General features: G+C 46.3%; 8 protein-coding genes across 12 annotated transcripts; 4 read left to right on the forward strand and 4 right to left on the reverse strand.

Moving 5' to 3' along the window:
• Positions 1–7892: 7892 nt before the first annotated feature.
• Positions 7893–10859, reverse strand: LOC127331230 (alcohol dehydrogenase 3). Its single transcript, XM_051357303.2, has 9 exons — positions 10568–10859; positions 10312–10448; positions 10173–10219; positions 9242–9567; positions 9067–9149; positions 8913–8988; positions 8762–8823; positions 8564–8659; positions 7893–8459 (listed from the first exon to the last, which is right to left on the reverse strand). The coding sequence occupies exons 1-9, from the start codon at positions 10599–10601 to the stop codon at positions 8181–8183; spliced, it is 1140 nt and encodes a 379-aa protein (XP_051213263.1). The 5' UTR covers positions 10602–10859; the 3' UTR covers positions 7893–8180.
• A 445-nt stretch (positions 10860–11304) lies between these two features.
• Positions 11305–15439, reverse strand: LOC127331231 (uncharacterized). The gene is made up of 7 exons (XM_051357304.2): positions 13924–15439; positions 13162–13189; positions 12990–13051; positions 12570–12664; positions 12338–12405; positions 12143–12247; positions 11305–12026 (listed from the first exon to the last, which is right to left on the reverse strand). Exons 1-7 carry the CDS (start codon positions 15173–15175, stop codon positions 11660–11662), a joined length of 1977 nt encoding a protein of 658 aa, XP_051213264.1. The 5' UTR covers positions 15176–15439; the 3' UTR covers positions 11305–11659.
• Positions 15440–50031: 34592 nt separating this feature from the next.
• On the forward strand, positions 50032–51610 carry LOC127329762 (jacalin-related lectin 23). Its single transcript, XM_051356215.2, has 4 exons — positions 50032–50400; positions 50542–50728; positions 50852–51055; positions 51196–51610. The coding sequence occupies exons 1-4, from the start codon at positions 50096–50098 to the stop codon at positions 51433–51435; spliced, it is 936 nt and encodes a 311-aa protein (XP_051212175.1). The 5' UTR covers positions 50032–50095; the 3' UTR covers positions 51436–51610.
• A 1004-nt stretch (positions 51611–52614) lies between these two features.
• Positions 52615–56709, reverse strand: LOC127331232 (uncharacterized). 5 transcript variants are annotated; one of them, XM_051357308.2, is made up of 8 exons: positions 56355–56708; positions 56218–56266; positions 56075–56126; positions 55834–55994; positions 55650–55763; positions 54010–54162; positions 53055–53068; positions 52615–52949 (listed from the first exon to the last, which is right to left on the reverse strand). In XM_051357308.2, exons 1-6 carry the CDS (start codon positions 56642–56644, stop codon positions 54010–54012), a joined length of 819 nt encoding a protein of 272 aa, XP_051213268.1. In that variant the 5' UTR covers positions 56645–56708; the 3' UTR covers positions 52615–52949; positions 53055–53068. The 5 variants fall into 5 exon arrangements, with proteins under 5 accessions (XP_051213268.1, XP_051213267.1, XP_051213269.1 ...); XM_051357307.2 differs by having other exon boundaries at positions 53055–53071; XM_051357309.2 differs by lacking the exon at positions 53055–53068 and having other exon boundaries at positions 56355–56709.
• A 1553-nt stretch (positions 56710–58262) lies between these two features.
• Positions 58263–61594, forward strand: LOC127331234 (receptor homology region, transmembrane domain- and RING domain-containing protein 1). Its single transcript, XM_051357310.2, has 4 exons — positions 58263–58476; positions 58547–58771; positions 59767–60162; positions 61108–61594. The coding sequence occupies exons 1-4, from the start codon at positions 58362–58364 to the stop codon at positions 61194–61196; spliced, it is 825 nt and encodes a 274-aa protein (XP_051213270.1). The 5' UTR covers positions 58263–58361; the 3' UTR covers positions 61197–61594.
• A 1308-nt stretch (positions 61595–62902) lies between these two features.
• On the forward strand, positions 62903–65804 carry LOC127331235 (alcohol dehydrogenase 3). The gene is made up of 9 exons (XM_051357311.2): positions 62903–63138; positions 63230–63366; positions 63460–63506; positions 64087–64412; positions 64504–64586; positions 64701–64776; positions 64866–64927; positions 65022–65117; positions 65221–65804. Exons 1-9 carry the CDS (start codon positions 63105–63107, stop codon positions 65497–65499), a joined length of 1140 nt encoding a protein of 379 aa, XP_051213271.1. The 5' UTR covers positions 62903–63104; the 3' UTR covers positions 65500–65804.
• Positions 65805–84037: 18233 nt separating this feature from the next.
• LOC127331236 (pentatricopeptide repeat-containing protein At1g10270) lies at positions 84038–87229 on the forward strand. The gene is made up of 2 exons (XM_051357313.2): positions 84038–86788; positions 86911–87229. Exon 1 carries the CDS (start codon positions 84101–84103, stop codon positions 86735–86737), a length of 2637 nt encoding a protein of 878 aa, XP_051213273.1. The 5' UTR covers positions 84038–84100; the 3' UTR covers positions 86738–86788; positions 86911–87229.
• Positions 87230–90020: 2791 nt separating this feature from the next.
• On the reverse strand, positions 90021–92297 carry LOC127331237 (glycosyltransferase BC10). The gene is made up of 2 exons (XM_051357314.2): positions 91283–92297; positions 90021–90943 (listed from the first exon to the last, which is right to left on the reverse strand). Exons 1-2 carry the CDS (start codon positions 91865–91867, stop codon positions 90296–90298), a joined length of 1233 nt encoding a protein of 410 aa, XP_051213274.1. The 5' UTR covers positions 91868–92297; the 3' UTR covers positions 90021–90295.
• Positions 92298–136530: the final 44233 nt, after the last annotated feature.

Below are 136530 nucleotides of genomic sequence, written 5' to 3' on the forward strand. Positions count from 1 at the left end.
TTGCCGTGCAATCCGTCCATGCGCACGGCAAAGGCAGCTTTGCCGTCGAAGACTTTGCCGTGCAAACTATGCCGTGCGTGCACGCACGGCAAAGCCTTTGCCGTGCGTATAGGCCTCTTTGCCGTCCAATGGCTCGCACGGCAAAGCCTGTTTCTCCCGTAGTGGTGCGGCTGCACTAGATTTTGTATGTACAGCACAGCAGGCGAGTGAAGGCGCGTACTGACCACTTGCATCGGCATGCGCTTCATCACTCGCAACAGTGCAGTGTAGTCATTTGTGCAGCAGTGTCCCAGTGGGTATGGTTGGCCCGGCAAGTGGTGACCTACTCTACAGAACCCTCTCTGCATTTGGCTAGGGTTGGAATTTTTCTACTGTTGCTAAGGTCAGAAAAGATGTTACTCCTGAGTTATGACAAATCTAGCACTTTTCACAGATTTGAGCCACCTCCCATCCCTCTTCAAAACTATTTTCGAATCTGGTCTCTCTGGGTTCAGCGCCAACAAAACAAGGGGCGTGGCAACCAACATGTCAAGTTGAGTTCCATGCACTTTGGCGCCAGGTAGTTTTTTCGAGAATACACCCTAGTTCCACTTCTTCACCGATCTCTTCCGCAACCTTTTTTTCCCACTCCTGAAGAACTACCGGAGATCATTGAAACCCACCACACAAATCCTAACCGGCAAAACCGATCTACGAACACCAAGGGCGGGCAGAGGCGCCAGGCATCCCCTTCACGATTAGAGATTGAAGAAAAGGAAAACAACTTGTAAAGGGAACTGGAAGGCACCGATGAATTTCGTTGGAACTTACATCCCTTCGTAAGTTCATTATACAATGCGATTATACATCTTGATATTCCAGTCGATAATAACAAGAAAATTTGGAAGATGAAAGTACCACTTAAAACTAAGGTTTTTTGTTGGTACTTACATCGAGGGGTGATCCTAACCAAAGATAATCTTGTTAAACATAATTGGCATGGAAGCAGACAGTGCGTTCTGTCAACACGATGAGAAAATAAAACACTTATTCTTCCAATGCCGCTTTGCCAGGTCTATATGGTCATGCATCCAAGTAGCTTCAGATCTGCATCCTCTGACTAGTGTAGCCAATATCTTTGGGAATTGGCTTCATGGTATCGATCACAGGTTTAGAACGCTTATTAGGGTGGGAGCGTTTGCCGTTGTATGGTCGCTTTGGCTGTGTAGAAATGATAAAGTTTTTAATGATAGGAATTGTTCCATCTTACAGGTCATCTACAGATGTACCGATACTCTTCGTTCGTGGTCTGCTCTACAGAAAGTGGCGAATCGCGACCTGTTTATGAAAGTCTGTACACGGTTGGAGACTACGGTGAGGGATACTTTTTTCCAACATGGGTGGCAGCATAATCTACGGATCAAGCCGCCTCTGGCTACCTAGGCGTTTGCACAGTTTCTCATCATTGATATGCACAACGCCTTTTTTTTATCCTTTTAGAACTATTGGTTTCTCAGACTTGGACGGCTGTATGCATCTTGGTTATGCAGAGGCCGGGTGTAATTGCTTTTTATGAGTAATAAAGCGCCCATTATAAAAAAGGGAACCGGAAGGTGTATCAATTACATAAAAGGGTGCTAAAAAGACAAAGTGCATGCTGCCCACAAGGAGGGGGCAGCTCCTCATAAAAGCCTACTCTTCTAACTGCCACAGTAACTCTCTATGCTCCGGAAATGAAAAGGCGTTTTCGCAAAGCAACTTGGCCAAACGCCACCTATCATACTCCTCCTTGATCTTCTCTCCAAAAGCCGCATGTGATGCCACCGCACCGTTGAAGACCACACCATTCCGGTGCCTCCACATGCACCAGAAGACAAGTATGATCATTGTCCACATGTCTCGTGTGTGTGACTTAGGGCAGGAGCGAGACAACTACCACCACTCCACTAGGTCTGCCACATTTTGGAGCCAGCCAGCCTTGCCCTAGTGCCAGACCTGATGCGCCACCACATAACCAAGGAGTAGGTGCTGCAAGGTATCCAGCTCCTGACCGTAGAGTGGGCAGGCCGCTGGGCATGGGAGACCCCGGTGCTGCAACCTGTCAGCCGTCCAATAGTGGTTCGGCGAGGCCAGCCAAACAAAGAACTTACAGTTGTACGGCGCCCGCGCCCGCGATCGCCAGATCTCGTCAGTGATGGGTGAATTTATCGAGACAACGAAGAAAGCTTCGTACGCTGGAGGAATATCATCCATCAGCACACCAACTCCACACAAGCACATCGTCCCGCTCCGGGACTAGGGCAACGATAGCTAGCCTGTGCTGAACTCCGCCAGAGCCCCCTCCTCCATATCCGGCCCACAGTATCTGAGCCACTACCGAGTCAACCCCTCTTTAGCTGAGCCAAGCAGTGAAAACTTTCATTTTTGGAAAAGAGGAGCAGCTCCCTCGTCCTCTCTTCATAAGCAAACTAGGGTAGCATAGGTCCGTATAGAGTCAAAGTGTTAATTTTTCGCGACAACCTTTGTGGACCCACAGTTTTAAACTTCGGTGCCGAGGTTCGTCTAAGGTTACTTATGACCCTAATTCATCCATCCGGGTCCATCCTAAATTGATTCACCCATTTTGTGGTCCTCTTTTCTAGCATGCAGTCCACCGTTCATATGTTTCTATTTGGTATCCATAGCTTCCCTCTCCTCCTGCTTGCGACTCCACACCAACCATCATCCCATACACCATGTGTTGGCTTCTTGGGACGCAGAGGCTTCAGCCGAAGAAAAAGCAGCCACTGACGCTCTTATTGCGCGCATCCAAGAACTTCAGAACACAGATGGGGCAGAATTGTCGGGTGTGCAGATTATTGCTCACTTCCTACGCATCGGAATTCAGCCTCTCCAAGCTCCAAAAAATCCCATGTGGATGTATTCGGGTGCTGAAGATTCTGAGAGGGTCTCTGCCGAGGTTCCCTTGAAGGACTTGGAGAAGCTTGTCCGCCACTTCACTTCGTTGAGGAAGAATCATGAAGTCCCTTCTTCCTGCCGTGCGGAGCCATTCAGTGGCGGCCACGCTCTTCCCGAAGTAAGTAATTTCCTTCGAGTTGTATTTATGACTTTTGACCACCTATTTTTATTTCGTGTTTTGATAACTTTATTTTTCCTCATCGTACTTTTTTCCTGCAGAAACACCAGATTCTTTACTCTCTCCCTCCTCTGCCTGAACATGGTGAAGTGGATGAGCGAGCCGTTCACAAAAAACTGCGGGTTCCTCTGACAAAGACTCGGAATCTGAGCAGCCTTCTGAATCTACTAAATCCGTTTCTCCTCCTCCTGCTGCTTCTCCAGGAAGCGCAAGAGGAAAAGAGACAATAAAGAAGAAGATTCCGGCGCGTCCAAATTCGCCGAACCAGCCGCTGAAGAATCTTCTCCCGAAGATCAGGAAAACTTTGACCCCTACGCCATGACTGGTGCCGTTAGCTCGTAAGTTGTTCTTTTTGTTTCTTCCTATCTTCTTTCCTTTGATTTTCTTATACTTATCTTGCTGCTATATTGGCAGAGCTGACGAAAAAGAGATGGAGCACGAAACTTATGGGCCTGCTAACACGAGCACCTCCAACACGTTGGTTCTCTCTGAGGATCAGCGTGCTATACCAGAAGCATGGCCTCCACCGCAAGTTGATCCAGAAGCGGCGACTCCGGTGCCCAGCCCCCGAGCACCAAGGCCGAAGAAAGCTAAAACCGGGGCTGCTGGTGAACGGGAACTTGCTACTGGGAGCACGTTGATTCCTCTCCTTGAGGATGTAAGTTTTCCTTCCCTAGTTGTCACCTTTTAACTCGAAATATTTTGTATTTCTTGGAACTATATATATTTTCTTATCGACTTTCCTGCAGTCCTTGATGAAGAAGCTGGTCGACTTAGGTTCCCATTTCAACCGGTTCCGTGACGAAGCCGCAACTTTGAGAGGTGAAGTTTTAATTCTTTTTTGCATCTTGTGTGTTTCCTATCTTGTTTTTACAACTTTTCTTACCTTTTTCTTCCAGAGGCGCTACGTCGTGCTGAGGAACGCGCCGATGATCTGGAGGCCCAGCTCAAAGCCAGTGAAGAAGCTCGCAAGAGGGCTGAGAATGATGCTTCCTGTGTCGAGGATCTGCGCCGAAGACTTCAAGCCGCTGAAGACGCTTTGAGCAACAAGGAGACCAAGCAGGTCGAGCGCGAGAATAATATAAACACGTGCCTCGAGACGCAATCTCGAAGATTCTCAAGTACTACTATCTTTCCTTTTGTCCTTCCGCTTTTCTTTGTGCTGTCATTTATCTTTTGGTGTTGACGAAGTCACGCTTTTCCTCAGCAGGGAAAATGGGTGAGCAGTACACTTTGAGCCAAAAATCAGACGACTGTCTCCTGGACACTCTCGATATTCTTGAGCTGAACTGCGACCTGGCGTGCAAGTGCTTAACTTCTGCACGAGATGCGTTGAAGCGCGTCTTCCCCCACTTCTCCCCGAGGGATACTCAACCCGAGATTTTGTCACAGCTTGCCCATCATTTTCTGGCAGAAGATGATCCAGCTTTGGCATGTCGTCAAGCTAGCTTGAAGATTGGAGTCGAAGGGACCATCGCTCTAGTGGCGGCCACCGGCCAGGAGGTCGACTAGGTAAAAGCTGCTGCTCCCCAGGATTTGAATGCTAAGAAGTGGAAGGCCGTCGTGAAGGGCGCCAAGCTTTACTCGAAGAAGCTTATCTCCTTCCTCGACCCGAAGTCTTTGGCCTCTGCTAGTACTGCCAAAACGGAGGTCAAGTAGACCAATTTGTACTTCATTTGTTTTTCTTTTTTTGTAGATAGTGTGGTCTTTTGTTGGCCCCCATCTCTTGTGTAGGCTTTTTATAAGCCGTATTTTGTAAAGACTCGTTCATGTAATGTACTCTGAATATGAATGAAAAACGCGTCTTGCCGAATGATTGATGTCGATATATTTTCTTGTTTTTCAGTTAATTTTTAACAACTATTCTGGTGCTGGTCCTTCTGACGTTTCTATTGCTACTTCACACTCTGCGAGAGTTTCTGGCCACGTCTCTTTGGATGTTTCCTCGTGTCCTGGTCCGATCCAGAAAGAACTTGCTGAATTACGCCAACAACTACGGTCGATGAAAAAACAAACCAAACTTGCTCCAGAACAATTGCGAAAATCTTCGGATCGGGAACAGGAAGCTCTTCGTCAGACGAAAGAATCTTTTGAACTGAGAGAAATTGCGACTGCCAATACTGCTTCATCTTCTCGACGCAAAAATGCAAGCCAGGATATGGCTGGTATGTGCTTCGTATTCTGGTACCTCCTTTATGTGGATGTGTTTATCTCTTTGTCATGTTGTTGTCTTCTCTCGTCCCTTCTAGGTGCATTTGTTGATGCTGCTGCCGAAGAATAGAGGGTGAATTCGCGAGTTGACAATCTTCTTCGCCTTGCCAGAGCCAATGATATTGACTTTTGGGCAGATAAAACTCGGTGTCGCCGTATTATTCTGTTCCAAGACCGCGCTATCCAAGTTCGGAATTTTCTTGACTTCTACAATAGTACTTTGGCCATGGTTTACAATTCCATGTTTCCTCGCAATCCTCCACTTGAGAATCTTACCGAGCTTATGGGAAAATTCAGAGATGTGCGTGACATTCATGACTTTGTGAAGGCTCAGATTGGTGGCTGGCGCGAAGCTAGCTTTGATTTTCATGCGCATCTGCAACTTTAAGTTGGATCTTGACAAGCTTGTTGATCATGTTTTCCTGAGGCTGTCGAGGACGAGGATAACCATTGATCGACACAACGTAGCTGCAGCACCTGTTGCCGAAAGAATAATTGATGAACTTCTTCGAGTCGATGCTACTTTCTTTCAAGAATACTGATACGATGATTCCACTGGAGAGATACTTTCTGCCAGGGAGCACATAGTTAAGTTGATATAGACTCTCCTTGTATTCCTCATGTGCGCGAGATTTTGACTAAGGCGCAATTTGATGTATATGTATGTTTCATATGCTTTGTCTAGCCTTTGTATAAATACTTTTCCGTTGTGCCATGTTGTCATGGCTTTGTTATGAGATGTTGTGAGACCAAGACCTGTACAAATTCAAAATAAATTCTCGTTTATATTGTCATTTTGCTCTTAGCCCCCGAGTATCTTGGGGAGATGTAGGAGAACTATTTTTTCGCGAGGTTTTCATAAAACCATGGCGTGTATATTGCCAGTTATGTTGAAATCGATTATGTTGTAATTTTGCGAGACCGTAACGTGGTCGTGGATTCGATTCCCACAGACGGCGCCAATTTGAGATCTGGATAATTGCTCGGGGCAGTTTGAGTTGCATTCGATAATTTGAGACCTAAAGTACTAGATTAGGCCCCGGATTGTCACCGGGGCTGTTCTTGCAGCGGCGGAGGGTTTTTCCGCGCCGACGACTCCTACGCGACGATGAGCGCGGCCACCTCGAACACCGCCACCTCGAACGCCGCCACCTCTGCCGAGCTCCCGTAGGCTACAGGCGGCCCGTCTGCGTCGTCGCCGTCTTTGCCGTTGTCGTGCGGGGGTAGCGCCGGCAGCGGCGGGCTGCACGAGCCGGCGGGAGTTGCCTCGGCTTGTCCTTCTTGGCGCGCCTCCTCTAGCGCTGCCCGGCGCGCGAAAGCACTCGGCCACCTCCGTGCCGACCGCTTCCAAGCGCCGTCGGAGCGCGCCCGCCTCGCGCGGTCCGCCTCCGAACGTACATCCGGCGGATGCGGTGGTTGCTTCCCACCGCCGATTCGGCCCCTCCCCTACCTACGTGTCTTAAGCGCCCCATTGCGGACGAAGGGGTGTGGCGGAAGCGGCGTAGCGGCATCAGAGGCGGCGAAATGGCTCGCCGGAGAGGAGGCAGGTGGCGGTGGAGGGAGTGAAAGCGGCGGAGGGGAGTAGGGTTTGGAAACCGAACTCCCCTCCGCGGCCCCTTTTAATACAGGTGGCCGCCGAGTTTCTCGGGCCCCCGAACTCGTTTTGCGGGCCAGGCCGCGAGTTCGGGCTCCGTTCTGACCGACTCGGTCTGAACCCGTATTTCTGCCGGGCTTTTTCGGTTTCGGCCGCTTTTACAGGCTCTGTTCGAGTTGCTCTTAGCACCGGGAGTTGGCTGTCATCTCTTGCTGGGAACTCCTCATTCTGTAACAATACCTATAACCGCTGAATCTGGTGAATAAAGAGCTTGACAGGTTGTCTCAAAAAAAAAGGGAAGCTCAAAAAAAAAGTACAAGGAAAAGGGAAGAATTTCAAAATCCTTTATTGATACACATGCTCATTATGAAATACAAAATGAAATAAAAGAAATAAAAATGTCAAATTATATATATTCTATTAGAGCTTGTTCGGCAACCAGCATTTTATTTCATTTGGAAGAAATAAAATACTCCCTCCAATCAAAATTAGTTCACTCCACTTTATCTAAATACGGATGTACCTAGATGCATTTGTTGACCCATACGTCCGTATCTAGATAAAATGGAGTCAAAATATTTGGATCGAAGAGGGTAAAATAATATTGATGAAACCATTTCATTTGGAAAATCCACATAAATGACAAATAAATTATTTGATTCCATCCCCAAATGATGGGAGCCAAACTACTGTATGTGATCTTACGTGAATAAACAGAATAAATCAGTGACTCTGAAATGCTACAAATACCCTCTTGCTTTGCAAGGCCTCGGACCTATCCCGCTATGACACTCCGACAAGAGAGATGTGTGCTTCGATTCAGTCGTCTGACAAAACAGAGCACCCTAAGCCATTGACATGCAAACAGCAGGCAAGGCCTTCAAACATCTTTCGCTCACAGAAAAAAGGCTTTCTGCAAACAAGAAACAAAGAGAAAAGAGAAGAACTGATTTGCAGTGGAGGAGTAGAATGTGATATTAACACGGAAACTACAAGTTATTATTATTATTATTGTGTACAATGGTAGTAATTTACACGCTAACTAGAAGCAGCGGACATCACAGTGAAAACAAAGACCAAAGCTGGAACACAAAACACATAGCTGTTCGTTCTCAGTGATCACAGAGATGAACATCACATGCTTATCTCACGACTAGTACATAATTAAACAATGGAAAATATTTTTTTAAAAAATCTTTTATGTTTCTCAAGCAGCAAATCCTGACAGCCGCGATGGAAATGACCAAGAAGAGGCGATGTTTACTCCTCCATCCTCATGACGCAACGCAGTCCCTCCCCCTTGAGCATGAGGTCGAACGCCGTGTTGATTTGCGAAAAGGGCACACTGTGAGTGATGAACTTCTCCAGCTCCAACTCCTTCCTCATATACATCTCGACGACTTCTGGGAGGTCAGTACGCGGTTTGTAGTTGCCGAAGAAGGTTCCCTTTAGTGTCTTCTCGCTGAGAAAGTTCATCGGCTGGGTCTTGAACACTGCGTCCTTGTGAGGGACGCCCACCAGCACGGCTACACCCCACCCCTGCACCCGACAGATTTCATGATTCAGTTCAACATAGAATAGAAATGGCTCACAATGATCATCGGCGTAAAGCTTATTTGTAGGTGCATTGAGAAGTATATTACATCACTAACGCATTCGAAGGCGGAAATCATGGCATTGATGTTGCCAGTACACTCGACGGCACTGTCAACTCCACCATTGGTCATCTCCACAAGCACCTGGAGATCAGCATTGATCAGTGAGTTTTTTGTGGCACAAGCTTGTCTATGTCTATGCCATGATAAAAAGGGAGAAATGTTTACTGATGGAAAAGAACAAACCTCTTGCACGGGTTTGGTGTGGTCTTTTGGGTTCACAAAGTCGGTGCATCCAAATTTCTTAGCTGAAAATTGATGGACTTGTTAGGTTTGGTGCGCTATCCAAATTTTTTTTACTAAGACGACCTCGTGTTTCCGTGAGAAAGGATTGTACCTTGTTCATATTTTGCAGGGTTCAAGTCCACACCAATGATCCTTGATGCCCCAGCCATCTTGGCCCCTTCCATGGCCTAATCATGTGAATAAAAACATACATCAGTTGGTCAATGATATGTTGTGGAAGATACTGATCACATAGTGTCACTTACAGCAAGTCCCACCGCTCCAAGACCAAAAATTGCGACCGTTGAACCCTTCTTCGGCTTCGCAACATTTAGTGTCGCACCAAGTCCTGAAAAAAAAAAACACATTTCAGTAACTATTTCAGGCATCCTGTACATACTAACTCAATTGGAATCAGTTGCTTCAGTAGCCATGTCTTACCAGTTGAGATACCACAGCTGAGAACACAAACTTTGTCAAGGGGCGCCTCTGGGTTGATCTTCGCGAGACACCCAACATGGATCACGGTGTACTCACTAAAGGTGGAGGTCCCAACGAAATGGAAGATCGGTTTCCCATTGATCGTGAAGCGGGACTGTCCGTCACCGATCATCACGCCACGATCCACGTTGATTCTTAGAAGGTCACACAGGTTGCTCTCCTCTGACTTGCAGTGGGCACACTCCTTGCACTCACCAGTGAAGACCGGGAGGACATGGTCACCCGGCACCAGCTCAGTCACACCCTCTCCGACGCTCTCAACAATGCTGTGAGGAAGACATTATTTGTGGGAAGTGTTATTACAAAAGTTAAACTATGAAGAGCAAGCAAAATTTTCATCGGAATGCAAAAAAAGAGTCCATTTATATAGCTTCGTTGAACACTTCAGCGGGGTATTTTTTCTTTTAGCTGTGTGTATCCATGATATCTCGACTCGCTTGAGACATTATGTTGTTGCAGAGGGCGGATGTAATTGATATCTACTTAATATTATTAATATATTCCCTTTATAAGAAAAAAGTGATACTATCTAGGAAATTAGTGTGTCAAAATATGTCACAAATTAATAATGCAGTCACATGATGACGTTGTCGGAATAATTTAACTGAGTAATTAGGAGAAAAGACAAAACACTTTATGAGAGCTTGTGTCATATGGATGTCGTTGTCCTAGTATTTTTCTTAGTCTAATCCCATGTTACTAATATATGGACACTTGCTCAATCTAATAGACTAACAAATCAGGACTCAGGATGACTATAATTAGTTGCTTGGGTGAATAAACTAGTATAATTTAGAATCAAGATTCCACCAAGCAACCAAACTGCGACAAAATAAGATAATGGACAGCCAGGCAGTATTGTGATGCATACCCTCCAGCTTCATGGCCTAAGATCCTAGGGAAAACCGGAGTTTGCCCCTGCAGAAACCAAAGCAGAACATCACCATGTTAGTCAACGTCACGATTACCCGATTGAAAACCACGAAACTATGAGAGACATTTATGGGCACCTTGGCTTCCCAGAAGTAGACGTCGGTGTGGCAGAGAGCGGTGTAGAGGATTTTGACGCGGACTTCCATGGCCTGCGGCGGCGCCACTTCCACTTCCTCGATCACCAGCGGCTTCCCGGCCTCCCATGCCACTGCCGCTGCAGTCACCGAAGAACAAAACCAATTAGGCCTACATTACTCCCAAGTCCCAACAATTCCAGATTTTCTTCCGACACTAATCAAACTGATGTAACTAGATGGTATTTCAAGGACGTACCTCTGCACTTGATCACCTTCCCAGCGGTCGCCATTGCTGTTAAGTGGTCGCTAGCTCCAGGAACTCAAAGACAAAGGACAATCTTTTGTAGCTGTTTCTACTTCACAGTACACGTTGATGAGACGTTTGGTGAGGAAGAAAGGCGAGGCGAGCCATGTATATATATTGTTGCTGGAGGAATTGATCGGCGAGTAATTAAGGTTAGATTGGAGTGCAAGTGGGGAAATAAGAAGGATTTACTTTGTCTCATGCAGAAGGTAGAAGAAACAGGGTGGCCGGCTCAGCTGCTGCTTCTGTTCATCCGCAGTTCTGTCTGCCTGTTTCTCCGCCGGTTTCAGGTTTTTCAGACCCGTGTACTAGTATAATGGAAAATGTAGTGACGTGATCAAGGGGGCTACAGGTCAACGGTAGCAGAAAAAGAAAATAAAGATTGAAAAACCAGGCACGAAGAGGGCTGACTTGGAGATCAAAACCGGGGCAGGCTTCAGCATGACCTTGAAAAGTGAAAACCAACCACAGCATCAAAAACAACAGGTAGCAGAACCATCCCCATGTCTCGTCGTTTTGCAACGGGCGTCGCTGGAAACCTCATGCTGATGGTTCTCTCATTCTCTGCTTCTGCCGGTTTAGTGTATCAAAAACATTGTGGGCATCAATGGATTCCAATAGCCAGCCAGAGCTGTCACATGACTCCTTCCTTAAAGCACTGCATCAAACACATTGTGGGCATCTGCGAGTTTGCAAACATGGGTCCAGTTCAAATACAGGAGTACAAGATTGCAGCATTCTCATAGTTTGATCCATACTGCGATATGATATACTGCAAAGTATCAACTGTATCTTATGTACACCAGTCACATGCTATTATGTTTAACGTTCAGTCTCTTCACTAATAGTTACTACTATATTACATTTGGGAGCTAGGCAAGCATCACCACATGCTACCTTGTTCATCAGATGTGAAGTCCAAGCCTAAATTCCAGAACACAGGCCACCTCTATCGTGCACAGAAACCAAAGAAACATACTACTGTACAAAGATACCGACTCTACTGCACAGAAGGGTGATGGAGCAATTTCAGAACAGTCGGTGTCACTGCGTCAGTATGTAAGCCCAGAGCAGGCACAGAATCATCAGCGAATATGCAGAGGTTTTCCACCGTTCCGGGCAGCAGCGATGATCTGAATCCACTGCTCGTTCATCACGGTGATCCCGTTGTGACTGGTTCTGCTTATTACCTCGAGAGTTAGTTTGGTTCGTTTTCCCGTACAACCAATCATAAGTAGTGTCCTTGGTATGGACTGGCTTCTTGCCGTGGGAAAGGTTAGCAGGAAAGCCCTGCAGTTTTTCGTCCTTCAGCTGACCTGGCTTCTGACGGACTTCAGATTTAGCTCTCCGTCTCTCCTGGTGGCAGGCATCTGCGAGCACCCTCACGGTTGGCGGCACAGTACACAGAAAACTGAAAAGATGGGAAAATGTAGCATCAATAAATGATTTCTCTCGATAGAAATAATCTCAAGTAAATGATCTCTCCTGACAGTAATAAAGTAGAGAAAGGTCTTTTCATTTTCTAACCTGTCTAACGCTCCAAGGACCATACTGATTCTGCTCCTCAGTGCATCAGTACATGACAATGGGTCACTGGGTGACTTCAGTAGCACAGCGAAATCTTCCAAGGCTCTAGGGAAGAACAGAAAGTATAGTCAGATATAAGAGGTTAAGTCAATTGCAAAATGAGTGCACTTCAAAATTGTTTCCTCGTGCACGTACCGTGAACAAACATCAGCCGCTTTGGAGGTGGTTTCGCCTTCATCATAATCAGATGCATATTTTATCACCTGCATCAAGATTTTTTTTAAAGATTCACGTGACTTCAGATTTGGAATCAAGCAATGACACCATGGATATAATGATTGCACTCGCTACCAACGGCTTTGTGCATAGTTTGAAGAGGGAATACAGAACTTCAAGCTTGTGAAGCAATGATGCATGCATAACTTACTTCTTGGATATCTAAAAGCAGAGATGATACTGGCCAAGCGTGAAGTAAAGATCTGCACTCATCGTAAGCTTCATCCTCAAATTCCAAGCGTCTATCTACAAAGGGAGCATACAGTCATGAATCTTTTTGTCGTAAGAGTCAATTCGATAGAACTTACTTGCATAATATTTTCATTGAGAATGTTACACAACAAAAAAAAGGATGAAATTACATGGCAGTTTGAAAGATGATTTACATGACTAGAACAAGCAATTAGAGTAATGCCGCAGATTAAATTAAAAGACATTTGCAGATACTGGTAGGGAAATTATTCTAGATCAAGACTTTAAGAATTCACTTGGTAAATGTTGGTTGCACATGCATACTAAAACCAACACCAAAAAAAAGGCTAGTATATAAAATTTTAAACTTATCAATTACCAAGTTCCATGAACCAGTCTTGAGTCAACATCACTTGCAGAACACAGTCTGACACACTAATCCTGCCAACAAACATCCAATAGAAGTAGCAGCAACAAACTAAATCAGCAAGATGTTGTACAAACCAAACATCAAATACTCAAACAGGTAAAGGTAGTAATATATGAATTACCTCTTAAAGTTCTGGGTCACGCCATCCTCTGCAAAAAATTGGACAAAAAACATCAGGGGGGATGCATAAACTTCACAAGGGCCAATCCTTATGGGGGTGGGGGTGGGGGGGGGGGGGGGGGAGCTCAACCTGAGTCCTCCACAACAATTACTAGATCGAGTCACAAACAGAGCATGAACCAAAATTTGGGGGAAAAACGTAGTGTCCATATAAGTTGCTATGCATTCTTCTTTCAAATTTCACCACCGTCGCATAAGCAACATGTGCAAGCACACAACCACAGTTACAGAGGTGAGCTACTTAAGAACTTAGCTATGGGAAGAGTTCGGCATAGGATAATTAAGCAAAACACATGAATGAAATGGGCTAATGATTCACCTTAAATATCTGCACAGTATGTGCAGTTGTTTAACCTTGCATGCTTGTGCCCAACTAAAACTCATGGAGAGTAGGAACTTATTGTTGCTTGTTTGTTTGTGAGCACACAAGATATCTATCAGTGTGGATGCAGTCTCTGTAGACAGGGTTCATACTTGTAGCAAATTTTTTAAGCATTGGAAGTGGCATCATGCCAGTTTAGAACGCATCAACATGTACGAATAAATAGACGTGCAGTGCCCTAGTTGACTTAAGTTGATAAAAAGATGAAAGTAATGAACTGAAGAGTTCACTGTCAATAGTGCTCATACTGAACAGAAAACGAAGAGCCCCAAATTGAGAATTTTTGTGTTGATCACATTAGGAAAAAGAAAGGAGAATCACCTGGTGTCGGCTCTATATACTTGGGGAAGGCGCATGGACAGTGCCATACAGCAAGTGGGCGCCCTTTGGTAGAATACGGCGCGATTGCTTCCACAGCCGCATGTTTCATGTCAACAGAGATGACCCAGGCCTTGTCGCCTCCAGAATTCAACTTAGACATCACGTAAAGGAAATCATCGTCATTCTTGCTCAGGGTGGGGGTATAGAAAACCAGTTTCTTCAGTTCTAGTTCTTTGGTCTTGTTATTCCACAACTGGGGCAGTAAATCAGAATATCTTGGGTCAACTGAGATGTTAGCAACATTGACCGACGAGCGCACACGCCAATCATCCCAAGATATGTCTCTGCTCCATGTGGTGGCTTTCCAACCTTGATTGCCCAAGCTCCTGCGATCACGGTGGTCAAACTCTACCTCGACGAACTTGATCAAATTGTTGCAGCTGGAGACATCACAACAGTATTCTGGGGCAATGTAAGGGTCACCATCCTTGTCCATGTTGCAAACCCTTGATGCGGGCAATGGAATGTACTTGATGACAGGGTATTCACTGAATACGTCGCAAGCAAGAAGAATGCCCCAGGAGAGGTCAACATATCCCAGCGAGCTTGCTCCGATCTTGATCACCTTGTCTGTGGCATGACTAGCTTTAGCCAGCAGTTTCTGATCATCTTCAGATAAGCCCGGCAAGGTGCCCTTGCTGCTCCATGCCCGCGTCACAGACGAGAAGACATGCAGGTCATAATACCTAGCCTTGTCGCCGAGGATCGATCTCCTGTGAAGGAAGACAACGGCGTAGTGCTCGGTGCCGGCATCGCCGCAGTGCAGGAGGGCGGATACGCCGTTTGGTCTGACGATGTCCGGGTCCGGAATGAGGTGCAGCGACGGCTTCCCGGGGCCGGCTCTGTACACGAAGCGCTGGGTGCATCTCCGGCCAGGGTCCCTGAACGTCCGGCCAGGAACAGGGAGAAAGTCGACGGAGAAGAGGACGAGGGAGGCGTCGGCGCACAGGATGTGGGGCTCGTCGGCGAAGTCCTTGCTGTCGAGGCCGGGGCAGTGGACGGAGAAGTAGGACACTCCCGGTGGGTCGACGAGCCAGAAAGAAACCTGGATGGGTTCGCCCTCCGTGGTGTGGCACTCGGCCGTGGTCGCGTTCCGGTGTCCGCAGATGCGCGCCGACTTGTGGAGCAAGACCCAATCGGGAAGGCTGGAGCGTCGGGCGGTGGTTCCGCTGCCGGCGACGTGCGGGTCCATCGGGGCGGCGAAGCGGAAGGAGATGGGGAGAGCACCATTGGATCTGGAGTTCTGGACCGGCGCAAGTTGCGCAGTCGGGATTTGGGAATTCTGCCACACGGAAATTTACAAGTCGGAGACGACGAAGATTGGCGGTGCTGGTATAAGGCGGCGGAGGGACTCGAGCAGCGGAGAAGAGGCTCGACTGGTGGTTGCCGGGGCGAACACCGGCGGCGGCGGCGGTGGCGGTGGCAGCGGCGTTATTTGGATGCGGGGTGGAGGGTTTTTTCGTTTCTCTTTTCCGTGCTTAATTCAAATTTTACACCAATGTTTTTTTTTTCAGGAAGCAGCAGGACTTTGCTGCCGATTTTATTAATTACCAACAAAAGTTACAATGTTTATGATTTTTCTAAAAGAAAACTAGAGGGCCCAATGAGGTGGAACTAGGGAAGAATGTGAGGCTTATAAGGGGGTAAATTGGATCATACCACTAAAAAACCAATCTTTAGAAAAATATACCACTCAAAGTTTATGAGCTAGAAAAATGCTTGCCCCGTTATTTATTTTGTACCATCGCCCTTATCTCCACTGACTGGAGCTTTAAGAGCGCGTTTGGTAGCATGTATTCAATTCCTGACTCACTGCGCTAGCGAGATGGGCTCACCCGCGCGTCGCGAACGGGTCATGGGCCATGAAAGCCGGATCGTTTGGTAGGCTGTGCGGCCTTTTGCGTGCCGGAGAAGGAATCCATGCCCCAACGTTTGGTACGTTCTTTCCTGCTCGTGCAGCCCACGACATGTTTGGTTGCAGATAGCTCAGTGTTGTGGTAACCCCTTCACTTAGAGTGGTGAGGTTACCCAGTACTGAATAACAGCACACATCAGATTCAGTTCATCACAAAAGGTGTTGCTAGTACACAACAACTACTTTTCGTGGTGCATCACAGGTTCATCACACGAGGGGTTACAAACCGGAGATCAGGTTGTAGCAAGTCCTAACTAATGGAGAGATACAAGATCACCTCCCAAAATCAGCATATCATGACGAAGGAAGCAGAAGCACTAAGATGGAAACTGGTTGCGGAGCCAGGTCCTAAGCCAAGTCCTCCTCTGCGGTGGCTGCAGCTTACGGTAGACGGCATACTCTGCTTCATTGTCTGCAATGAAGTCGATAGCCCTGACCAGCAAGTTAGGCTGGAACAGCTGCGCCTTGCACACAAACCGGGGAGTGAAGATCGTTTTCATTTGAACGTAGTTCGTGATCGGGGTGCCGACGTACTGACGGTGCTTCGGGTAATGCTGCAATCTACAAGGAACAACTGTTAGTGCGGAGGACATTCACACATATATACTTTCACATCTATGCAGGAACTCAATGATGCTTCATACCTGGATGTACTCGTCCACCGTCCCTTCATCACCGTCGTAGAAGCAGCAACCATCTTCACTCCATTCCAGAATGTGATCGGATTTGATCTTCATAATGACGCTCCACTTCGTCCTCCAGTTCCTGATGTGGTTGTACAGCTGAAGAGTGGTGACATGTCCGCCGGCGAATGCAAGAACATCCGCGGCTACCTTCTTCATCTACTGCTCCTTGAATCCCATGTTGAAGCAGACGCCGCTACGGACGAGCTGAACCAACCGGTTTCGTACAAACTCTGATAGCTCAGGTTTCCAAACCATGGCTGGTTTACTTGCAATCAGATATGGCTGAGCATTCACAGTAGGCGCAGACAGATCAGGGGAGCCCAAAGGTATGATCGCCTACATGACAAACACTAGCAGATCAATGAACTACCACTACCACATGGACATCCTTAAGCACTAGCAGATCAATGAACTATCACACTACCAGTACCACATTCACATCCACATCCTTAAGCAGTACCACATCAATGAACTACCACTAGCACATCAATAAACAGCGAGATAAGTAAGAGCGGTCTTACAATCAAAGGAGCCACACGCAGCACCGAGGTCGGGGAAGCAAGGGACTATAGCGAAGATGCAGGCAACACCACCGTTGAAGTGGAAGAGTCAACGGCGGTGACGGTCCCCGTTGTAGAGTCAGATGCAACCTGCACAACCTCCAGAACCTCCACCGGCGACGAAGGAATGTCCTATAATTGATTCGTTCAGACCCCGCTTGTGTACTCAAAATATCTAGATCTAAGGTTAGGGTTTGCAAAAGCTTACCACAACCGAAGTCATCGACGCAGACGAAGAAGATGGCCATCCTCCGCGGCCAGTAACCGCCGCCACAGTTGCCGCCGCAAGCCTCGCCGACCGTGCGGGTGAGGTATAGCCGGCCATGTCGCTAGATCGGGAACGGTGGATGAGCTCGAAGTGGGGTGGGGGGGGGGGGAATGGGGGATTTGGATTTGCTGGTGAGAGAGACGCCCCTATATACGGTGGCAAAAATTCAAGCGCGGGAACCGAATTCATCCCGCCGAGATTTCGCCGTCCCGCGCGAGCTCCCGCCATCTCCGGCGGTGGCTCTGCGAGGACGCCACGTTCTCCACTTCTGCGGAAACGGGGGTGGCTCGCTAGAAACGGCCGAACCGGGCATTCTCCAGGACCTGTCCCGATGGTGCTTTGAGAAGCAGTTCGAGCAAGAACGCGGCGTCGGCCACGCATCCAAGCGGGCCGAAAATTGTTGGCCCGATGCGAGCCAAAGGACATGCAGGTTACCAAACGCGCCCTAAACGAATCGATCAACACATGCACACCATCAAGCAGCAAGGCAGCACTTCGCTGCCCTCTCTTGCAGCTCTCTAGGTTGCACTTCAACGCCCACTCCAGTAGATTCATGTTGTAGTTTACTGGCCTCTCAAGTAGCATTATGGCAGCATATAACATGACTTCAGTACATATTATCACAGCTGTATATGTAGCCATACAAAAGGGAGATTAGAACCATACTTTTAGTGGTTATATAGAGCATCTCCACCCGGCGGCCCCTAAATAAGTGTCGGCAGCCACGCCCAGACTCGCTTATGGGGGACGTCGGCACGCCTTCCTCCGGTTGGGGAAGGGTTCCCCACACCGGCGGTCCCAATACAGTGGCCCCCAATAAAATTAGAAAAATCGAAAACACAAAAGGACGGCAAATTTCATTCGATTTGTACAAAAGATGGCGGGTTTGTACAAAAGACATCGAATAAACATAGTAAGGCGCCTCCTTGGGGCGGCGAAGTTCGAGCCGCCCGCGTGAAAGCGAGCCATGTGTTGCGCCTCCGGGAAGTACAACGGCCAGCGAGGCGGGTTGCCGCGCCTCCGCGGCTGATAGCCGTACGTCGGGAGCGTCCCATCAACGTCGTGGCCGAACCACCAGCTCCGGCAGCGCTGCTCCGGCGTCATATGCGTTCGCCGCTCCTCAATGATCGAGCGCAGCTCCCGTCCATCCAGAGGAGGCGGCGGCACCGTGATGCGCGTGGTTGACGTATTGTCTTTCTGTTCGACACGCGTCCGTTGGGAACCCCAAGAGGAAGGTGTGATGCGTACAGCGGCAAGTTTCCCTCAGTAAGAAACCAAGGTTTATCGAACCAGTAGGAGTCAAGAAGCACGTTGAAGGTTGATGGCGGCGAGATGTAGTGCGGCGCAACACCAGGGATTCCGGCGCCAACGTGGAACCTGCACAACACAAACCAAGTACTTTGCCCCAACGAAACAGCGAGGTTGTCAATCTCACCGGCTTGCTGTAACAAAGGATTAGATGTATAGTGTGGAAGATGATTGTTTGCAGAAAACAAGAAACAAGTATTGCAAAGATTGTATTTCAGTATAGAGAATTGGACTGGGGTCCACAGTTCACTAGAGGTGTCTCTCCCATAAGATAAACAGCATGTTGGGTGAACAAATTACAGTTGGGCAATTGACAAATAGAGAGGGCATGACCATGCACATACATATTATGATGAGTATAGTGAGATTTAATTGGGCATTACGGCAAAGTACATAGACCGCTATCCAGCATGCATCTATGCCTAAAAAGTCCACCTTCAGGTTATCATCCGAACCCCTTCCAGTATTAAGTTGCTAACAACAGACAATTGCATTAAGTATGGTGCGTAATGTAATCAATAACTACATCCTCGGACATAGCATCAATGTTTTATCCCTAGTGGCAACAGCACATCCATAACCTTAGAGGTTTCTGTCACTCCCCCAGATTCACGGAGACATGAACCCACTATCGAGCATAAATACCCCCTCTTGGAGTTACTAGCAAAAACTTGGCCAGAGCCTCTACTAATAACGGAGAGCATGCAAGATCATAAACAACACATAGATATAAATTGATAATCAACATAACATAGTATTCTCTATTCATCGGATCCCAACAAACACAACATATAGCATTACAGATAGATGATCTTGATCATGTTCGGCAGCTCACAAGACCCGACAATTAAGCACAATGAGGAGAAGACAACCATCTAGCTACTGCTATGGACCCATAGTCCAGGGGTAGACTACTCACACATCACTCCGGAGGCGACCATGGCGGCGTAGAGTCCTCCGGGAGATGATTCCCCTCTCCGGCAGGGTGCCGGAGGCGATCTCCTGAATCCCCCGAGATGGGATTGGCGGCGGCGGCGTCTCTGGAAGGTTTTCCGTATCGTGGCTCTCGGTACTGGGGGTTTCGCGACGAAGGCTATTTGTAGGCGGAAGGGTAGGTCAGGGGGCGTCACGAGGGGCCCAGGAGACAGGTCGGCGCGGCCAGGGCTTGGGCCGCGCCGCCCTACCTCCTGGCTGCCTCGTGGCCCCACTTCGTTGACTCTCCGGTCTTCTGGAAGCTTCGTGTGAAAATAGGCCCCTGGGCGTTGATTTCGTCCAATTCCGAGAATATTTCCTTACTAGGATTTCTGAAACCAAAAACAGCAGAACAAAGAATCGGCTCTTCGGCATCTTGTTAATAGGTTAGTTCCAGAAAATGCATAAATATGACATAAAGTATGCATAAAACATGTAGATATCATCAATAATGTGGCATGGAACATAAGAAATTATCGATACGTCGGAGACGTATCACACCGCGTAGCCGACGGCGTACATATGCCAGCCGTGCGGGAGATGGTACTCCATCAGCACCGGGATGTGGTGCCGGTAGAGCACGTCCGTCTCATCGAGCGTAAACTGGTGCAAGCGCTCGCCGCCGGCACCCTTCCGCCAGTCTCGTAGTTGTGCGCCACGGATTGGAGACGGCGGTGGCTAGGGACGAACTGGAAACGGCGGTGGCTAGGGTTGGTCAGAGACGGCGGTGGTTAGGTTTGGGCGGAGACGGTGGTGGCGACGACGGTTTTTAAGAAGCCGCACCGGCCAACATTGATGCCACGCGGGAGTTGGGTTGCCGCTGCGTGGGTATTCGTACGATGGCTGGCCTTCTCGCCGCCTCTGTTTCCGGCGATGACCGCTGATGACCCACAAGTATAGAGGATCACAACAGTCTTCGAGGGAAGTAAAACCCATTTATAGATTCGACACAAGGGGAGGTAAAGAATACTTATAAGCCTTAACAGTGGAGTTGTCAATTCATCTGCACCCGAAAAGGTATTAGTAACTGGGGTGATGTGAAAGCAACAGTAATATGGGAGCAATTGTAATAGTAACACAGCAGCAGAAGCAGTAACATAGAGGAGTTGGCACCGGAAAATATTCCAGTGTGTAGTTGACTATAGAGCAATGATAATGACAGAAGGACCGGGGTTCCGAGCTAACTACACTACTGGTAACTCTCCAAACAAATAACATGTGTTGGGTGAACACATTACATTTGGGTAATTGATAATTGTGAGGGCATGAAAATGCATGCTATGATAAGATAAAGGTTACTGTAGTATTTAATTAGGCATTACAACATAATACATAGACCGTAATCCAACTGCGTCTATGACCACCTTCCGGTTATCATCCGAACCCCTTCCGGTATTAAGTTGCAAGCAACAGATTATCGCATTAAGCAATGTGTGTAAAGTAAACAATAGAATCATCCTTAGACAAAACATTGTTGTTTTGTCCCTAGTAGCAACAACACATCTACAATTTTAGAAGTTATTGTCACTATTCTAGAAAACTAGAGACATGAACCCACTATCGAGCATAAATACTTCCTCTTGGAGATAGAGGAAACTACTTGATCAAGGTAACTACAAGTACCGGAGAGCATGTAAGATCTTAAATAACAGTAGTATGATAATATGATGAACAATCTGATCACAATTCCACACTTTATCGGATCCCAACAAACACAACACCGATTACCTCGTATGGATCTCAATCATGTAAAGCAGCTCATGAGATCATTCTATTGAAGTACATGGGAGAGAGAGTACCAACTAGCTACAACCGAGAACTCGTAGTCCAGGGGGACTTACTCACAAACCATCATGGAGTCGAAGTGGAGGCGATGGAGTCGATGGAGATGGCTCCGGGGGTCAATCCCCATCCCGGCAGGGTGCCGGAACAAAACTTCTAACCCCCGAAATTTGCCTAGACGATGGCGGCGGCGATGGAACTTCTCGTGGATGGAGGGTCTTCTCTTTAGGTTTTTTCCCGAGATCATGAATAAATAGGCGGAAGGGCGAGGTCGGTGGCCGCCTGGGGGGCCCACACCACCCCTTGGCGCGGGCCACACCCTGGCTGCGCCATGGGGTGGTCTGGCCGCCCTGTGGCGCCTCCTCGTCCCCCTCTGGACTCTTTCTTCGTTAAGATAAAATATTGACTTTGGCTTTTGTTTCGTTCAATTCCGAGAATATTTACCGTACAAATTTTATGAAATACAAAACAACAGAAAACATGACTGGCATTGTGGCATCTTGTTAATAGGTTAGTGCCGGAAAATGTATAAAATTGCAACGAACTGTAAACAAAACATATTAGAATTGGTGTAAACCAATCATAGAACATCAAAAGTTATAGATACATTTGCGACGTATCAACCGCCATTACACGTCTTTGAAAAAGCGACCGACGCCATGTCTCGCTTACATGGCTGCCTGCGGGTGTTTTCCAACGTGGCTCGAGGAGCCGGCTAGGCGACGGCATCTCTGGCTCGTCCCTCGTCGGCGGTGAGGCTAAAGGAGACTACTCTCTGCGCATATCCAATGGGCGTTGGGTTCGACTGCAGGACAAGGAAAAATCCCCACATGAAGCTGACGACTCGTTGGATCGGGCGGCAGCGTGGTTGTAAAGCGGGCGTGTACCATGCAGGAGCACTCGGAGGAGCAGTCGCCGCTGCCGGGGAGGCGCACCGCCGGGTGTTCTTCCTTTGACCTAGCATGGGGGGACGGCTACATAGTGCGCATCCTAGAAATCAGATTGTGGCCCGGATTTTCAGCGCAGATAAAAATTTCAACCAACCTAAGCACTACACGTCAGTTCGTAGGCTTTCCGCTAGCTTGTCCAGTCCGTAAGTCCAGCATTTCCGGTCTGGCTAAGTTGTGTGTGTGCATTGTGTTCAGTTGAGCTGGGTGGGTCAAGTCTGATCGATTCGTGTAGTTAACGTCCATTTCACGGTGGTGGCACAAATCAATAACGGACCAAGCTTTCAATGGTAATTTTCTAGCCCATAAACTTTCAGTGGTATTTTTCTAAAGATTACATCTTTTAATGGTATGGATCTAATTTTCCCTTATTAAGGCATGTGCAGCGCCAATCGCTTAGATAATCTCCACCGGTGACCTCCAAATACTAGCCGGTAACACACATGTCGGCTACGTATTGGGACCCCCGGTAGCAAATGCTGGCTAAAAAGTTCAGACTCTCCACAGCGGTCAGCCCAATAGCATGTGCCGCCAGCACATGGCAGAGGAGAGAGAGTGTAGGTGGGGAATTAAAAAGAAGAGAGAGAGAGAGTGGTAGGTGGGGGGGAGAGGCTGACATGTGGGCCGGCGGGAATCTTCCTAGGTGGAGTTTTGCTGCTTGTGTTGCCGACGCCCAGATAGCTTCCCTTCGCACAGGGATCGAGGGGCTCGCCGGCTATTCTATTGGGCTCGTGATGGCGCGAATTTTTCTTGGGACCGCCAGTGTGAGTAATTTCTCTCTCTAGACTCCCCAAACTGCTGCCGGCGATGATTTGGGGATCCCGGTGGAGATGCTCTTACCTTGGGTGCTTAAGTCATTAGTTACTCCATGCAGCAAGCGTCGGTCGCTTCATAGTTGTAATTTGCAGCTTATTTTTAAGCGCATGACTCCTACTTTTCCATCGACACCAAAGAAATAACCAGGATCTTCCAAAAACGACCAGGATTAGGTTCCTAGCGCTCCTTCTAAGCGGCTGCATTGTACATGCCACTACAGGAATGCTCGTCTACGCCGACGGCCGGCTGCCCTCGGCGTAGCCATGCCTGGCCCTCGGCGTAGGGTACGCCGACGGCAGCCCTCGGCGTACCTCGTCGGCGTTCAGCTCCCTCGGCACACGCAGTCACACCGTCGGCGTACGGCTGGCCCTCGGCGTACGCTCCATACGCCGATGGCCACGTCCACCCCTCGGCGTCCGAGCCCTCGGCGCAGCCTCCCGTCGCGCCATCGCCGTTAACGGAGGGGCGGAGATGCCGACGGCCTGGCCCTCGGCATAGGCAGCGTTCCTGCGTGACGGAGAGGCGACGTGGAGCGACGAGGTGCGGCCAGCTGTGCGTGATACGCCGAGGGCAATCCCCTCGGCATCTGCATGGGGCATGCAGAGCTACGTGGCGCGACCTGGTGAGGTGGTCTATGCCGACGGCAATGCCCTCGGCATAGGCTCGACCATATGGTCATGCCAGGGCCCTATGCCGACGGCATTGCCCTCGGCGTATGCCCTACCATTTGTTTTTTTCGATTTAAATTGGGTTCCAATTCATCTAAATTCAGTTCCGCAGGTCCAATACATCCAAATACATCCATATACATGCAAATTCATCCAAATTCACCATAATTCACATAAATAGCATGAAATCCACATAGTAGCATACATGGTGCATGTAATAGCATACAAGAGGAGAGTGCCATGTCATCCAATACATAGTAGTAGGTAGCACATGATGGCAAGCAAGAAGCCCGGTGCCGACTAGCGAAGGAAGGACCCGGGCGGAGTGTGTCCGCCCTTATCGTTGGCGAAACGAGCAGCCCGGGGTTGCGCGCCGGTAGAAGCTGCAGAAGAACCACCTGGAGAAGGACCGGTGCTACGCCCAGGAGAAGTCGACGGAGAGGCACCGGGAGTAGTCCCAGGAGTAGTCGACGGAGAGGCACCAGCAGAACGCCGAGGAGACGGACCACCTTCATAAACCGGTGTGACCTCGCGCCCACCCGGCGAGGCCTGGTTCCCGGAGCATCCCGTTCCCTACGTGTTCCCTACATGTTAGCAACTTGTGAGGCAAAGGGAAGTGGTAACTACGGGTTTGGCAAAGAACTTACCTCCGGTGTGGATCCGTAGTAAGTCGCAGCGAAAGCTGCCCTCGATGGCATGATAGGCATGTCCCCCGCCACGGGAACTCGAGCCGGTGCCGGTGTACCAGTAGACATAGAAATCATCATTTCCTGCAAGATAGGTTACAAGTTAGGATTTGCAGAAATAAAGCATCAAACTGAGACTTGTCATCTACTAGCGAGAATAAAGATTCAGACTTACTTCTATATACGCCATGTAGGCCTTATTCTGCCTATTCCACTGGGCAACGGCCTGCTGATACGCTTCATTGCAGGCTTCGAAGGCCGCCTCGAACTCAGGCTACAATTTCAGAAACAATGAATCTCGTAAACACTTAGCCATGTAGGAAGGAAAACCAGAAAGAGGATGAAAATGAGGAAAACTTACATCGTAGGCGGGTGGACGAGCAGGCCGTGGACGAGGCTGGGGGCTGTCGGCGGTGAGGGTATGCTTGAGACGCGTGTAGCTCGTGGAGTGGGTAGGCTTGACCGCCTTATTCGTAAAAGGGGAAACGGCCATGCGGACGCCCGTGCCCCGACAGGACCAACGACTCCTCGTCGACCGGAATGCTCAAGGGGTCATCCACCTCGGGGTGACGAGACTTGACCATGTCGCAGTAGTCCTCCTTGGCGGCCTTGGCATTGCCGTAGTACTGTGGCTGAGGCAATGCGGGATTGGGCTTCTGCTTCGTCCGCATCATGTCATATATCTGGGCATCATGAAGCACCACCCCAGGTGGTGCCTCGGCCACCTGCATCGCGAAAAGAAAAGTCAAGCGTACCACAAATGAGACATGACGGGAAATGAAAGAAGGTCGTTCCATGTATATACATACCTTTTTCCCCTTGAAGCGGGTGTAGTCGCGGTTTCCCGCGCAGTGTGTGCCACCGGTGCCTCGGTTCTCCATGTTACGCCTCGACACGGCTGCAAACTCCTCGTCCTGCCTGAGCCACCTCGCCCTAATCAGCTCCTACCATGCCTCCCTATGCTGCTCGGCCCACTCGGGACAAACCTGAAAACGCAATACTCAGCTCAAGATAATTCAATGAAAACTTAGCAGCAATGTAGAATCTCATTGACATTTTACTCACCGACATGTACTCCTCAATGGTCATTGCCCATTCCTCCGTAGGCTGGTTACCAACATAGTATTCCTTCTTGACCCTCTTACCCTTGTTAGCCCAGAAGGCACTAGCGCTGGTGAACTTTTGGTTGTACCACTGTTGCGGTGTCGACCTCTCGCAAGCGCCACGCAAAGTGAGACGCGCCTGCGTCTCATGCTCCGGGTCCACACGATAGAAGCACTTCAATCATGCATAAATCAGTTGTGAAAGTCATGAGTTAGCACATTAGGGTCATTAACTATGAACGGTGCTCGAGAAATATATGCCTTACCCAGAACTTGGTGGTCACAGCCTCGGCTTTGTCGCGAAGCCTACGGCAGGGGCATCCTCATAGTCCGCCCAAGTAGTGGCTAGCTTCGTCGCGCCACCGGGGACCGTGCTAAGGGGAGTGTATCTGCCGGGCCAGAACTTCTTAATCAGAGCCCCAAGCAAGCTGTTAGGCATGCGGGGGGGCTTGGTATCCCATGTCCAGTTGCTGCAAATAAATCACACATTAGTACACATGCCAAATTGTTTAGGGATTTCTATTTTCGTGCCATCGGTTCCTTAGTTGTGCTCAGTTTTCCCCAGCCCCTTAGTTTTTCCTCAGTTTTCCCCAAGTCCTTGTTTGAAACCCGCAGAAGCAGCTCAGACGGCAGGATTCCCGTTAAGTTGACCGTTCCGTGATGTGCTGACGTGTGGGGCCGCGTCGTGTGGGCCCTCGTCGCGTGGAGCTGGTAGAAAGGGACCGCGTGGGATAGGACGAGATAGCGTTTGGTTGCACGTGAGCAGGAGCTCAGTTTTGTCTCTCTCGGCCCAAATTGGCATTTTCCCTTTTAAGAGCACATTTTCCCCTCTTTCTCTCTCTGTCTTTTTCACCAAATTAGTATCAAATCTAGAGAAGCTTCTCTATTTCTGCCTTTTAACCCTCGTTTTTTGCCCAATATGGCAGCAAATCTAGAAGCTAGTATATGATAAATTCACAGCAGCATAATCAGAAAACGTATAATACATAAACTGCATACAGCAGCCAAAAGCAGCCAATAACATTGTTAATGTTCACGACAAACTAAGATAAAAAAAAATACAAGACGCACGCAATGTATGGCCAGCTAGAAGATTCCTCATTGCTCATATATTTCTTCGTCGTCCCATCCGTGCATTATCCCAAGGAAATATTCATTGAACTCCTTCCGTCTGCAGTATGCGGCCAATACATCCTCCAGACGGTATGGCCTGTGTTCATTTCTCAGACCGTAGTTTCCCATTCTATTCACATATCGTGGCCACTCATCCCAGGCCTTTGTATCATGAATGTACTCTCTGATATAACCCAAATCGGCGTAGTAGATGCAGCCAGGTAGAAGTGTCGGGTGCACTGTGGTGTCGATGGAGATACACCGGATATAATGCACGAAGAAGGCATGACTGCCAATGTTACTGACCGGATGGAGAGAGCGGCTCTGAGTGTCTACACGGTACACCAATGGTTGGTCCTCCAAAAGCATGTTGTCCAACAACACAAGCAGCAGATCACCATCCGACTTCACAAGATAGAACTTGTCATTTCCAAGTTGTGGAAATGAAATTAGTGTCTCCATCTTGACAGTGCTCGCCTGCAACTGTACATTGGTGCACACTATTCTTCCGGACTCAAAATTATCCACAGCTATTGCATACAGTTCACCATTGAACGGGGTAATGCAACGCAAACTATGGTTCTCCATCGAAAAACTACCATCTCCCCAATCTTCATATGTATCCTTAGTTGGAGTGCTCTCATCGACCCAACTAATTTCGTTCGGGTAATGTGAGCAAACTAAGACCATAGTCGGGGATTTGATCACAGCGACTGAATTCACAAAAACAGATGGCATCTGCGCCTCAAACATAGTGTTCGATGCCTTTGTGAGTGGGTTCAGAAGCCGTATCTTGTGCGGCGGGTTCTTCTGGGCAAGCACGATGACACCACGGCAAAAGCCGACGAAGTAGTATCTAAAATATATTGATGAAGATAACATTCAACACTAAGATTGAAAATAAGAATATATTAACCCTATAGATATGGAGGAATTTGGAGGAATTTTAACCTTGCACGAACTTCCGATAGATCTATGGTGACGTAGCGGGATGTGCCGAGTTGGAGGAAGGTGAACTCAGCGGCGCGTGGAAGGGCGTGGTCTACCATGATCCATTCGTGCAGGTGCACGTCGGGCTCAGGTAAACCTGAGCGCCAATTTCTACAGACTTGCCTCATAGCAGAGTAGGCGTCCACGTACTCCTCATTCGCCGCAAGCATTCGCCGATCTTGTGAAGTGGTCCGTCACCCACGAGAGAGGCCCAGCTCACGGAGGCGCCGCGCTTGGATGCGCCGCCCTCGGAGGCGACGGGCTCGCGGCGACACGGGCTCGAGGCGCCGGGCTCGGCGGCGACGGGCTCGGCGGCGATGGGCTTGGAGGCGACGGGCTCGGAGGCGACGGGCTCGGCGGCGACGGGCTCGGCGGCGACGGGCTCGGATGCGACGGGCTCAGATGCGACGGGCTCGGCGGCGACGGGCTCGGATGCGACGGGCTCGGAGGCGACGGGCTCGGGGGCGATGGCCGCCGGCGCATTCTTCTTCTCTATCGCCGGCAGGGCTCGTACGGCGGTTGGGGTTTTTCCTTCGATTTGGAGAAGTTGATGGGACGTGAGAGGCGTGGTTTCGTGCGTGAGCGAGAATGAGACGTACTATGTGCAGAGGGAGGGAGAGAGGGGCTTACGTGTCCTAAATGCGACCCGCGTCCACTAGTGCACGTTTGCACCGCGACACGCGTCAACAATGGCACGTCTTCCACTTCTGCACCGCAACACGTCCTCGAGTCTAACCTTGGAAATTTAGATATACTCAGGTATACCCTCGAGTCATATACTAGCATTTTTTGTGTGCTCAGTTTTCCCCTTGGGTGCTAATACTGGCTAGTGCAATATACTCAGTTTTACCCTCAAGTGGCTGGTCAACAGAGAGTCAACAAATGGGATTAACCAGTTAAATGAGTTATTTAATGTGCAAAAAATTACGAAAAAGAGTGGCACTTCTCAAATCATAGATAAATCATAGATAAATCATGTTTTACCACAAATTGCCACTTCTCAAATCACCTAGTAGCTATGAAGGTGCATGGTTTTCCACAACAAGCCCTACCCAAAACAGCTTTCCCCAAAACATACTTTGTCTGAATGAGGCCATAATTTTCACACTCATGTATATTTGTATTGCAAATAGTTTGAGGTAGGCCAAGATGGGTTTCATTGTACAAAACACGCATTTTTCATTTTTTAAATCTCATATTTGAATTCCTTAGTCTGTTTACTACTCACTTGCCCTTGGTTTCTTGATACTACTCAGTTTTGCCCTCTCCCTTCACAAATTCTCACAGACGCCCAACATTGCCCTAATTGGTCTAGCCCGTGTCACGCGGATCGTGCCCGCCGACCGTTGATCGTATGATTTAACGGGCAGGATAACCCCTATCTCTCTCTAGTCGGGGCCACCATCCTCTCTCTCTCTCTCTCTGTCGGCGGTTAGCTTCCACCCTCTATGTATGCTAAAGGGCGGTTACCCAGTACGCTAAAGTTTGGTTTTCTGCATTATTTTTCACAAGATAAATTATAAACTCTTTTAGGTATTATTTTTCACGCAAAAAATGATAAACCATCACCGATTTGTACTTTTCACGCAAAAAATGATACACCATCACCCATTTGTTGTAGCCATTACTTTTCACGCAAAAAATGATACACCATCACCAATTTATTGTAGCCATTACTTTCCACGGTAAAATGATGAACAATCACCCATTTCTTGTAGCCATTACGGTAAAATGATAAACTATCATGAATTACCATTTCTTTTAGGCATTACTTTTCACGGTAAAATGATGAACAATCACCCATTTCTTGTAGCCATTACGGCAAAATGATAAACTATCATGAATTACCATTTGAAGGGATCTCGGGATACTAAATTAGTGTCATAAATGCTACTACTTTTTCCTATATATGTGGTCAAAGTTTAAAGGGAAGTTTGACGAAACACAAAACCTAGATGACTACCCCCACAACGATCATGTCCTCCTTAGGCTGGCCATAGTGCTAGTATCTAAATAGATCTTGTACACACATTTTGTATTGAGATTCTACAAAACAATAAATTTAGAAGATTATGATATTACCCTATAATACCACCCACTATAGTGATAGTATCATGGGAGGCAAATACCATATGCATGATACAACAATATGATACTATGCACTATGACTAGCCTTAATTTATTGTGTAAACCCCCACAAGGCCACAACGGTCACCTCCTCCTTAATTTATTGTGTAAACCCCTACAACGGTCATCTCTCCCTTATAAACACCCACAACGGCCATCCCTTGTGTCAGTAGGTTCTGCCTCTCTCTTCTTCGTTCACATACACTTGATCCATTGTCATGGCTTCCACGTGGATTATCATCATTTCCACCACCACCGTCAACACTGCCATTGATCATAGAGGAGTTCTTCATCGTCGTCTATGAAGATCCTTTGGTCAAGAAGGTACGTCCGCGTTCCGACATATATGATGCATGTGATTAATTATGGGGGCTACATGTATTTCGCCCTCCGTTTCGTTTCCAGACTATGTTACTATTGCATAATATCAGTGGCGGAGCTAATAACTAATAACCATGGTGCCAACACATATGGTGAAAATTTGCTATTTTGCAAATAAAACAAAAATTACCACCCTGCAGGTTGCACTTGCATCTGATCTGCCAGTGCATAATACCAGACACTATGATAGCCTTAGACATCTTGCATGAAAATTCCACCTAAATTTTTCCATGAAAGAATTAGGCAATAAATGGACTCTATTAATATTACATGTACTACTACTCGGACGACGAAGATACTGACGATGAAAGCGACGACGACGTGAAGCCATGCATCCATCTCCTTTAGATAAGGGAATTATGACCAAGAATATATATGTAGCTTCGTATGCATCGATTTAGAGATCTAGCTATATATTATGCATTTAAAAAATTATATCGCAATTTCCACCATGATTCGAGCACCACAGCCTCCAAACGATGCCGATATCGGCATGGTCAGAACGGCTATGCTCGCCGCCACTGCTAGGTCACCGTCGGGAAGCACCATGTTTAGCATAAGATTCACTTTAGATTAAGCTGTGAAAATAGTCACCCGCCATTGGTGAGGCGGCCTACGTAGCGGCTGTATATGATATTCTCTAAATAAATAGACGACCCCAGCGGTTATTGGCTGCGGAGGCCCCACAGATCGGGAATATATAATTTTCTCTAAATAAATAGAAGACCCCACTGGTCATTGGCTGCGGCAGCCCCACAGAGCGGTAATATATGTCTTTTCTGAAAAATAGACGACCCCATCGGTCATTGGCTGCGGCAGCCACACGTAGCGGTTATATATGTATTTTCTTGAAAAATAGACGACCCCACCGGTCATTGGCTGCGGCAGCCCCATAGAGCGGCCCCATTTGTTATTGGCAAGACCGCGTATACAATCAGGAAATAAACGGCCCACGCGTCGCCGACAAATGGATGGCTACCCGTCGCACGAGACGGTCGAGAGGAACTGCCCTTCGTGCAGCCCCACCTCGATCTGTGCAGCCCCACCCGTCAGAACGGTAACGGTAAGGCCTCTGACCTGACGGCAACCCTCCCGTCCGAGGGGTTTCAAACTAGAGGAAGGAGAAAACTGAGGAAAAGTTAAGAGGCTGGGGAAAACTGAGCACAACTAAGGAACGAGGGGCACGAAAATAGAAATCCCAATTGTTTATTATGCCCAAGATGAAAATACATGTTCGAAATTTCTGAAGTAGTACACTTACTCATCGCTCGAAGGAATGATAAGGGCCTTGTCATCATGGGTCTTCGGCTCCTTCCTCGCATCGGGGACTCTAGCTTCTCCACGAAGCTTCAAGGGCTTCGGCGCACCCCCATCCTCCATCACCTCCAACTCAACCCTAGAGTCCGACTCGTGTGTAGACTTCGTCTCCATCTCCACCTCCCCACTAGACGGACCCTCTAGGTACAACTCAGGAGCCACGTCACCAGAAGCGGAGGGTGGCTCGTCAAAGTCCATGTGTACCCCACCACCACCTCGTCCTCCACCTCGTCCTCCTCGTCCTCGTCCTCGTCCTCCACCTCGTCGTCCTCGTCCTCCATCGGTACCATCGGCATAACGCGGATTTTGCACCGGGGCTCGATCACTCCGTCTAGTGGGTCTAGGAATATTCCTCTTCACCTGCGCCAGTGTCTTAAGCAAGCTCTCGGAGTCTGCCTTGCCGCTGCTCATATTGTCCAGTCACCTGCATTGAGAAGAATAAAACAGTTAAGCACAAAGACATATTATATGAAGATACTAAGAATAAAAGACACAATGCAATTAAGAAGCATGTTGACATAATAAAATGAAGATACTAAGAATAAAATGCACAATGCAATTAAGAAGCATGTTGACATAATAAAATGAAGATACTAAGAATAAAACGCACAATGCAATTAAGAAGCATGTTGACATAATAAAATGAAGATACTAAGAATAAAAGGCACAATGCAATTAAGAAGCATGTTGACATAATAAAATGAAGATACTAAGAATAAAAGGCACAATGCAATTAAGAAGCATGTTGACAAATAAATACTAAGAATAAAAGACCCTCACCAGCCATCATCGCTCTCACGCTCACTCTCATACTCCGTCTCTTTCTCTTTCTCTTTCTCTGGCTCACTATCACTATCACTATCTTGTGAGTACAAAGTTGAAGGGTCGACGGGTGGAGGCTCATCATAATTGTCATTCGCCTCAAGTAACTTCTCGAGCATAGATATGTCCTTTAGATCCACCACTGACTCACCACGAGTTTCTGCATCGTTCCCGAGGTCCTCTTGAACAAAAGGTTCTAAAATATATTCCCCGTCGTCCTGTTCCTCTTGATAGAAAATCCCCTCGTATGTCACGGGGTCAATGTTATTGTAATCATCCTCAGAGGGAATCGGTAGGTTACCATGTGGCGATACCTGGAAGACCAGTGACGGAGCCAGCAGGGGGCTGGCTGGGGCCATGGCCCCCCTCATGGTGAATTTTTTTTCTGAAAACCTCTTTGTTAATATGCTGATTTGACCTGCAATTTCACCTAAATTTAGCTATATGGCCCCCTCCATGAAATTTTACATGATGTTGGCCCCCCTTATCTCATTTTCCTGGCTCCGTCCCTGTGGAAGACGACTTCCCAACCCTTGAGTTCCGCTTTCTGGCATGGGTAGGGCAAATAATAAACTTGCTTGGCTTGGTGAGCCACAACAAAGACATCGGCTCCGCTATAGGTGGTTGAAGGCTTAACTTCAACTAACCCAATGGACTTATCACTTCTCTATCCACCTATTGGGTCGAACCAATGACACTTGAACACGACGATATTGAGTTGCACGTTCGTACGATTGAATGTCAACTCGTATACACTTTGTAACCTTCCGTAGTAATCAAACTTGTTGGCTCCTTTGGTGAAGACCCCAGTATTTATCGTTTTGGGATTCGGCCGACCCTTCTGGTGCGTCTCTGTGTGGAAGCGAAACCCATTCACATCATACTTCTCATACTTGGTCACCTCACGGCTACAACCTTCTGAAACACATTTCAACTCATCTATCATATCAACGTTTCTCTCACGGCCCTACAAGAACATTTCAAATTTGTTGTGTGCATTAGTTACGTGTAATAAGAGGGACAAGTCACATGTTGCAATGTAAGAGGAAAGATTAGAAATTACTTTTTCCATGAACCATGTCACAAAGTTTTTATTAATTCCGGGAGCACCCTCTTTCAGTAGAGTGTCCATCTCCGAGGTTTGGGGCAATTCATCATGCGACCACATTTCATCCGTGAATTCGCTGAAAGGAGAAAATAAGCATTAGACCGAGACGAGGTTACTAGCTGCAAAGTAATTTGTTCACCATTTTACCTTACGAATGGGATCACTTCCTCCATGTTCATAAGCACATATAGCATTATACAATCCTTCTCTTCGTTATCCAATTTATATTTTATTCCTTTACCAGCCTTGCCACCGGGGAATTTGAATAGTTGTAGCTTGGGGTCATTCTCGGGCACGTCGACATTGTAACGAGTGACCGGGTTATGCTGAGTGGGAACATCATCAGGATAGTACGTTGTCGCGGCATCTGCCATCTCCCGAAGGCATATTGCCTCAGCTATGCATGCTTCAATCTTGGCCTTGTTTCCAGTTATCTTTCTAATATACTTAAACTCTCTCTCAATACAGAACTGCCAACGAAACTGCACCGGGCCACCCAAGAGTGCCTCGTTGGCGAGGTGCACAATGAGATGTGCCATCGGAGTAAAGAAGCCTGGCGGAAATATCATCTCCAAATCGCATAGCAACTCCGGCACTGTATCTTGTAGCTTTGCAATAACCTTGGGACATATCCGCTAGCACAGAGCGTGCGGAAGAAATGGCTCAACTGCGCAAGCACTCGCCAGACTTTCTCGGGGATATACCCTCGAAGCATCACCGGCATGAGCCGCTGAATCCATATATGATAGTCGTGACTCTTGAGCCCGGTGACTTTTCCCGTCGCAAGATTAACTCCCTTACTCATATTCGAGCAATAACCATCAGGGAACATCACGACGTATTTGAGCCACCTGAATGCCTCCTTCTTTTGGATGGAATCAAGGCAGAAGTTGGCATGCGGCTTGAACCAATTCTTTTGACGGCCAATAGGACGCTTCATGTGTAATTTTTCCCTATCACAGAGGATCTCAATATCGACTCTAGCCTTGACATTATCCTTTGACTTCCCGGGAATGTTCAGGCATGTGTGAAAGACGGACTCCACGACATTCTTTACAGTGTGCATCACATCGATGTTATGGGGAAGTTCGAGGTCCTTGTAATACTCGAGCTTCGTTAAGGCCGCCTCGTGAGTCCAATTGTGCGTTACACCATATCCCTCAAATTGATGGCCAGTTGGCGTCGCTGCCGGCACGAGAGCACGTAGCTCGGCTTCAACAAGTGTACCATCAAACTTCGGCACATCTTTTTTTTCATGCACAACTTTGCCCTTCTTGAAGTTCTTTTTGTCTTCTCTAAACGGATGCCTCCTTTTGAGGAACTGTCGATTCGTGTCAAACGCAACATACTTGCGACCCTTTCCGTAGCCAAAGGAACTCAAGCCGATGCCTGCACACTGGGCATGGCCACTTACCAGCTGTACACCATCCGCATGTTAGGGCGTACCCGGGCATGTCATGCATGGTATACTGCAACCAAACTCTCATGTAGAAGTTTGTCTTCGATGCTCGGTCGTACGTCAATGTCCCGTGGTGCCAAGAGTGGTTCAAATCTTCCACAATCGGCTGCATGTAGACACTCAAATTCTTCCCCGGGTAATGAGGGCCTGGAATGATCAGCGATAGAAACATGGTCTTCCTCGTCATTAGGACTCCGGGAGGGAGATTGAGCGGAATAACAAACACGGGCCAGCAACTGTAATTGGCATTGGACATACCATATGGATTGAAGCCATCTGTTGCTATCGCAATTCTGACATTCCGAGCCTCGGCTGCCTTAAGGCGGTGTTTTGTATCGAAGTTCTTCCATGCCGTACCATCGGATGGATGTCCCATCTTCAACTTCTTGTTTTCGTCCACGAATCTCTTCCCATACTTGTGCCACGTCATCTGTTTGGCTGTCTCCTCGTGCATGTAAAGCCGCTGGATTCTTTTTATGAATGGGAGATATCGAAGAATCGACTTTGCGGTGCTTGACTGCCTCACCTGACCATCCTTTCCCGTTACCTCTTCATACCTAGATCGCTTACGATGGGACAAGCATTTCTCCTCCGCATACTGTCTCCAAAATAGAACGCACCCTTTCAGACAACAGTCTATCTTTTGATAATCCATGTTGAGGTCTTTCATCATTCTCCTCGTCGCGTGCAGGCTTTGAGGCAAACAATGATCTTTGGGCAACATGTTACCAGTTGTTTTCAGACTTGCTTCAAAGCCCTCACGGGTGGTGTTGTACCGGGTCTTGTCGGCTAGACATTGGGAGATGGCATCGAGCTGAGAAATCGCGGCGCCCTCGTACAGAGGCTTCTTAGCCACGACAATCATACCATAGAAGGCCTTCGCGGTTGGCTCTGGTTCCTCCGGTTCTGGAGGTTCCTTCGGTTCTGGCGGCACCTCCGGTTCTGGAGGTGGCGAATTCGGGACATCGGCATGGACGAGATCATCTAGAAAGTCTCTAATTCCATCGTACTCATTGCCATTGAGCCGCTGCCGCATCACCTCACCTCTGTCACGTTCGCGCTCATCAAAGTCGACTTCCAGGACATACCCATGCATATACCCATATTGCAGAAGGTGTTTATACATTTCATCCTTTCCACGACGGAGACGCTTCACGCAGCGAACACAAGGGCAAAGTGCCCGAACCAGCCCCTTTGTACCACGCGCTAACTCATTCACTAGAAAATGGGTCTTCCTTGTCCACTCATCTGTTTTCTCAGTCGCACTAACACGCTCATTGTACATCCATCCATTATCAGTCATCCTCTGCTTTATTGGGAGCCAAACCACAGACATAGCATTTATATCAAATAGAAAATTAAATGCATCATATTTTTATTTATTTTACCGTGCGAAACGCATGCATCAACCTACATCTCTACTAGGTGGGCTCCTAGCAGCCGCCGGATCCGTAGTTGGCTACGTTCTCCATGCTCTACCCCGGTTCAAGTCAAAATTTCGGCAGCACCTCCCCGCTGCTCTCCCGATACACGTCTCGGCAAAAAGCCGAGAGGATGTGCATCCGGAGAACAACGGGGAGGCGCCGCCGAAATTCTGACTCGAACCCGAGTAGAACATGGAAAACGTAGACAACTACGCATCCGCCGACTGTCCCGTAAATGCCGCAAGCGTTACAGTTCAAAATATGCGGACCACTAATGCATATTTATCCGCGTAACGCTCGCGGACGGGAAGTGACACCTAGGTTACGCAACTGGACTTGGAAAATGAATCTAGTGACATAAGAAAATGCAGAGAAGGGGAGGCGATGTTTTAGCTCACCCTCGGCGGACGGAGAGAATCACGGACACGGGGACAAGGCGGTCACGACGGGGCGGTCACGACGGGCCGGTCACGAGGTCGGCGGTCACGACGGCACCTATTTCCATTCAATAAAAAAACAAATTATTTCACATTTCACATTTTCTATTTGTATTTCTATTTCACATTTTCTATTTCACATTTTCCATTTTCACATTTCACATCTATTTTCAAATTTCACAAACATTGGACATTTCACAAACATTTTCTATTTTCACATTCTACAAACATTTTGTATTTCACATTTCACAAACATTTCCTATTTGTATTTCTAAGTAGCATACAATACAAGAAATAAAAGTTACAAAAAATGAAAAAAAATGCAAATACACGTACCATATATGGAGGCTGGGGGGGGGGTGGGGGTGTTGGGGGGGGGGGGGACGACGGGGGCGGTGGTGGCGCAGGGGCCGGCAGCAGCGAGCAGGCCGGCGGCGCGCGGCAGAAGGGGGAGGCGCGGGTGGCGGCGTGGAGGCAGCGGGCGGGCGAGGGAGGAAGAGGGGCGCGGCGGTGCGAGGCTCCGGGAGGAAGAGGGCGGTGGAGATGGTGAGGAGAAGGGGCAGCAGCGGTGGTGCGGGGCTCGGATGGGTGGCGGCGGTGGCGTGAGCAGTGGGAGCCGCGGCGGCGGCGCGAGCAGGTGTGGTCGCGGCGGAGCGAGCAGACGGTGGCGGCGCGAGCAGTGACGACATCAGGGGGCGACAGCGGCGGAGCGAGCAGGGTGCGGCGGCGTGCGGGCGGCTCGGGCGCGTGGGGAAAAAGGGGGCGCATGGGGAGGCCGACCCGACCAGGTGCCACCTGACATAACTAGGGTTATGTCAGGCTATGCCGAGGGCCGGCTCTATGCCGACGGCCACCCTAGGCATAGCCTAATTTTCATTTTTTTTCTTTTTGTTTTTTCCCTTATTTATTTTTGTGACTACATTAAACAAATATATATAATAATAGGTTCACATACAAATTTTGACCACGTAGACGTTAAATCAACCGCGCGGTCAACCCCTTTGACTGTGCGATCTACCCCTTTGACCGCGTGGTCTACCTCTTTGTCTGGCCTCCAACGGCGGTGCCCCTATGAACTTTACTCTACCTTTGCGTTTAGTTATGTCATAGGAACAAGTAGTACGAATAATTATATCGTTTACTTGCCAACTGTGCAAAACGGGGCCGCCGGGACATGCGGTATGGCAGTACCGGCACCCCGAGAATCTGCCTAAGTGTAGGAACCCCCTGTCCGAGAAGCCGGACACACCTGGGGGGGTAGACTTGGATATAAAACCATCTCAAATCACTTTTGTGCATTCCATGTGGACACACACAAGTTTTGGGGCCATTCCCTACATCCGATGCTCGATTTCCGATGAAACCCTAGTTCTGTTGACCGCGCGGTCTACCCCTTTGACTGCATCCCATCGGGGGTCCCCCGGTGGGCATATGCCTCCATTTGAGCTTGGTTAGGTCATAGGTACATGTGGAAACAAGGATCATCCCATATGATCTCAAGTTTCTCTCCGGTTCAACTGCGAGGGAGTTCCCCCCTATACATGCAGAATCTGCCTAAGTGTAGGAACCCCCTGTCCGAGAAGACGGACACACCTGGGGGGGTAGCCTAGGATATAAAACCATCTCAAATCACTTTTGTGCATTCCATGTGGACACACACAAGTTTTGGGGCCACTCCCGACATCCGATGCTCGATTTCCGATCAAACCATAGTTCTGTTGACCGCGCGGTCTACCCCTTTGACTGCATCCCATCGGGGGTCCCCCGGTGGGCATATGCCTCCATTTGAGCTTGGTTAGGTCATAGGTACATGTGGAAACAAGGATCATGCCATATGATCTCAAGTTTATCTCCGGTTCAACTCCGAGGGAGTTCCCCCCTATACATCCAGAATCTGCCTAAGTGTAGGAACCCCCTGTCCGAGAAGACGGACACACCTGGGGGGGGTAGCCTTGGATATAAAACCATCTCAAATCACTTTTGTGCATTCCATGTGGACACACACAAGTTTTGGGGCCATGCCCTACATCCGATGCTCGATTTCCGATGAAACCCTAGTTCTGTTGACCGCGCGGTCTACCCCTTTGACTGCATCCCATCGGGGGTCCCCCGGTGGGCATATGCCTCCATTTGAGCTTGGTTAGGTCATAGGTACATGTGGAAACAAGGATCATCCCATATGATATCAAGTTTATCTCCGGTTCAACTCCGAGGGAGTTCCCCCCTATACATGCGAGACCGCCTAAGTGTAGGAACCCCCTGTCCGAGAAGCCGGACACACCTGGGGGTAGCCTTGGATATAAAACCATCTCAAATCACTTTTGTGCATTCCATGTGGACACACACAAGTTTTGGGGCCATTCCCTAGATCCGATGCTCGATTTCCGATGAAACCCTAGTTCTGTTGACCGCGTGGTCTACCCCTTTGACTGCATCCCATCGGGGGTCCCCCGGTGGGCATATGCCTCCATTTGAGCTTGGTTAGGTCATAGGTACATGTGGAAACAAGGATCATCCCATATGATCTCAAGTTTCTCTCCGGTTCAACTCCGAGGGAGTTCCCCCTATACATGCAGAATCTTCCTAAGTGTAGGAACCCCCTGTCCGAGAAGCCAGACACACCTGGGGGGGTAGCCTTGGATATAAAACCATCTCAAATCACTTTTGTGCATTCCATGTGGACACACACAAGTTTTGGGGCCATTCCCTACATCCGATGCTCGATTTCTGATGAAACCCTAGTTCTGTTGACCGCGCGGTCTACCCCTTTGACTGCATCCCATCGGGGTCCCCGGTGGGCATATGCCTCCATTTGAGCTTGGTTAGGTCATAGGTACATGTGGAAACAAGGATCATGCCATATGATCTCAAGTTTATCTCCGGTTCAACTCCGAGGAGTTCCCCCTATACATGCAGACCGCCAAGTGTAGGAACCCCCGTCCGAGAAGCCGACACACTGGGGGTAGCCTTGGATATAAAACCATCCCAAATCACTTTTGTGCATTCCATGTGGACACACACAAGTTTTGGGGCCACTCCCGACATCCGATGCTCGATTTCCGATGAAACCCTAGTTCTGTTGACCGCGCGGTCTACCCCTTTGACTGCATCCCATCGGGGGTCCTCCGGTGGGCATATGCCTCCATTTGAGCTTGGTTAGGTCATAGGTACATGTGGAAACAAGGATCATCCCATATGATCTCAAGTTTCTCTCCGGTTCAACTCCGAGGGAGTTCCCCCCTATACATGCAGAATCTGCCTAAGTGTAGGAACCCCCTGTCCGAGAAGCCGGACACACCTAGGGGGTATCCTAAGATATAAAACCATCTCAAATCACTTTTGTGCATTCCATGTGGACACACACAAGTTTTGGGGCCACTCCCTAGATCCGATGCTCGATTTCCGATGAAACCCTAGTTCTGTTGACCGCGCGGTCTACCCCTTTGACTGCATCCCATCGGGGTCCCCCGGTGGGCATATGCCTCCATTTGAGCTTGGTTAGGTCAGAGGTACATGTGGAAACAAGGATCATGCCATATGATCTCAAGTTTATCTCCGGTTCAACTCCGAGGGAGTTCCCCCCTATACATGCAGAATCTGCCTAAGTGTAGGAACCCCCTGTCCTAGAAGCCGGACACACCTGGGGGGGTAGCCTTGGATATAAAACCATCTCAAATCACTTTTGTGCATTCCATGTGGACACACACAAGTTTTGGGGCCATTCCCTACATCCGATGCTCGATTTCCGATGAAACCCTAGTTCTGTTGACCGCGCGGTCTACCCCTTTGACTGCATCCCATCGGGGGTCCCCCGGTGGGCATATGCCTCCATTTGAGCTTGGTTAGGTCATAGGTACATGTGGAAACAAGGATCATCCCATATGATATCAAGTTTATCTCCGGTTCAACTCCGAGGGAGTTCCCCCCTATACATGCAGAATCTGCCTAAGTGTAGGAACCCCCTGTCCGAGAAGCCGGACACACCTGGGGGGGTAGACTTGGATATAAAACCATCTCAAATCACTTTTGTGCATTCCATGTGGACACACACAAGTTTTGGGGCCACTCCCGACATCCGATGTTCGATTTCCGATGAAACCCTAGTTCTGTTGACCGCGCGGTCTACCCCTTTGACTGCATCCCATCGGGGGTCCCCCGGTGGGCATATGCCTCCATTTGAGCTTGGTTAGGTCATAGGTACATGTGGAAACAAGGATCATCCCATATGATCTCAAGTTTCTCCCCGGTTCAACTCCGAGGGAGTTCCCCCCTATACATGCAGAATCTGCCTAAGTGTAGGAACCCCCTGTCCGAGAAGACGGACACACCTGGGGGGGTAGCCTTGGATATAAAACCATCTCAAATCACTTTTGTGCATTCCATGTGGACACACACAAGTTTTGGGGCCATTCCCTACATCCGATGCTCGATTTCCGATGAAACCCTAGTTCTGTTGACCGCGCGGTCTACCCCTTTGACTGCATCCCATCGGGGTCCCCCGGTGGGAATATGCCTCCATTTGAGCTTGGTTAGGTCATAGGTACATGTGGAAACAAGGATCATGCCATATGATATGAAGTTTATCTCCGGTTCAACTCCGAGGGAGTTCCCCCCTATACATGCAGAATCTGCCTAAGTGTAGGAACCCCCTGTCCGAGAAGCCGGACACACCTGGGGGGGTAGCCTTGGATATAAAACCATCTCAAATCACTTTTGTGCATTCCATGTGGACACACACAAGTTTTGGGGCCATTCCCTAGATCCGATGCTCGATTTCCGATGAAACGCTAGTTCTGTTGACCGCGCGGTCTACCCCTTTGACTGCATCCCATCGGGGGTCCCCCGGTGGGCAGATGCCTCCTATTGAGCTTGGTTTGGTCATAGGTTCATGTGGACACTAGGTTCATCCCATATGTTCTCAAGTTTCTCTCCGGTTCAACTCCGAGGGAGTTCCCCCTATACATGCGAGACCGCCTAAGTGTAGGAACCCCCGTCCGAGAAGCCGGACACACCGGGGGTAGCCTTGGATATAAAACCATCTCAAATCACTTTTGTGCATTCCATGTGGACACACACAAGTTTTGGGGCCAGTCCCTAGATCCGATGCTCGATGTCCGCTGAAACCCTAGGTCTGTTGCCCGCGCGGTCTACCCCTTTGACTGCATCCCATCGGCGGTCCCCCGGTGGGCATATGCCTCCATTTGAGCTTGGTTAGGTCATAGGTACATGTGGAAACAAGGATCATGCCATATGATCTCAAGTTTCTCTCCGGTTCAACTCCGAGGGAGTTCCCCCAATACATGCAGACCGCACAAGTGTAGGAACCCCTCATCCTAGAAGCTAGGACACACTGGGGGTAGCCTTGGATATAAAACCATCTCAAATCAGTTTTGTGCATTCCATGTGGACACACACAAGTTTTGGGGCCATTCCCTACATCCGATGCTCGATTTCCGATGAAACCCTAGTTCTGTTGACCGCGCGGTCTACCCCTTTGACTGCATCCCATCGGGGGTCCCCCGGTGGGCATATGCCTCCATTTGAGCTTGGTTAGGTCATAGGTACATGTGGAAACAAGGATCATGCTATATGATCTCAAGTTTATCTCCGGTTCAACTCCGAGGGAGTTCCCCCCTATACATGCAGAATCTGCCTAAGTGTAGGAACCCCCTGTCCGAGAAGCCGGACACACCTGGGGGGGTAGCCTTGGATATAAAACCATCTCAAATCACTTTTGTGCATTCCATGTGGACACACACAAGTTTTGGGGCCACTCCCGACATCCGATGCTCGATTTCCGATCAAACCCTAGTTCTGTTGACCGCGCGGTCTACCCCTTTGACTGCATCCCATCGGGGGTCCCCCGGTGGGCATATGCCTCCATTTGAGCTTGGTTAGGTCATAGGTACATGTGGAAACAAGGATCATCCCATATGATCTCAAGTTTCTCTCTGGTTCAACTCCGAGGGAGTTCCCCCCTATACATGCAGAATCTGCCTAAGTGTAGGAACCCCCTGTCCGAGAAGCCGGACACACCTGGGGGGTAGCCTAGGATATAAAACCATCTCAAATCACTTGTGTGCATTCCATCTGGACACACACAAGTTTTGGGGCCACTCCCTAGATCCGATGCTCTATTTCCGATGAAACCCTAGTTCTGTTGACCGCGCGGTCTACCCCTTTGACTGCATCCCATCGGGGGTCCCCCGGTGGGCATATGCCTCCATTTGAGCTTGGTTAGGTCATAGGTATATGTGGAAACAAGGATCATCCCATATGATATCAAGTTTATCTCCGATTCAACTCCGAGGGAGTTCCCCCCTATACATGCAGAATCTGCCTAAGTGTAGGAACCCCCTGTCCGAGAAGCCGGACACACCTGGGGGGGTAGACTTGGATATAAAACCATCTCAAATCACTTTTGTGCATTCCATGTGGACACACACAAGTTTTGGGGCCACTCCCGACATCCGATGCTCGATTTCCGATGAAACCCTAGTTCTGTTGACCGCGCGGTCTACCCCTTTGACTGCATCCCATCGGGGGTCCCCCGGTGGGCATATGCCTCCATTTGAGCTTGGTTAGGTCATAGGTACATGTGGAAACAAGGATCATCCCATATGATCTCAAGTTTCTCCTCGGTTCAACTCCGAGGGAGTTCCCCCCTATACATGCAGAATCTGCCTAAGTGTAGGAACCCCCTGTCCGAGAAGACGGACACACCTGGGGGGGGGTAGCCTTGGATATAAAACCATCTCAAATCACTTTTGTGCATTCCATGTGGACACACACAAGTTTTGGGGCCATTCCCTACATCCGATGCTCGATTTCCGATGAAACCCTAGTTCTGTTGACCGCGCGGTCTACCCCTTTGACTGCATCCCATCGGGGTCCCCCGGTGGGCATATGCCTCCATTTGAGCTTGGTTAGGTCATAGGTACATGTGGAAACAAGTATCATGCCATATGATATGAAGTTTATCTCCGGTTCAACTCCGAGGGAGTTCCCCCCTATACATGCAGAATCTGCCTAAGTGTAGGAACCCCCTGTCCGAGAAGCCGGACACACCTGGGGGGGTAGCCTTGGATATAAAACCATCTCAAATCACTTTTGTGCATTCCATGTGGACACACACAAGTTTTGGGGCCATTCCCTAGATCCGATGCTCGATTTCCGATGAAACCCTAGTTCTGTTGACCGCGCGGTCTACCCCTTTGACTGCATCCCATCGGCGGTCCCCCGGTGGGCATATGCCTCCATTTGAGCTTGGTTAGGTCATAGGTACATGTGGAAACAAGGATCATGCCATATGATCTCAAGTTTCTCTCCGGTTCAACTCCGAGGGAGTTCCCCCTATACATGCAGAATCTGCCTAAGTGTAGGAACCCCCTGTCCGAGAAGCCGGACACACCTGGGGGGGGGGGGGGTAGCCTTGGATATAAAACCATCTCAAATCACTTTTGTGCATTCCATGTGGACACACACAAGTTTTGGGGCCATTCCCTAGATCCGATGCTCGGTTTCCGATGAAACCCTAGTTCTGTTGACCGCGCGGTCTACCCCTTTGACTGCATCCCATCGGGGGTCCCCCGGTGGGCATATGCCTCCATTTGAGCTTGGTTAGGTCATAGGTACATGTGGAAACAAGGATCATGCCATATGATCTCAAGTTTATCTCCGGTTCAACTCCGAGGGAGTTCCCCCCTATACATGCAGAATCTGCCTAAGTGTAGGAACCCACTGTCCTAGAAGCCGGACACACCTGGGGGGGTAGCCTTGGATATAAAACCATCTCAAATCAGTTTTGTGCATTCCATGTGGACACACACAAGTTTTGGGGCCATTCCCTACATCCGATGCTCGATTTCCGATGAAACCCTAGTTCTGTTGACCGCGCGGTCTACCCCTTTGATCGCATCCCATCGGGGTCCCCGGTGGGCATATGCCTCCATTTGAGCTTGGTTAGGTCATAGGTACATATGGAAACAAGGATCATGCCATATGATCTCAAGTTTATCTCCGGTTCAACTCCGAGGGAGTTCCCCCCTATACATGCAGAATCTGCCTAAGTGTAGGAACCCCCTGTCCGAGAAACCGGACACACCTGGGGGGGTAGCCTTGGATATAAAACCATCTCAAATCACTTTTGTGCATTCCATGTGGACACACACAAGTTTTGGGGCCACTCCCGACATCCGATGCTCGATTTCCGATCAAACCATAGTTCTGTTGACCGCGCGGTCTACCCCTTTGACTGCATCCCATCGGGGGTCCCCCGGTGGGCATATGCCTCCATTTGAGCTTGGTTAGGTCATAGGTACATGTGGAAACAAGGATCATCCCATATGATCTCAAGTTTCTCTCCGGTTCAACTCCGAGGGAGTTCCCCCCTATACATGCAGAATCTGCCTAAGTGTAGGAACCCCCTGTCCGAGAAGCCGGACACACCTGGGGGGTAGCCTAGGATATAAAACCATCTCAAATCACTTGTGTGCATTCCATCTGGACACACACAAGTTTTGGGGCCACTCCCTAGATCCGATGCTCGATTTCCGATGAAACCCTAGTTCTGTTGACCGCGCGGTCTACCCCTTTGACTGCATCCCATCGGGGTCCCCCGGTGGGCATATGCCTCCATTTGAGCTTGGTTAGGTCATAGGTACATGTGGAAACAAGGATCATGCCATATGATCTCAAGTTTCTCTCCGGTTCAACTCCGAGGGAGTTCCCCCCTATACATGCAGAATCTGCCTAAGTGTAGGAACCCCCTGTCCGAGAAGCCGGACACACCTGGGGGGTAGCCTTGGATTTAAAACGATCTCAAATCACTTTTGTGCATTCCATGTGGACACACACAAGTTTTGGGGCCATTCCCTAGATCCGATGCTCGATTTCCGATGAAACCCTAGTTCCGTTGACCGCGCGGTCTACCCCTTTGACTGCATCCCATCGGGGGTCCCCCGGTGGGAATATGCCTCCATTTGAGCTTGGTTAGGTCATAGGTACATGTGGAAACAAGGATCATCCCATATGATCTCAAGTTTCTCTCCGGTTCAACTCCGAGGGAGTTCCCCCCTATACATGCAGAATCTGCCTAAGTGTAGGAACCCCCTGTCCGAGAAGCCGGACACACCTGGGGGGTAGCCTAGGATATAAAACCATCTCAAATCACTTGTGTGCATTCCATCTGGACACACACAAGTTTTGGGGCCACTCCCTAGATCCGATGCTCGATTTCCGATGAAACCCTAGTTCTGTTGACCGCGCGGTCTACCCCTTTGACTGCATCCCATCGGGGTCCCCCGGTGGGCATATGCCTCCATTTGAGCTTGGTTAGGTCATAGGTACATGTGGAAACAAGGATCATGCCATATGATCTCAAGTTTCTCTCCGGTTCAACTCCGAGGGAGTTCCCCCCTATACATGCAGAATCTGCCTAAGTGTAGGAACCCCCTGTCCGAGAAGCTGGACACACCTGGGGGGTAGCCTTGGATATAAAACGATCTCAAATCACTTTTGTGCATTCCATGTGGACACACACAAGTTTTGGGGCCATTCCCTAGATCCGATGCTCGATTTCCGATGAAACCCTAGTTCTGTTGACCGCGCGGTCTACCCCTTTGACTGCATCCCATCGGGGGTCCCCCGGTGGGAATATGCCTCCATTTGAGCTTGGTTAGGTCATAGGTACATGTGGAAACAAGGATCATCCCATATGATCTCAAGTTTCTCTCCGGTTCAACTCCGAGGGAGTTCCCCCCTATACATGCAGAATCTGCCTAAGTGTAGGAACCCCCTGTCCGAGAAGCCGGACACACCTGGGGGGTAGACTTGGATATAAAACCATCTCAAATCACTTTTGTGCATTCCATGTGGACACACACAAGTTTTGGGGCCATTCCCTACATCCGATGCTCGATTTCCGATGAAACCCTAGTTCTGTTGACCGCGCGGTCTACCCCTTTGACTGCATCCCATCGGGGGTCCCCCGGTGGGCATATGCCTCCATTTGAGCTTGGTTAGGTCATAGGTACATGTGGAAACAAGGATCATCCCATGTGATATCAAGTTTATCTCCGGTTCAACTCCGAGGGAGTTCCCCCCTATACATGCAGAATCTGCCTAAGTGTAGGAACCCCCTGTCCGAGAAGCCGGACACACCTGGGGGGGTAGACTTGGATATAAAACCATCTCAAATCACTTTTGTGCATTCCATCTGGACACACACAATTTTTGGGGCCACTCCCTAGATCCGATGCTCGATTTCCGATGAAACCCTAGTTCTGTTGACCGCGCGGTCTACCCCTTTGACTGCATCCCATCGGGGGTCCCCTGGTGGGCATATGCCTCCATTTGAGATTGGTTAGGTCATAGGTACATGTGGAAAGAAGGATCATCACATATGATCCCAAGTTTCTCTCCGGTTCAACCCCGAGGGAGTTCCCCCCTATACATGCAGAATTTGCCTAAGTGTAGGAATCCCGCCCTTTTTTCCCGCCCACCCTTTCCCGCTGCTTCTCTCCCGCCCTTTTTTCCCGCCATGATTTCCCGCCAAGTTTTCCCGCCCACCCCTTTCCCGCTCATTCTCTCCCGCCAAGTTTTCCCGCCCACCCTTTCCCGCCCATTTTCTCCCGCCAAGTTTTCCCGCCGTTTCAGCCCCTCGTCGGCCTATATATAGCCATGTCTTCTCCACTAACAAAGACACCGCAACATTTCTCCCCTCATCACTTCTCTCATCCAACAGCACCACAAAATCCTCTGAGTTGAGCTGCCGCTGAGATGGCTCCTCGTCGCCGTAGCAACACGGGCTTCATCGGCGTTCGCCGGCGGCCTGCGGGGCATTTCGCGGCTGAAATCACCGCCGGTGGAACGCGTGTGTGGCTCGGCACCTTCTACACGAAGGAGGCTGCTGCCCGCGCATACGACGTTGCGGCTTGGAGGTTTGGCCGGCCGCACCACGAAATGAACTTCCCGGAGGTCAGGTCTCTGACGGAGCTCAGAGTCTCTCTACTGAGCCGCTACTTCGCTCACAGGGTGAAGCGCGGCGGTGCAGGGCTGGCCAGCGGCGGATTGATACCACCGAGGCGGACGAGCAGTTCATGGCACAGTGGCGCAGAGACCATCCCGGAGACGTTGAGGCAATGCGCGCATTCTGGAAGGACAAGCAGGCGTACAGGAGAGAGAGGAGGGCGGGAAAGCGGCAGAGGAAGGCCGAGGTTGAAGCAGAGTACGCCAAAGGAGAGGCGTCGACATGGGGGGAGAATGATGAACGGTGGTCGTGGAACCTCACAACCACCGCTTCAGAGGACACCCCCAGCGAGGATGAAGATTTCGACTTCTCTGATTAATATGTGTATGTGTCGAGTCCGTGTGTCTTTAAGTGTTTTGGTTCCTGTGTGGGTGTAGTTTCTTTAAGTGTTTTGGTTCCTGTGTGTGGGTGTAGTTCTTTAAGTGTTTCGGTTCGTGTGTGGGTCTAGTACTTTAAGCGCTTTGGTATGTGTGTGGGTCTAGTTATTTAAGTGTTTTGTATCGTGTGTGGGTCTTAAGTTCTTAAATGTATCACTTTTCTCTCCAGTTCACCTCCGAGGGAGTTCCCCCTATACATCCAGAATCCGCCTAAGTGTCTTGGAAAACCCTGGGGCGGGGACCCCACAGATCTACCCCTATAGCTTTCTCCGTGCGAGGGTTTACCAGTGGACTTTTTTATTTATTTTGCTTTGTTTAGGACATATGTACATGGAAACCATAGGTTGGGCATACTTTACCATAAAATAGGCTCCGTTTGAGCCATGGCGGGGGTTTCCACATACAGATCCTGGATTTTACCAAGTGTTAGCCCATTATGCGGAAATCGTCAACGTCGGGTACATCCAAGGTTAGCCAAACCTTACATCACACTTGTACATATATGTTAGGGGCAGAAGCAAGTTTTCCAACAATTTCGACGCGCTCACGGTGATCTGTTTCTTGGGAAATCCTAGGGCGGGACCCCGCAGATCTACCCCTAGGGTAAGGGTTAGGGTTATAGTTAGGGTTAGCAATGTATGTGGAAACCCTAGGGTTAGGGTTAGAGTTAGAGTTAGGGTTAAAGTTAGCGTTAGCAATGTATGTGGAAACCCTAGGGTTAGGGTTAGGGCTAGAGTTAGGGTTAGGGTTAGAGTTAGGGTTAGGGTTAGAGTTAGAGTTAGGGTTAAAGTTAGGGTTAGGGAATTCTTAAAAAATAGAACCATTTTTTACATAATGCATACTAGTAAATAAATAATAGAAACATAATATAAAGTAATATGAGAGAGAGAAAAAAGAAAAAAAAAATCTATATGCCGAGGGTGGCCGTCGGCATAGGGGGGCCATGCCCTATGCCGAGGGTAGCCCTCGGCGTCTTACCTGACGCCGTGACCGCGCCGTCGCGTCGCCGCCTCGGGCACAGCGCTAGCCGGGTACCTACGCCGAGGGCCAGGTAGACGCCGACGGCTGCCCTCGGCGTAGGAACCTGTACACCGACGGTACCTAAACGCCGACGGCCGGCTTCCGGCGCTGCCCCGACGAGGCCGTACGCCGACGGCCCCGACAAAAAGCCCTCGGCGTAGGGTTTGGCCGTCGGCGTCTCCGGCCATTCCTGTAGTGTGTGCCCTTAGGGGTGAGCTCTTCAGTGGTATACCACGGTCTCCAATGAGGTTGAATGCCGGCAGAGTAGTTGTTTGTAGTTGATGTGGAGGGGTAGCATGTGTATCTCAGAACGCATGCCTACTACCAAGGTTCCGTAATCGAGTTTGTAAGCATATGGGTGTTTTGACCGTATAGATATGCATAGTCTTGGAAAAAATATGTGTAGATGCGTATACTGTACTGTACCTAATTAAGTTGGTGTACTTGTACCTCGGGACAAGCTAGCCGGTCCAGTCATTTGGGCCGAGATCCGAAGCAAAGCAGCACAGCTCACGTGCTGCACCATATTTTTTGTAGGATACGCACATGAACCTCGCTATGAATAGATTACAAGGGGGTTGGTGTAACAGCTGCACAAGAAACGAATAAGCTAGTTCAGATTCTAACTAATCTAGTTAGGCTAACTACGAAGGCAGAAGTGCTAGTTTATCAGCGTCTACGCATAGATCATGTCTATAAATAGCCCCCTCAATCCACATCCATTTCCACAGACAAAAACACATACCATCAAGAAACCCATCCACATCTCTCCTATAGAAGCGGAACCTAGCTTAGCCATGGCAAACCCTGCCTATTTCACTAGTGCTCCGGTTACCCAAGAGATCCCGCAGACTGAGCTTAACTTTCACTTGTACATGTACCAGTGGATGGAAGGGACACCGAGTGGTAACGAGAAACGTGCAGTGGCAGTAGGGGGTCGCAATGCATTTGGAAGCATCTATGCCAATGACTGGACCATGTATGATGGTCCTGACCCAAACGCGAACCTTGTCGCGCGTGTTCAGGGTGTGCATACTAACTGCGACATGGTCCTTCCCGACTCATGGTTAGTCTGTGCCAGCATAGTGTTCGTGGATCAAAGGTATGTGTGCCTCTCATCTCAGTTCTGATCGAGTTAATATGTTTTTCGTTATTCTTTCTTTTGCTTGAAGATTCATGTGATCTATTGTATATATATGTCCTTCCGTATTTGCGTAATCTCTTTTTTATATACTCGACCTAGGTTTAAGGGATCTACCCTGAAGGTGGTCGGAAACTACGGAGGTGGAGGTGTGGATGAATGGGCGATCGTAGGCGGGACCGGAGAGTTTGGATTTGCACAAGGTGTTGGCACCTTCAAAAAATTCAAAGAGATGGACGGGAACGGGAACATTAGGGAGTTCAACATCCGTGTTCGGCACCCCACTCCAGTGAGTTGAATGCCAATACTCTTTAGCTTACTAGCTACCACCTTTGTTATTTTTGGACATATATCCAAGTCCACGTATCACTACTTTTAAGACAACAACCATGCTACTCCATCGCGCACGTAGGTGCTCGCTCCTGCCAAAAAGGTTGGGCCATTCGGTGGGGACGCAGGGAGAGATTTCGACATCCCCGAGCAGGCTCAGCGTGTGGAGAGCGTGACAATTCGCAGTGGCAGCGTCATTGATTCAATTGCATTTTCTTACGTTGACAAAGTTGGGAAGAAGCAAACTGCTGGTCCATGGGGTGGTAATGGAGGGAACGAGGAAACGGTGAGCGGATATTGGAGCACATTTCATCATTTTAATGATATTATCTAAGTATTTCTTTATGGGTTTGACAGTTAATGAGCATATAATTAGCTAAAGACATGTGCCTAGCTACGTGGGGTTGACATTACATATGTATGCAGATCACCTTTGCTCCTACGGAGACTCTGAAGAAAGTTTACGGAACTACCGGCACCTTCAGAGAAAACATTGTTGTTACATCACTTACCTTTATCACCGATCTCAAGGCATATCCAACTTTTGGAAATGCACTCGGTGGTACTGCTTTCATCATACCGGAGAAGGAAGCGAGCGTTCTCGGCTTCTTTGGCCGTGCTGGATTGTGGCTCGACGCAATCGGTGCTTATTACGCTGCAAATTAGTACAAGTTCCTTTTCCACGGATGTAGCTGCGTTCAAGTATTATTCCACAAATAAAATGGACACTTGTTGTCCTCATCACATGGAGTCTGTGATTTTGTTGTAACCAACCATTTTGTTAAATGTAAGTGTGGCCCCTTTTGCTTAATCAGATGAGTGTTCTCAAATCTCTAAGAAAAATAAGAGCTCCATTGCCAATCAAGGTCCAATTGATTGAAGTAGGCACCATACCGTCCGCTAACGTGAATGAATCATCAAGGGTTGTATCACATTTGTTTTCCAAGCCAAAAAGACCATGAGGTTTACAAGTGTGAAATACAGACTAAAGGGGAAATGCACTTTTGCTCATAGGTCTAGATGCACCCATTATTCAAGAAACCTATTTCAAAATGTCAAAAATAAAATTGAAACAAATTCTAGATGTACACCTGCACATTCTATGTCCGCACTCAAATTTCCGCGAAACAATGACATTTTCTGTGATTTGTGTTAAATGGACAATTCTCAGTGCTCCAAAATAGCTTCTCACGAGACATTTATTTGTCATTTTTACACATCCCAGAACAAATTTCTTTTCCCCACAAAATTTTGTGTACGGACATAGTATGTCCGGATGCACACCAAGTTTTTTTTCCAGATTTTTTATGACATATTGGAATACATTTTGAATGCATCTTTCATAATAGGTGCATTTGAACCTACTACTATGAGCCAAGACTGATGGCCAACTTTACAACCTGTCTAAAATGTATAGGGCAGATTAAATTCTGTACATAACAAGATAAGTGAATCTTATCAGTTTAGAAACAATCCCAGGAATCAGTTCAACATTCTCTAGTTAATGGCAGCATATGACTCTCAATTTGCCATGTACCTTTGGAGTCTGCCAGATGGTTTCAAATTGAAATCTAAAATATTGTATGTAGTGTATTAAGTTTTTATTTTGGAAAATGCAAAGCTTGGGCCAACCGGCAAGATGCTAGCATGTACATATCATATCAATATGATACTGGGATCAAGGAGTGAGCACCCACCATGGCTCCAAAGAGCCCTTCTTACCTATCATATCAATATGATACTGGGATCAAGGAATGAGCTCCCTGTTTATGTTACTACTCCAGTACATGCTAAGCCCAACTTTACAACCTGTCTAAAAATGCAGGCCAGATTAAGTTCTGAAAGGAAAAGAAAATTATAGGGGACCCTCTTGATTTACTTGAACGGTTGAACCCGGAAACAATCCCAGGAAATCAGTCCAACATTCTCAAATGTTTGGCGGCACATGACGTATGAGACATAATTTCCTCTCACATACTGAGAAATGCAGGTTAGTTTATTCCTATGCAGAAACAACTCGCAGCTGTGAGGCAGATCAAAGTCTCAGAAAGAAGTAGAACAGTCAGGGTGGTGCATCACATGATTTCTTGCGAAAGTTGGCAGATCATTGTCCAACAATTTGCCTAAACTTCGTACATGATAGTTCCCCTCACCGCCGCACCTGTCTTCCTCTTGTTCCTCTGCCAAGGACTCCATGACATCAACTCGCTAGTTATGTTGATCTTGGGTGTGTAGAAGTCAAACAACATGTACATGCTGATGATTGAGGAAATAAGAAAGCAAACCTGTACTGCTCCTCCTACTTCAAAGAAAAATTAAGTTTGAAGTTAATACGCAATGCATTCGTTTTGTAACTTCACTGATACACTGAGGAGAAACATCAAACTGGCACTACAGCCATAGGGTTTTAAAGCCAGGGCATTTACTAGTCAACACACTTAGCAACTTACCACTGTATAAATATGTTGCTAAATAATTTAACAACGGGGTCAAGCATTAACATGACTCAAGCATTTAAAAATAAAATGGTTCCCTCCTCTTCCGCATCTCCACATCCTACCTTGCCAATCCCACAAATACAGATGCAAAAATGGCACCATCAACCCCATTAATGTTGATTGGAGAAAGTCATTCTAATTAAAGATAAAAATAAGAAAATATTTTAAGGGAAACAAAAATAGATAACTCTGAGCACCCTGCTTGGCTGTACCAACAGCGAGTCCAAACCTTAATTGTCAAATTAATACGGATGCAGATAATACATTTCAGAAGGAAAATCCACATTTACATCCATTTTTTAATGGTTAAAAAATAAACTCAAACTTTGAAACTATCATTCAATGGATATCCAAACCATATTCGCATATTGTCGAATTTGCATGTCAAGAAATTGGAACGATCTGTGTACATTTCCTTCCTCACTAGTCAGCATACGGTGCAACAAAGCGAGGATATACTAGAGATAAGAACAAGTCAAAATGGCAGAATTTGTAGCTCTGCTTTTTTAACCATGAAAACCGTATAGGAGTCCCCTACGTTATGATTTTGTATTAAAAAGTTAGCACAAGTACAAACGGAATATTTTTACAAGGAATGTACATAGCTCTTTTTTGCCAAGGATAGACAATTGGATGACATTTCCCTAGGGTTGTGCCTTTGCAGTGTTATAGAGATAATACCCATAATTAATTGAACGCATAAGGATATATTTATAAGCTATCCGGGGAATGGCTGGCTCACCTATTCAGCATGCTTCTTTGCAAGGGAGCGAAGGAACATCAGAAGTGGTTTCTTTGCTCTGGAAAGCTTGACATCAGATCCTTTCCCACGATCTTTATTTTGCATACTTTCTTCTTGAACTACTTGGACTATCCGCACAAGTTTCCTCAATTCCTGTTGACAAAATGTCAGTCAAGTTGAGTGATCCGAACACTTGACCATAGCAGATGCATTTGATTTTTGGTGTTGAACACACATCATAGATGCAAAGAGTTATGTGCATGATACCACGACAAACCTGTCACACCTATGAGACTAATATAACTCATGCCCTGACATATTAACCATAGTTCATGTTTGGGATCGGGACTAGGGTGATGCGTCAATATCAAAGCAACCACTGGACAAGTTCATTTTTACAGTAGTATCCTCCTATTGTTAGGAAGGTTTTAGTTAGTTAGTTATAAATTTATGAACTGCACCGTTATGTTTACACAACGGAAAAAAACAAAACCACTATATCTGCCAATGTCGTCCGACCTAACCTATGAAATCAATGTCGCCACGCCCTGAAGTGTCATTGCGCAATCGTGATGGCCCCATGGCCCATGATCAAGAAACAACGGAGAGAAATAATCAACTTATATCTGCTGATATCGTCGCCGTGGTCATGGTTTAAAGAGCTTTTCTTCAGCGGAAGGCATATCCATAGCCGTTACCGCAGCAGGGAGTGTGCTGCTTCCATGGATGGCCTCGCTGCTGTAGCGCTTGAAGCGCTGCCACCACCCTCACATTACCAATGTGTGGGGGTCTACCATCACCACATACGAAATTATCTTCAGCCATTTCAGTGCTGCTGCTACTACTGGATCCAGTGTTGGTCTGCCTTCTTGGTGCGCTACCATTACTATCTGATGCAGTATTTCAAATTCCAATGCTGCGCAGCTGCAGCCATAGGAAACGCCGAAGTGTTGCCATGTTGGAGGATTTTCCACCCTTATTGAGGAACGCATCACCGATGTCGTTGTCATGGGCAACTATCCTGACATGCTAGCTGCTTGGATATGGAATTGAGATAAAGAGACTACAGGTGATGGGAGATGGATCTGGGAAGATAACATAAAACTCTTCACTGCTTAGTGACAATAGCGGTGCCTCACTTTTTATAAGGTTACACCATAGCAATAGAATGCAATCCAAACAGATTAACGCCTTCATATAAATAAGATTTTATTCCAACGTCCTACCTAACGGAGTCTGATCACTTATTCGATATGATAGCATCAGCTACGCCCGAAATCCCTGTATCACCGTAATAAGCAACCATCGAACTGATAGCAGAAACAGACTTCACCACGAGAGGAAGGAAGGGTACTATTTTTCTCCCTCCCTCACCCAGAGAGAGAGAGAGAATCCAATTTCACTCCCAATGTATTCTCATGCCTGCCTCGGAATCTCTACTTCAGTTGTTGATCTGTGATACTTACACTTGCATATCTTCTGGAAAAAATACCTTTTATTCAAGAAAATACATCTGTAGCTCTGAGTTTCAAACTATTATGCCAAACTAATACAACAGAGCTATCTCATCTGTCAAATCAATGCATGAACCAGCATCCTAGTGATTTCAAATGAATATTTGAAGTATGTGTAAATAATACCTGACGGTCAAATTCAACATCATGAATCGCATAAACTTCATTAGTGACTGGAATATCTTTGCAAACGAGGCCCTCGAACCATCTATCTGCAATTTCTATGTACTCTTCATCACCCTAGTGAAATTCTGAACTGTTAGTTCTGTGTTTACTATGTAAATCTAGTCATATAAAGAATATGAGCTACCTCTTCTTCATCTGATAACTCTTCCACTTCCTCGTCTTCCGTTTGCATCGCCTTGTCTTCCACTTCACTCAATAACGCTTGTAGCCTGCTATCATCTCCATCCTTTGAAGATTGGATAAGAGTTTCCATCAATTCAGGTTGTACACTGCGAAGAAGGCTCCCTTGTAGAAAGTAATCACATATTAACATGTCACAATAGCAGATGAGGGAACACATGGAGTGCAAAGATGAGCATACATACCGATGTAATTGTACTGCCTCCTCCTTCCTTCCCGCACGTCGGGCCCGAATTTCTGCAGAGACCAAGAAACAAAGCAGAAACGTCATGATTTGGGGATTCATTCATCACTCACAGCCTCCTCCCTGCCAGAACAACGGGCGTACCTTGACGAGCACGAGAGCTTCCAGCACCTCGCTCTCCAGCCTCGCGGCCCTGAAAAAGGACAGAATGGATCAGCCAGTCACTAGGCAGGCGTCTCGCGCGCGCGCCTCGAAATCCGGACGTGAAGGCGGGCACCTACCTCAGGATGCGCTTGATCTGGGGAGTGGAGAACTTGGCGAGCTCCATGCCCCACTGCACGGCGCGGCGGGCATCCCGCTTCTTCTCGTTGCGGCTCCTCCCGAAGGACGCGGCGTCCGCATCGCCCGAGTCCTCGCCGTCGGAGGGCAACGGGGCGACGGGGCGGAGCGTGCCCCGGGGATGAGCGCGGCGGGACGAGGGGGGCGCGAGGGAGGAGAGGAGGCGGGCCGGCTTGAGGAAGAGGAGGAGCGGGCGGCGCAGCGGCACGGCGGCTGCGGCGGCGTGCGCCATGGGGTGCGGTTGCCGCTCTAGTGCATCTAACGGATAGGGTTTAACGTCTCTGCTAGCTGGGGTTTGTGGAATCTTGGCGAATTTTTGACGAATTTTGATACTATCAGAAAACTTCCCTTTGGCCCCTCTAATTGAATTTGATTATCAATCATATTCATGTAGAGTTTCTTCTTGCAAAGGCCAAAACAAGAAGTGTATAGTTTCTTTCGCAAAACAGGTATCTTCTTCCTCTAAAAAAATCAGATATCTTCTCTCATTTGAGATAATACCAAATATTTCTACAGAAAGTCAAACACATGTCACATAGCCAATGAGCCGTGGAACGCCAAACGGCGGAATGCACGGCCACTTTGCAAGTTTGGCCAACATTTTCCCTACTCCACCATTCTAAAACGAATTTTTGGAACATAGTCAACTAAACTTACTCTGAGTTATATTTACCCGACCACCAAGTTTCGGGAGGGAGGGGGGCTTTCCTTTAGATTGTTTATTCGAAACTTGTGATTTTCTCTAAGATACATATATTCGAATTTGGGTATGACTAGCACGTCCTCTACCCGCAATTTATTTTAGAATTTTTAGAGTGCTAGAAATACGAATTCAGGTGTTGGTAAAGTTATAGGGTTCATAAGTATCCATATTCCACTGCGTATTTCTATACTCTATTAGTCCGTCTGACGTGGACCTTTGGTAAGAAGTGCATAGGAGCTTTGGCCTTTAATATTGTCCCTCTTCATATGTCTATGTGTTCTTATCCCACAAAGAACCTCGGTAATAAAAGAAATCAAAGATTAAGTGTCACATTAACGAATGAACGCTTTTCCAATTTTTGTAATATACTTGGGTAGTAAAAAGCATACAATTTTTCCCTTCTAGATGCTAAACTTGTGTTTGTAGTGTACATTCTAAATCTACCTTGGCTCTATACAAAATGCACAAGAGATACTTTTGTGAGCTCTTCTGAAGTCTGGCATTTTGTTCTTCAACATAGTATTGGTATTAAAGAAACTTTTACATAGCAATAATTAGTAACAGATAGACTGCCCTTCATTTCATTTGTCAGCTATGAAGTAACATATTGTATTTCCTTTTCAGGTAAGAGGCGAGTCATTACTAGTGTGTTAATTATTAACTCATTTGTTGTAATTAGTATATTTAAGTTGTGTATGTAGGACATATTTTTTCCGAGATTCAAGTCCCCAACCTCTGCTCTCGGATGCACAACAATAGTTTTACTTAATTGGATAGGTGAGAGTGTGGGTTGTAAAGGTCCAATTTTTCTTGATGGCCATGGGATGGGATCAAAGGAATGTGAACAACTATGATCCATTGCTGATGCATAAGACTGGCACATTTCCTTGTTGGTATGCTAAGCTAGTTCCATTGGTACAATTACAAAGGAAAAATTGAGATGTACACTTGCTACTTTTTTTTATGTCTCCTCTTGTGGTTCTTGTGATTGGTGAGCCGTAATTACCAGGGCAGGTGGGTGAGCCATAGTTATCGACGTTGTTGTAACTTGTAAGTCCAAATCCGTTGTTTTCTGAATTTGCTACTCTTAGTAAGGAAGATTTGATACTCCTACATCATCGTCATCTCACAAAAGACAGTCAAAACAAATGCTTTGCAATAGTTGATGGGGAAAGAAAGAGAGAAGAAACGTGTAGGAAAATAAAAGAGAAGGAAAAGCAAAATCGGCGCTTCTGATGTCCCGACGATGAGCCACCGCTTCCTGCTCCTGCTCCTCGCCGCCACCGCCACCGCCGTCCGCCCCTGCGCGGCCGTCATCCGTCTGGGCGCCACCTCTTTCCTCGACGCCCCCGCGCGCTTCGGTGAGCAGTCGACCTGTCCGCTTCTGCTCCCTCGCTCGAATCTCTCTCTGAGCTCCGTCGGCGCGCGCAGGGCCCCGGGTGACCGGCGACGGGATATGCGGGTCGCTGCGCGCCGCGGACCCCGCCAACGCCTGCGCGCCCATCAAGAACAGCGCCGGTTCCGGCCCCGGGATGGCGTTCGTGCTGATCGAGCGGGGGAACTGCAGCTTCGAGGGGAAGGTGCGGGAGGCGCAGCTCGCGGGGTTCGACGCCGCCGTCGTGTACGACGACGAGGAGAAGTCCAGCCTCTACTCCAGTGAGTGCCCGCCCCCTCTCCCTGCCGTGCTGCTCTAGTGTGCCAGTATCTGCTTACTTCAACACTCGGTAGCTGCTGTCTTGATCTGAAGCTAACTTGAAAGAAACTAGATGTCTACATGCATACTGTGCCAACAGCTGAATGAATTTGGTTTCTACTTTCTCCCAGATTGTGATTAGGAGCACACGGTTTATGTCTGGTGATAGTTGTTTTTGTGTTTTGGCGTCCATACGGTGAAGTTGAAAGATAGGTCGCATGATTCAGTAAGAGAATGCAGCAATTAAAGCATCAGACAGTCCTTCCTGTTAGTGTTTAACTAGAAATCTAACATGCTGCCATATACCTATTCGGTTCCTATCTGTTCCCTGCTATGTTTAGCAGTTCTGTGAGGTTGACTGTAAGTCAGTGGCACATAGTTAATGTCTGGTGATCCTGGTTGTTTTTGTGAGTTGGCATTCATATGGTAAAGTTGAAAGAAACATTGCATGATTAGTAAGAGAATGCAGCAATTAAAGCCTCAGACAGTCCTTCCTGTTAGTGTTTTACTAGATATCTAACATACTGCCATATAGCTATCCGGTTGTTATCTGTTCCATGCTTTGTTTAGTTGTTCTGTGATGCTTAGTAGTTCTGTTCCATGCTTTGTTTAGCCTAGTATTCTAGCATTGGAAATACATTGCTAAACTAACACTAGGATGTCATACTTATTAACAACCCAGCAAGGGGTACCTTGAAGGTAACAGGAAAGGATTCCTGCTGTTAATGAGAATGCCATTAATACAACATCAGGTTAACTCTGGCTACCAATGTTAGGAGACGACGAAATGATTTTGTGTTAATGTTTGTTAGAGATAAGGTAGGTTTATAGGGTTTGTAATCTAAACCTACCTTATCTCTAACAATGTTGTTTAAAAGACATTTCTGAGTTTTCATCTGTTTAGTTCTTGTTGGAGATACTGTGCAACATATTTAGTTGCTCTTTTGTCTTGATTTAGTGGTTGGTGATCCTGAAGACATACACATCCCTGCGGTATTTGTATCCAAAATGGCTGGGGAGACTTTAAAGAAGTTTGCTAGAGGTGAAGATGGTGAATGCTGCATAAACTCATCGATGGATGAGACTGCAGGGACGGTGTTGGTAATGTCATTTGTATCACTTGTCGTGATCATATCAGTTTTGGCTTCGTTTCTTTTCGCTCGGAACTGCCGACTTCTACGCCATGGAGTTGATAACCGTCCACCTTACATCAAGAAGCACGTAGTAGAAAAGCTCCCTTGCTCTGTATATAAAGCTCAGTGTTCAAGTGGTGAAAATTTCGAAGAAGCTTGTGCCATTTGTTTAGAAGACTATGATAATGGTGACATGCTTAGACTTCTCCCATGCAAACATGGTAAGAGCATGAGACATCTCCCTACTTGACTATTTGTTTATATGATACTACACTCTTTTTTATGGCTCAATGTCAAGATACTGCACTTTTAGGATCAAGTTTCACAAACAAATTTTTTTTTTGAGTCCTTGTTTCAAAACCGCACAGTTTTTCTAATCTGGGAGGGATCTCACATCCGGTTCGTGCCTGGCAACGACAGAAAAAATGAATGGGTCGTTAGCGAGTCGGTCTATCCTTACCCCACCCCACCAACCCCAAAATAAAATTCACAGCGAGTAGTTTTCTAAATCAAGTGTCACAGCTTGGGCTTGAAGGTGAAACTTTCTGACATTTAGCCCAAAAAATGTAGTGTTAATCAATCAGTATGTAGTGCTCCCTCTGTCAGGATACATAGTCATATTTACATTGGTTATGTGATCGAAAATCACAATAACAAATAAGTATGTCTTAATAGCATTCATAGACACTAATTTTGTCACATACACTATGTACCAATTGAGTAACTGTTGGTTAAAACCCTGTCTTGAGCAATCAAATTTGCACTATATATCCGGATAGAAGTGGTAGTTATAAGGGCAACAGTAGAAAAAATACACTCTATGATAAAGATTTTAAAGACTATGTTTCACATATTTATTTTGCCATGTTATATGACAGAATCTAGTTTATTATCCTACATTTGTGTTTGCTGATTTGAAATGCTAGTGCGACATCTAATGTTGCTATATCTCAAGAATGGGCATCGAAAAAGTGGATTTATTTTGCAACAGGTTTCACATAGATTATATGTCAAGATGCAAAATATGCTAGTACTACTTATTCTTACATAGGAGCACTTCCTTGTTTCTGGAGCGAGCAATGATTTATGTGTCAACATTTGTGCTTAAAGCTTCTCATTTCTGATAACACCCTAACTGTCCTATGGCCACTAATTTTTGTATACAGAATTTCACGTGGCGTGCATTGATCCCTGGCTGACAAAATGGGGTACATTTTGCCCCGTATGCAAACTTGAAGTGATCACAGGTGAATAAGCAAGCAAGCTTGAAGTAAATCTCTGGTGAATAAGCGAGCCCCGTTAATGCACATAAGTGCTAGCGGCATCACAGTTACATCCAATTGCGTTGAAGTGGTTTTGATCTGTTGACTGTGTTTCCAAGATCATCTGAGCATTTTATCGCGACGATGAAGTACTGGCTGCAGTTCGTCAGACGGGACCCATTTTAATGCCCATTAGAAGACTGCCTTATGTGGTTAATATTCAAACTGTTTAACTAAAGTACCACATGCTAATGCCCTCTACAAGCTCTCTTGTTCTCTGTCTCTCAGTTTTACGGATGTTAATGTCAGATATCATAAAAAGTAGTATCTCCTGTTGTGAATTTGTACATGAGCTAGCTATTATTTCTTATCTGTGCGGTATCTTGTGGAATTTCTTGTGTTAAACTTTAATTACGGTGCGCAGGTGCCACTGTAAATATAGTTGTAGTAGTCAGAATTTTTCGGGACGATCTTATAGTAATATAAAAACCCACCCCGAATTTGTTTTAAGAGGTCCATATCCGATTTTAATAAATCCGGCGGGTAAGAATATCCGATTTTGAAGTGGTTTTCTGGATATGGTATAGCATATAGCATGCAGATATAGATTATTCAAAATTTAATTAGGATAATCCGAAAGTTGTAGAAGAGAGGAGCGAAGGAGGAGCCACCGCGCCGGCGGTGAGATGCCCTCGGAGACGGACTACGAGGCTGGCCTCACGGCGGGACGCAGCCTTCCTTCGTCGCCACTGCACCGGTGTGGACCAGCCGCACGCTTCATCGCCGACGCCCCTCTTACGCATGTTCGTCACCCGTTCCCCTGCTTCGCAGTGCTCAGTTGACCCCGCCCTCGCCTATCTTCTCGAGTCGCTCCTCGTCGCCCTCTCCGCTGCAGATCGCCACTCCCTCCTTCAGTCGACCTTCGATTCAAGTTCCCACCCGAGCTTCGAGCCTTCCACCTTCAGTGTCAGAGATGGTGTCGATCCAGCTGAATCATTCAGGGCTTTGTGCACACGCTCGTACAATTTGGGGGCTGTTGGGGACGGTTTCTCGCTCGCTGCTGCCTCTTCAGACTTGCCGTGCCTATGGGTTGCCTTTTACTAGCTCTTGTGTCTCGTGCAAATGCTAAATTGGCCGAGAGACTGCCAGCACCAGGACTTGCCTATGCTGCGAGCTGTTGGTGGTGTATTTGAACTGGACCCATGTTTGCAAACTCGAAGATGCCCACAATGTGTTTGATGCAGTGCTTCAGGGAAGGAGTCATGTGACAGCTCTGGCTGGCTATTGGAATCCATTGATGCCCACAATGTTTTTGATACACCAAACCGGCAGAAGCACAGAACCATCAGCATGAGGTTTCCGGCGACGCCCGTTGCAAAACGACGAGACATGGGGATGGTTCTGGCTGTTATTTTTGATGCTGTGGTTGGTTTTCAAGGTCATGCCGAAGCCTGCCGCGGTTTTGATCTCCAAGTCAGTCTTCTCCGTGCCTGGTTTTTCAATCTCATTTTTTTTTCTTTTTCCGCTACCGTTGACCTGTAGCCTCTTGATCATGTCACTACATTTTCCATTATAGTCAGATATAAGAGGCAGAAAAACCTGAAACCGGCGGAGAAACAGGCAGGCAGAACCGCGGATGAACAGAAGCAGCAGCTGAGCCAGCCACCCTGTTTCGTCTACCTTCTGCAGGACAAAAAAATCTTCTTATTTCCCCACTTGCACTCCAAGCTAACCTTAATTACTCGCTGGTTCCTCCAGCAACAGTATATATACATGGCTCGCCTCGCCTTTCTTCCTCACCAACGTCTCATCAACGTGTACTGCGAAGTAGAAACAGCTAGCTAGCGACAAAGATTGTCCTTTGTCTTGGAGTTCTTGGAGCTAGCGACCAATTAACAGCAATGGCGACCGCTGGGAAGGTGATCAAGTGCAGAGGTTTGTTCTTGAAACACTATCTAGTTACATCAGTCTGTTGGGACTTGGGAGTAATGTAGGCCTAATTGGTTTTGTTCTTGGGTGACTGCAGCCGCGGTGGCATGGGAGGCTGGGAAGCCGCTGGTGATCGAGGAGGTGGAAGTGGCGCCGCCGCAGGCCATGGAAGTCCGCGTCAAGATCCTCTACACCGCTCTCTGCCACACCGACGTCTACTTCTGGGAAGCCAAGGTGTCCACAAATGTCTCTCATAGTTTTGTTGTTTTCAATCGGGTAATTGTGATGCTGAATTAACATGGTGATGTTCTGCTTTGGTTTCTGCAGGGGCAAACTCCGGTTTTCCCTAGGATCTTAGGCCATGAAGCTGGAGGGTATGCGTCACAATACTGCCTAGCTGTCTATTATCTTATTTTGTCGCAGTTTGGTTGCTTGGTGGAATCTTGATTCTAATATATAGTTTATTCATCCGAGCAACTAATTATAGTCATCCTGGGTCCTGATTTGTTAGTCGATTAGATTGAGCAAGTGTCCATATATTAGTAACATGGGATTAGACTAAGAATAATACTGGGACAACGACATCGATGACACAAGCTCACATAAAGTGTTTTGTCTTTTCTCCTAATTACTCATTTAAATTACTATTCTGACAACGTCATCATGTGTCTGCATTACTAATTTCTGACATATTTTGACAAATTAATTTCCTAGATAGTATCACTTTCTTCTTATAAAGGAATATATTAATAATATTAAGTAGATATCAATTACATCCCCCCTCTGTAACAACATAATGTCTCAAGCACAGCTAAAAGAAAAAAAAAACCCGCTGAAGTGTTCAACGAAGCTATATAAATGGACTCCTTCTTTGCATTTCGAATAAAATTTTGCTTGCTCTCCGTAGTTTAACATTTGTAATAACAGTTGCCACAAATAATGTCTTCCTCACAGCATTGTTGAGAGCGTCGGAGAGGGTGTGACCGAGCTGGTGCCGGGTGATCATGTCCTCCCGGTCTTCACTGGTGAGTGCAAGGAGTGTGCCCACTGCAAGTCAGAGGAGAGCAACCTTTGTGATCTTCTCAGGATCAACGTGGATCGTGGCGTGATGATCGGCGACGGACAGTCCCGCTTCACGATCAATGGGAAACCGATCTTCCATTTCGTTGGGACCTCCACCTTTAGTGAGTACACCGTGATCCATGTCGGGTGTCTCGCAAAGATCAACCCAGATGCGCCTCTTGACAAAGTTTGTGTTCTCAGTTGTGGTATCTCAACTGGTAAGACATGGCTACTCAAGCAACTGAATCCAATTGAGTTAGGATGTACATGATGTCTGAAATAGTTACTGAAATGTGTTTTTTTTTTCAGGACTTGGTGCTACCCTAAATGTTGCGAAACCGAAGAAGGGTTCAACGGTCGCAATTTTTGGTCTTGGAGCGGTGGGCCTTGCTGTAAGTGACACTCTATGATCAGTATCTTCCACAACATATCATTACAAGTTGATGACAAGCGCACCATATAACCATGACTAACTGATGTACGTATGTTTTTATTCACATGATCAGGCCATGGAAGGGGCCAAGATGGCTGGGGCATCAAGAATCATTGGTGTGGACTTGAACCCTGCAAAATATGAACAAGGTACAATCTATCTCACGGAAACACAAGGTCTTCTTAGTAATTTTTTTGGATAGCAAACCAAACCTAACAACATGTCCATCAATTTTCAGCTAAGAAATTTGGATGCACCGACTTCGTGAACCCAAAAGACCACACTAAGCCCGTGCAAGAGGTTTGTTCTTTTCCGTCATAAACATTTCTCCCTTTTATCATGGCATAGACAAGCTTGTGCAAAATAAAACTCACTGTTCAATGATGTTCTCCAGGTGCTTGTGGAGATGACCAATGGTGGAGTTGACAGTGCCATCGAGTGTACTGGCAACATCAACGCCATGATTTCTGCCTTCGAATGCGTTAGTGATGTAATATACTTCTCAATGCACCTACAATAATTTGTACGCCTATGATCATTGTGAGCCATTTCTATTCTATGTTGAACTGAATCATGAAATCTGTCGGATGTAGGGGTGGGGTGTGGCCGTGCTGGTGGGCGTCCCTCACAAGGAGGCAGTGTTCAAGACCCAGCCGATGAACTTTCTCAGCGAGAAGACATTAAAGGGAACCTTCTTCGGCAACTACAAACCACGTACTGACCTCCCAGAAGTCGTTGAGATGTACATGAGAAAGGAGCTGGATCTGGAGAAGTTCATCACGCACAGTGTGCCCTTCTCGCAGATCAACACGGCGTTCGACCTCATGCTCAAGGGGGAGGGACTGCGTTGCATCATGAGGATGGAGGAATAAACATCGTCTCTTCTTGGTCATTTCCGTTGCTGCTTTCAGCATTTGCTGCTTGAGAAACATAAGAGAATATTTTTGAGCAAATTTCCATTGTTTAATATTGTACTAGCCGTGAGATAAGCATGTGTTGTTCATCTCTGTGATCGTAGAGAACGAACAGCTCTGTGTTTTGTGTTCAAGCTTTGATCTTTGTTTTCACTGTGATGTCCGCTGCTTCCATTATCGTGTAAATTACTACCATTGTGCACAAAAATAATAACTTGCAGTTTCCGTGTTAATAACATATTGTCCTCCTCCATTGCAAATCAGTTCTTCTCTTTTCTCTTTGTTTCTTGTTTGCAGAAAGCGCTTTTTTGTGAGCGAAAGATGTTTGAAGGCGTTGCCTGCTGTTTGCATGTCAACGGCTTACGGTGCTCTGTTTTGTCAGACTGAATCAAAGCACACATCTCTCTTGTTGGAGTGGCATAGCGGGATAGGTCTGAGGCCTTGCAAAGCAAGAGGGTATTTGTAGCATTTCAGAGTTACTGATTTATTCTATTTATTCACGTAAGATTACAATTTTTTTCTACATACGGTTGCTGAGGATGGTGCGGTAACAGCTGACGAGGACTCTTGTGAAGGCCATGCGCTGTAAGGCGGGACACAATCTCGACACTTCAAGTTAATGAAAAGGAAATCAATGTTTCGGCAATGAGACACATGGAGTTTGACCGTTTAATGGTTATATCCCAAGTCTATCAAGTAAGTCGGATACCACACATCTAGATGATGAGGAGACGCATGCCACAATTGACGATCAACCCCTCTCTCTCATCTAGTTGGTGAGGTATCAGAGGTGGGCTTAGATGAGAATGCCCTTAGTTCTTTATATGAACTGCAAGTTTTGGCCGGAAATGGAAAGCTTCCTTTTCAACAAAAAAAGAGTCAGAAGCCACATAAAGAGGCAAAAGCGTCTAAAACCCTAATTATTACCCGATGAATGGCATGCTTTTGATAGTAGAAGTCTTCGCGAGTTGGCTAACATTTACACATTGTTGAGTGTGTTCGGGATCTTAGACTGGATTCTGCGGCTATTTCAAAAATGTGTGGAAGAGATTTCTCAGCAAGTCTTCTTAAACCACATTTTTAGTGGTCTCGATTTTAACTGGTTTTCTGGTCCGATATGTGACAGATCTGATGACATGCTACTTGGCGCCCGAAAAGATTGCATGAATGTATTGGCTAGTTTAGATGGAGAGTATCACATTAAACTCCATATCCGTAACCAATAATTTCATATGGAGTCTTGTCGTTGTGTGCCTAGGAAGAACATAAAGCATATCTTCTCCATGAATTGGTTAACCTAGTAAAAGATAATCCATACCCTATTCTTATTGGTGGGGTTTTAATTTGCTAAGATTCCAACAAAGATAGGTTCGGCTCTTATTGACATTTCTTATTCAATGTTTCACTGACAGTTTAGACTTAAATGAAGTTTCAATGATTGAACGGTAGTCCACATAGCGAACAACCTTCTTAAGCCGACATATGGGAAGCTAGATCACTTAATAGAATCTAAGTTTCCTTACTTAACTGTACGTGCTCTAGAATGTATTGGGGCTTTCTGGAACCCGCCTATATCCTCTTAACCACAGGATCCTCTAGGCCACATTGTAAATGCTAATTTAAATTTGAAGTTGAATGGCTACATCGTGATGGCTTCTACGATATGGTTTAAAATATGTAGGAGATACACGTAAATACCTTGGAGGATTGGCACGTGGTGACTCGGAATCTCAAGAAAGACTGCAAGAACTCAAAGCCTCAAAGCACTAGCGACCTGGTGGTGTCAGCCACCACGATTTGCTCCACCATCGGAGTAATCTCGTTTCAACCACCGGCCATAACGATCTTCCTCCAATAACGACCCAGGGAAGAACGATAGCGGTGGTAGATTTGGCTGGACCAGGAACATGCCAAAGTGCCAAAACCGTGCTGTCGTTGGACCTCCTGGTGGAACATCCCATATCTTCAACGGAGTATTTTTGGCGGTCTGGGCAGGCCGCAAAAACGCACACGCGAGAACGGCAGAGGTCCAGCGGGGCCAAAGTCACGGAGAAAAGCACGCATATGACTTAATAAAAGGTAGTACTAAGATACTAGCGATTTCAGTACGATCGGTGTCAATATGAAGGTAGTTGAGAGCAGACACAAAAAAATCAGTAAATACAAAGGGCTTCTTGACTGTTCCAGTTGGCTACCTGGACCAACTTGCTTAGCTTTCCGACTCCGTGCCCGCTTCTTCTTCTTCTTCCCTCGAGAATCACTGCTTGTATCGCATGGCTTCTTGCAGTGAGAAAGGTTTGCATCCAGATTTTTTCGATAAAGGAGCAGCAAGCCCCGGCCTCTGCATCAATCGATGCACACGGCCTTTTATTGAACGTATAAAGTATCAAAAATCAAGTACAAAGTACAAAAGGCATAGGGTAAAAAATAAATATGTGCCCGACTTGGTTGCCACGTACATCAACCAGCGGGACAGCAAAACATCTAAATAGGCTAGCCATACTCTATCCTATTAATGTGTCGCCACCCAGTAGCCCGGTAGTAGAAATCCTGAGTAAGCACCAGCAGTCTGTTGCATCCAGTATCCATATCCTTCCGCTGATCCTCCGGTAGCAGGAAAGCCCATAACCGTATCCAGTGCACAGCTCGAAGAATAACCTGCAAAAAGTTAGTACCCTTTTGATTATTAAAAATCATGTCATTTCTAGTGTTCCATATTGTCCAACATATAGCAGATATACCAATCCTAATTTTCAGTTTATCTTTCTTCGGAACTCCATACAACCAGTTCCCAAACATATTATTAATGCTCGTAGGTGGCGGGATATTATAGGCAAAGTAAATCATCCGCCAAATAATAGTAGCAAAAGGACATGCAAGGAACAAGTGATGCACAGTTTCATTTGTATTACAGAAACAACACTTTTGAGATCCCGTCCATCTACGTTTCGCCAAATTGTCTTTAGTAAGTAAGACCTTATTATTAAGAAACCACATGAAAAATTTTATTTTTAAGGGGATCTTGAGTTTCCACAAATATTTGCGCAGGAATCTGGTATGGCCATTCATATAATCATGATACATAGACTTAACAGTAAACACACCCGAATCTGTAAGCTTCCATACAAACTTATCAGGTTCATTAGTGAGATTAATAGTTATGAGTCGTTGACACAAATGCAACCATTCAGTATATTTATGATCATTAAGACCTCTCCTGAAAGTAATATTCAACGGATTTTGTGCCAAAACTGTGGAAACCAAAACATCTCTATGTTGTACAATATTGTAAAGAGAGGGATATTGTTGTGATAGAGCAACATCCCCTAACCAGACATCTTCCCAAAAGCGTACCGAAGTACCATCTCCAACTTTGAAAAAACCTTTACTAAAGAAGTCAGATTTTACTCTCATAAGACCTTTCCAAAACGGCGAATCAGTAGGTTTTGCCTCAACTTGCGGTAAAGTCTTAGAGTGCAGATACTTGTTGTGCAAAATTTGTTGCCACATACCCTCTTCAGTAAGAAGTTTATATAGCCACTTACTCAGTAAGCATTTGTTTTTTAATTCCAGAACTTCAATACCCAAACCCCCTTGGTCTTTCGGTCTACAGATTATGTTCCATTTAGAGAGCCTATATCTTTTCTTTTTTTCATCCGATTGCCAAAAGAAGTTAGATCTATAATAATCTAGTCTCTTTCTAACCCCCACAGGTATCTCCATGAATGATAACATAAACATTGATAGACTTGTTAACACCGAATTAACGAGAACCAATCTATCGCCATAAGAAAGCATCTTACTACGCCAGCACCCTAATTTTGAAGCAAAACGGTTTTCAACCGGATTCCATTCAGCATTTCTCAAGATTCGGTGATGGATCGGTATACCCAAATATTTAAAAGGTAAAGCACCCGCTTCACAACCAAAAATCTGCATATATTGTTGTTCATTATCCTTTGCTTTACCAAAACAAAATATCTCACTTTTATGAAAATTAATTTTCAGACCAGAGAGTTGCTCAAATATACATAGAATTAATTTCATATTCAGTGCTTTAACAATATCATGTTCCAAAAATAAAATTGTATCATCAGCATATTGTAGGATAGAAATTCCCCCCTCGACTAGGTGAGGTAGAAGACCCCCAATCTGACCCTCCTCCTTAGCTCGTGCAATAATAATAGCTAGCATATCCACGACAATATTAAATAGAATCGGAGATAAAGGATCACCCTGTCTCAAACCTTTCCTAGTTTGGAAATTATGACCAATATCATCATTAACCCTAATCCCCACACTCCCTCCTTGAACATACTGTTTAATTCGATCACACCATATCTCATCAAAACCCTTCATACGCAGTACTTGTTGTAAAAACGGCCATTTAACTTTATCATACGCCTTCTCAAAGTCAATTTTGAAAAGAACACCATCTAACTTTCTCCTATGCAGTTCATGAATGGATTCGTGAAGCACAACCACTCCCTCTAAAATGTGTCTCGGCATAAATGCAGTTTGGGTAGGTTTGATTACATTATGAGCAACCTCCGAAATACGAATAGTAGCCACTTTAGTAAAGATTTTAAATATCACATTAAGTAAACAAATCGGGCGGTACTGTTGTATTTGTGTCGCATTATCTTTTTTTGGAATAAGAGTAATAACCCCAAAATTTAGCCTATGTAAAGGTAACTCTCCTCTTTGGAAGGTAATTAATAGCGCCATTAAATCCACTTTTATTACTTCCCAAAAGGTCTGATAAAACTCTGCCGGAAACCCATCCTGCCCCGGCGCTTTATTATGTTTCATCTCGTGAGATCGCCTCATAAACTTCCTCAAAAGAGTAGTCTTTGATGAGAAGCTCATTCTCAGCTGCCGAAACTTGAGGAATATCATCAACTCTATCCTCCATCATTAATACTGGACTATGTTGCGGTTCACCAAACAATGTTTTGTAGTATTCAGTAATATAAGTTTTTAGGTTCTCGTCCCCAACAATCGTCCCCTCCTCTTGTTCGAGTTGGAAAATTTTCTTCTTCCTATGCTTCCCATTAGCAATTAGGTGAAAATATTTTGTATTATCTCCCCTTCCTGTATATACTTAACCTTGGCTCTCTGTGCCCATTTGGTTTCTTCCGACCTTCTAAGCTTATTCAACTTATCATTAGCCATTTTTAACTCATCCCTCTCAACATTAGATAAAGGACAAGTCTCCGCCTTAATATCCAGGAAATCAATAATTTGTAGTAACCTCTCCTTTTCTAGTTTATATTTTCCACTAAGATTTTTCGCCCATCCCCTTAAAAATCTGCGTAAATGTCTAATCTTTTTTGCCAAGTATCGATTGGTGAGACCCCCATTGGAGCTGCAGCCCACTCAGCTGCCACCAAATCATAGAAACCGTCCTGTTGCAGCCAAGACAGCTCAAATGAGAAACGGGCTTTGTTTCCTAAGTGTGCATGGTTTCCCGAATCAATAAGAAGAGGTGTGTGATCAGACCCCGACCTAGATAAAGCCCTTACAGACACTAATGGGAATTTTTGTTCCCACTCCACACTAGCAAGCACACGATCCAGCTTTTCATAGGTAGGAGTCACTCGCCTACTAGCCCAAGTATATTGACGCCCCGATAGTGCAATTTCTTTCAAATTTAAACTTTCAATAATAGCATTGAAGATAAAGGGCCACCGCGGATTATAATTATCATTACTTTTATCCTCAGGTTTTCGAAGTATATTAAAATCTCCGGCAAGGAGCAAAGGTAGAGATTCAACCTCACAGAGACGCACCAACTCGGACAAGAACACGTGTTTAAGAGAATCCTGAGCAGCTCCATACACGGTACCCAGACCCACTCAAACCCATCAATTTTTGATTTTAAAGATAATTTGACACAGAAATCACCATTAACTACCTTATTAACTTTTAAAGTGTTATTATTAATGCCAACCAAAATACCCCCCGAACGCCCCTGAGGTGGCAAACAAAACCAACTAAACTCCTTCCCGCAAGATAGATCCCTAAGGAAAGGAACAGTAAAATTTGATCTTCCTGTTTCCAAAAGTGCTATATAGTCTAGCCGATGTTCTCTAATAGCTTCTTTGACAAAAAGGTGTTTTCCCGGATCACCAAAACCCTCACTATTCCAAGTCAATCCACACAAAGAGTTCAAAGCCATCTAATTATAAATTTTATTCCGAATCCTGTTACTTCGTCTAACCTTAGTCCTATCATAAGACTTTTTCTTTTTATTCCGTCTTGTCTTATGTGTTACAGGTGATGCACAAAGCAAATCATTATCTGATGGAAAATCATCATCTAGATCCCCAACTAATTCAGACGCATGTGAGACAGTAAGACAAGGCAAATGTTCCGCACTTTTTTCCAACATGGACTCATTCTTTTTCAGGATAGTTAGTGTCCTTTGAAATTCATTCTCTTTAATTATATGTGCCGCATTAATTTGGTCTGAAAGTGAACTACCCATTGATACCCCCAAAACAGTAGCATTATGGATAATTTGTGCATCTGAAAAATTAAGTAGCGAGTGTGGCTGAGAAATACCTTGCGCAAAACTTTCATTACGCCTTTGTGCCAGAAGCATAGCTTTTTCAAGCTGAGTTGCATCAACATTTGGTTGCGCTCGAAGTCTTCCACTAGACCTTATACCTTTTGCCGTCTGTGATTTAATGCCTCCAAACGCAATCACTTCATCAGAGAATAAAGCTGGAGATACCGGCGTGGTCATTAAACCCGGTGTTGTGCTCTTCTTGGTAGCCAAATCTGCCTGTGATACAAAATAATTTGAACATGTTGTAGCAGAAACATTATCAAGTAGGACAGCAGAGACATCATTCTTATGACTAACCAAATCCGTAGCCGTCGTTGGCATTGGAGATACAAATGTCTTGTTCGTAGCATTCCGTTTTGGTGTTACCGTATGCACATAAGTGCGTTTTGGTGTATGGCCCTTTGATGCATGATCCTGTGATGGTACAGAGGTCGGCGAGCTAACCGAGCGTGGCGGAGGCAACGAGCCCAGGCTGCATGCGCCATGCAGCAAGCTGGTCGGCGCCCCGATCGTCGTGGCTGCGGCGCCAGTACATGCGCCATGCAACTCCTCGCCTGGTGACCATGTCGTTGTCCGATGTGTGCATGTGACAGGCACACACACAGCAGCCTCAGGCGCCAGGGGGGTTCGCTGTGTGCATGTGCCATGCACATACACATCAGCTTCCTTCTCCCTCCGCACAGGTAGCACCACGCTGCTCATTTGCCCAGCCAAAGAAACCTCACGCCCCAGCCCATCAAGATTGCTTTCCGCCGGGTTCAAAGAGGCGAGACTCCCAGTACACAAATCCAGATTCTCCGCGGCACTAAAAAACGGATCAAGACATTTAGGTTTCGAAAAAGCAAAGTCACATACAGAAGATGTAAACGCATTATCATACCTCGGTGTATCATCCACAGCCATAATGTCATTATCTTGGGCTAACTGAATCGGAGATAAAGCATTAGAGGTACCATCCGAAGAAACAGGATGTGAAGGTTCATAGTTGGTATCTTTACTTTCCTCCTCATTCTTCTTCCTCTTGACTTCTCTGTCAGTATCATCTCCAGGATTGTTGGTAGGACCATCATGGTCCATATCATCATCCTTATGTATATCCTCAGAGACACTATCCACCTGTGTTGTTGGATCCCTTAAACCCTCTACTTCAAAACTGAGTCGGAAAAAATCATTGCGGATCTTGACATCAAGGCTAGTTGGAATAAGAGTAGGATCCAAGCAACTGATGCGGATTCTTAAAACATTATTAGCCCTTGTATAGGGTATATCAATATCTGTAGTCTCACCGAAAATATCGCCAAAAGCCCATAAAGCTACAATTTCATCGAGAGCAAAAGGAGGGAAACCATGAACTCTGACCCAGACCTCTTCTGCCGTCCAAACTGGTTCGACGTCCTTCCTCCAGAAATCAAAGGACAAAGTAATCTGTGATCTCGGCACACAAAATTTGCCAAAATGCTGCGCCTTCACCAAGTCACTTCTACTTGGAAAATTAACCCTAAAAACATTATCCTCCATCTGCTGAACATCCCATTGGTACTGATCATCGGGCATCAAAAATTTTAATTGTTCTATTAGCTCAGGTATAGTCATACTCCCACCCTCATCTGCCACTCTTCCCAACCTAGTGTTCTCAACACGAGGCCTAACATCACCAGAGAGAGGTATCTTCCAAAAAGTTAAATCCACATGACCAACACCATAGACAGCAATTCTCGGTTTTGGAGCACGCAGAGTAGGACAATCTCTAGTTACATGATCAGCACTCTGACAACAATCACATAAATCTGCTATACAATCATTGATACAGTGGCCTGTTTTGTGGCATCGAAAACACTCCGGTCCTTTCTTCTTTGCCGCAGCAGCCAAAGCCATCTCAGTATTTTGGTTAGACGCTACATTCTGAGAGTATCCAGCCCCAGCGTTCCTACCCGCCAGGGAACCCCCGTGCACAGGTACCTCAGCAGTATTAGTACCAAAAGCACTAGAAACCTCAGAGTGCCTCACAACCTGTGTTTGCCTAATCAAATTTTGTGCTACCCGTCCAGGCTCTCGAACAATCGGCACGGCACCATTATTAGGAGCTGATTCAGAGCTAGAAGTAGCTAGTAATTGTTTAGCAAAAGACTCAGCCGCCTCCTTCACTAGACGTTTTTGGGCATCATTGAGACCTCTAAGATCAGGACCATCTCTAGGCAGATCATCCCGCCGAACATAGGTATTAGATGGTCGGCGATTAAAATTGTTACCTCCGAAACTGCGATTGTATCCTCTATTGTATCCCTGCTGATTCCTGAAGCCGCCCCCAGCATTATTGGGACGCCCATGACCAGCACGAAAAACACCGTCCCCGAAGACATCATCGGAGCGGTCCGCTCCAGTACCAGAGTTCCCCCCATGGCCAGCAGAACCGCTTGGACCTCCCTGCTCGAAAAATCTTCCTCCCGACGGCGGACCAGTTCCACCACCATCCCACCTCCCGCCCCCACGTCCTCCCCTCATCTGATTCCCTCCACCCCTACTCATGACGACGGCGGCTCCAGGAACGAGAGAAAGAACACGTGGTGCGGGACAGAGAGGAAATCTACCAAAACCTAGCTTACACGATCGACTCCGATCAAAACGAGTCAGACGTGCAGGCTGTCGAGGCTCAATCACCTGTTCCGGGCCCATACTGCCCTTATGTGGAACAAAGCCAATCGGCTCCATATTGTACGTACAAGGATCAGCCCGGCCCAGCCCAGCATGTTCAGCATTCAAAATTTCCCGATGACTGATCCGCATCGGCACATACGCCGGCGATCGTCCCTGCCGGCGATGCACAGGCTGATCCAGAGCCGGCCAGTTTTTCCCCGGCCCAACCATCCGATACCGCCGCCGTCGCCGTTGCACCAGCATCCACTCAGCGGCATTAAAGTTTTCGAGCCAGAACGTGGACGGCGGCAAGACTGGAGTCGGAAACCTCGATCTCCTTTCAATCGATCTTGAGACCAGAACAGGCGCAGATAGAGCAGAATTGAAACACTCACCTGATCCAAAATTGATAGCCGCAAGTCGCTGTCTTCTCTTCTTCTCTTCACGGCGTCGGAGCGATGCAGTCGCCGCCTCCACCATCGTGCAGCCTTCCGTCGCAGGCGAGCAGGCGAGGTAACGCGATGACTCAATGGCGAGTTCATCCTCGACGGTACTCACCGAATCCTCGTCGCCGGCGATCGCCCAAAACCGCCCAAAAGTCGCCTCTAACGGCTCTCCGTCTATTACGGAGCCCGTCATGCGACGAATCAGTTTGCATCCAGATAGCCCTGCAATTTGTAATTCTCTGTTTGACCTGGCCTCTCACGAAGTTCACTTGTTGCTTCATCTCGTTTTTGGTGGCAGGCTGCATCCGCAAGCACCCTCACAGATGGCAGCACCATGTTCAAGATACTGAAAACATGGAAAATGCGCCACCATTAAACTGGTTCATTTTTATAATAATGAAGTACAGAAACGTATTCCATTTTCCAACCTGTCTAAAGCTCCAAGAGCAACACTGATTTTTCCCTTCATTGCTTCAGTAGATGACGATGGATCATCCACTGCCTTGCGTAGGAGCATCTCAAAATCTTCCAAGGCTCTAGGGAACACAAGACATTACAGTCAGAACTAAAAAAGCTTATTTAATTCCGAGAATAACTGCATTTGAAAATGCTTCCTCGTGTATGTATATACCGTGAGCAAAAATCCAGAGCATCTGGAGCGGCTCCACCATGACCAACATTGAAAGCGTATTTTACCACCTGCATCAAGATATTTCGAGGAATCACAATTCATGGTAACTTCAGATTTCGTCATTTCGAACCAAGCTATTGCACAATATGTGAATATAAATACACGACCAGCAGCTATGTGCAAAGTTTAGAGATAATAAAGAAATTCAAGCTTTTGGAAGCAAAGATGCTTGCGTAGTTCCACGAAACAAAACAAAAAACTCATCAAAAATGTTTAGCAAAAAAGACTCATAACATGAAACTGTTGAATGATTCCACGAGACACAGAACACAACTTACTTCTTGGATATCGATAAGCAGAGATGATACTGGGCACCGCTGAAGTAGTATTAAACAGTCAGTGTAAGTTGGCCCCTCAAAGTCCACGCGTGCATCTACAAAGGACCATACATTTGTGAATTTTCTTCTCATGACAGTAAATTCGCAAGAACTTATATTTACAGCAGCAAACAATGCTTTGATAAGACTTCCAAGGGCTGTACTTGCTTAATATTTACACTGAGAAAGTAGAATACACAAATGAAGGGTGAAATCACACAAAATTTTCAAAGCTACTTCCTTCACATGGCTTGAACAAACAATTCAGATTAATGCTACAGAACAAATCAAGAAAACATTTCTAGTTGATCCGAGGAAATTAATTCTAAATCAAGACTAAAACATTCACAGTTTCTCGATGTTGGTTGCATGTATGCACTCGAGCATATATATATTACAATCAAAGCCAACAATAAGGTAGCACATCAATGAATGGAATAACCAGTTACCAAGTTCTTTGAACCAATCTTGAGTCAACCGCACTTGAAGAACAAAGTCCGCCTCACTAATCCTGGCAATAGGCATCCAACAGAAGTATTAGTAACAACAGCAGACAGAATCAGCAAGATGTCATACAAAGCAAACATCAAATACTGAAAAATGCAAAGGAAGCAATGTATGAATTACCTGTTAGAGTGCATGGTCACGTCATCCCCTGCAAAAATTGGACAAAGAAACAATTAATACAAAAACATCTGAAAAATATGCATACATAATCTTGTACATACTGAGCCCCCTCACAACTATTGAACCATAACCCAAGTCAGAAACAGATCATGAACTACTGAACCCCCTCACAAGTACTGAATCATAACCCAAGTCCCAAAATGTATGAACAGTTAATTGTCAAGTATTGATACAAGCATGGGGAGAAACAAGGGAGAGTGGTCACCTGGGTTCAGGTCGAGGTACTTGGGAAAGGTGCATGGACAGTGCCATGAAACGAGGGGGCGCCCTCTTGTAGAATAAGGGGCAACTGCCTCCACAGCCGCATGTTCCATGTCAAGAGTGATGACCCAGGCCTTACCGTCTATGTTGTTCGCCTTACACATCACGTAAAGAAAGTTGTCATCATGCTTGCTAAGCGTGGGGGTGTACACAATCAGTTTCTTCAGTTCTAGTTTTCCAGTCCTGTCATCCCACAGCCCTGCAGGCAGTAAATCGGAGTAGCTTGGGTCTACCGAGATGTTAGCAACATCAACCGTGAAGCGTCGGCGCCAATCATCCGCAGCTATCGTCATGTCCCACGTGGTGGCTTTCCAACCTTGGTTGCCTAAGGTCCTGCGATCCGGATCGTCGAACTCTATCTCGACAAACTTGATCAGATCATTATCGCAGCAGGAGACGTCGCAGGAGTACCACGGGGCAATGTAAGGGAGGCCATCCTCGTCCGTCTGGCGAACCCTTGACGCTGGCAAGGGGATGTACCTGACCACGGGGCACTCGCCGAACACGTCGCAGAGAAGAAGAATGCCGCGGAAGAGATCGACCCAGCCCAAGGAGGTTGCTCCCACCATGATCTGCTTGCAGGTGGCATGTTTAAGCAGGGATTGCTGATCGTCTTCCGGTAAGCCTGACAAGATGGGCGACTTGCTGCTCCAGGACTGTGTCATGGACGAGAAGGCGTGAACGTCGAAACGCCAAGCCTTATCACCGGCGGTGTAATGTCTGTTGAGAAACACCACGGCATAGTGTTTGCTATCAAGAAAGGGCAAGAGACCAAACAGGTCGCCTCTTCTGACATTGCCCGGGTCCGGAATCAGGTGCAGCGACGGGCTCCCGGGGCCGGCTCTGTAGACGAAGTGCTGCGTGGGAATCCGGCGCCGGCGAGGAACGGGGACGAAGGCAACGCTGAAGAGGACGAGGGCGGCCTCCGCGCAGAGAACGTAGGGCTCGTCCGCGAAGTCCTCGTTGCTGAGGCCGGGGCAGTGCACGGAGAAGTAGGAGACTCCTGGCGGGTCGACGAGCCAGAAGGACGCCTCGATGGCTTGGCCCTCCGTGGTGTGACAACCGACGGTGGTCGTGTTCCGGTGACCCGAGATACGGGCCGACTTATGGAGTAGGACCCAGTCGGGACGGTCGGAGCGTCGGGTGGTGCCGCCGGCGACGTACGGATCCATCGGGGTGGGGCGGTGGAAGGAGATGGGCGAGAGCGCCGTGTATCTGGACGGCGCACGCAATGCCATGGTTTGGGAATTAGGTTAAACGGAATTGGTAGTCGTCGACGATCAAGATTGGTGGTGGGAGAAGGGATTCCGGCAGCGGATAAGAGGCTCTCCTAGTGGTTGCCGAGGGCGACCGCCGCCGCCGGCGTTGGGTGGAGCGCTCGGCTGATGCGGCGAGGGTTTGTATTCGTTCTTTTTCGTTTCGCCACGGCCGACCGATTGCCCTCTCTTGATCTATTTTCTTCCGCCCACGCCCACGCTCTATTTTGATTTGAAGGATTTTGGTTGTTTGATTTATAGAAATAAATTTATTTATAGGAATATTTTCTAAAAAATATTTATACTTCATGTGTCTCTAAAAAAGCTGTTCAACGTAAACCAATGGATTTTATACATATCCACATGTGTGTAAACGGATCGGATGGGATCAAACTTTGCTCATACTGTATCTTCACCATATATTTTTCTTTGATTCAGATCGGAGTGGATATTGACCGATTTCAGATTCAAATGTGGATATACCGGAGTGCGGATTCGAATTAGAAATGAGGGATTTACACCGGAAATAAAAAAAAGTCAGATATATGCTCTCATCGATAAATAGTTATAGTTCTTGCAAATCTTGACATGAATTTTAACTTTCTGTCTTGTATAGTTAAGAGAAAAGAGACACGGTACGCTAAAACTCGATTGTTGAAAAATTTCTAGTTAAATATGGTCGCCAAATGTATTCGGTGAGTCAATGACTACTAATCTTGTGAGATTAGTCTTGGTTTTTGACTAAAAAATCGGATTATCCATTTAAAACCTTCAGATTATTCTAATTAAATTTCGGATAATCCATATTCGCATGTTATTCGCTATACCATATCATATACCGTATCTGGGGCACCATTTCGAAATCGGATATCCTTATCTTCCGGATTTCTTAAAATCGGATACATATGCCTTAAACCGGATTCGGGGCAAGTTTTAGTGTGGAAATTATCCTATCCGTTAACACCCCTACACATGGGTGTGGGTTTTTCCTTCACCGTCGATTTACTTCTCGAGATTCTTGCTCACCGTGGTAGAAGAAAAAGTAGCTCTCTCTACACTATTTTTTTTTGAATATTAAAGAAATACAAACGGTGATGAAGACATCCACACCCATGCGTGTAAGTATAAAAGTATTTCCGCTCAACTTTGTAGATACATATGTATATATATACACATTTAGCGATAGATACAATCAAATCTAAAAAAAATGAGCAATTATTTTAAATGGAGGAATTACTATTATATATAGGAAATATTATTACATCCACTCAAACCCCATTTTAATATTCCTTTGTTTTTTGTGTGTAATATAATCAAACGAAACTTTGGTGCATATATGATATATTATAGAAATTAGATATTCATGAGAATGTATTCTTGTGTATTCTAAATTTACGAATCAGAGAGGCCCTAAGTCGATACAAGGATAAAGACATGCCCAGCGGAAGGGCGCTAGTAAATATTTCATAGACGTTCATTAGTGCTGGGCCATCAAATCCCACAAGCTAGGCAGCCTCCAACAATGACAGTTTACCGTCTAAAGTTAGTATCCAGCATTGGACAAAGAACACTTAGACTATTTCTTAATTTAAATTTATCTATTTCTCTACACAAGAGCCTTGATATACGTTTGCCATTAGACATGCCCTTACTTGAACCCCAAGAACATATTCCAACTTTAAGAACATCTCCACCGGCGGCCCCGGTAGCGGTCCCGATACCATTTTAGGGGCCGACATCGAAATTAGGCTCGCACCGTCGCGCCAGAAAAAGCGCCGGTGCATTTTCGACCCCAATAGAAGCGCTGGAAACCCCGTGCCGGCCCCTTCGTGAAGGACGCGAATCCGGCGCGCCGGCGCCTCTTGGCACGTTGGCTTTTGCGGGTGGAGCCGTCTTGGCAGCGAGAGGACGCGACGGTTCGTTGGAAACGACGTGAAAAGGTTGGTCGTCAGCGTTAATGGCCTCCCGCATGGAAACCGAAGCGGCGACGAGGGCGGCGACTGGCCACGCGGTGTCGACCCACCCCCCCCCCCCCCCCACGCGCCTTCAATGCGCGTCCGCCGCCTCCCTTAAAACCCCACCTGCGCGTGCCTCTCTTCTTCCCCGTCTTCCAACCCTAGCCGCCGCCATCGCCATTGTCGTAGACGCCGCATCAAACACCCACCTCCCCCACCGATGCGATGGTGCACAACGACGAGGCCGGCGGCAGCGGCGGCGGCATCCTCCACTTGCTGCAACTAACGTACGACGAGGCAGATGTACTGTACGGCAGTGCATTCCCGTGCCAGTACAGTACAAGCTGCCACACGGGTGGTACATCTCCAACGCCGGCTTCGCCGTGCCACCGCCGCCACCTGCAGGACCATAGCTTCGTGCCCTCATCACCGAGCGAGCCTGCCAGCGAACACGCTCAATAGCCCGGCGTGGCCATGACGATTCGAAGATGAGCGCGCCATCTGTAGGGATTCGTTGCATAGAAAACAAAAAATTTCCTACCGCGAACACGCAATCCAAGCCAAGATGCAATCTAGAAGACGGTAGCAACGAGCGGTAGACGTTCACTTGCCGCTTGCAAAAGCGCGTAGAAGATCTTGATCACGGCGCCACAAACGGGCAGCACCTCCGTACTCGGTCACACGTTCGGTTGTTGATGAAGACGACGTCCACCTCCCCATTCCAGCGGGCAGCGGAAGTAGTAGCTCCTCTTGAATCCGACAGCACGACGGCGTGGTGTCGGTGGTGGTGGAGAATCCCGGCGAAGCTTCGCTAAGCGTGCGGGGAAGAAGGAGTAGTGGGGCGGCTAGGGTTTGGGGAGAGGGGGCGCCGGCCATCTAGTTGGTGCGGCCACCTTGTGGTGTTGGGGTGGCCGGCCCCCTCCCCTTGGCCCTCATTATATAGGTGAAACACCCAAGAGTTGGTCTACAAGTCTTCGAATAAGACCCCAAACCAAAACCTTCCATATCACATGAAACCTACCCAAGCTAGGACTCCCACTAGAGGTGGGATTCCCACCCTTCCTTGGGAGGGGGTGGCCGGCCCCCTTAGGGGAGTCCACTTGGGACCCCTCCCCTCTTAGGGTTGGCCGGCCATGGTGGTGGAGTCCCTTTGGGACTCCGCCTTCCATAGTGGTTTCTTCCGGACTTTTCTAGAACCTTCTAGAACCTTCCATAGAACCTTCCGGATCATTTTAAATCTTATAAAATGACTTCCTATATATGAATCTTATTCTCCGAACCATTCCGGAACTCCTCGTGATGTCCGGGATCTCATCCGGGACTCCGAACAAATATTCGAACTCCATTCTATATTTAAGTTCTACCATTTCAACATCCAACCTTAAGTGTGTCACCCTACGGTTCGTGAACTATGCAGACATGGTTGAGTACTCTCTCCGACCAATAACCAATAGCGGGATCTGGAGATCCATAATGGCTCCCACATATTCAACGATGACTTTAGTGATCGAATGAACCATTCACATACGATACCAATTCCCTTTGTCACGCGATATTTTACTTGTCCCAGGTTTGATCATCGGTATCACTCTATACCTTGTTCAACCTCGTCTCCTGACAAGTACTCTTTACTCGTACCGTGGTATGTGGTCTCTTATGAACTTATTCATATGCTTGCAAGACATTAGACGACATTCCACCGAGAGGGCCCAAAGTATATCTATCCGTCATCGGGATGGACAAATCCCACTGTTGATCCATATGCCTCAACTCATACTTTCCGGATACTTAATCCCACCTTTATAACCACCCATTTACGCAGTGGCGTTTGATGTAATCAAAGTACCTTTCCGGTATAAGTGATTTACATGATCTCATGGTCATAAGGACTAGGTAACTATGTATCGAAAGCTTATAGCAAAAAACTTAATGACGTGATCTTATGCTACGCTTAATTGGGTGTGTCCATTACATCATTCATACAATGATATAACCTTGTTATTAATAACATCCAATGTTCATGATTATGAAACTAATCATCCATTAATCAACAAGCTAGTTAAGAGGCATACTAGGGACTCTTTGTTGTTTACATATCACACATGTATCAATGTTTCGGTTAATACAATTATAGCATGGTATATAAACATTTATCATAAACATAAAGATATATAATAACCACTTTTATTATTGCCTCTTGGGCATATCTCCTTCACCATCGAGCTCGCGCGGGCGGCCGACCGCGCGAACGACTGCTTCAACAATGTTGGCCGCCGTGCCTGGTGGCTCGGCCACGACGTCGATGCCACGCTGCAGCAGTACAACTACCGCCAGCGCGTCCGCGGCGACATGCCATGCATTGCGCTATACTACCCGCAGGCGGGGTGCATGGCACCAGTGGCGCCGCTTCTACAGAGGCCGCCGACAAGGATGGCGGCTTCTGGGAGCTCACGCACCGGGTCGTCCGTCTCCGCGACCACACGCGCTCGACCGTGCACGCGCCTCCTTCGGGTGGTGTCGTCATCGACGACGGTGCGAGGCACGCATCTTTGGCTCCGGCCCGTCGGGCGACGGGGTCGGTCCAACGCCGCCACATCAAGGAGGAGGACGCCACCACAACACTTCCGCCGGCGAAGAGGCAATGGTGGGAGATGGAGGGGAGGCGTAGGCGGCCCTCTGTGGCAGTGACGACCCAGAGGAATTCGCCGGGCAAAACTTCATTGTCGGCCGCTCTGTCGAGGAGGACTACCGGCAAATGACGATGGACCTGCGGCAGGCAGCGGCGTGGTCCGCCAGGGACCACGGCGCCAACTTCGTCGACCTCGCCGGACCTTCCGAGCTGCCGGCGCCAAAGGAGGAGGAAGACGACGACTAGTCCTTCGGCACTTCAAGCAACGACGACGGTGACGACGACAACAAACTCGACTTCAGCGCCTTCAACAAACGCCGCCGCTATTTTTCTTTTAAGGTTTTTATTTTAAATTTGAGTCACTTTTGTATAAAAACTAGTCAATATTCGTATGAATTTCGGTTTTTAAATGTCATTTTAAATTTAAATTTCTATTGGGGCTATCGTATGGGGGCGCCGGTGTGGGGGATGCTGTTCCCGCACCCGCGCCCCCCATACGGCAATGCTGGCGCTCCTGCCGGCACCTATTAGTGGCCGCCGTTGGAGGTGCTCTAAGAGCTCGTTTAGATCCCATCATTTGGGGATGGAATCAAATAATTTATTTTGTCATTTTAAGAAAATCTTGTTTGAGTACCACATAACCTATTAAGAAATTAAATTGAGAATTACATGGTTTTTATCCCATGGATAACTTCAATTCCTTCCGGTACCCTGACATTTATATGGATTTTGCCAAATAAAATGATACCATTATATTATATTTTACTATATTATTTTATTTATTTCTGACCTGAAATACTGGTTGCCAAACAAGCTCTATTAGAATAAAATGTGGAATTTTATTTCTTTCATTTAATTTTATTTAATAATGAACATGTGTATCGATAAAGTTTTGTACTGTAAAATGAAATGTGTATCGATAAAGGATTTTGAAATTCTTTCCTATTCTTCGTAGATGTTCTTGGCTGGGAGTCATTGGGCTGTAACGAAATGGGCTAAGCCCAAAAAGAAGCAATGAATGGAATGGGAGGAAGGGTTTCCTTTTGCTTTCCTTGGTTTGATTGCCGTCGCCGCCGTTCCACCAAGTCTGAGCTCGCAAGTGAGAGACCATGGCGGCGCTCTACCGCCGTCTCCACCTCCTCCGCCGCCTCTCCCAGCCCCACCTCCTCCCTTCCGCCCCCAAGCCGGCCCTCGCCTCCGCCCTCCTCCCTACCTCCCGCCACTTCTCATTCGCCTCCGCCGAGGACGCCGCCGCCGAGCGCCGCCGCCGGAAGCGCCAGCTCCGCATCGAGCCGCCGCTCCACGCCCAGCGCCGCGACCCCTCGCACCGCCCGCCCCCGCGCGACCCCAACGCGCCCCGCCTCCCCGACACCGTCTCCTCGCTCGTCGGCCCGCGCCTCAGCCTCCACAACCGCGTGCAGTCCCTCATCCGCTCCGGCGACCTCGACGGCGCCGCCGCCGAGGCCCGCGCCGCCATCCCCACCCGCGTCCGCCCCACCGTCTTCACCTGCAACGCAGTCGCCGCCGCCATGGTCCGCGCCGGCCGCCACGGCGACGCCGTCGCGCTCTTCGACTCCTTCTTCCGCCGCCACGGCGCCATCGTCCCCAACGTCGTCTCCTACAACACCCTCATCCTCGCGCACTGCGAGGCCGCCCGCGTCGACCAGGCGCTCCAGGCCTACCGGGAGATGCTCGGCGGCGGCGCCACCTCCTTCCCCCCGTCCGCCGTCTCCTACCGCCACCTCACCAGGGGGCTCGTCGCCGCCGGCCGCATCCAGGACGCGCTCGAGCTCCTCCACGCCATGTTCCACCGCGGCCACGGCGCCGACTCCATCGTCTACAAGAACCTCATCGACGGGTACATCGGCGTCAACAATTGGGACAAGGCCTTCCAGCTCTTCGACGAGCTCCGGGAGAAGGCCGCCGTCTACGACGGCGTCGTGCACACCAGCTTCATGGAGGGGTACTGGAAGAGAGGCATGGACAGGGAGGCCATGGAGAATTACAAGTCCCTGCTCGACAGGAACTTCAGGATGACGCCCGCCACCTGCAACGTGCTGCTCGAGACGCTCTTCGAGCACGGCAAGCGTGCCGAGGCGAACGACCTGTGGGAGACCATGATTGACAACCACACCCCGCCGAGCTTCATCGGCATGAACAGCGAGTCCTACAACGTCATGGTCAACCAGTGCTTCAAGGAGGGCAGGTTCCGTGAGGCGGTCGAGGTGTTCCACCGCCAGCCCAGGCGGAACGTTCAGATGGACGTCGGCTGCTTCAACAACATCATCGGGAAGCTCTGTGAGAACGGGATGGTTGCGGAGGCGGAGAAGCTCTTCCAGGAGATGGAGAGCAAGTCGGTGCTTCCAGATGTGTACACCTACACTTACATGGTCGACTCGTGTTTCAAGGAAGGCCGTGTGGATGACACGCTGCAGTACTTCTACAAAATGGCGGATGGAAGGGAGCATGGCCCAAAGTTCAATATCGGCTTCTTCAATCGGATGTTTCAAGGACTATCAGAAGCTGGGCGGGTCGATGATGCTTTAAAGGTCTACGGAAGGATGCCTGACAAGGAGATCAAGCCGAACACGACCACATTTGAAATCCTGGTTAAGGCATTGTGCAAGGAAGGGGAATTGGATAGAGCACTGGAACTGGTCAGGGATATGGCAAGGAGTGGAGTTGTCGCTCCTCCTGAGTTCCAGGAGACTGTCGGTGAGATTTTCAAGAATGCCGATCGGCACGAAGAGATGGAGAAAGCTTTTGAAGAAAAACCAGCGCCACTGCCTCCTAAGCCAAGACCAGAGGTGCGCCCTCACAGTTCACCCCAGGGGCTAGCAGGATTTGCATCTAATCAGACACGGGGCAGCTACACACCTCACCAAGGCCAAGCAGGCTATAGTTCTCCTCAACCATTCCATCCTCGCAATGGTGCATCTCAAGTGCGGCAACCCGAGTGGATGTCTCCTAACCCTCAGCAGCCTGTGTTTGGAAACCAAGAGGTTAAAAAAGAAGAAGTTGCTGCTTCCAATAAATGGCAGCAGGACATTCCTTCTGAAGAAAAACAACCTGGGATTGCTCTACCCCAAGATAAACAGCCAGAATTTGGTACCTCTCGCCCTTGGCAGCAAGCAGTTAGTGCTGCTCAAGTGCAGCAACCTTATTTTGGGCCAGCTCCACCGGTGCAGCCTGTATTTACTACTCAGCCGCAACAACCAACAGATATCGCTCGTCATACTCAACATCCCGGGTATGACACATCTTGTCAGTGGCAGACAGCATATGGTACTCATCAAGGGCAACAGCCAGGCCATGGCACTCATCAAGCACAACAGCCAGACCATGGTGCTCGTCAAGCACAACAACCAGACCATGGTGCTCATCAAGCACACCAGCTCGGATATGGGGCTCACCAAGCACAGCAGCCTGGTTATGGCACTCATCAAGGGCAACAGTCTGGGTATGGCGCTCAGCTAGGGCAACAGCCTGGGTATGGCGCTCAGCAAGCGCAACAGCCTGGGTATGGTGTTCATCAGCCATCACGGACATCATTTGGTGCTCCTGAAGCACCACAGTCTAGTTTGGGCTCTGCTCAGAATCTCCCAAGCTATGGCCAGGTAGGAAATAAGCATGATCAGATCGGATCTCCTCATCAGGGCAGGCCAGCATTTGGCACTCAGCCACAGCAGGACTTTAGTGCTCAGTCCCCAGACACAATGGCTGTCAAATACAGTCAGCGTTACTAGTTTTTCGAAAGCTTTGGGTCCAAGCTTAATGTACCCCAAGCTAATTAGCAGGTACTGCATGTGTCCCTAATTAACCAGTGCTTGTACCATTTGATTTTACAGTTTCTTTTCCTGTGTGCAACTATTTGATCTTATTTCTGACCATGGTGATGCTCATGGTTTGCTATTCACAGGAACTATCAAAATCTTGTTGTGAGAAGCTGATGCACGGATGGAATGGTCTGTTAGTGGATGGAGAACAGCAGGAAGTAGGTGATTAAGAGGATCCTGCTCTATAATAGGATTGTAATAATTGGGCATGATTATAGTAAGCCATTGGAGTACTCTTGAAAAAAATGGGTCTGATAATTTTTCATTCGTGATGCCCAACAATTACTGAATGGTTTAGCAGTATGAGCAATTTTGTTTGAACTACCTCATATGTAGTATGAACCAGGTTGATCAGTATGGGATATTGATAGTGTTTTATCACAAAGTTATCCGCTGCACAAACTTTTTTTCTTTCCTTTTTAGTTCTATAGTGTACTTCTAATTAATTTTTAATTTTGTCAAAAACTTGAAATTGAAACCAGATCTGTTATTTGGTGGTTCACATTGCACTTTCGCCATTGTCTATTGTATTCTATTTAGTGTTTACAGTATCAACAAATACAAGAAATTTGTCCTTAAGTGCTTTTTGCAGCACAAACATACCAACACTATGTTGCTCTTCTGCAAAATGCTCCAATTATCACGAGGATTGCTTTCTTCAGAAATTTTGTACATTTCGTTCGCTGTTTGTACAAATTGTTTGCAGGTCAAGACAAGACCAATCCATCCTATGAACAAATAAAGATATAATTCATAGTGTATTGCTACATTTACCTGTGAATTGTCTAGTTTATTATATGCGTGAAATCTTATTGATTTCTGCTGCTGCTCTTGCACGCCTGTTTCATTGATGAGTGCGGCGCTCTGTGTTCTGCAAGTGTCGTGGACTCAAGACTGGTTCAGGGAACTTGGTAGCTGGTAAGTCCTCCTGAAATACTGGCTTTGGTTGTTGCAATATACCGCATATGCAAGTGCTGATGTGCAACCAACATTCACCGAATGCATGTTTGTTTGAGTCTTGATCTAGAATTAAATTCCTTGCCACTACGTGCAAATGCCTTGTCAGCTTAGTCTGCACCATTAATGTCAACACTTGGTGAAAATGTTATGGAACTACAGCCCTTGAATTGCTATCAGATCGTTGATTCAGACATGTATGGTGTTATATATTGACTGTCATGATCAACGGATTCACATCTTATGATCCTTTGCAGATCAATGCTTTGAATCTGAGAGGTCAACTTACAGTTTGTGCAGCTCACTACTCCACTTTTGTCCAGTATCATCTTTACGTTTTAGTATTTGAGCAGTAAGTTCTGATCTGGTCAGTCAGACTATTTCCATGCTTTGAGTTATGAGTCCATCCGTCTAAAAATAATAACAATATTACATCCTGTTTGTTTTGCTGGCGTGCATACATTCCCTTAACTTGTCTGTTTGATTCCAACAATATGATTGTAATAATTGGCATTCATGATGTGTGCAGGTCATTTTTTACACCTGAACAGTATGAGCAATTTTATGTGGAGTACATTGTATGTACTGTGAATCAGTTGATTAGTAGAATTTGTTACTGACACTCCCTCCGATCCAGGGTTTAGTTCAAATTTGCTCAAATTTGAACTAAAGCTCCGACACTTCGTATGGATTGGAGGGAGTATTATTTTATCACAGAGGTTTCTGCTGCATAGATTGTTATTTCTTTCAGTTTTGGTTCCATAACATTTTTTGAATTTTATGTTTATCTGTCATTTGGTATTTGACACTGCATGTTCACCGACCACCATTGTCGTCCTTCGTTGCCAGGTTTCTATTTGAATCAAATGGTGGTTGATGCTACACCAACCTTACTATTGGGTTATTTCTATTGGATACAGCGGTTGATGATCTCACTATCAAGGTAAATCTGGATGAGCTTTAACTTTTCAGAGCAAGCATCTTTCTTTTTTTGGTAATAATGAGAATCATATAGCAGTGGCTCATATCCTCTACTGTTCTCATGCACGAACATTTTTTTAATCCTGTATAGTCATTGTACTATTTGATACCATATGTTTCTGAGCTGCCTAGTTATGCTTCTTGCATATCTCATCTCTTCCATAGTTATTACCCATATCCAGTATTTGATGTTTGCTTTGTATGGCATCTTGTTGATATCTGCTTGTGCTGCTGCTACTTGTGTTTGATGTCTGTCACCAGGATCAGTGTGGCTACTGCCTAATATGTTCTGCAAGTGGGTGTGCAACTAATGTTCACCAAGCGTGTGCTTCGATCTTGATCCAGACTTAATTTCCTAACCACCACGAGCGCATATCTTCTCAATTCATTCTGCAGCATTACTCTAATGGCTCATTCTATTCATGTGCAGTCTTTGAAATTCTTGTGTGGTTTCACCATTCATTTGTTTGTTCTCTTACTTTCTCAGTTAAAATATGAAGCATCTACAGCCCTTGCATCATTATTATCAAAGCATTATCTCTTGCTGCAGATATAGATTCTTGAGTGTTGACTGTCATGACTATAAGACTCGTACAATAAATCTTGAAGCAAGTTGCCGAAAAGCATCTTGGACTCCTCCGGTGGCCTGCGTTTGTTTTGGTTCACTTGCCTGGTGACCTTTCATCTGAGCTAGCTGCTCTCGTTGGGTCTGGGACGATCGACTGTATCAACCGTCAAAAGAGTGCCATGCTTTGGTAAGGGAAGAGCTCGTACAGTGGGGTGGGGGTGACTGCTAGGTTGCCTAGCTTGATGTCTGCCACTCACGCGGTGTTTATCCACTGCCAAAATATTTATCTCCTTCTGAAGTTCTTCCACAATCCGCTCCATGGCGACGACACCCCCTTGACGCGCTTGGCACGCCACTGGTATGGTGTGGCTGGCCGCTAGCATCGTTGAGCCGGTGTCGCTCTCCTACACTCTCATCTGTCTCCCTTTCAAACACATTGCACACAAACATCCGTGTGGGCAACGGGGAGGCCTCATTCTGGTTTGATAACTTTGTCGAAAAACACTGCCACCGCGCCGGTCCCCTACTCTCCCACATTCCCTCCTGTCCCGTCTCTGTCGACGATGTCCTTTGGGACTCCAGCCCTGCGTCGCCTTGGCTGCCGAAGCTGAGCTTGGTGTGAGGTCACTCCCCGTCTCCCCTTGTGCCACGCTGCCCTCTTCGGCGACATGGATGAGCGCAGTCTCCGAAGCATACCACATATCCGGCGGCCCTATTCTGAGGCCAAATGATTTCACTCTTGATTCGTGATCCGGGGCCAACTCTTTGTGTCTGTCACCATGATGTTGTGTTTGAGTTGTTAAAAGTTCGCTTTATTGAGAAAAAAATCTGCATGCCCTTGTTACATCAAAAATATTTCTATCTCTAAATTGCTCTTGCAGTGTTCAGTTCAGTACCAAGTATAATTCATAGCTAGGCTGAAACCGGCAGCTAGCAGCGCCGAGAGGCATATATATAGCTAGCTAGTACCCGAGGATCCTGGGGGAAAGCTCGAGCAGCTTCTGCAACGCGTCAGGAGCGAACTTCCTGGCGAACAGAAAACACACCTCCACCAGCTGCCCATTGTACATACAGCTCCCCTTCTCCTTCTTCCCCGCCAGCCTCTCCAGGAATTCCTCCCCCACATCCCTGGCACCAAACCTCGCGGGGTGTGCGCCGCCGCGGCTCCAGTCGACCAAGGTCACGCTGCGGTTCGCGAGGCTCCCGGGCTCCTCCATGGTGAGCACCGTGGGGAGGTAGTGCTCGTCCACGTAGCACCGCGGCAGGCACTCCTCCCGGAACCTCGGGTAGTAGCGGCCATCGGCGACCACGAACACGGCGAGCGACCGGTGGAGCTCGAACCATTGCGTGCCCTTGCGCCACCGCGAGACTGGCACTTCTGGGGCTAGGCCGGCGGGATACCGACCAAGGCCATCTCGGCCCGGGTCATCGACGACGGCGACAAAGCTGTGGGCGGAGCGGGTCAGGTAGGCGTGGATGGTGGCTAGAGGGTGGAGAGGGATGCATGACTCGGAGACGAGGACGAAGCGCTCGTTGTCGAGGTCCAGCAGCGCGTTCGCCAGCAGCCGCCGCTCGGCGTCCACCACGCTCGGCATCCCCCACTCTGTGGCCTGCGACGGCATAAAACATAGTAAAGTTTATGCACGCATTCTGCATTCTCAAATGACAATTCACAACTCTTATTATGACAAGTCATGCAAGCAATACACTCCCTCCGTTCATAAATAAATGTATATGTGATTTATCCAAATTTCGATGTATCTATATATTAAATACTAGTATTTACTTTTGAGGAAAAACAGATTCTTGCCCATGGCATTTACGGCCAAGATTTTTACTCTCTTTTTTCCATCTCCATTCTGCATGCCCTTCCTTACCTGTGCATTTGTGCATTTCCCAAGTTTTTCTTGTCATGCAATATTCCGAAAATAAGGGCCTAGGTGGCGTACCTTGCTGGGGACCTGGCGGCGGTGGAACGGCGACGACGGCGGGAAGTCGAGGCGGTACCCCGGGGTGGTGTGGACGTACACGGAGAATAGCTTCCTGCCGCGTCCGGCGGTACCGCCGGTGCCGTGGAAGAACCTCTCCCATAGCGGTGCTAGCGGCAGCGGGCCGCGCGTGAGGAAGAGGAACGCCACCTTCCTCGGCGTCGATGGCCGCGGCGGCGGCGCGGCCCTGGGCTCGAACGACGCCGCCCACAGAAGCTCCTCGTCGCTCATGCTGTGCCACGCGCTCTTGGACGGCGGCCGCGCCCACCACCGATACACCTCCTTCTCCTCCGCGCACGGCGCCGATCTCACGGCCGCCAGGAGGACGTCGGGGACGGGGAGACTCGGGAGGCCGTAGTAGCTGGAGGCGGCGGCCCCGCTGCCACCGAGGAAGAGGAGAGACGGCGCCGCGAGAAAGCCGGTGGCGAGCACCGCGAAGAGAAGCAGCGGCCTGGAAAGCTTCGCCGGGAAGCTCCTTGCTGCCGTCGCGTAGCTGCAGTCTTTGCCGTTGCTGCTGTCGACCACCACTGCCCCTCCCGGCGGCATGCTGCCGAGATCCAACAATAAAATTCAGTAACAAGGTGCGGTTTCTAATAGTAGTTCCAGCAACACAAACTTGATGTCGATTCTGGGGAAACATTTTAGCAGTAAATAATGGAGCAATCTATCTATTACCATTAACGAGCATGAGGGGTGAGGATTTGATTCCGTCATTGACCGGGGGAGCATGCAAACCGAATCACGAAGAACATTGATTCGCTAAGCTTTGACTTACCCGGCCGGTCTGCCCAGCAAAGCATCAAATCGCCAGAAGAAAACAAACTGACATCAATACTATACTAATATGGTATCTGCTAATTAAGGGGGTGACTATATGCAGCAGAAGGTCTGAGACTTAGGAGGAGCAGCAACGACGGTGATGTGTTGGATCTCCGGACGAGAGCACACCCTCCTTGGACGAAACCTAAATTGGGGACATCACTAGGCCTTAGATGAAGAAAACACGATCCGCACCGCCACCTTTATGGAGGAAGATGGTTTTACCTTCATGCTCTAGCATGGCACGGCTCAGAATTTTGTATTTATTTATTTATTGGATGCTAATTTTGGCAGTTGGATTGCCGGAAATTATCATGTTAAATTTCCCTTCTAGATGCATGCACTCCCGATGGGAGTAAAGGACGAAGTAATGTTTGTTAAGTGTTTACCGTTTGAACATGAATTCTTGCTTTTAATCGGGTGCACGTTCAGCGCTCCCGATGAAAGTAGCCCCCGAGACTACACTCAAGTACTTGTAGTCGAGTTATAGGCTCGATGTATCTTCTTCCACTTCATGCAATTGCCACCTTTTTAATCGGGTGCGCGTTCAGCACTCCCGATGGGAGTAGCCCCCGAGGCTATGGTCGAGTGTGAGTACTCGAGCATAGGTTTAAAGAAGCTTCTTCGAGAATTTTCTTCGCCAAGCTCGTGCTCAGCTTTACCAATGATAATACTCTTGTAAGGATATCCACTCGATGAGTTTGCTTAATTCCCTTAAAGTTTGAACAGACCATGACGCAGTGCTGACGAAGATGGCATGCTCGACTGCGTACTAGCAAGATGCTTGATGTGACTAGTCATTTATGGGCTTGCCTCGTGATGAAGAACGACGGCATGTGCCATGTCACCTGGTTTGACGCCCACGTCCGCACAAGGAACGAACCGACCGGACCGCGGCGCAGTAACTGACAAGGTATCAACTTGTCAATGCCTATGGATTGTAGGCTAGGGTTTAGTTGGAAGTAGAGGGTAAGTAGATCTCGAAGGTTTCAGCCGAAAAGTACTCGACGATTATGAAAACTAGGGTTTGTAGACAATGATTCGATCCTCTCTTCGTCCCTCGACTCCCCCTTTATATAGGAGGTGGAGCCGAGGGATTCGTGCTATACAAGTTACAGAGTCCGGGACGGTTTCTAACTCATCCCGCCAGATTACAAATAACACTTCCTATTACAACTCTTGACTTTCCTTGATATATCTTGGGCTCCCGAATCTTCTTATTCTTCGGGTAGTGGGCCTTCAGTAAACCCCGGGTACTATCTTCGGCAGGCCCATTTGAGATGCCTATGTCAGTAGCCCCCGAGATTTTGCTTGAATCGTAGAATCAAGGAAAATCTCCACTGTTTATTTTTATTCGAAAGCTTCAACTTTTTCATATTTCTTCACATAAAATTCTATATTGTACAGGGATAATGGTAGTTGGGGCTAGTTCATCTGACGGATCAGGTACTAGTTAACTGCTCTAGTGGCAATCCGCAAAAACCTACTTCAAGATCACGTCCCTGGACATGATCTCGGGATACTGGTGTAAACTTCGACAGGTGCCGCTTAAGGTCTTACCATTCTGTCGAGTCCCAGTCAAATTTATCGGGTACCTAACGCGTCCGTTAGGATTTTTCTTCGTATCTGTTGATACGGATAAAGATAGCAGAGCGCAGTCTTTGGCGATGCCACGCCCAGCAGAACGGATCTGGGGTCTTACCTTCGCAAATTTGCGGCATTCAGAAATTGATCGCAACTTCGGCGTTCTGAGAATATATTGTCGAGTGCTTTTCCGGCTGTTGGAATGGCACATTTTATCGAGTCAATTTTGACTTATATTGTTCTCCCGATGGGAGTATATGTAGAGTTAATTATAACTCGAAATATACTCTCTTGCTTTTCTATCTTTTATTTTTGAACTTCATCGGGTACGCGAACAGCGTTCCCGATGGGAGTAGTTTCGAGGCTACAACCAAGAACTTGTGCTTGGTTGTAGGCTCGACATTTTAGTCCACCTTGTCGCTATATTGTCATTATTTCCCAATATGATCTCTCTCTTTTTTTTATCTCTCGGGTGCGCGAACAGCTCCCGATGGGAGTAACCCCGAGGCTACAGCCAAGGACTTGTGCTTGGTTGTAGGCTCCCGCAATTTCTATATTGCCATACTCGAAATTTTACTTTTTGTCGAAGTAGCCCCGAGCATTTGGGCAAAAACTTGTATTTGATCAAAGGCTCCCGAAGTATTTAATAATTCTCCTCGCCAATCTTCTTTTATTTTCCTTGTCGACATGCTTCCCTTAACCAAATTTACTTCATCCCTGTTGAATAGTCGTGATTTTTCTGCCCTGTGGGTCCATTGCTTCCACCACGTTGACACGTCGTGCAAGTGGGGGACACACGTCCTCCGCTTTTTCTGGCGCACGTACGGTAACGCCTATCTCAGTAAAAATACCTTTTTACCCTTGTATCTAGGAGATCTTTTTTCACCACACGATTTCTTCATCCAACGGCGCACTGCTTCACACGATTCTTATATAAACCTTTCTTCAACCTCCGTTCATCCCTCGCTTGCGCCGCTCCTCTGGTCCTCGGCGCAAAAGCTGCCCCTGCGCCCAACTCTCTCTGATCATCCGCACTCACGAGCATTGCTCTGCCCATTGCCGTTGATGCCACCGCGCACGCGACTCACTCGCCACAGTACTCCGGAATCCAAGATGGCCGCCGAGGATCTTGAGTGGGAGAGATCTAAAATCTCCAACCAGGACATCAACACGCTGAAGAGGCTTGGCCTCATGAAGAAGGAAGACGCCATCCGCTTTCCCAGCGAAGAAAGCTACCCCAAGCCTCCAATGGAGTACCGGGTTAGTTTTGTTGATCACCTTATCCGTGGTCTTTCGACCCCAATTCACGATTTTCTCCGCGGCCTTCTTTTTGTTTATGGGATTCAACTGCACCAGTTGACCCCCAATTCCATCCTTCACATTTCTATTTTCATCACACTTTGCGAATGCTTCCTCGGAATCCCTCCCAATTGGGCTCTGTGGAAACGCATTTTCTGCCTCCGCCGCAATGGCTCCCACAACGTCACTTATAACATAGGTGGCGTTGTTATCTGTGTTCGTACTGATGTCGATTATTTCGACGTCAAATTTCCTGATTCTGTCCAAGGATGGCGCAAAAAGTGGCTCTATATTCACGAAGAAAGCGCCAACTCCGTTGAACACAACATAGTTCCTTTCGACGGAAGTGCCAGAATTCAGCGCCGCCGCTCCTGGGATGTCGAAGCTTCTGAGGAAGAGAAAAAGGCGACAGAGGCACTCATGTCTCGTATTCATCAGCTTCAAAACACTCGAGGCAAAGAGCTGTCTGGTGTTCAAATCACTGCCTACTTCCTTAGGATTAGAGTGCAGCCTCTTCAGGCTCGCAAAAATCCCCTTTGGACGTACTCTGGCAAAAACGACGCCAACAGAATCTCCAACGATCTTTCTGTAAAGGACTTGGAGAAATTGGTTCGAAGAGTTTCTCGACTAGCGAAGAAGGATCCTATTCCCTCCTCTTGTCGAGTAGAACCATACAGTGCTTCCAATCCTCTTCCCGAGGTATTTTGTCTTCTCGAGTTTTTGTCTTGTTCTAAACTTTTCCTTGCATCTCATTGTATTGGTATCTCGCTAATTTTCTTTTGTCGCTATTTTCTTGCAGAACCATCCTACTATGTCTTCCTTTCCTCCTCTTCCTGAGGATGGAGAAGTCGAAGAACAGGCCATCGTTGCCGAAGATACTCAAGGTTCTTCTATTCCTGAAAGTGAAGTCGCGGGTTCTCACAAATCTGCGGCTTCTCACGAAAAAGAAGTTGAGTCTGAAGCCAGTGAGTCGACGCAATCCCTTCCTCCTGCTGTTTCTCCAAGGAACAAAAGGAAAAGGACTGATGCCGAGGATTCTGGCACTTCTAAGGCTGAAGAAGTTGTTCCTTCTCATCCGAAGGCAGCTTACGATCCTTATGTTGAATCCCTCGTCAGCTCGTAAGTCGTCTTTATTTCTCCCTTTTTTTTTTTTTTTTTTTTTTCTTACTCGAAATATTTATCTTGTCTTGCTTTTTATGCTGCCGATTTTTTGATCAACAGTGATGACGAGGAAGAAGTACCAACTACTGACGTGGCTCCTCGGACAAGCACGTCACGTACTGTACTTGCTTCAGACACGCTAGTTGAAGGAGAAGAAACCTCGCCTCCTCAACAAAACGTCGTCACTACTACTCCACCATCAAGCCCCCTTGCTCCTTCACCAAAAAGGACAAGGGCTGAAAAGATTGTTGAACCTGCCCCTCAGTTGGGCAGTTCGTCGACTCTGCTCTTAGATGATGTAAGCTTGTCGACATCTATATTTTCCTTATTTTGTTTTTTCACACCTTTTCTCTTTTTCATGCCGATGTTTCTCTTGCTGTGTTCACCTTGAACAGCCTATGATCAAAGATCTTCTCCGCATCGGTTCCCAATTTATTGGATACCGTGAATATGCTAATAGAGTCGAAGGTAACGACTTTTATACTTGCTGTTTTTCCTTGACTTTTTACTCCTGTTGCTTTTCGCGATTTTGATCTTTCTTCTCTCTCTTTTCCATATCTCGACAGAGAAACTTGCAGAGGCCAACGAACGCGCCAACGCACTTGCTCGAAAACTTGAGCAAAGTGAGGCGGCTCGCAAGAAAGCCGAACTCGCTGCTAGCAAAGCCAAGGCCGAAGCTGATGAAGCCAAGGCGAAAGCTGCTGGTGTCGAGGAACTGCAGAAAAAACTTGAGGATGCTACAGCTGCCTTGGATGAGCACAAAGCTGCGCAAGCTTCTCGTGAAGAAGGAATCCTCAAGCGCCCGAAAACTCGTCAGTCGCCGCACTTTCGGTAATTTTGCGATCCCTTCTATTTCTATGAGAATCGTTGTTTCTTGTCTTTTCACTAATGCTTTGTTTCCTTGACAGCCCAAACAAACCAGGATTTTGATCTCGACGAATCCTGTCAATGACCCTGTCCTTGACGCACTTTCCTATCCTGAGCTTCATGGATCCGAGATTCGTGAAGGTGTGTCGAATGCTAGCGCAGTGTTGTCGGCATTGTTCCCTACTTCTTCCCGAAGAAAGAGGAGCTGCGACTTTCCTCAACCTTGCCAAGATGTTCAATACACCGGAAGACCTTGGACTGAAGATGCGCCAAGAGAATATGAAGGTTGCCATTGAGAACACTGTCGCGTTGGTTCTTTGACGATCGACGGACTATTGATTGGATGAAAGTTGGCGACACCGAGCAGATAGAGCAATCAAGATGGAGGTCGTTGATTAAGGCAGCCAAGCCCAACACGAAGAAGATCTTGGCCTATCTCGGGATCAAGCCGAGCGTCGACTCCTAGCTCATCAAGGCCGGAGGTCTAGTTGCATGCCTCTTTATTTTTCTTTCTATGTTTCTTTTGCTCTTGTCGCCAAAGTAGCCATTTGGCGACACGTACTTCCTTAGCTCCACTGTAATGCCTTTGTAATTATTCCGAGAGATCAATGAAAACTCTATCTTTGCTTGTTGTTTGATGTTGTCTTGTTTAAATTTCAGTTGATATTTGATAACTATACTCCATCTTCCGCTCCTTCCGATGTTTCGCCTTCTTCTCGCGAGGAGAACTTTGCCGACATCGCACCTGTCGACGATACCTTGTCGCAAGAACTGGATGAGCTTCGACGGCAGCTTCACATGCGAAGAAGCAAACACTTGTGATGATGGAGCAATCTCGTAAGTCATCCGAAGCCGAAAAAGTTGCTCTTCAAAGAAGCTCGCGAGTCCGTGGCTGCTAAGGAAATTGCTGCTTCCGAGGCTGAAAAGGCAACCACTCGAGAGAATTTCATGCTCGAATTAATGAATGAAGCCAGTGCAGATATGTCGGGTATGCTTGCTTCATCCTCCGATATCTTTCATCCTCATGCTATGTCTCTTAAAGGTTTCCCCTTCGTTGTTTTGATAGGTTCCTTTACTGATGCTGCTGCCGAGGAAGAGAGGGTAAATGCTAGGACGAACCTCCTTGTTAACCTTTCCCTGGACCATGGTTCTTTGTTTTGGGCTACCCCAGAGAGGACCCGACAAATTGTCAGATTCCAAGATCGCACCTCTCAAACTCGCGATTTCCTTGACTTCTGTACCAAGACCTTGTCCATGGTTTACAACTCCATGTTTCCTCGGAACGTCCAACCAAAAACTCTCCCTGAATTGATGGAAAGATTCAAGGATGCTCGCAGTATCCATGATTTTGTCAAAGCTCAACTGGTAGCTGGCGCCAGATTTGCTCTTATCATGCTCCAGATCTGCCACTCAAATCTTGACCTTACCCAAGTTGTCGCAAAAGTTCATCAAAAGGTACAACGTCGAAGAGTTGGTGTTGACAGGATTAACACGAAGGTTACGCCTATAGCCGAAGAAATGATTGAGGACCTTCTTCGGATGGACGCCGACTTTTTGCCGATGGCCATTATGCCGATTTTCTTGGTGCTGCTCTGAAGAAAACAGAGTTACTCTTGATGACATATTGAATCAAGACTAGTTATTTTCCTCTTGTAGATACTTCTTCTTTGTAATCCATGACTATATTGTAAAGCAATCATTATATTTCTCTGTTCGTCTAGCCCCCGAGTGTTTCGGTGACTCTTTACTGTATTTATATATTTGCGAGGTTTTGAACCAAGGCATTTATATATTTATGGCGAATATGAGCCACCGAGCTTCTTTATTGAGTACTATTTTGTACTGACTCACGAGGTATTTTAATAGCAAGGCAAGGTTTTTTCTTTTTTGATGGACTATATTGAAATTCGTCGGAGCGAAGACTTTGAACATGTCGATAAAGAGAAAGGTATATTGACACTATCTTTATTATATTGCAGCACCGCGAGCCCGCCTCATTAAAAACCTTCTTCGGCCCCACTCGGTGCCCCGAAAAAGGAAAAGAGTGCGTCTGAAAACTTCGCGGGCGTTTCAAGATATTGAAGTTTTACAAGGACTATATTTCGACTCTAGGCGTAGAACCGCTTTGAGTTGCGCCACGTTCCGGGGTTTGGCTCCTCCACCCCCGTCTTCTTGTCCTTTATCTGTATGCTCCTCCTCCGATTACTTCCGTGACAATGTAAGGGCCAAGCCATGGTGACTCGAGTTTTTCATGACTTTTTGCGTGAGCCGAAGAACTAGGTCTCCCACCTGAAAAGATCTTGGCCGCAAACGTCGATCGTGGTAATTCTTCAAGTCTGTTGGTATTTGGTGACCCGAGACAATACTTCGTCTCGGGCTTCATCAAGTGCGTCCACGTCGTCTTCTAGCGCTTTTCTCGACACTTCTTCGTCATATTCGACGACACGTGGAGAGTTGTGCTCTATCTCGATTGGTAGTAATCGCTTGCTCCATGAACCAAGAAAAACGGCGTTTCCTGTGTTGCTGTGTTTGGTGTTGTTCGGATGCTCCACAACACACTTGGTAGTTCTTCTGGCCAGGTATGCCGAGCTTTTTCCAGTGGTCCTAACAAGCGTTTCTTGATGCCATTGCAGATGATGCCATTGGCTTTCTCGACTTGCCCATTGGTTTGAGGATGTGCAACTGACGCAAAGTGCAACTTGATGCCCACCTCTTCGCAATAATCTTTAAATTCGTGGGATGTGAAGTTATCGCCGTTGTCTCAGACGATCTTTGTGGGGCACTCCAAATCTGAAAACGAGGCCTTTTATAAATTTTATCGCGGATGCTCCGTCTGGTGAATTTATCGGCTTCGCTTCTATCCACTTTGTAAATTTGTCGACACTACTAGCATATACTCCTTTCCTCCTGGCCAGGATTTGTGTAACTTGCCCACCATATCAAGTCCCCATTGAGCAAAGGGCCATGACAATGGTATTGGTGCTAGCTCTGCTGCTGGAGAGTGAGGTTTTGCGGCAAACCTTTGACACGCGTCGCAAGTTCTTACTATGTCCTTGGCGTCCTCGATTGCTGTCAACCAGTAGAATCCTGCCCGAAAGACCTTGGCTGCAATAGCTCGACTACTCGCGTGGTGGCCACATATTCCTTCGTGTACGTCCTTCAGAATTATTCTTCCTTCTTTGGGTGTGACACACCTTTGCAAGACGCCTGAAATACTTCGCTTATACAATTCTCCTTTGACCACCGTGAAAGCTTTGGAGCGTCGAATTACTCGTCTTGCCTCAATTGGATCATCGGGTATTTCTTTCCTGAGGATGTATGATATGTACGGCTGCATCCACGATTCTGTATCACCATGACCAGGTCCTGATCTTCTTCTTCTTCCTCTTGCTTTTCCTTGGTAGCCCCCGAGGGTTTCTTCTCCTTCTTTTTTGATTTTGTTGATTTGGTGGACCTCTCTCGTTATCTCTTCCCAGAATACACACAAGCGGGACTGCAAGGCATTGCGACCCGATGTTTGCAAGAACGTCGGCTTAAATGATTGCTCAATCTGCTAATATGATTTACTTCGCATCCATCGAACAACTTCTCGAGCTCGTTGTACACCTCCTTGTACGCCATCATGCTATCATTGACTGCGTCACATTGGTTCATAACTTGCTGAGCCACCAACTGTGAGTCGCCAAAGATTTTTAGTCGAGTTGCACCGCAGGCTTTCGCCATCTTCATCCCGTGTATGAGAGCCTCATATTCTGCTTCATTGTTAGATGCGTTAGGGAACGTCATCCGAAGGATGTACTTTAACTTGTCGCCTTCAGGTGATATGAGTACTACTCCTGCGCCAGCTCCTTCCAGTCTTTTTTGGACCCGTCAAAGTTCATGGTCCAGGTTCTCGACAAATACGGAGGTCCTGTATTTTGCAACTCCATCCACTCTGCAATGAAGTCCGGCAGTATTTGCGACTTGATTGCTTTTCTTTTTCATACGTGATGTCCGAGGGAAAGTTCTATTCCCCAAAGGGAGACACGACTCCGTAGCTTTGGGTTGTTCAAGATATTTGACAAGGGAGCTTCATTGACCACTATGATCGGATGTGCCGAAAAATAGTGGCGCAATTTTCGTGCCGTCGCGAACACTCCATATGCTATCTTTTGGTACCGAGGATACCTTTGTTTTGAGGGCGATAAAACTTCGCTAACGAAGTATACCGGCCTCTCGCACGCCGTGGAGTTTTCCTTCTTCTTCCCTTTCAACAACTAGCACCGTGCTCACCACTTGGGCGTGGCTGCGATATACAGCAGAGAGGTTCCCTTTCTTTTGGCGCCACCAAAATTGGTGGTGTCGAGATTGTGCGCTTCAAATCCTCGAAAGCTCTGTCGGCTTCTTCGTTCCACTGGAATTTATCTCCTTGCTTTATCAAAGCGTAAAATGGTAACGCTTTTTCACCCAGCCTAGCGACGAATCTGCTCAAAGCTGCGACTCGCCCAGTTAGCTGTTGTATCTCCTTCAACTTTGTTGGCTTCCTCATTGTTATGATAGCTTGTATTTTGTCGGGATTTGCTTCAATCCCTCTTGCTGAGACTAGAAACCCCAGAAGTTCTCCTGCTGGGACGCCAAAGGAACACTTCGTCGGGTTCAGCTTCAGGCAGAATTTGTCGAGGTTATCAAAAGTTTCTTTGAGATCCTCGATCAGCGTTGCCCCCTTTTTTGATGTTATGACGACATCATCAATGTATACTTGCACGTTCTTCCCGATCTGTGTCGCCAAACACTTCTGCATCATCCTACGATATGTTGCTCCCGCATTTTTAAACCAAAGGGCATTGTTACGTAGCAAAACACGCCGTAAGGTGTAATAAACGCGGTCTTTACTTCATCTTCTTCTTTCAATCTGATCTGGTTATAACCAGAATATGCATCCAGGAAGGAAAGACGTTCACATCCAGCCGTGGAGTCGATAATTTGATCGATCCTCGGGAGGGGAAAGTGATCCTTTGGACAATGTTTATTGAGACACGTAAAGTCGACGCACATGCGAAGGACCTTAGTGTTTTTCTTCGGCACCAGCACAGGATTTGCTACCCATGTGGCTTCTGTGAATATCTCTTTTATAAAACCAGCTTCTTGTAGTCGATTGATTTCTGACAGCATGGCTTTGCGGTTTGGTTCAAAAACGCCGCAAAGGTTGTTTGATTGGTCTCGCTAGTGGATCCAAGTTTAGGTGGTGCTCGGCAAGTTCCCTGGGTACTCCTGGCATGTCAGCTGGACACCATGCGAAGATTTTCCAGTGCTCACGGAGGAACTCGACGAGCGCGCTTTCCTATGCGATATCCATGTCGTTTGCGATAGATGTCGTCTTTTTCGGGTCTGTCGGGTGAATCTGCACCTCTTTTGAATTTTTCTCGGTACTGAAAGTTGATTCTTTGTTTGGCCTTCCAACGTCTGGTAGTACGTCGTAATCAGTCATGCTTTTTGACGCCAAGTACTCAGCTTGCATCCCGAAAGTTTCTGACAGCCGGTGAAAATCCTTGTCGCATTTATCGGCTAAGGCAAAGCTTCCTTTGACTGTGATTGGTCCCTTTGGCCTGTGCAACCTCCACAACAGGTATGTATAGTGTGGCACCGCCATAAATCTAGCATATGCTGGTCGTCCCAACAGAGCGTGGTACTGCGACGGAAAATCCACGACTTCAAATTCGAGCCTCTCGATTCTATAATTTTCTCGGGTCCCAAACTGAACGTCGAGATTGATCTTTCCCAATGGATAACTTGGTTTCTCCGGTGTGATGCCGTGGAACCTTGTGTCTCGTTGGTTTCAAGTTTGCTAAGGATATGTTCATCTTCCTCAATGTATCTCGCATACATAAGGTTCAAGCTGCTGCCGCCGTCTATGAACACTCGAGAGACATCAAATCCCGCGATAATCGCCGCGAATAAGTGCCGACTGCCCTGGTCGAGGAACTTGCTGCGGATGATCCGCTATTGTGAAGCCGATATCTTGTCCTGACCAATTAAGGTACTCAACTTGTTGGTGGAGGCATTTTCTCTCGCCATAAACACCTGTCGTGAGATTACTTTACGAGCTCTATTGGACGGCCTTCCCTTACGAATCATCGACACCGCTCCATTGGAGTTAGGATCAACATAAGGTGGTGGTGCAGGTGCTGCCGCTATTCGAGCTGATGCCGATTGTCGTCTGTGATCGCGGGAGGAGGCGGCAAGTGAATCTCGCTTCTAGGTTCTCGAGGATTTCTCTGTGCTGCCCGCGCGTTAGCGTTTTCTGCGTACCGCAACATTGCCTGAAAATTTCGACAGTCTTTACGCAAGTGCCCCGACCGTCTTTTACCGTTGTCGTCGAGGAAAAAGTGCATCTCGGCACGGTCCATTCATCATCTCTTCAGGGGACACGAAGGGTCTTGGGAACCTAGGCCCGCTATTTTGCCTGCTGCGTGAATCATCCCTGTTATCACCTCGCTGTTCATTGCTTCTCTGGTAATCATCTCTGTTGCTTCCTCCTGTATTTGTCCGAAAACCTGCCGAAATTTGTCCTGGAGCGTCATAGTTCTGGTACTGCCGAGGAAATCTTCGCCTCGGTTGATAGTTTCGACCACGGTCCTCCTCTCGGCGACACCGTGCCGTTTGTTGTGGACAGCGTCTTCTCCATCTCGCCCATTTATTTGCTATCTCCATTAACGCGGATATCGTCTTTGGATTGGTCCTTCCCAAATCCTCGACAAAATCTCCACGCGACTCCTGCGACAAACGCATCTATCGCTCTCTCGTCGATATATTTTCTCGCTGAATTTTTGATGATATTCCATCTTTGGATGTACTTTCTCATTGGCTCATCGGCTTTTGTCGACATGCTCTCAACTCCTCTAACGACGCGGGATTTTTTGCACGTGGATCTGAAGTTCTTGACGAACACGTCCTCGAAACTTTCCCATTGTCGATAGATCCCGGAGTGAGTTTCTTTATCCACGATCGTGCGGCTCCACTCAAATGCACCTGAATGCTTTGCATGGCTGTTGCCCTGGTTCCTCCCGTGAGCTTCACTGTCTCCAGATAGTCGACTAGCCAATCCTCTGGATCTTGAAGGCCGTCGAACTTTTTGAAATTATCGGGTAGCTTGAATCCTGAGGGGACTCGAGTTTTTCGGACTCTCCTCGTGAAGCATGGCAAGCCGCACATATCTTCGTCGTTAAGCTCCGGAGATTGCCGATGATCCCTTCTGCTTTGTCGTGCTCTGTCGACTCTTGCTTGTGCTGCCGTATCTCTTGCTCCACTTGGTCCTTCAGGGGCTGCCGCCGTTGCTGCTGCAGGTCGTGGACTATTTTGCCTTGCTGTTTCTTCGGGAGGCGTTGTAACGAACGCTGTCCCCATAGCTCCAACTCCTGCTATCGCCATATTGTATAGTGTTTCCCTTGGATCACCTGGAGGTGGTTTAGACGCGAGGATAAAAGCTTGTGTCGCCATATACCCAGCTTCTGGTGTCTTAGGGATAATGTTTCCTCTTGTGTCTATCGACATAAAGGACATGTCGAGGTTTTGAACCAAGTGCTCTCTTTCTGCTTCGGGTATGTGTTGTAACCTTGATCTTCCTCTGTTCCGAGCCTCCCTGTGGCTATCATCCGAAGTTCTAGATTGTCGACTCAGATCTGCCCTTCTCCTGCTGGATGCAGAAGCTGCTTCCTTTCTCCTGTTCAACTCAGCTGTCTGTTTTTCCAATTCCCTCGCAGCTCGTGCGAGCCTATATTGATATGCTTGCAATTCCTCCGGTGTGGCCGTGGTAGCCATTGGTTCTGCACCGTTCATAGCTCTCGCGGCTCTGTCCCACGCTGCTTGTGAAAGTTGAACTCTATCTCGCGGCTCCCCGGCCCGACGTATTTGTTGCCCAGGCCTTGTCGCAGATTGGAGGGATCGACGTATGGATTTCCTGCATCGTCGAAAGCCTCAGATGTCTCCTCTTGATCTTCAATGGCGTAAATCTGATGATACTTTGTACTCAGATCTACGTTGGGTTTGGTGACATCATCGTTGAGATTGATGAAGACCTTGCCTACTGTGATAGATTTGTCGATGAAGTCATAGCTGTCGACATTTCTTGAGCCATCGCTTATATATGAGTCCGCAGATGACTCAAACGACATGTCGTTGAAGATCTTGGCGAGTTTCTCTCTTGTTCTGGTGCTGATGTAGCGTGTCGCCGAGGTTTCTTCTTCTTCTGACTCGGTTGACGACGCATAGCTTGAAAAATCGGAATCGACCTTCGACGATCCCGACGAAATCGGAACCTCGACACGATACGATCCTTCCTTCTCGACGCGAAAGTGAAACCTTCCGAACGTCATCTCCATGGGCTCCGCCAGATACGCATATGCATCCAAACGGGAGGGTGGGTGAGGAACAAAATCGACAAGACCAGCAGCGATCTGTTTACCTCGATCCATTGTGTTGCTTGCAGTTGATGATGTCGAAGATCTTGAACGTGCCATCGAGATCAGATCCTTACGCCTCTAATTCCCACAGACGGCGCCAATTGACAAGGTATCAACTTGTCAATGCCTATGGATTGTAGGCTAGGGTTTAGTTGGAAGTAGAGGGTAAGTAGATCTCGAAGGTTTCAGCCGAAAAGTACTCGACGATTATGAAAACTAGGGTTTGTAGACAATGATTCGATCCTCTCTTCGTCCCTCGACTCCCCCTTTATATAGGAGGTGGAGCCGAGGGATTCGTGCTATACAAGTTACAGAGTCCGGGACGGTTTCTAACTCATCCCGCCAGATTACAAATAACACTTCCTATTACAACTCTTGACTTTCCTTGATATATCTTGGGCTCCCGAATCTTCTTATTCTTCGGGTAGTGGGCCTTCAGTAAACCCCGGGTACTATCTTCGGCAGGCCCATTTGGGATGCCTATGTCAGTAACTACCTCATTTTCCGTTGCGCGTGCCCTAGGTTTAAGCCATGCGAATTGACTTTGTGATCGGACGGTGCCCTTCTCGTGCCCTTGGATATATAAGGGGAGAGATGCCCCACATATTACTGTTCTGTCCCATTCACCTTTCTGCATCTTCTTCTTCCTCGCGCCGCCGCTCTCGATTTCTTCATAGTTCTTGCTTTTCCATCTTTCCGTACCACCACCGACGCCATGGGCAAGCCAAAGGGGAAGCGCACAGGTAGCAGATGTCCTGCCGTGGTGAAGGATAAGGCCACCAGATGGATGGTGTCGACCTTCTCCATGGCCGACCTCGCCACCACGGATGTGACGATGCCCGGCAAGGAAATCGTTCCCCGCCCGCAAGAAGACTTCTGGGTAATGTTTACCTAGTTCCTTCGTGGACCGCTCTTTGTCTACGGTGTGTAGCTTCACCAGCTCACACCCAACTCCATCCTTCACATCGCGTGCTTTGTCACGTTGTGCGAATGCTTCCTTGGTATTGACCCCCATTGGGGGCTCTGGCGCCACATCTTCTGTATCCGGTGCAACGTCTCCCAGACCGATGTCCATGATGTCGGTGGTGCCATCATCTCGACGAAGGGCCCAACCGGCTATTTCGACCTTCGGATGAAGGATTCTGTTCAGGACTGGCGGAAGAAGTGGTTCTACGACCAGGACTAGCCACTCACTGGGCAAAAATATGGACTTGCTCCTTTCGACGCTGCCACTGAAATGAAGAAGTTGATGTCTTGGGACATCACCCTGACTACTGCTGAGCTGGAGGAGACGGAGCCGATGATGGAGAAGATCAATGCCCTCCAGTCGACGATTGGCAAGGAACTCTCCGACCTCCAGCTTATGGCTATCTTCATGCGGATGCGCATCCAGCCTCTGCAGGCCAGAGCACGCCAAATGTGGAACTACGCAGGTTCAACGGATGAAACCCGCGTTTCTAAAGATGATGTTGCTGAAGATGAGGTGCAGAAGATGGTTCATCAGTTGACCACTCTTAAGACAACCGATGAAGTGCCTATCGCCTGTCAGGCTGAACGCTTCGACAAGGACCATCCCCTTCCTCCGGTATGTTTTGTCGACCTTCATCCTTAGTTTCTTGGTGTTGCTTTTTAGCTCGCTCTTCATTTGTTCTTTGTATCTTTCAGGACAATCTCTTCATGGTTTCTTTCCCGCCTCTTCTTGAGGGTGGGAATGTGTCTGGGGCCGCAGTCGCTGCTGAAAATGAGCCAAACGATACCGGTGCCACCCCGCAGGGCGACGATGATGATGAGGAAGACATGCAACCCAAGGCGTCTCACACCAAAGTTTACCTCCCCTTCGCGACATCTCACGAGGAGGAGGAGGCTACGAAGAAGCGGAAGAGGGCGGAGACCATCGACATCTCCGAGTCATCAGGCAAATCGATCCCTCCGATAGATCCTTCCTCCTTTGTTGACGATCCCTTCGCCATGGCTCAAATACTGAGCAAGTATGTACAACTTGCCATCTTCTTTCGCCTATTGCAACTTATGTTGTCGTTGTTTTACTGTATCGAGGTCAATTTTAGATGTAGGGTGAGGGGCTTCACATAGAACCCCATGCATCCGACAAGGATGCTGGCCTAGATGACTTCGACCTTGCCAAGGTCACTGAACCTCTGGCAGCCACCGCAGAGTCGCCCAGACCCGCTGACTTCGAGGAGAGCCCCCGAGCCCTAGCCAAGAAAGGGCCAAACCATCGGGAGCCCTTAAGGGGACTTCTGCTCCATCTTCCCCTCCTAGGGACCACGTAAGTTTCCCGACTGTTTCTGTCTGCTTATATATTTGGCTTCTCTCCTGAATCCTCTGTTCTTTGTTGTTCGTTTAGCCGTTCACCCGAGAGATGCTAGACGTGGCCACACGTTTCATTGGGCTAGAGACTGAGAACAAGCAGCTTCGCTACTATTATGAGTTTGAGAACTCTCGGGCGAACATCATAGCTGACAAGCTTAAGGTTGCCGAGGGGGCACTCGAGGAGGCCAACGCATCCCTCGCGACTGCAGAGCAGCGTCTGGAGGATGAGAGATCTTCGTGTGAGGCCTATGACGAGGACATCCGTGATACGTCCCCAACGTATCTATAATTTCTGATGTTCCATGCTTGTTTTATGACAATACCTACATGTTTTGCTCGCACTTTATAATGTTTTTATGCGTTTTCCGGAACTAACCTATTAACGAGATGCCGAAGTGCCAGTTCCTGTTTTCTGTTGTTTTTGGTTCCAGAAAGGCTGTTCGGGCAATATTCTCGGAATTCGACGAAACAAAGACCCATTATCTTATTTTTCCCGGAAGATTCCAGAACATCGAAGGAGAGTCGGAGGCGGGAAGCAGGGGGCCCACACCATAAGGCGGCATGGGTGGCCCCCTGGCCGCGCCAGCCTATGGTGAGGGGGCCCCAGGCACCTCCTTGCACCGCCTCTTCGCCTATATAAGCCCTTTCAACCTAAAAACGCGATACCGATTGACGAAACTCCAGAAAGACTCCAGGGGTGCCGCCGCCATCGCGAAACTCCAATTCGGGGGACAGAATCTCTGTTCCGGCACCCCGTCGGGACGGGGAAGTGCCCCCGGAAGCCATCTCCATCGACACCACCGCCTCCATCATGCTCCGTGAGTAGTTCCCCCATGGACTACGGGTTCTAGCAGTAGCTAGTTGGTACTCTCTATCCCATGTACTTCAATACAATGATCTCATGAGCTGCCTTACATGATTGAGATCCATCTGATGTAATCGGTGTTGTGTTTGTTGGGATCCGATGGATGATACATTATGATTAGTCTATCTATAAAGTTTGTGAAGTTATTGTTGCTGCAATCTTGTTGTGTTTAATGCTTGTCACTAGGGCCCGAGTGGCATGATCTTAGATTTAAGCTCTATAATTATTGCTTAGATTGTATCTACAAGTTGTTTGCACATATTGCTGTCCGGAACCCGAGGCCCCAAAGTGACAGAAATTGGGACAACCGGAGGGGAAGGCTGTGATATGAGGATCACATGTTTTCACCAAGTGTTAATGCTTTGCTCCGGTGCTCTATTAAAAGGAGTACCTTAATAGCCAGTAGATTCCCTTGAGGCCCGGCTGCCACCGGCTGGTAGGACAAAAGATGTTATGCAAGTTTCTCATTGCGAGCACGTATGACTATATATGGAAAACATGCCTACATAATTAATAATCTTGACGTTCTGTCTTAATGCTATTTCAATCCTATCAATTGCCCAACTGTAATTTTTCACCCAACACTTGTCACTTGTTATTGGAGAGTTACCACTAGTGTAGATCGCTGGGAACCCCGGTCCATCTCTCATCATCATATACTCGTTCTATATGTCATTGGAAGTAGCATCAACTATTTACTGGTGCCATCACCTCGGTGTTATTGCTATTGCTGCTGTGTTACTGTTACTATTGCTCTCATATTACTACTGCTTTCACATCACCCCTGTTACTAGTGCTTTTCCAGGTGCAGCTGAATTGACAACTCAGTTGTTAAGGCTTATAAGTATTCTTTACCTCCCCTTGTGTTGAATCAATAAATTTGGGTTTTACTTCCCTCGAAGACTGTTGCGATCCCCTATACTTGTGGGTTATCAAGACTATTTTCTGGCGCCGTTACCGGGGAGGCATAGCTCTACTCATAAGTTCACCTGGGGAGTACACTCTACCCCTCTCTCTGCTTTTATTTTCTTTTATTTTATTTTGCTTAGTTTACTTTTGTCTAGTTTCTTTTTGTCTTGTTTTATTTTTCTCATATACCCAAAAATCCATAAAAATTTGAAAAACCAAAAAATTAAAAACTGTTGTTATGGGAGAACCCACAACCTATTTGGAGCTTATTGAAATATATAATAATTATAGAGAATCAAGAACGGGTAAAGTAATGAGTGTTGTGATAGAAAAATTGAATACAATTGCTAAAATCTTGCTTAAACGCCATGATATAAACTGTTGCTCTCAACAGGATACTAAACATCTAAAATTTCAATGTTGCTTTAGTGAAGAAGTTTTAATTAAGAACTATAATTGGAATAACTATATTCATCTTGGGTTCGAAGAAGTAGAACAATTTGTCATATTTATGGGAGCCTCTGAGATAGAATCCTTCATAGCTAAAAATTATGAAACTTGTGTTGTTAGTAAGGACCTTAAAGATTATGTCTCTTCTATCCTTAATTTTTGCATAGAAAGTTACAGTGATAATCCTTATATCATTGATTATAAAGAGAGACTCATTAATGCACAAGAATGCACTCACAATTTGCAGGGACCTGTGGAAGAAGAAATTGATGAACCTGAAATCTCATTGGATGAAAAAGAAGAGGAGAGTGATGAACAAAAGGAGGAAGAATGGATTAGCTACCCATGCTAACCTTCTAATGAGAGTAACTCTTTATCTCTTACACTATTTGATTGTCCTCCATGCTTGCCAAAGGAGAATGAATGTTATGTTCCTGTGGATTCTCTTGAAATATTCCCTATGAGTAAAACTTGCGAGAATAATTATGCTACTGTTATCTATGATAATCCATGCTATTTTGACAAATCTTATGATAATGCTTTGTTTGTGCCTGATAACGAAATGCATGATACTAAAGAGTTTTGCTTGGCAAATGTTTATGATAAAGCTCTAGATGATGGTCCTATGTTACTTGATAATATTAATTGTACTACTAATGAAAATGGGATTGGAGAGGTCTTGACTTTATCTATGAGTCCCATATCTCTTGAGATTGATCAATCATCTTGTTATATTATTGAGAAAAGTGGGTTTGAAAGTTTTAATCCCACTATTTTTGAGCTTGATAAAAATTATGTGTTTGTGGATCATGAAAAGCATGCTATAGGTGATAGTTATATTGTTGAGTTTGATCATGATGCTACTGAAAATTATTATGAGAGAGGAAAATATAGTTGTAGAAATTTTCATGTTACTAAAACACCTCTCTATATGCTGAAAATTTTGAAGTTACTCTTGTTTTATCTTCTTATGCTTGTCACTTTGTTCTTCATGAATTTATTTGTGTATAAGATTCCTATGCATAGGAAGTGGGTTAGACTTAAATGTGTTTTGAACTTGTTTTTTGACGCTCTCTTTTGCTTCAACTCTTATTTCTTATGAGTGCATCATTAAAATTGTTGAGCCCATCTTAATGGCTATAAAGAAAGCACTTCTTGGGAGATAACCCATGTCTTTATTTTGCTACTGTTTTGTTGTGTCTTGGAAGTTGTTACTACTGTAGCAACCTCTCCTTATCTTTATTTTATTGCAATGTTGTGCCAAGTAAAGTCTCTAATAGAAGGTTGATACTAGATTTGGATTTCTGCGCAGAAACAAATTTCTACCTGTCACGAATTTGGGCAAGGTTATCTGTAGGTAACTCAGAAAAATCTGCCAATTTACGTTCGTGTTCCTCAGATATGTACGCAACTTTCATTAGTTTTGAGTTTTCTGATTTGAGCTGTTCTGTTTTGGCAGATTCTGTCTCTGTTTTTTTGCATTGTCTCTTGTGGACTTTAAGCAAGGCTTTCTAGACGTGGAGAGCTGTAGCTAATGTTTTATTGAGTTCTTGCAATGTGTCACTACAAGACTAAAGTGGATTAAAGTTTTTTGAGTACTAACCCCTCTAATGAAGTTTATGAGAAGTTTGGTGTGAAGGAAGTTTTCAAGGGTCAAGAGAGGAGGATGATATATGATCAAGAAGAGTGAAAAGTCTAAGCTTGGGGATGCCCCCGTGGTTCATCCCTGCATATTTCAAGAAGACTCAAGCGTCTAAGCTTGGGGATGCTCAAGGCATCCCCTTCTTCATCAACAATTTATCAGGTTTCTTCTATTGAAACTATATTTTTATTCAGTCACATCTTATTTGCTTTGCTTGGAGCGTCTGTATGTTTTTATTTTTGTTTGTGTTTGAATAAATTTGGATCCTAGCAATCCTTGTGTGGGAGAGATACACGCTCTGCTTTTTCATATGAACACTTGTGTTCTTCGTTTTACTTCTAATGTTCAATGGTAAAAGTTGGAAGATGTTGCATTTATTGTTATTTGGTTGGAAACAGAAAATGCCTCATATTGTCTTGGATAATTTGATACTTGGCAATTGTTTTGAGCTCTCAAGTAGATCATGTTTAATTTCATGCTTCATGTAGTTTAAACCTATTAGTGGAGAACTACCGTAGAGCTTGTTGAAATTGGTTTGCATGATTGGTCTCTCTAAGGTCTAGATATTTTCTGGTAAAAGTGTTTGAGCAACAAGGTAGATAGTGTAGAGTCTTATAATGCTTGCAATATGTTTTTATGTAAGTTTTGCTGTACCGGTTCACACTTGTGTTTGTTTCAAACAACCTTGCTAGCCAAAGCCTTGTACTGAGAGGAAATGCTTCTCGTGCATCCAAATCCTTGAGCCAAAAACTATGCCATTTGTGTCCACCATACCTACCTACTATTTGGTATTTCTCTGCCATTCCAAGTAAATACTTCATGTGCTACCTTTAAACAATTCAAAATTTATCATCTCTTATTTGTGTCAATGTTTTATAGCTCATGAGGAAGTATGTGGTGTTTTATCTTTCAATCTTGTTGGGCAGCTGATACGTCCAAAACTTATCTACTTTCCCGAACACTTTTGCTATTGTTTTGCCTCTAATTTGTGTATTTTGGATGCAACTAACACGGACTAACGCTGTTTTCAGCAGAACTGTTCTGGTGTCTCGTTTTGTGCAGAAGTCCAACTTTCAGGAAAATCCTCGGAATTTATGCAGAAGGTCCTATTTTCCCAGAATATTGGCGGAGCCAGAAGGGCAAGCCAGGTGGGGGCCCGAGGGCCCCACACCATAGGGCGGCGCGGCCCAGGAGGGGCCCGCGCGGCCCTAGTGTGTGGTGGCCTCGGTCAGCCCCCGACGCCCTCCTTCGGACTATTTATTGCCTTCGACCTAAAAACGCACGGGGAGAAGTCGAAGTCGCCAGAAAGCCTCCAGAACGCCGCCACATTGCGAAACTCCGTCTCGGGAGCCAGAAGTCTCCGTTCTGGCACTCCGCCGGGACGGGGAATTGGAGGAGATCATCGCCATCATCACCACCGACGCCTCTCCATCGACCAGCCATGTTTCTCCCATCCATGTGTGAGTAATTCCCCCGCTGTAGGCCGAAGGGGATGGTAGGGATTGGATGAGATTGGTCATGTAATAGCATAAGATTGTTAGGGCATAGTGCCTAGTGTCCGTAATTGGTACTTTGATGATATTGTTGCAACTTGTTATGCTTAATGCTTGTCACTAGGGCCCGAGTGCCATGATCTCAGATCTGAACATGTTATTGTTTCATCATGATATTCATTGTTTTATGATCTTACCTACAAGTTGTATACACATGTCGCTGTCCGGAACCAATGGCCCCGAAGTGACAGAAATCGGGACAACCGGAGGGGATGGTAGTGATGTGAGGATCACATGTGTTCACGGAGTGTTAATGCTTTGCTCCGGTACTCTATTAAAAGGAGTACCTTAATATCCAGTAGATTCCCTTGAGGCCTGGCTGCTGATGTCTACTTCCCCCTCCTTTTCCTGTAGACAGTGTTGGGCCTCCAAGAGCAGAGGTTTGTAGAACAGCAGCAAGTTTTCCCTTAAGTGGATCACCCAAGGTTTATCGAACTCAGGGAGGAAGAGGTCAAAGATATCCCTCTCATGCAACCCTGCAACCACAAAGCAAGAAGTCTCTTGTGTCCCCAACACACCTAATAGGTGCACTAGTTCGGCGAAGAGATAGTGAAATACAGGTGGTATGAATATATATGAGCAGTAGCAACGGTGCCAGAAAATAGCTTGCTGGCGTGTAGTTGATGGTGGTAGTATTGCAGCAGTAGTAACACAGTGAAACAGTAAACAAGCAGTAGTAACGCAGCAGTATTTAGGAACAAGACCTAGGGATTAGACTTTCACTAGTGGACACTCTCAACATTGATCACATAACAGAATAGATAAATGCATACTCTACACTATTGTTGGATGATGAACACATTGCGTAGGATTACACGAACCCTCAATGCCGGAGTTAACAAGCTCCACAATTCAATGTTCATATTTAAGTAACCTTAGAGTGTAAGATAGATCAAAAGACTAAACCAAGTACTAACATAGCATGCACACTGTCACCTTCATGCATATGTAGGAGGAATAGATCACATCAATACTATCATAGCAATAGTTAACTTCGCAATCTACAAGAGATCATGATCATAGCATAAACCAAGTACTAACACGGATGCACACACTGTCACCATTACACCGTGTAGGAGGAATAAAACTACTTTAATAACATTGCTAGAGTAGCACATAGATAAATTGTGATACAAATACATTGCAATCATAAAGAGATATAAATAAGCACTTCACTATGCCATTCATTAGTGAATAAGTATTCTGTGAAATATAGCCTAAGAGACCCACACGGTGCACACACTGTCACCTTTACACACGTGGGACAAGGAGTCTCCGGAGATCACATAAGATCACATAAGTAAAATTCACTTGACTAGCATAATGACATCTAGATTACAATCATCATCATATGAATCTCAATCATGTAAGGCAGCTCATGAGATTATTGGATTGAAGTACATAGGAGAGAGATGAACCACATAGCTACCGGTACAGCCCCGAGCCTCGATGGAGAACTACTCCCTCCTCATGGGAGCAGTAGCGGTGATGAAGATGGCGGTGGAGATGGCAGCGGTGTCGATGGAGAAGCCTTCTGGGGGCACTTCCCCGTTCCGGCAGCGTGCCGGAACAGAGACTCCTGTCCCCCAGATCTTGGCGTCGCGATGGCGGCGGCTCTGGAAGGTTTCTGTGGGTTTCGTCGAACGTATCAGGGTTTTCGATCCAGGGGCTTTATATAGGCGAAGAGGCGGCGTCAGAGGGTCAAAGGGGCGACCACACCATATGGCGGCGCGGCCAGGGCCTGGGCCGCGCCGGCCTATGGTCTGGGGGCCCAGTGCCCCCCCTCTGGTCCTTCTCGTGTGTTCTGGATGCTTCCGGTGAAAATAGGAACCTGGGCGTTGATTTCGTCCGATTTCGAGAATATTTCGTTACTAGGATTTCTGAAACAAAAAACAGCAGAAAACAGGAACTGGCACTTCGGCATCTTGTTAATAGGTTAGTTCCAGAAAATGCACGAATATGACATAAAGTGTGCATAAAACATGTAGATAACATCAATAATGTGGCATGGAACATAAGAAATTATCGATACGTTGGAGACGTATCAGCATCCCCAAGCTTAGTTCTGCTCGTCCCGAGCAGGTAAAACGATAACACAGATAATTTCTGGAGTGACATGCCATCATAACCTTGATCATACTATTTGTAAAGCATATGTAGTGAATGCAGCGATCAAAACAATGTATATGACATGAGTAAACAAGTGAATCATAAAGCAAAGACTTTTCATGAATAGCACTTCAAGACAAGCATCAATAAGTCTTGCATAAGAGTTAACTCATAAAGCAATAATTCAAAGTAAAGGCATTGAAGCAACACAAAGGAAGATTAAGTTTCAGCGGTTGCTTTCAACTTATAACATGTATATCTCATGGATATTGTCAACATAGAGTAATATAATAAGTGCAATATGCAAGTATGTAGGAATCAATGCACAGTTCACACAAGTGTTTGCTTCTTGAGGTGGAGAGAAATAGGTGAACTGACTCAACAATAAAAGTAAAAGAATGGTCCTTCAAAGAGGAAAAGCATCGATTGCTATATTTGTGCTAGAGCTTTTATTTTGAAAACATGAAACAATTTTGTCAACGGTAGTAATAAAGCATATGTATCATGTAAATTATATCTTACAAGTTGCAAGCCTCATGCATAGTGTACTAATAGTGCCCGCACCTTGTCCTAATTAGCTTGGACTACCGGATCATCACAATGCACATGTTTTAACCAAGTGTCACAAAGGGGTACCTCTATGCCGCCTGTACAAAGGTCTAAGGAGAAAGCTCGCATTGGATTTCTCGCTATTGATTATTCTCAACTTAGACATCCATACCGGGACAACATAGACAACAGATAATGGACTCCTCTTTTATGCATAAGCATGTAACAACAATTAATAATTTTCTCATATGAGATTGAGGATATTTTTCCAAAACTGAAACTTCCACCATGGATCATGGCTTTAGTTAGTGGCCCAATGTTCTTCTCTAACAATATGCATGCTTAACCATAAGGTGGTAGATCGCTCTTACTTCAGACAAGACGAACATGCATAGCAACTCACATGAAATTCAACAAAGAGTAGTTGATGGCGTCCCCAGTGAACATGGTTATCGCACAACAAGCAACTTAATAAGAGATAAAGTGCATAATTACATATTCAATACCACAATAGTTTTTAAGCTATTTGTCCCATGAGCTATATATTGCAAAGGTGAATGATGGAATTTTAAAGGTAGCACTCAAGCAATTTACTTTGGAATGGCGGAAAATACCATGTAGTAGGTAGGTATGGTGGACACAAATGGCATAGTGGTTGGCTCAAGTATTTTGGATGCATGAGAAGTATTCCCTCTCGATACAAGGTTTAGGCTAGCAAGGCTTATTTGAAACAAACACAAGGATGAACCGGTGCAGCAAAACTCACATAAAAGACATATTGAAAACATTATAAGACTCTACACCGTCTTCCTTGTTGTTCAAACTCAATAGTAGAAATTATCTAGACCTTAGAGAAACCAAATATGCAAACCAAATTTTAGCATGCTCTATGTATTTCTTCATTAATGGGTGCAAATCATATGATGCAAGAGCTTAAACATGAGCACAACAATTGCCAAGTATCACATTACCCAAAACATTAATAGCAATTACTACATGTATCATTTTCCAATTCCAACCATATAACAATTTAACGAAGAAGAAACTTCGCCATGAATACTATGAGTAGAAACTAAGGACATACTTGTCCATATGCTACAGCGGAGCGTGTCTCTCTCCCACACAAGTATTTATTCAAACAAAAACAAAAACAAGAAACATACAGACGCTCCAAGAAAAGCACATAAGATGTGATGGAATAAAAATATAGTTTCAGGGGAGGAACCTGATAATGTTGTCGATGAAGAAGGGGATGCCTTGGGCATCCCCAAGCTTAGACGCTTGAGTCTTCTTAGAATATGCAGGGGTGAACCACCGGGGCATCCCCAAGCTTAGAGCTTTCACTCTTCTTGATCATAGTATATCATCCTCCTCTCTTGACCCTTGAAAACTTCCTTCACACCAAACTTCTCATAAACTTCATTAGAGGGGTTAGTACATAATCAAAAACTCACATGTTCAGAGGTGACACAATCATTCTTAACACTTCTGGACATTGCTCAAAGCTACTGGAAGGTAATGGAACAAAGAAATCCACCCAACACAGCGAAAGAAGCAATGCGAAATAAAAGGCAGAATCTGTCAAAACAGAACAGTCCGTAAAAACGAATTTTTAATAAATAATTCCGTTGCTCAGATCAGAAAACTCAAAACTAATGAAAGTTGCGTACATATCTGAGGAACACGCACGTAAATTGGCATATTTTTCTGATTTTTCTACAAAGAAAACAGCCCAGATTCGTGACAGATAGAAATCTGTTTCTGCGCAGAAATCCAAATCTAGTATCAACCTTCGATTAGAGGCTTCACTTGGCACAACAAAACACAAAACTAAGATAAGGAGAGGTTGCTACAGTAGTAAACAACTTCCAAGACACAAATATAAAACAAAGTACTGTAGCAAAATAACACATGGGTTATCTCCCAAGAAGTTCTTTTCTTTATAGCCATTAAGATGGGCTCAGCAGTTTTAATGATGCACTCGCAAGAAATAGTATTTGAAGCAAAAGAGAGCATCAAGTGGCAAATACAAAACACATTTAAGTCTAACATGCTTCCTATGAAGAGGAATCTTGTACAAAAATAAATTCATGAAGAGCAAAGTGACAAGATTAGGAAGATAAAACAAGTATAGCTTCAAGATTTTCAGCAAAAAGAGAGGTGTTTTAGTAACATGAAAATTTCTACAACCATATTTTCCTCTCTCATAATAACTTTCAGTAGCATCATGAGCAAACTCAACAATATAACTATCACATAAAACATTCTTATCATGAGTCTCATGCATAAAATTATTACTCTCCACATAGGCATAATCAATTTTATTAGTAATAGTGGGAGCAATTTCAACAAAGTAGCTATCATTATTATTCTCATCAAGTGTAGGAGGCATAGTATAATCACAACAAAATTTACTCTCCATAGTAGGTGGCACAAGACCACTATCATTATAATCATCATAAATAGGAGGCAAAGTATCATCAAAGAAAATTTTCTCCTCAATGCTTGGGGGACTAAAAAGATCATGAAAACCAGCTTCCCCAAGCTTAGAACTTTCTATATTATTATCAACAATGGTGTTCAAAGCGTTCATACTAATATTATTACCAGCATGCAAATAAGATTCCATAGGTTTTTTAATTTTCGCATCAAACAATCCATGTTTTAAATCAGGAAATAGAATAAGAAGCTCATTCTTGTCCATTATGCCAAACTAGTGTAAACAAGAAACAAAAAGATGCAATTGCAGGATCTAAAGGAAATAGCTTTGAGTACTTACGGCGCCAGAAAATAGCTTAGTAGCCGAGATCCGGAGTGTGAGTACCTTTTACCTTTCCTCCCGCAAGCAACGGCGCCGTAAAAATAGCTTGATGTCTACTTCCCCCTCCTTTTCCTGTAGACAGTGTTGGGCCTCCAAGAGCAGAGGTTTGTAGAACAGCAGCAAGTTTTCCCTTAAGTGGATCACCCAAGGTTTATCGAACTCAGGGAGGAAGAGGTCAAAGATATCCCTCTCATGCAACCCTGCAACCACAAAGCAAGAAGTCTCTTGTGTCCCCAACACACCTAATAGGTGCACTAGTTCGGCGAAGAGATAGTGAAATACAGGTGGTATGAATATATATGAGCAGTAGCAACGGTGCCAGAAAATAGCTTGCTGGCGTGTAGTTGATGGTGGTAGTATTGCAGCAGTAGTAACACAGTGAAACAGTAAACAAGCAGTAGTAACACAGCAGTATTTAGGAACAAGGCCTAGGGATTAGACTTTCACTAGTGGACACTCTCAACATTGATCACATAACAGAATAGATAAATGCATACTCTACACTATTGTTGGATGATGAACACATTGCGTAGGATTACACGAACCCTCAATGCCGGAGTTAACAAGCTCCACAATTCAATGTTCATATTTAAGTAACCTTAGAGTGTAAGATAGATCAAAAGACTAAACCAAGTACTAACATAGCATGCACACTGTCACCTTCATGCATATGTAGGAGGAATAGATCACATCAATACTATCATAGCAATAGTTAACTTCGCAATCTACAAGAGATCATGATCATAGCATAAACCAAGTACTAACACGGATGCACACACTGTCACCATTACACCGTGTAGGAGGAATAAAACTACTTTAATAACATTGCTAGAGTAGCACATAGATAAATTGTGATACAAATACATTGCAATCATAAAGAGATATAAATAAGCACTTCACTATGCCATTCATCAGTGAATAAGTATTCTGTGAAATATAGCCTAAGAGACCCACACGGTGCACACACTGTCACCTTTACACACGTGGGACAAGGAGTCTCCGGAGATCACATAAGTAAAATTCACTTGACTAGCATAATGACATCTAGATTACAATCATCATCATATGAATCTCAATCATGTAAGGCAGCTCATGAGATTATTGTATTGAAGTACATAGGAGAGAGATGAACCACATAGCTACCGGTACAGCCCCGAGCCTCGATGGAGAACTACTCCCTCCTCATGGGAGCAGCAGCGGTGATGAAGATGGCGGTGGAGATGGCAGCGGTGTCGATGGAGAAGCCTTCCGGGGGCACTTCCCCGTTCCGGCAGCGTGCCGGAACAGAGACTCCTGTCCCCCAGATCTTGGCGTCGCGATGGCGGCGGCTCTGGAAGGTTTCTATGGGTTTCGTCGAACGTATCAGGGTTTTCGATCCAGGGGCTTTATATAGGCGAAGAGGCGGCGTCAGAGGGTCAAAGGGGCGACCACACCATATGGCGGCGCGGCCAGGGCCTGGGCCGCGCCGGCCTATGGTCTGGGGGCCCAGTGCCCCCCCCCTCTGGTCCTTCTCGTGTGTTCTGGATGCTTCCGGTGAAAATAGGAACCTGGGCGTTGATTTCGTCCGATTCCGAGAATATTTCGTTACTAGGATTTCTGAAACCAAAAACAGCAGAAAACAGGAACTGGCACTTCGGCATCTTGTTAATAGGTTAGTTCTAGAAAATGCACGAATATGACATAAAGTGTGCATAAAACATGTAGGTAACATCAATAATGTGGCATGGAACATAAGAAATTATCGATACGTTGGAGACGTATCAGCTGCCACCGGCTGGTAGGACAAAAGATGTTGTGCAAGTTTCTCATTGCGAGCACGTACGACTATAATTGGAACACATGCCTATTGATTGCTTTGTACTTGGACACTGTTTTATTATTATCTGCAAATGCCCTGCTATGATTGTTACATGAGTTTCTCTCATCCATGCAACGCCCGTTATCCGTCCCCGTGCCTACAGTATTTTAATCCTGCTGTTTACTAAAATTACTACTGCTGTCTCGTACTCTGTCGTTATTTCACTACTGCCATCGCTATAAAGCATTACTACGATAAACTCTTGCGAGCAAGTCTGTTTCCAGGTGCAGCTGAATTGACAACTCCGCTGTTAAGGCTTTCAAGTATTCTTTGTCTCCCCTTGTGTCGAATCAATAAATTGGGTTTTACTACCCGCGAAGACTACTGCGATCCCCTATACCTGTGGGTCATCAAGACTGTTTTTTGGCGCCGTTGCCGGGGAGCATAGCTTTATTTGGAAGTTCACTTGGATTGATATTGTTCGCTGCAAATTCTCCATCATGGGTAAAACTCGCGATCCTAAAGTCGCCATATTACCATCCACTACAAGAAATGGTACAACTCTGAGTACCTCTGTTACTCTTGATTCACCATCTGTGATAAGTCAACTTGTTTCACCGCCGCAAGCTTCACTTGCTGGTACGTCTGCTGAATCTGAAAACTCTCATAATATTGATAATGTTTCTGCTGTGCTTGATGATAGTGGTTCATTGGGATCCTTTCTAGATGCTACAATTGCTAGGTCTAGACAAATTGAAAATGCTGAAACTCCTAATGAAAATGCTACTACACCTGTTAATTCACCTGAACTTGATTATTCTAGTGATGATCCCGATGAAGATTATGTGGAGCTTAATGATGATTTTATTAATAGATGCAATGCTACTGCTGATGCAAGAAAAATTAAAAAGTTTCTCACACAATATACTGTTAGACATAAGTTATCTCCTGATCCTGAATTTGCCACATCTCCTATATGCATTAAGGATAAAGATTACGATTTTTCTCTTGATCTATCTCATATAGCTATTGTAGAGAAAACACCCTTTTGTGGTACTGAAAAAGAAAGTGCTGTAGAACACATGATTGAACTTTCTTCTATAAGTAGCTTGTTTTCTGATGATGTCAAGATGCGTACTTACTTTGTCGCTAAATTTTTTCCTTTCTCATTAAAGGATGATGCTAAAACTTGGTATAATAATTTGCCTCCTGGTTCTATTAAAAGTCCAACTGAGCTGCGTGATGTTTTCTTTCAAAAATACTTTCCTGCTAGTGCTCAACATATTGCTTTACAGAGAATTTATAGGTTTGACCAGGGAGATGAAGAGAAATTGCCTGAGGCTTGGGCAAGATTTTGTTCTCTTATCAGAGCTCGACCTGGACATGATTTAGAAAAGAATGATCTACTTGATATATTTCATAGTGGACTAACCATTGAGTCTAGAGCATATTTGGATAGTTGTGCTGGTTGTGTTTTCAGGAAAGAACTCTGCATTTAAGTGAAGAATTATTGGCAAGAATAAGCCGGAATCATGATGATTGGAATACACCTGAACCAACTCCAACGCCAATATTGAAGAAGAGGGGTTTAATTGAATTGAATGATGAAGATATGAGGGAAGCTAAGAAGTCTCTCAAGGAGAAAGGTATTAAATCCGAAGATGTGAAGAATCTACCTCCCATAGAAGATATATGTGAGATAATTCCCCCTTCATCCATGATCGAGGTAAACTCCCTTCAACGCTTTACTAGGGAAGATATTCCATATTCGAAACCTCCTGCTCAATGCTTAGATGAGTTCGATAATTATATTGTTAAGCAAGAAAATTTTAATATGAGAGTAGAGAATCATCTAATGGAAAATTCTCAAGCTATTAGCAATTTGCATGATATTGTGGAGAGAACTTCCAATGATGTTAAGATGTTTGTTAAACATTTTCAAATGGTTCAAACTCAAATTGATCAACTCACTAAAGTGCAAAGTGACTTGCTAAAAAATAATTCTAAAGAGAAACATGCTTATGAAGTAACAAATAGAGGTGGTGTCTCTACCCAGGATCCTTTATATCCTGAAGGGCATCCCAAAAGAATTGAACAAGATTCTCAACGAATTGAACCTAGTGCTCCTTCTAAGAAAAAGAAGAAGAAACATAAAAATGTTGTAGAATCCTCTGAACCTGTTAATGATCCTAATAGTATTTCTATTTACGATGCTGAAACTGAAAGTGGTAATGAACATGATAATAATAATGATAATGATAAGAATGATGCCTCTGATAAAGAAGAAGTTGAAGATGAACCTGAAAATCATGCTAAAAATAAAAAGTATACTAAAGAAGATTTTATTGCTAAGAAACATGGTAATGAAAGGGAACCTTGGGTACAAAAGAAAATGCATTTTCCTGCTAAGAAACTAAAATCAAAGGAAGAAGAACACTATAATAAATTTTGTGATTGGATGAAACCTTTATTCTTGCAAATCCCTTTGACTGATGCTATTAAATTGCCTCCTTATTCAAAGTATATGAAAGATATTGTTACTAACAAAAGGAAAATCCCCAATGAGGAAATTTCCACTATGCTTGCTAATTACTCTTTCAATGGCAAAGTGCCAAAGAAGTTGGGCGACCCAGGTATACCTACTATTCCTTGTTCTATTAAGAATAATTATGTTAAAACTGCTCTATGTGACTTGGGAGCCGGTGTTAGTGTTATGCCTTTTTTCTCTTTACAAGAGACTTTATTTAGATAAATTGATACCTACTGATATATCTTTGCAAATGGCTGATAAATCTACTGCTATTCCTGTTGGTATATGTGAGGATGTTCCTGTTCAAGTTACTAATAACTGCTTGATATTAACTGATTTTGTTGTGTTGGAAATGCCTGAAGATGATAATATGTCTATTATTCTTGGGAGACCTTTTCTTAACACCGCAGGGGCTGTTATTGATTGCAATAAAGAAAAGGTTACTTTCAATGTTGATGATAAGGAGCATACCGTCTATTTCCCCAAGAGGATTGATAAAGTATGCGGAGTCAATACTATTTCTAATGTGAGAACTATCAAAATTGGAACTATCGATTGTCCTATATATGAGCCTAAAGAAGGATATCAAAATCTTATGATTGGATCCATATCAATACAATTCAAGGTAACATGATTGATTTAAGGTTTATTTCTTCTTATGCTATGTAAAAATTATTCGGTGACAAGACTTGATCAACCTTGTTAACAAATACTTTTTATATGCATAGAGGAGGTAAACAACATCTCTTTCTTCCTCCACTTGTCTTACTTGCTGTAGCACTTTTGCTTTGCAAAGTTCCTTGGTTAATTAGAGATTTCAAAAATTTTCCTGGCCAGTAATAATAAACTTAATACCCAGAAATGTGCATTTTTCAAAGTTTTCAAAAATTCACAAAAATTATACCGTTGGTCCTATTTTTCGAAAATGCACCTGGGAGCACCTGGGGATGACCAGTGGGGCACCCCAGGGTGGCACCCCACAGGCTGGCGCGGCCAGCAAGGGGGGCGCGCCACCCTGGCGTGTGGGCCCCCCTTTACCCCACTTCAGCATCTCTTCCTCCCAGACTCTTCTCTCTCCCGAAAAAATCGACACCAGCTTTCTCTCACTCGCGTTTTTGCTCAAGAGCTCAGGATTTTTCGATCTCTTTGCTCAGCCCAGATTTCGGTCTGAAATTTGGCACATTTGCTCTCCGGTATGTTGCTGCTGTAGGTAACATGTTTAGTGAGCTTGCATGCTTGTTCTAAGTTGTATAAACTAGTTTTGATGCATGATTAGTACCCTAGCAAGTTCCTATAGTAGTTCCCCTTGATTATATGTCAACAAATCAAGTTTTATATCATTTGTTGAAAAATTTCAGAAAAGGAGGATGAAGAACTTCAACTTTGGAGAATTGTTTCAGAGGGGGACAACCAGCACCGGAAGGCCCTCTAGGACCGCCACTCGACTCAGGCGATCCTACAATGAGGATATCATCGCGCCAAGCTTCGCGCCCGAAGAAGATAATGGGGCTCCTAATGCTTCATCTTTCCCATGTTATGATTTTCTGAGAAATGCAGGGTTATTGGATGATTTCTTCACCCTCGTCAACAGGGCGGGCTTAGCCGCCTATGTGGGAGATGAAAGGGAGCAATACTACATGCTCACCAAAATCTTCGTCGAGAGCTTCAAGTTCCACAACAAGCAATATGGGCCGACAATTGCATTCAAGATCTATGGTAATCCTATTACTATGGAATTAGAAGAATTTTGTGTTGCATTGGATATTGCCCCTGTAGGTACAACAAGGAGGATTGATGACAACCCCCGGGACCTGTTGGAACTCTATCGAGGGATCACCGATGATGATTGTCGCACCATTCAGCGTGGCAAGATAAGAAACATCCAACTCCCCGCCATTAAGTATTTTGCCTATTACATTGCTACTAGCATTCTTGGTAGGGAGAACACTAGCAATATTTCTAGCTACCATCTTGCTTTCTTGAATGCTGCACTTACTGGACAGACACCTTATCATCTTGGTTCTCTTATTGCTCGTCGCCTGTCTAACAGGGGGGCTATTTTTGGAGAAACTATTGCATTGCGCATTTTAACACATTTAAGACTTCCTCTTGATTCTAATGATGTGCCATTAACCCCTAGGAGGCTTGATATTGTTGCTATGAAAAGCCATCATTTTGTTACCGCTGACTCCACTTTAGATAACATGGTCTATAGAATGTTGTTTGCTGACGGGGATGAGAAGGAAATTCCTTTGCCCCAGCCAGATTTGTTCGGTATTGACAGGGAACCATGGTCGCGCACTAAGGAGGAGGTGGAGGAAAAGATAAAGATACAAGACTTCCACCAGCAGCATGACTCCGAGGACGCCGAGCCCTCCTACGACTACACCGTCACGTATCCGGGTGCTTCTTCTAGCACATACCCGGAATATGACCAATCTTCGTCGTACTACGGAGATGCTACTTCATGGCCTCGATGGGATTGAACTCCACTTAGGCCAAAAGCCTAAGCTTGGGGGGAGGTATACCGGCATCACTCATTCTTTGCATATTATGGTTGCTGGATACTTTTATATACTTGTTTGGTTTGTTTGAGTGGTTTTCTAATGAGAGGAAGATGATATTTGGGGAAGTGCTGCCTGAAAACAGATTCTGGACTGTTACCGAAAAGATTCTCAAAAATAGCCAGAACGATATTTTGCGAAGCCAATTTTTGTGCATGTTCCCCAGGTTGTTATCTAACTTTCATTAGTTGAACACTTTTCGATTTGAGCAGTGGAAGAATTTCTTAAAAATTGAGTACTGTACTGCTGTCAAGTTTGACGAATTTCTGCTGCTTTGTGTTTATGTGACTTTTCTAGTTTGCCATTTCTTGTTTTTGCTTTGTTTCTTTCCCAAAACACAAAAAGACCAAAAATATTTCCGTTGTCTCTCTTCACCATTTGTTTATTTTGGTTTCTTGCATTTGTTTCGTTTTATTTGCTATTGTTGGTTTGCTACAAGAAAACCCAAAAAGATTTTGCTTTCTTTGCTTGTTTCCTTTTGTTCTTGTTTCCAATTGGAAAACTCAAAAAATATTTGCTGTTCTTCTTTGGTTTGTAAAGTTCATCTTGAGTTCAATGGTCTTCGGTGGCTGGAGCGTGGTTTTCATTTCATATTATCCAAGCTACACAAGTGAAAGGAAATAATGATGATCTACGACAATTGGATTGTGGTGAGAGGCTGGTATGAACTCTATTTGTTTTCATTTTTGTACATATACTCATCCATGTGAGCATGCTTAGTTGGTTCATGTGAGGTATATGTCATTTAAGAAAGTCTAGTAGTTCATGATCTCTCATGTTTAGCTCCAATTTATTAATATGAGTAGCATGTCATGGATGTTTGCTTGCATTGTTTTATTCATAAGTAGGTATGGCATTGTGGTATCCTCCTCTGAATAATTCATTTATATCGACTTGGCACATGCTCACGCATGCATATGACTGAACAAAAGTCAATTAAGCCTCGATGATTTACATTGCTTCAGAGTTCTTGTATCACTTTTATGCCTCTGTTAATTTATTTTGCCGCAAGCATGATTATGACGATTCTTTGCTCTCTTGATTTGTCGCTCCCCAGTCTATTGCTAGCCTTCACTTGTACTGAGCGGGAACGCTGCTCGTGCTTCCAAACACCTGAAAACCAAGTTGTTCCAAAGTGTCCACCATAAATACCTATGCATGGCATTTCAAACCATTCCAAGTAAATTCTCATGCGATACCTTTAAAACCTTCAAAATGCTTCTCAATTTGTGTTAATGTTTCATAGCTCATGAGGAAGTATGTGGTGTTTAACTTTCAACCTTGTCATTTACTCTTGACGGACTTTCATTATGGACTAGTGGCACATCCGCTTATCCAATAATTTTGCAAAAAGAGCTGGCAATGGGATTCCCAGTCCCAAATTAATTAACCTAAATAGACACTCCTCCATGGTATGTGATTGTTGGACGGCACCCGAAGGATTCGGTTAGCCATGGCTTGTGTAAGCAAAGGTTGGGGGGAGTGTCATCATAATAAAACTAAAATAAAAAAGGCACTCCTTCATGGTATGAGATTATTGGCAGGCACCCGAGGATTCGGTTAGCCATGGTTTGTGAAAGAAAGGTTGGAAGGAGTGCCACATAAACATAAAAATAATTCATGGGAGCCGCTCTTGGGAGTCCGGTTGGCGAGGTAGTTGGTGTACCCATTACCATTCGTTGACAACAACAAACACCTCTCAAAATAATTTTACTCCTGTTTTAAAAATGAAAAGCTCTAGCGCATGTTAATCCCAGCTTCCGTCTGCGAAGGGTCAATCTTTTACTTTTGTGTTGTGTCTCCATTCTTTCTTTGAGAACTATCTTGAGAGCACAACTGTCATTCTTAGTATAATATGCTTGTCTCAAAATATGATTGATTGTGGTATAACTTTGATGCTTTTATCTTTGACAATCACTACTTCTAGTCTTTCTATGAACTTCGGAGGTGCCTGAGCATTTATGTTTTGCTAATCAAATATGGGCAAGCGAGATACCACTTTATCATACTCTCTTATGAACATTGCAATCCTGCTTATATACATGATTTATGATGCTTATTATTAATTGTTGGTACCTCTCCATGATTGACATAGCTGTTAGATGATCTTATTTGCATGTATCTCATTATGAACTGCCTAAGTGTTAGCCATAGCATGAGAATATATACATCATATGAGCAAATGTGTTCGTGAAAGTTCTTTTATCGCTCAGTTGTTAACTGAATTGCTTGAGGACAAGCAATAAGCTAAGCTTGGGGGGAGTTGATACGTCCAAAACGTATCTACTTTCCCGAACACTTTTGCTATTGTTTTGCCTCTAATTTGTGTATTTTGGATGCAACTAACACGGACTAACGCTGTTTTCAGCAGAACTGTTCTGGTGTCTCGTTTTTGTGCAGAAATCCAACTTTCAGGAAAATCCTCGGAATTTATGCAAAAGGTCCTATTTTCCCAGAATATTGGCGGAGCCAGAAGGGCAAGCCAGGTGGGGGACCGAGGGCCCCACACCATAGGGCGGCGCGGCCCAGGAGGGGCCCACGCGGCCCTAGTGTGTGGCGGCCTCGGTCAGCCCCCGACGCCCTCCTTCGGACTATTTATTGCCTTCGACCTAAAAACGCACGGGGAGAAGTCGAAGTCGCCAGAAAGCCTCCAGAACGCCGCCACATTGCGAAACTCCGTCTCGGGAGCCAGAAGTCTCCGTTCTGGCACTCCGCCGGGACGGGGAATTGGAGGAGATCATCGCCATCATCACCACCGACGCCTCTCCATCGACCAGCCATGTTTCCCCCATCCATGTGTGAGTAATTCCCCCGCTGTAGGCCGAAGGGGATGGTAGGGATTGGATGAGATTGGTCATGTAATAGCATAAGATTGTTAGGGCATAGTGCCTAGTGTCCGTAATTGGTACTTTGATGATATTGTTGCAACTTGTTATGCTTAATGCTTGTCAGTAGGGCCCGAGTGCCATGATCTCAGATCTGAACATGTTATTGTTTCATCATGATATTCATTGTTTTATGATCTTACCTACAAGTTGTATACACATGTCACTGTCCGGAACCAATGGCCCCGAAGTGACAGAAATCGGGACAACCGGAGGGGATGGTAGTGATGTGAGGATCACATGTGTTCACGGAGTGTTAATGCTTTGCTCCGGTACTCTATTAAAAGGAGTACCTTAATATCCAGTAGATTCCCTTGAGGCCCGGCTGCCACCGGCTGGTAGGACAAAAGATGTTGTGCAAGTTTCTCATTGCGAGCACGTACGACTATAATTGGAACACATGCCTATTGATTGCTTTGTACTTGGACACCGTTTTATTATTATCTGCAAATGCCCTGCTATGATTGTTACATGAGTTTCTCTCATCCATGCAACGCCCGTTATCCGTCCCCGTGCCTACAGTATTTTAATCCTGTTGTTTACTAAAATTACTACTGCTGTCTCTGTTACTCTGCTGCTGTTATTTCACTACTGCTACTGCTATAAAACTGTTACTACTGATAAACTCTTGCGAGCAAGTCTGTTTCCAGGTGCAGCTGAATTGATAACTCCGCTGTTAAGGCTTTCAAGTATTCTTTGTCTCCCCTTGTGTCGAATCAATAAATTGGGTTTTACTACCCGCGAAGACTGCTGCGATCCCCTATACTTGTGGGTCATCAGCAGCTTTCACCCATGGACTAGTGGCTTCATCCGCTTATCCAATAATTTTGCAAAAAGAGCTGGCAATGGGGTTCCCAGCCCCAATTAATCACAAATAGACACTCCTCCATGGTATGTGAAATGTTGGAAGGCACCCGAGGATTCGGTTAGCCATGGCTTGAGAAAGCAAAGGTGGGGAGGAGTGTCATCATCTAAATAAAACTAAAATAAATAGACACTCCTTCATGGTATGTGATTGTTGGAAGGCACCCTAGGATTCGGTTAGCCATGGCTTGTGAAAGCAAAGGTTGGAAGGAGTGTCACCCAAAAATAAAAATAAACTACATCATGGGAGCCGCTCTTCGAAAGTCTGTTTGGCAAGGGGGTTAGAGTGCCCACTACCATTCGTTAACAACAACAAACACGTCTCAAAACTTTACTTTTATGCTCTCTATATGATTTCAAAACTTAAAAAGCTCTAGCATATGATTTAATCCCTGCTTCCCTCTGCGAAGGGCCTTTCTTTTACTTTATGTTGAGTCAGTTTACCTACTTCCTTCCATCTTAGAAGCAAACACTTGTGTCAACTGTGCATTGATTCTTACATACTTTCTTATTTGCACTTATTATATTACTTTGTGTTGACAATTATCCATGAGATATGCATGTTGGAAGTTGAAAGCAATCGCTGAAACTTAAATCTTCCTTTGTGTTGCTTCGATGCCTTTACTTTGAATTTATTGCTTTATGAGTTAACTCTTATGCAAGACTTTTGATGCTTGTCTTGAAAGTACTATTCATGAAAAGTTTTGCTATATGTTATCTATTTGTTAGCAACTATAGATCATTGCCTTGAGTCACTGCATTCATCTCATATGCTTTACAATAGTATGATCAAGGTTATGTAAGTAGCATGTCACTACAGATTTTTTTTTTATCGTTTACCTACTCGAGGGCGAGTAGGAACTAAGCTTGGGGATGCTGATACGTCTCCAACGTATCTATAATTTCTGATGTTCCATGCTTGTTTTATGACAATACCTACATGTTTTGCTCGCACTTTATAATGTTTTTATGCGTTTTCCGGAACTAACCTATTAACGAGATGCCGAAGTGCCAGTTCCTGTTTTCTGTTGTTTTTGGTTCCAGAAAGGTTGTTCGGGTAATATTCTCGGAATTCGACGAAACAAAGACCCAGTATCTTATTTTTCCCGGAAGATTCCAGAACACCGAAGGAGAGTCGGAGGCGGGAAGCAGGGGGCCCACACCATAAGGCGGCGCGGGTGGCCCCCTGGCCGCGCCAGCCTATGGTGAGGGGGGCCCAGGCGCCTCCTTACGCCGCCTCTTCGCCTATATAAGCCCTTTTGACCTAAAAACGCGATACCGATTGACGAAACTCCAGAAAGACTCCAGGGGCGCCGCCGCCATCGTGAAACTCCAATTCGGGGGACAGAATCTCTATTCCGGCACCCCGCCGGGACGGGGAAGTGCCCCCGGAAGCCATCTCCATCGATGCCACCGCCTCCATCATGCTCCGTGAGTAGTTCCCCCATGGACTACGGGTTCTAGCAGTAGCTAGTTGGTACTCTCTATCCCATGTACTTCAATACAATGATCTCATGAGCTGCCTTACATGATTGAGATCCATCTGATGTAATCGGTGTTGTGTTTGTTGAGATCCGATGGATGATACATTATGATTAGTCTATCTATAAAGTTTGTGAAGTTATTGTTGCTGCAATCTTTTTGTGTTTAATGCTTGTCACTAGGGCCCAAGTGGCATGATCTTAGATTTAAGCTCTATAATTATTGCTTAGATTGTATCTACAAGTTGTTTGCACATATTGTTGTCCGGAACCTGAGGCCCCAAAGTGACAGAAATTGGGACAATCGGAGGGGAAGGCTGTGATATGAGGATCACATGTTTTCACCAAGTGTTAATGCTTTGCTCCGGTGCTCTATTAAAAAGAGTACCTTAATAGCCAGTAGATTCCCTTGAGGCCCGGCTGCCACCGGCTGGTAGGACAAAAGATGTTATGCAAGTTTCTCATTGCGAGCACGTATGACTATATATGGAAAACATGCCTACATAATTAATAATCTTGATGTTCTGTCTTAATGCTATTTCAATCCTATCAATTGCCCAACTGTAATTTGTTCACCCAACACTTGTCACTTGTTATTGGAGAGTTACCACTAGTGTAGATCGCTGGGAACCCCGGTCCATCTCTCATCATCATATACTCGTTCTATATGTCATTGGAAGTAGTATCAACTATTTTCTTGTGCCATCGCCTCTGTGTTATTGCTATTGCTACTGTGTTACTATTACTATTGCTCTCATATTACTGCTGCTTTCACATCACCCCTGTTACTAGTGCTTTTCCAGGTGCAGCTGAATTGACAACTCAGTTGTTAAGGCTTATAAGTATTCTTTACCTCCCCTTGTGTCGAATCAATAAATTTGGGTTTTACTTCCCTCGAAGACTGTTGCGATCCCCTTTACTTGTGGGTTATCAATCCGCAAGAGACTCGAAGTTCTCAATACTTCTCTCCTTAGTACGTATCTTTGCTTATTCTTGGTATTTCATCTTCCAGCTGTTTCTTTTCCTTTAACTTAACTCAATCCCTGCGCAGGGTGCACTGAGCACCCAACAAGGCTGTAGCGCGATCGAGAGGATGAAGAAGAAGATGCGGTAAAAAGTGAAAAGGCCTGAGGGGCCGGGGGTATTTATAACCCAGGTGAGATCATGGGGTGTGGAGCTTTCGCTCCCACGATCCCACTAACCCCGCGTGTATCGCGGAAGCAATGCATTCAGTGGAGCCATGTAAACCACACCAAGGGACACACGGATTACAAGCAACTGCATTAATTGTGCATGGTTAACGAAGGAATTAATCATAAAATGCCTGCGGTGACACGACCGATCGGGCGACAGGCGCGTCAGGAACAGTGACACATGTCTCTAACAAATATGAGTTACAAGAAATTCCGCCCATGATCATGGACTTGGGTTTCTAGGAAGGAGGATACTAGCGAATCAACAAACCAGTCAGCCGAACTAGGCAGCCGACAAATATTATTATCCACTACAAGAAAAGTTCTGATAGCCAACGTCTCAAAATCGTCCGCTAAGGGGTATTTTTCGTCGCCTATGGGCCTAACCCGACGATATGGGTTCTGTTGTGGAAACTGCGTCAGGCAAAGTCCTACGACGATTTTTTCGGTCCGTCGCGCTTGGGCGCCCTTCCGCCACGGAAAATCGGACCGTTGCCCAAGTGTTTCCGGGAGCCCGTTGACTGCTGACGTCATGCAACCGACACGTGGCGACGCCGTTAATCGCGATTAACGGCGTTAACCGGCTGAAACCCCGTGGTAGATGGTAGGCCCACACGAGGCCTGCCACGTCTTAAGCGGGCCGGCCCATTAAGTTTGCGGGCTGGGCCAGCTGACTTAGTTTGACCGGTCAACTATATAGCTGGGCTGGTCCATTAGTTACGTGGGCCGGGCCTAACCTCTAAGGTTGACTGGTCAAAACTTTAATGGGCCGGCCCACTAAGTATGTGGGCCGGGCCGAATGCACTCGTTTGACCGGTCAACAGGCAAAAGGGCCGGCCCACAAGACATGTGGGACCCACTTTCTGATGCGGCGGCCCATTTACAAAGTGGGGTCCACATTAAAGCAACCGGGCCGGCCCAAGAAGTTATTGGGCCGGCCCAATTAGCACGTGGGTCCTACTTTCACGCTATCGGGTAGCCCATTTAGTACGTGGGGTCCACATTTGATCAAATGGGCTGGCCCAACAAGCCGATGGGCGGGCCAAAAGCACCGGTGGGTCCCACTTTCCTGTTAAAGGGCCAGCCCATTTAGTATGTGGGGTCCACCATATAGCAAGTGGGCCGGCCCAACAAGATAGTGGGCCGGGCCAAAAACACAGGTGGGTCCCACTTTCCAGTTAAAGGGCTGGCCCATTTAGTATGTGGGGTCCACCATATAGCAAGTGGGGTGAAAAAAAATCCAAGAAAAGAAAGTTGATGGACATAGAGGATGACATGCGGGTCCCTTGAGCCAACAGCTTACTCAACGTTTCAAAGGGGGCAGGGGATCAAAAGAAAAAGGCAAGCCAAAAATCAGAGGGTGAAAAAAAATCCAACAAAGGAAACTTTTATAGCACATAGAGGATGACATGCGGGTCCCATGAGCCAGCAGGTTCCTCAACGTTTCAAACGTGGCATGAGATCGAAAGAAAAAGGCAAGTGCCCAAATATGAGGTGCCAAAAAACACTCCAAGAAAAGAAAGTTGATTGCTCATAGAGGATGACATGCGGGTCCCATTTAGCTGCAGCGGTCTCACTGTTTGAGAGGCGGCAGGGGATCAAAAGAAAAAGGCAAGTGAACGAATATGAGGTGCCAAAAATAATCCAAGAAAAGAAAGTTTTATAGTACATAGAGGATGACATGCGGGTCCCATTTAGCGAATGGTATCACCGTTTGAGAGGCGGCAGGGGATCAAAAGAAAAAAGAAATTGCCAAAAATCAGAGGGTGAAAAAAAACCAAGAAAATGAACTTTTATAGTACATAGAGGATGACATGCGGGTCCCATGAGCCTGCAGGTTCCTCAACGTTTCAAACGTGGCATGAGATCGAAAGAAAAAGGCAAGTGAAAAAATATCAGGAGCCAAAAATAATTCAAGAAAAGAAAGTTTTATAGTACATAGAGGATGACATGCGGGTCCCATTTAGCAGCAGCGGTATCACCGTTTGAGAGGCGGCAGGGGATCGAAAGAAAAAGGCAAGTGAAAAAATATGATGAGCCAAAAATAATTCAAGAAAAGAAAGTTTTATAGTACATAGAGGATGACATGCTGGTCCCATTTAGCAGCAGCGGTATCACCGTTTGAGAGGCGGCAGGGGATCGAAAGAAAAAGGTAAGTGACCAAATATGAGGTGCCAAAAATAATTCAAGAAAAGAAAGTTTTATAGTACATAGAGGATGACATGCGGGTCCCAGTTAGCAGCAGCGGTCTCAACGTTTCCAAGGCGGCAGGGGATCGAAAGAAAAAGGCAAGTGACCAAATTTGAGGTGCCAAAAAAAACTCTAAGAAAAGAAAGTTGATTGCACATAGAGGATGACATGCGGGTCCCATTTAGCAGCAGCGGTCTCAACGTTTCCAAGGCGGCAAGGGATCAAAAGAAAAAGGAAGTAGCCAGAAATCAGGGGGTCAAAAAAAATCCAAGAATAGAAAGAATTTTGGTTCATAGAGGATGACATGCGGGACCCATGATCCTGCATCGTAAACGGCTCGATCGGAGAACGTTGAACGAGATGGCGCGATCTAGAAAAAAAACAATGCCAGAGAGGCTGCCATCTGGGCCCTACATCCCTCGGCGGTGCGGATTTGCGTTGACTCGGCCGGCGAACCCGAGATTTCGAGATGCACCACGTCCCGGGCCACCATACGCGACGTTTTGGCTGCTTTCGTCGGGCTAGGTGGCCTCAATAACGAGAAAAAAAAGTTTTGACATGCACCACGAAGGGACCCAAAATCGTCGGCCATGGTACACCAGCAACCACGGCGCGACTTCAACTTCGTCGGCCATGGCAACTTTTCTTGTAGTGATCAAGGGCAAATCGCCGAGATTGTATGATGTGAAACTAGGGTTACAAGGTGTCTCACATGGTTGAATCTCCCTCCTCTAGGTGGCTCCTCCCTACCCTTATATAGCGGGCTAGGTCTCAGAGTCCACCTCGAGGTCGAATTACAGTATAGGTCGGTTCACCCGACATAGGCTTTGCTTTCCTAACGTGATATCTTCGGATTCTTTTGGATTTCTTTGTGGGCTTTCTTCTATTCCCTCCTGGGCTTTGTACCAGGGATAGCAATACTTAGGAGTTAGGACCCGATATGGTATACCCATGTCACTCTCCACGCAACCCAAGCAGATGCGGTAACCGCTAAGGTGTAGGCTATGTTCGCCGCTTGATTGGAGGAGGTGTTCCAACCTCTTCGTGACTTGGTCACCGCTCTGCAGGTTTGGACTGATCAAGTCTCAACCCTTTAGGAGCTGTTGGAAGCTTTGGGTGGAATCCTTGCTCTCGCCATTTCCTCAGAACCAGTTGAGCATGATGAAGCCGATTCTCCCGTTGTGGTCGGTGGTAAGGATTCAAGTGTGTCTGATGTGGCTGGCTACTCATCCGACATGTATGTTGTGATGGTGCAGTCTACGGATGATCATGAGTATTTATTATATGTCAAATGATCATAATTATTTTCGTGCCATGCTATAACTGTATTAAGAGTAAACATTAATACACGTGTGATAATGTAAACAAACAAAGAGTCGTCCCTAGTAAGCACACTTGTGCATAACTAGTTCATTGAGGTCAATAGTTGATCGAGGTTTTCCCGATCATGGACATACATGTCACTGGCAATGAGATCATATTAATTGGATGAGTGATATGATGGACATACCCATAACATAAGTATTGTAACACGATAAAGTCATATTAAGTTCAATGTTCCAATGTTTATAAAGTGCGTAGTGACTTAATCATTAAACCGTGGGATCGTACCTAACCACTATCACCGAAGGCTGCCTTGGCTGCATCAACCGTCACACCGTAACAGGGTGATCATAAAGTTCTAGTTAGGTATTCAATGGGATGGTTGAGGCGTATGGATCGAGAGCGGGATTTGTTCGTCCATGTGAAGAAAAGATGCAAAAGGCCCACTCAATGAGATTACATCCATGAAAGTTGCGCAACGTATGACTAGGTCGTAAGGATGGAATCACATGCGAACGAGTTGATATAGTCTTGTCAGTAATGAGACCGAACTAGGTATTTTGGTGCCAACGATCGTGTCTCAGATGAGTGACGGTATCGAGTGAACAAAAGGAATAAGACTCAATGCAATGGTTCAAACGACGATTATATCTTCGTGGAATGCATAGAGGTCACCATGATTATCCAGACCCCATAGTGATCAATTGACCGGATAAATTGTCCCGGATCATGTCTGTCATAGGGTAACACACTTAAGAGTTCAACCAAACTCGAGACAGTTTTGGATTCATTGGAATTAAGATATATATCTGGAATAGGGTTCCAAAGATGTCTAAAGGTTGTTCGGAATTTCTCGGAAGGTGTCTCGGACAAAAGGAAATTAAAGGATATGTTTTATATGTTAATTAAATGAATTAATATATTAAAATATATATTTAATTAAAAAGGGCCTCCCTATCTTTATTAGGCCCCATATGGAAAGAG

Source organism: Lolium perenne, chromosome 2, assembly GCF_019359855.2.
Source record: "Lolium perenne isolate Kyuss_39 chromosome 2, Kyuss_2.0, whole genome shotgun sequence".
Classification (NCBI taxonomy): Eukaryota; Viridiplantae; Streptophyta; class Magnoliopsida; order Poales; family Poaceae; genus Lolium; species Lolium perenne.

Excerpts from the sequence above, each read along its gene's own strand:
- LOC127331230 (XM_051357303.2), bottom strand. The coding sequence starts at position 10,601 with ATGGCGACCGCTGGGAAGGTGATCAAGTGCAGAG. Across the intron at positions 10,449-10,567 it reads GAAGGTGATCAAGTGCAGAG|CGGCAGTGGCATGGGAGGCC; the intron begins GTACGTCCTTGA and ends CGGTGACTGCAG. Across the intron at positions 10,220-10,311 it reads TCTACTTCTGGGAAGCCAAG|GGGCAAACTCCGGTTTTCCC; the intron begins GTGCCCATAAAT and ends TGGTTTCTGCAG.
- LOC127331231 (XM_051357304.2), bottom strand. The coding sequence starts at position 15,175 with ATGGACCCGCACGTCGCCGGCAGCGGAACCACCGCCCGACGCTCCAGC. Across the intron at positions 13,190-13,923 it reads GTATATAGAGCCGACACCAG|AGGATGGCGTGACCCAGAAC; the intron begins GTGATTCTCCTT and ends AATTTTTTGCAG. Across the intron at positions 12,027-12,142 it reads GTCCTTGGAGCGTTAGACAG|TTTTCTGTGTACTGTGCCGC; the intron begins GTTAGAAAATGA and ends CCATCTTTTCAG.
- LOC127329762 (XM_051356215.2), top strand. The coding sequence starts at position 50,096 with ATGGCAAACCCTGCCTATTTCACTAGTGCTCCGGTTACCCAAGAGATC. Across the intron at positions 50,729-50,851 it reads GTGTTCGGCACCCCACTCCA|GTGCTCGCTCCTGCCAAAAA; the intron begins GTGAGTTGAATG and ends TCGCGCACGTAG. Across the intron at positions 51,056-51,195 it reads ATGGAGGGAACGAGGAAACG|ATCACCTTTGCTCCTACGGA; the intron begins GTGAGCGGATAT and ends ATATGTATGCAG.
- LOC127331232 (XM_051357309.2), bottom strand. The coding sequence starts at position 56,644 with ATGGCGCACGCCGCCGCAGCCGCCGTGCCGCTGCGCCGCCCGCTCCTC. Across the intron at positions 56,127-56,217 it reads AAGCTCTCGTGCTCGTCAAG|AAATTCGGGCCCGACGTGCG; the intron begins GTACGCCCGTTG and ends TGGTCTCTGCAG. Across the intron at positions 55,995-56,074 it reads GAGGCAGTACAATTACATCG|GGAGCCTTCTTCGCAGTGTA; the intron begins GTATGTATGCTC and ends ACTTTCTACAAG.
- LOC127331234 (XM_051357310.2), top strand. The coding sequence starts at position 58,362 with ATGAGCCACCGCTTCCTGCTCCTGCTCCTCGCCGCCACCGCCACCGCC. Across the intron at positions 58,477-58,546 it reads CGACGCCCCCGCGCGCTTCG|GGCCCCGGGTGACCGGCGAC; the intron begins GTGAGCAGTCGA and ends CGGCGCGCGCAG. Across the intron at positions 60,163-61,107 it reads ACTTCTCCCATGCAAACATG|AATTTCACGTGGCGTGCATT; the intron begins GTAAGAGCATGA and ends TTTTGTATACAG.
- LOC127331235 (XM_051357311.2), top strand. The coding sequence starts at position 63,105 with ATGGCGACCGCTGGGAAGGTGATCAAGTGCAGAG. Across the intron at positions 64,777-64,865 it reads CCCTGCAAAATATGAACAAG|CTAAGAAATTTGGATGCACC; the intron begins GTACAATCTATC and ends ATCAATTTTCAG. Across the intron at positions 64,928-65,021 it reads ACACTAAGCCCGTGCAAGAG|GTGCTTGTGGAGATGACCAA; the intron begins GTTTGTTCTTTT and ends GATGTTCTCCAG.
- LOC127331236 (XM_051357313.2), top strand. The coding sequence starts at position 84,101 with ATGGCGGCGCTCTACCGCCGTCTCCACCTCCTCCGCCGCCTCTCCCAG.
- LOC127331237 (XM_051357314.2), bottom strand. The coding sequence starts at position 91,867 with ATGCCGCCGGGAGGGGCAGTGGTGGTCGACAGCAGCAACGGCAAAGAC. Across the intron at positions 90,944-91,282 it reads GCCGCCAGGTCCCCAGCAAG|GCCACAGAGTGGGGGATGCC; the intron begins GTACGCCACCTA and ends ATGCCGTCGCAG.